This window comes from Cygnus olor, chromosome 6 (genome assembly GCF_009769625.2).
Source record: "Cygnus olor isolate bCygOlo1 chromosome 6, bCygOlo1.pri.v2, whole genome shotgun sequence".
NCBI classification, from domain to species: Eukaryota; Metazoa; Chordata; class Aves; order Anseriformes; family Anatidae; genus Cygnus; species Cygnus olor.
Genome location: NC_049174.1, coordinates 36,757,344 through 36,901,522, shown reverse-complemented (window position 1 = coordinate 36,901,522; position 144,179 = coordinate 36,757,344). Strand labels below are relative to the sequence as shown.

Sequence of the window (144,179 nt, the reverse complement as noted above, 5' to 3'; positions counted from 1 at the left end):
CTAAGCTTCTCTGCAGTCAGTGGAGAGAGAAGATCATCCGTCTTCAGCTGTTGTAAACAGGCATCGTTCCACTCGAATCCATGGACGCAGACCAACATATACAGACTGAATATCTTAGGCTGTGATCCCAAATCTACAGATCTGCACCTCTTAATAATTCTTTGCATGCCAAGTATAACGACGTTGGACAACCTTTCTGAGCTTTGATTTGCAAGCTTTTCATTGAAAACATTTGCAGTGTCAAATGGCCCCCCAGATGAGTTCAGTATCAGGAATTTGGTGCAATTTCAGGTGATTCTAGGGTGTTCTTTCAATTCTTTAAAGTGTTTGCTCATATGTATTTGCATTTTATTTATTTATTTATTTTAAAGGAGGCAGTGGTTTTTTTTGTTTTGTTTTGTTTTGTTTTTAACATTTGTAAAGGCCCTCAAGGAAACAATATCTTTTCATAAGCCTACTGGACAAGCAGGTGGTTTGGTCTCAGGCTCTTAGTCTTTGGTGTTATAGAACACCAGGGAAGAGAGGAGAAGTGTTGCTTTTCTCTTCATTTTTTGCTTTCCCCAAGCAAAAATTAAATTTTAACAGGGATAAAGTAGTAATCTACAACACCTGCAAAGAGAAAGCATGTACTTGATTTTTTGACATGACTTTTCTTTATTGTGGGTAAGGTGGAGATAGAAATGAGACAATTGTCTAGTAAAGAGAGAAGAAAAGAGTAAAATCTCCACTTGCTCTTGTACCTCTCATCAGACCTACAGGCTCTTAAACTTAATTCCAAGTTTAACCTGGACAAAGAGATGGAAAAAGTACACTGTAGGGAACAAGCCTGCATTGGCAGTGGAGTGGATTCGATGACCTAATAGTTCTTTTTCCATCTCTGATTTCTTTGATACTATTTATAAAAGGGAAGCAAAAATGATGGGCCACTCCAAACAAATTGTTAACATAAAGCAACAGCAAGCATCAGAATTGGCAAATGCCTCTTTAAGACTTAGGCAGCTCATGGAGCCAGGGAGAAGACTAATAATGCACCTCTCTGAAGGTCCTGGGCTATGTTTATTTCCCATATTTATTTAAAAGAAAATCAAAATACTTTTAAGCAAGTCAGCTGGTTCCAAATTTAGGAACAATTGAACAAAGAGGAATCTGCTAATTCCAGATGGAGTGCATATAGTCCCTTGGCACTTATTACTTACCAAATGTTTCGGAAAGCAAACACATGACCTAAAAGATTTTGTGAGTGTGGGGTCCTCAAGAAAGCTCTTAACAAGTCATGTCTTTCTAACCGTATTTACTTTACCCACACACAAAAACCCACTTAGTTTTCTTTCTTTTTTTTTTTTGGTAAAAAAAAAAAAAAAGACAGACAATGCTCCCTTTAAAGACTATTTATGTACGATTCAGTTATCCCATAAGGCCAGGGGCTCTGTAGGTGTCTCCTCTGAAAGGCTTCAGCTGTGGAGCATCTGCTCCCTGGTCCACCTTTCCCTGCACCGTGGCTGGTGTAGGTGTTTGGTTAATGCAGGAGCCCTCCCACCCAGCGGTGCAGGAAACAGGCACCCATAAGCAGCTCCTTGTCTCAAAAATCCAACATAGGTTTTGTGTTTGTTTTTTCCTACATCCAGTCCTTCTCACGCTCACAGTTGTTGCCCAACATACTGCACATAGGTACTAAGCCACCCTCAAAACACATCCCTAGGCTAACTAGTGTAGGATTGCTAGTACACATTTCATATTCATGTTGTATCTTAATTAAACAGGAAACTGAATCTGATGAATACAACTAGGAATTTCTTAGTGAGTATTATATATCATTATAATAATTGTTTACTCCCCAAATTAACTACTTCAAGAGAAGTATAAAGTAGAAAAAAAAATTGAGGTCAGTTTGACCAAAAATCAGAAAATCCTGCTGAGAGGCTTCCTTTTCCAGTAGCGCTCCAGCCCCAGCCCCACAGGCACAGTAATGTAACTGAGCAAATGTTGCGTTAGCTCCTGTGGCCTGTGCCCACCAAATCTGCAAAACTTCTGCTGTCTGCATGGGAGGATTCCCTAAAGAGGGTCTGTTCTCTTCTGCTGGTCAGACAAGCCCAGCCCTGCTAAAGGGGCAGAAAGAGAGCAGGTTAGAAAAATGTTTAATAAATATTAGGTTTAATTATCTTTTTTTTTTTTTCTATTATTACTTTCAACAACAGAATAATATGTCTTTTCTTAAAAAAGTAAACCCGCTTCCCTGCTCCAAAGGGTGGGGAAAAAAAAGGGCAAAAATAAAACAAATGTTTAAGACAATTAGTTGTGATTAAAAGGGATCAGAAAGAGAAAGGACTTCTCGTGATATTATAAATAAGTTTAATTTAGTTACAGAGTTTGCATGAGTGAGATCTATTTCCCTAAGGCTCCTCTTCTTTTTTTTTTTTTTTACATCTTTTATAAGTTTGTCATTTATTTTAAAAATCTTACCTTCATTTAGTCTGCAACCCTCTTGTTTGGACCTGTATGGATGTCATTTTTTCACAGCTGCAGACTCAGACCAGAAAGAACCTGATGGCAAATGCACTTATATCAGTTCAAGGACCCAAAGCGTGAAATTTGCTTGCTGCCAGTGCACACTCGCTCCTTGCTCAGCCGCTCTTCTCTACCCGTGCGCTCTGGAGGTCCCTGACGTTTTAGTACTGCCGGTATTTCTCTGCAAATCCTTTAGCTGCACCAGCTAACTCCACTGAACAAATTATTTTACATTTTTAACTGAAATGCTTTTTGTTTTTATTTTAATGAATCCCCTAACTCCAAGTTTAATTAAACTCATGTTTTTTAATTAATTACCAACAAATGCAAATGAGGGAAACTACACAAACATGTATTCACCGTTCACAGATAGATACAGTTGTCTTTGTGCGTTGTTTTTTCTTTTTTTTTTTTTTCTCTTTTTTAATCCTGAAGTGTCAGGATTTTAAAATCTTAAAGTCTTGAGGGTTACAACCCAAAAATTATTTTCATTCGAGGATTTATGAGAATATCTTACAAGTGAATGGCAGGGAGCTCAATTGCTTAAAGGAACATAAAGCAAATTGCAGTTTCATTAGCTTTATCACGTTATTCTAGCTAAATAACAGTAGAAGTCAGCAGAACTAGGCTTCTGTGTACATTATTAGAAGAGAAACATAGAATACAAGAACTTCCCCGTCAGAGGTGTGTACAGTTAATGGCTCTAAATGCTGACAAAAGCAAAAGCAGACTTATTAAGTGCTCTCTCGAGTTCAGCTACAATTGAAATCCTGAAAGGAGGAAACGAGAGTTCAAGCAACAAAACTCAAAGCTCTGAAAGCCAGGAAACACAAATTTAAAGCATGGAATATGCTCATGCTTAAATCTTGGATATCGTAAGTACCTCCAAGTAGTGGTCTCCTGGTACTTGCAAGTGACTATTGCCAGTGCCTGAGGAGAGTGCGCAGGGGAATTACCTTCTTTACAGTATAAGCATCATTATTTTCAGCATGAAATATTTCAAAATCTCATGAAATATTACTCTGATGAGCTGTTCAGAAACATCTTAGGTTCTCTGATGACTTTTTAACTTGCCATAAAAGCATCCTGTCCTGTTTCCAGAGCTAATACATGGGACTATTTAAATCGCTACAGCAAGGAGACAGGAATCTTTATTTCTGTTCTCTTCCTAGGCATAACATGGATGAATATGGTGATGTCTACACGACCCGTTTAGCTCGCTCTTGGATTTCCAGAATGACTTAAATCTACACACAGAGATCTCAAACTTGCTTAAAACCCAAGCCGGGTGCTTGAGCTCTGGCCCTGCTGGACCACAGCCTGGAGCTCAGCCCAGCATCGTGGCTCTCGGCACCAGGGACAGCAAGCAAAGCCAGCACTGGAGGGCTCTGAGAGAGTCCCCTGGGCACTGTGCTTTCTCTTAAAATCAGCAGATAAGTGCTGTTTTTCCTGCATAGCAGATGAATTTCTTGTGTGCAGCATAGCTCCACACCTATGGAAACCATATTCTGCAAGTGTTTCAATATTTCTTCTTTCCACTTCATCTTATAGCTATTTTTAAATCATTGGAGCGGTTATATTTATATATTCATACATCTCTATGTACACACATACAATACTTCTACTTATCCCTCCTCCATCCCCCTCTCCAAAACATCAAGCAAATTTCTCTACCCTCTACCTTTGGAGGAGGTCAAGTGGCTTCTTGACACTAAAGTATCTTTTCTTCTGTAAAGGCTCTACTATCCCAAAAGATGCAACATGTGAGTGCACACATTTTTGATGCTTCTTTCCCCACCAAGAGAAAAAATAATATCTTAGAGACATGCACATGTATTACAGCTTTGGGGCAAGTGGGAATTTTTCCGACTCTCTGTCCCTCCATATCCCCAGATGAAAAATGGGAATAAGTCACCCTTAACAATCTTATGCAAAAATTTAATTATGGTAAGCTTATCTAATTGACGTATTTTGAGGAGGTTAACTAAAAGATGTCATATGTGCAAAGTTATTTGTTGTGTTTAAAGATACTTGTGCTCCCATCCTTGGGAAAATTCTTCACGTTCCCTGTCCTGTTGCACTTAGAAATGATCCTATCTTGATTGCGTTCCAGTTACCCAGTGTCAAAAATAATCAGGAAGAGGAAAGATAAAGCGCAAGAGCATTCTGTGGAAGGCTGCAATCCCAGCAACAACTCCTTCCCCTGCCTGCCCAGCCTGAACATATGCAATCCTTTGGAAAAAAAATTAAAAAAATAAAAAGAGCAGATCTGTGTCCACCCAGCTCCTGAGCAGTTCCTGCAATAAGACAGTCTGCAGGCAGCTGCACAAGATATATAATCACAATTTCAGAGCTTGAGAAAGTCCTTAAAATATCCTACGTCCTCTGGCCAATCTTTTAAAGCACAAGGAAACAAAGCTGCTCCCTGGTTTGCTTTTTCACAGCTTCCTCTCGGCCCGTACGCCGCCGAGCATGAGGCATGGAGCCTCGCACGGGGTGCCCCAAACACGGGGGAAATCGGGCTCCAACCCTGGTGGCCCCCATCAAAACGGGCCCTGGCGAGGAGGGGTTTTCCTTCCTTAAGAAATATTGCAAACAGAAGATTCCCATGTTTGAAAGGTCAGAGGAAAAAATATAATGCACTCATGAAGAGACAACCTCATTAATCCTGTTGTTCTTGGCCCAGTCAATAGAAGAAACATAAATGCTGTCAACACTGCGCTGCTAGATAAAGGATAAAAAGTGGGAATGAAATGTTTTACTGCAAGGACTGTTCTTATAGTTTGAGAACATTTCTGGAAATAACCTGAGCTGAGAAAATGTTTCCTAGGAGGAATACATGCTGTGGGAAACTGTGTGAAAGATAAAGTTTGGTCAGTGACCTTCTCACTATCCTCTAATCACGCAGCACACAGCTCAAAGGAGAGAGAAGAAAAAAAGAAAGAGGGATACTGTGCAGCCAGAGACACTTTACCTTCCCTGCATTACATGAAGTGAAGTGGAAAACACAGAGGTATCATAAATATCTATTTCATGCTTTCGGATACTGTAGTGAAATAATAATCTATCGTAAGTCGCAAGAAAAAAAAAATGTTACTTTTGGTTTAGGGCACTTTAATAGCACAGAATGCAATACACCTTCAGTGAGCATAAAAACAAATGACTGGAAGTTGCTAAAAGTGGAACATGCCTTTTCGTCTGTGCAACATTAGGGATGGAGAAAGAGCATCACATTTCTCATCCAAAAGCAGGAATGACAGAAAGAAGGAGGATGCACAGCTACCTCTCCAGTGCAGGCGGCTCCCAGGAATTATCCATGGCAGAAAAGCTCAGATTAAATACTTGCACATTAATGCTTCAGCAGCATTCAGATACTGTCTCTGTACAGACATAGTGAGTAAATATTAGCATATGTGGTTACTCCTGGGAAGATTAGGGAGTCATCAAATACGGCCGTCCCCAGTGCTCTGCATACAGTGAGGGTATTAGAAAACTCCCTTTTTTAGGTATTTGTGGGGAATATCACTTCTTTATTCTTTTCTTTTTCTTTTCATTTAAAATCAAAATTGCTATAATTACTATATCTAAAGATGATCATTTCAGGACTGGTGTTACAGCCACAGAAATGCCATGGCTTTTTTGGTTTATGTATCACGAATCTGAAAAATACAGTGTGGTCCTCCTGAAACGGCATTACTGGGGTAAAGCTATGGAATAAAAGCTGGGTAAATATTTTCCTTGTACTCATCAGTAGCTGGCTGTTGACAAATACACTACCTAGAGTGGTAATGCAGGATAATGCTGTCATTACTGGGGGATAAACACTGCAGTTGCAGTGCATCACTATAGATCTCGCAAAATAGAGTGCTTGGGGAGAATTTGTCCTTGTATAAAACATCTTTCAACTATTTCACCAATCAGCATAGAAATAATTGCAGAAGTGAGTGGTGAGCTAGTTTCAACAAAATATAGGAGCAAAATATACACACAATACATAACAAAACAATTTGAACTGCTGAAAGTAGAGATTCCCCACTTTGTTGGTTTTTTTTGTTTGGTTGGTTTTTTTTGAGTCATTAAAATAAAGGGAATGGACTGGACAGAACAAGATTTCTGTCTGTCTTCTTCACTTTCTGGTTTCACATCGGACATAAAACAGAACGGGTGTAATAAGCTATTCTCTTATTTTTCTTCCATCCATCTGGAAACAAGAACTACCAGAAGTCTGACAAGAAAGCCTGATCTCCAGCCAGATTTCTAGAAATGTTAATAAGAGTTCCTTATTCAAAAAGCACCTTCAAAACTTCTGAGGTTCTTTTCCTGATGGTTCAGACGTCTCATCATCTACCACAATTATTTCTGGAAAAGGTCCAAGAGGTGCCCTACAGAATTCTGCTACCACATCTAATGAAACACACAGCTCTGCATAAATATATAGATACATTATACATAAGCATGATAATGCTGGTGAGTAGAGATTAAGAATAAAACCTTTTGTAAAAACTTCAAGACCAACAAAAAATCATAAGAACACCATGAACATTTCTCTTGTGGGCTTTGCTCAAAATAGTTTTATGGGGAGAGAGTGTTCCCTTTGCTTAGGTGTCAGCTCAGAGCTTTCGGGATGCAAACCAGAAAGGTCCCAGGGACACCCTGGTGATGGGGAAGCATCACAAGGGCTTGACTTGCCCTTAGGTGATGTGTCCTATCCATCAGAAGCTGGAGATTGTAATTCGGACAGAACTTGCTTGGCCTCAGGAAAAAACACCGTAGACCCCCCAGGCTCAGACAGACCTCCACCATCAGGCAGCCAGGGCAGTGGTTCCTTGCCTGTGCCTCAACTGGGTGAACTTTACAATGAAGCAGGACCCGTAACTCTGAGCAGTGCCGCATCACAGCAGCGGAGCACCACAAGCAGAATTTCCCTGCTCCATTTTGTGAGGAGCAAGTTAATGGTGCTATCGACATCTTCTGTGATATATGTCCTGTGATCAGTGCAATTACTGCATGTCATCACCACTGTAAATTTACCCAGGCTGAAAACATTTTAAACTTAAACTGCATACTTAAGAACTACTATCCACCTCCTCTTTGTAAATTAGCTATATGATTTATCTGTGGGAACCATTTCAAAAAGTATACATTCAGAAATACATATACCACATGATGTCTTTTCCATATGGCATCTCATAATTATTTTGCTGTGTGTGAACATGATGAAAACAGTTTCATAATTCTCTAAGGGTTAGGGTAAATTATTTCAATTAGACATATTTCAGAGCAAACATTACCTTAGGGTTTATTAATAATAGTACCTGAGAAGGAACAGCTGCCTTTTAAGCAGCAAGAGCTGTCAGCTTCTCACTGCCCCCCCGTAGCACCCCTTTTGTGACTCTAAAAAATGGCAGATTTTCTCATGCTTTACCTAAACAGAGAACTTGGCAGCAGAGACCTGGTTGTAATCCTCAGCAAGGGAGCTGGTGGGTGGATTTTTTCTCTATAAACTCTTGTATAAACCACACCAGTCTCCTGGTATTTATTTTGTGTAATGTTGGAAATCATACACAGATCCAACAGGCCATGTAAAGGAGTTTTGTAACTTCCTGAAACCCTTTCAGGCGAAATCTTTTCTCCAACAGTGGTCCCAGGTCGTTGGGATATTATCACCATTTTTAAGGGCCAGGTTCCTTGGCTATTTGTAATAACATAACTTTGAAATTAGGAAATGAAAATCTAAATTAGATCAGCTAATTATTAGGAATTATTAATGGAATTATTAAAAAGAAAATTGGCTTGACTGTCAAAGTATACAGACAAATTTGTAAGCACCGTGCTTACAAGCAGCCTGCCTTGCAGTTTTTTTGTGCCCTATTCCTCATCTAGCAGTTTTTATATATTAATACTGTCATATGGCATGCACTGATTTTGAGCTACAGCTTCTGTGACTACGCCTCCCTGCAAGGAATACTTCTATTTTTAAAGACAAATGCCTAAGAATCACTTAGGTGAATCCAAGTCCCTAAAAACCTGAAGTGGAATTGCACTGAGAGCCATGGAAAATCCCTGCCTCTCCTCACCCCACACCACTGGCAAGGGATGAGAGAACTGACCCTGAATACACAGTCATTACAGCTGGGTTGAGAAAAAGGACAGAGTTAAGTCCGTTGGCTGATAAATAATGCAGGTACAATCACAGAGAGTATTGGTGTGACTGGCTCCTCATTACAAACTGTGGGCTGGAATAAAATTTGCTGTGGAGCTGTAGGTCTGAGAGTGGGAGGTAGGGGATCAGCCCCCATCAGCTCCTATCCAGGACCACGTATGGAGGAAGGCTGAAGGCACCCCGTATGGAACAATGAAAACTGAAGCTGAGAGGCCTCTAATAACATCTGTGAAAGAGTTTTAGAATAAATATGCTGAGAAATCAGCTCTCACCTTGACCATTGGTTGTGGCTGTCCCATCCCTAGAAGTGCTCAAGGCCAGGCTGCATGGGGCTTGGAGCAACCTGATCTAGTGGGAGATGTCCCTGCCCGTAACAGGGAGGTTGGAACTGGATAAGCTTTAAGGTCCTTTCCAATCCAAAGTATTATATGATTCTGTGACCCTCAGTCTTTGAATCCTGCAGTCCCTGTACGCGTATGAACTGAGTTAGAGTGGGCTTGTAATTCATTTAGTGTATCACTGCCATCACCTTTAAATATATATGTATATTTATATATAAATAACATGAAAAAAATAGAAAGGGAATGTACATATATACCTAATTGTAGGTATAAAAATATACATATCCATGATTGCTTGAAAGCCAATACGAGGACATCTAGAATGCTTAGTTATCACCTGGCCAAACATGACAGTTCCACTACATCATTATCATACTTTAATCTTTTCATCTAAGCTACAAGAGGAAAAAAGCATTTCCAAATAGAAAAAATGATTGCTAAAAGGCATTCAAGCTATAAAATATTTCCTTTTGGTTCAGGTCCTAGTATTTTTGCCTGGCTCAGGTTCAGGAAGCTCTATAACTTTGCTGAATGATTTCCAAAGGGCCTCTTGCCCACATCTTTGTGCAAGAACATTCACATTTAGCCTTGAAATTGCCACTTAAAAGACATGAAAAACTGTTTGCTTCTCTGTCTACTATGGTGTGTGGATTTGCCTGTGACTTCTCCAGGAGGACCCTCACCTGGTCCCAGCCCCACAAAGACCTTTGATACTGGGTGCTGCAGGCTTAAAGGACAGGACTTTCTCTCCCACCTGCTTGTCCTGCTCCGGTGTGTAGAAACTGATAGAAAGCAATGACTAAGAACCCTGAGCCTCAGATCCCTTTAATACTTTGGAAAAACAAGCCTTTTTTTCTCACGTTTGGACTTTGAAACTACTATTTCATTGGGGAAGAGCATATTCTCGGTCATGGAGACTTCTAATCTCTTTCTCCTTGTCATGCAAGGAAGAGACTGCTATAACAAGACCTCTAACCTTTGTTTTCTTCTCTACTTAATCCCATTATTTATTCTTTTTTTTTTTTTTTTCATAACCAGACAAACTTCATTACAGTTCAGATGCTTTTATACTTTTCAAAATACCACACTTTGCTGAGTTCAATTTTTTGGACAACTATGCTGAACAAATGAAGCTTACACATCAGTCCTCTCTGCCAGACCTTTCCTTCCTTAACCACGTGAAAATTCACTGGCTTACTTCAATCTAATTCAATAGAGAGATAGAAGCCCTGAAGATAATTAAATTCCTGTAAGTTCTGCAAACATTGGCAGCTGGAGACAGGTAGGAGATTAAAAGAAGTACCTCTGCTGCAGGCGTCTTTACAAGGCTCTACAGCACCATTTCTCTTGTCTTGGCCTTGGCCAAGAGGCATGTCTAAGGTTCTGCATGGTGCCCAGCCTCTCGCGCAAGCAGAAGTTCAGGGGAAACTGAGGCATTGTTTGTAGGTTCTGTGGAGGGACTGGAGGCAATGCAAGAAGGTGAAGATGTTGGTACCTGGTGGTAGTAGGGAAATGAGGGACCCAAATTCATAGGAAATAAAGCTTCAGAAATTCTGTCTGAGGTAACAATGTTTATATTGCTCTCCTCATTTCTACAACTGCTGATTCTCAAAACCTTGTTTCACCTATTTTTTTACAGGGCAATACAAGAGCAACCAAACTGACATGACTGCCTGATATCCACAGTGGAAAACTTTATACCCAATTCTACACTTGTGCACAAAATTTTGTCATCTGCCTATTGTTTTTGAACCTTAAAGCTTATAGCAGCCATGCAGCAAATGCTTATATCACAATTCATCTGTACTGTAACTTCTTGCATACTGAAGAGCTTGTGCTACTCTTGTACCTGTTCATAGTAACGTTGCACGAGTGACTCGGGTATATATTCGTGCACAACAATTACACACTCTCCTCTGTTGGCAATGGGACTAGGCTAGGAGTCAGGAGACAAACTTCCATCTGTTAGTAAAAGGTTGTGGGACTGCAGAAAGTTGGTGTTGTTTTTTTCCCCCCCCTCTGTCCTTCTTTTTTCCTCTCCCACACTTTGCCTCTTTTATTAGTTCAAGCTAAAAGTCCTTGGGCGGAAAGGCCTTTTTTCACCAGATGTTTGCATGAGCCTAACACATTGGGAGCCCTTTCTTAGTTGAAGTCCAGATGGCCTATTGCAAAGTAGATAATAACAAGACTCTAGCAAACACTGATGTTCTTGTATCTGTATGACAACACCACCTTTGAAATGGGAATACTCATCTGTGTATGCTGTAAGAATACATTTTCACTTGTGTATTTAGCTGTGATAGGTCCACTAAAATACAAACATAAGATCTTAAAAGTATCTCCATCAAAATTAATGGACAGTCTGACAGAGATCAAATTTGTCTTCTGTGAAGAGATTAATAATCTTAAAGCTCCTGAGCTTTTGCCATGCCTGTCTTGTTTCTGCTCTGCTATACCCAGCCTGCTAACAAAGCATCTCTTCCCTTATTCCATGAGGGAGACTGGACTTCTCATAAACGTTGTCTACCACCCACAAGCCTGGCTCAAGACCCATCTATAAATTTCCTTTGCCTTTTGAAGAGAAGAAATTTTCCTTGACGAAGGTGATTATCAGGTATTAAAGGCTAATCTTATAATAAATTTGTGAATTAGTAAGCCTACTTCTTAACTAGTCAAAAGCAAATCCCTCTTGCTCATACCTTGTTATGTTAGCATTGCATGTTATCATATCACTGGTATTTAATCGTTTGTCAGGGAAAAAAAAATCTCAAGCAGAGATATTCACTTGCTGACATGAGCCAAGGTGGTAAGGTTACTCATCGTAATGTGTTTTTCAGATTATTTCATTTAATCCCAATGGGCTTTTATTTTGTGTGTCAATTTGTACAATAAAGTTCTGTTTTATGAGATTGAGTTTGCTTGTATGTTGTCAGTGCACTTAATCAAAATCAGAAATGCTTAATTCTTTCTAAGGTCCTAATTCTGTTCTGCAATAAGTGTTGTGTGCCCTCAGTGAGAGAAAGTCAGTGTAATCTGACACAAATTTCAAAGGCCTCCCTGAAGTGTTTCCCTGCGTGTTGTGTGAAGGGAGGAGGAGGGATATGGTTGAACATCAGCTTTTGAATTGCCCCATTTTGAAGGGAAGGACAATCAGAAACACTTGGACCCACTTCTAATACCCCGCAGTCTGGATGCATGGCTTGATTCAGGTCCATCTGTACCCAAAAGCAGGAATAAATTATGCATGTGAGGGGCTGCAGCAGCCTTCGCATTAAATATTGATCTGCTGGTCCTCTGCCACTCTGCAAGCCCGCGCATCTCCAGATCCACCTGTCTGCACCACGGTGACGGCAGCTCCCTGAGGAGGGGCTTTCACGTTGTGCACACAGCCTATCGTCCAAAATAGGTGGATCTACAGCAAATTTCCTCAGTTTAATTTATTCCACACCCTTGCTAGCATAACAAGTGTTCCCGAGCCTCCATGGATATGTATTCAAGAGGGAGCTGTCTGTCTACATTTCATTTTACATTTCCTTCAGCTAGTTCAGAGATCCATAAGCAAAATCCAGCACCCAGGGACATCTGAGAGGACTTTGAATTCATAAACAATAAATGGTTTACAATCATCCATACCTTAACATTTTCATCTCTGGCAAATAGAGCTTGGATAACTGCTTTTGGGCAACATGCAGACTCTGTGTAATACAGGTTTATTCAACAACACTGAGTACTTTGTTTGACTTAGCTGTTTTTGAGCAGAGGTTGAGGGTGTCAGAAGGTTACCTGAGGGAGAGGAAAGAAAGAAACACATAAAAACCTCCCCAAAGTGAGGACACATGCTGAATGCAGGGTAAGATCTCCATGTCCCCTCTCCCATTGCTGGTCTGGCAGCCAAGGCTACCTTTCAGAGAGATGGAGCATACACAGCACCCTTTTCAAAGGAGCTACTCAGAGATGTGATCCATTCTCAGGTCTCATGACTGAGAATGAAGGAAAACAAGAAGGTGCGGGGAAGCCCTGGAAACACTGTTTAGTGCCCTGTGGCTGGGCAGAGTGGAGCTGTGGACCACATGTGCTGCTTAGACCTCCCTACCCTTGCAAAGACCCAAGAGATGGTCAAACCCTCAAGACTTCAAGGGTTGACTCTCCCATTTATCCTGCAACACGACCTGAGCTATGGCCACCAAAGAAATACCCTTTCCTGCTCATTCTGTAGCAGTTCTACTGCTACCATCTCCAGACGTCAGTCCTCAAGGTACATCAGAAAACTTGGAGCAGACCTCTTTTCCAGCCCTCTTGCTTGTCTAATCCACCTATCAATACGTTCTCTGGTAACAGTGATGATATTTGTTTGAGACTATGACTGAATCAGACCTCTGAAGTATAAAAAAGTTCTAAGTAATTTCTCTTACAAGAAATAACTGTGGATGATTTTCACAGTATTTCTTGGTTATGCCCAGATTTCTATGGCGCAGTGAGTCATTAAAAACTTGCCCAATTGTTTGACACTCCAGACACATAGACACACCAGACATATTCAAACAGGCATATGGGTAGCCTGGCCAGAAAGGCTGAAAGGGTGGCATGGTCAGGATCAAGATCTGATAGGCCATTTCATCTAAACACTTCCTGGGTAAGTCACATACTGGAGTTTTTCCACACCTGAAAACATAGAATATTGCTGGAAATCACATAATAAACATTTGCTGTGTGCACATTGAAACCAGATAGTTAAAGCTGAGTTTGTAAGAGTTTTCTATTATAGTTCCATTTTTTTCTGAATTCAACAAAAACCAAAAATGCACAAGATTGCAGAAAACACAATAAAAATGTAGGAGAATTTTCTTGTTTTCACAAAAAGATTTAGTTTTAGCTTTTGGGAGGAGATTGAGCTCGGCTGACATTTTCGCATAACCAGTACATCCTTTCCTCACTGCTGCACCGATCGAGTTCAAAATAACTGAATAGAAATAACTAGCGGGCCAGTTGTGGATCTGACATTCAGAATTAAGCAGATGGTAAGCACAAAAATACAGTCTGGGTTAAATAGTGACCACATTTGCCAGAAGCACAGACATAGAAACCCTAGCCACATCCAGATCATAGGCGGAGCACATACAGATCTACCAAAACACTAAGAGCAGAATTCAGTATAAATTATTCTGTCTTAATAGTACATGGACATCTGACAGTATTTTTCTTTTATGCACTTTTTCTTCAAAAGGATGGAATTTCACTCTGTGCTGGACACTTTGGCCAAGTGCTTTTTCCCAAATGGATGCAATCCCCTTTCTGATCTGAGTGCCTAACACCAGTCTCCTACCATCTCGTCCAGACACGCTGCCCCACTGCGCTAATGGCTAGGAGGTGATATTTAAAGCAATGCCAATTGAGCACAACAGGGGATAGGAAGAGCAGAAGCAACAGAAGGAGGATTTTGCAAGAGCTTGCTAGGTCATGTTAAACTCCTTCTCTGGCCACATCCAGTGTCCAGCCCGTATGTCGGAAAATCTTGCTTTAAGCCTTTGTTACTTATTTGGAAATTTACTGTGGCTGTGGTTTAACTCTGAATTTCAGAGCTATTCTTTAATTGATATAGTGCACTTCATCCTTCATAAACAATAATCAAAGGTGCCAATGCCTTGGAGGACAGGGAGGCAGATGATCAATACTAGTGGATGACCAGGTCTCTGTAGGAATGTTACTTATACATCAAAATTTATACTGAAGAAGAGAAAGCAAGTCTGTAAGAGCTGTATTTATTAGTTAAAAGACTCATACCTTTGGCTAAGCATCAGTAAAAGCCTCATAGACAAACTTCTTTGTTTCTAGCAGAAATAAATATTTATTATTGCACTGGGAAAAAATACTCTTACAAAGCCTAACTATTTTAATAAAAAATTTAATATGTTTATTTCTTCCGGACAAGAGATAAAAAGCTGTCAGACAAATAATGGTTTAAATTACAGTGAGATGTTTTCTTTACCTAATCTTTCTTTTTCTTCTTTCCCAAAATCTATGTGACATGCTCAGAATTTTTATTTTTAGCAAGAAATGTCAAGGAAACACTTTATAGTAAGTGGCTGTTCATTATTAATTCTTTTGTTATTAAACTTGGGAACATTAATTAACACTAATCGTTTTGGCACTAATATAGATTTCCCACAACAAATTCTTTACTCACATATACAGACCCTATAATCTAATCAAGCAATTTTCTCCTACCTATTCAGAAGGGAGAAAAAGAGCAAGATTGTTATTTCTTTTTTTTTTTTTTCTTTTTTTTTTTTTATTCTGAGAAGGAGGAGGTGCAGGAGAAACTGCTAATGGGACCGTGTAAGAATTATATAAGAAGAGAGAAAAACAATAACTATTGCCACAGACAGTGTATGTTGTACTCAATCAGGAGCTGTATGTTATAAAAGGTAACACTGAAATTCAGTAAGGAGATAGATGTAAGTAGCTCTAAGTATCAAGGAAATGTATGGCTCTGCAAAAGCTGGAATAATAATAAAACTTTGTTTCTTCTTAAGAAAGAAAAAAAAAACTTCCAAAATAATTTAGTAACTAGCATGTTGATTTCTAGTGCAGCTCTGATACAGCCCAAATTTCCAGTGCAGTGGATGAATGTTGCTATGTAGTGAGACAAGTATAACAGAAATTTATCAAAGAATCTTCCTTATAAGAAGAAATGGAAAGTTTCAAATGCTAATGCAAATTTTGGACAAGCTAATCATGGGAGTATGAGTTGCTATATAGGATTCTGATATTTTGCATAGTACAAAACTAGGCTGTTGAGCTCTTGTTGAACATGCCACGGTCAGATTTACTGATTTTTCATATTGGCAGGTACATTCTTTAAACCACTGCAAATAATTTTGCAAAATAAGGTTGTCATTACTCCTCAGATGCCCAAATTTGAATTAACATGATGAATGAATATACTGTATTTCTCAGAACAAGCAAGCTGCAAGCTCCATCTTAAGCATGGAAGCTGCAGTGTGACTGATTAAGTATGTACACTGCTTGCCAAATCTCTGCAGATCAACACAGGACTTAAATCTCACTTTCACTTTTAGACTTATAATTATTCTCAGAATGAAGTTTCCATAATGAATAGCTAAAACCATTTATTTCAAATATTGATTTACAGCTGGAGGCCTTACATTAATACATGTCTTAGTCACTTTGGGCCTTCACTACTAATCAAGCTCTGTGCAGGTAGAGGAGAGAAAAACTGTGTGATGATACCCTTCAGTGGTACAAGGTCCAGTCAGCACCTTGAAGTCCAAAGTCATTCATCCAAAATCCAGCAGCAAAGCATTACACCCCAATCCAGCAGTTCCTTTCTTATCACCTGGTAGATTTAATGTTAGATTTAATTTCTTTAGACCATCCTTGCAAAACTTGAACAAATTAGATTTTAATTTCTCTCCTCAGGCCTTTTCCCATGCCTTCCGTCTCCAACTCCCATGGTTCCTGTCTCTGAGCTTCAGAAAAAAAAAAAAAAATCCTTTTAATCCCAAGGACTCAGGTGTCTTTCACTACTCTTTCAAATTATTCTGGAAATGCACATTTTTAACATAAAATTCAACCCTTAAGAAAAGATAGATTTTTAAAATTTTCCTCCAGAAAATCACTGAACTGGCATGACATATCACAGCTTGATCAATTCTTATATGCTATTTCACATCCTAAATCTAGCTACTGTCCTTACAGATTGCAAACCGCTTCTTCTAGTAGGCAGCTCAGAAGTATTTTTAAGGAATCTGCAACCTGGACAGCTGCAGAGATGATGTGCAGGTTCTAGACCATCTATGTGCAATGGTGCATGGATGGACTCAGCTCATACACCTTCCTTAATGAAATCCTTTAAGGAGCAGAAATAAGGAGACATGAGGTCTCCATGATCCTCCACAGCAGGTTATACCATTCTTGCTGATGAAAATATTTCAAGATTAGTTTTTCCAGTATTTCAGTACCTTCCATAGGTACAAAGCAATTCTATGGAAAACACCAGCTAAAACGCAGCATGCAAACATTTTGATCTGGCAAAAGCAGGGGCTTTGCTCTTTGCTTACATTAAATATTCACAATGTACTTGGCCAGGCTCTCAGTGAGCATTTCCTGATTTACACCAGGTGAGGATCCAGCCTTTGTAGGTAACGAGCTTTTGAGAAACATTTAGTGTATAAAGAGACCGCATTTTACAGGTGCTGGTGGAATATGCATAAAACCATCAGGAGCACACGTAAATTCCTTGCTGGAAGACCCTGACTACTACAGCTCTGCCTGAAAGTCCAAACAGACCAAAATTGCACTGAGGCGGTGTACCAACATGGTTTCCCATCTGCTCGGTGGATAAATGGCACCAAATTCCCCGCCAGTAACATTCAAGGGTGTATGAAAACGCAGCAGTACGAAAACGCCTCTTTTACATTTCCCTCCGTCCATCCTGCCATGAAGGCAGCCTGCTTTCTCTCAAGGAGCCCCTATGTCTCAAATGAGTGTAATCACACCAGCAATCCTCCAGCACTATGACACAGAACACACAGCACTACCTCACATACATTATTTGATAACGTTTTAGCACTGAACTGCTTTCGGTACCCATCAGCCCATGGGTTTTCCTCCTCCCAAGATGTCACAGAGTTATTGACATTGACAGAACCAGGTTAACAGCGATTAAGGGAACACTACAAATTCCTGCCTCTAGCATGAGTGAATATACAAATGCTTTTTTTCCTTTCTTCCTTCTCTCTCTCTTTTTTTTTTTTTTTTCTCTTGAGCTTAAAGTTCACAAATTCTGAAAAACAACAGGTTTCAGTACGCGTTATTGTAAAACACACTGCAAAGGTGCATAACTTCTTGCACCCTATCTAAGTCCAGTCTGGATTTCTGGATTCAAAAGGGTTTTGTGAAGAGATAAATTCTGCTAATTGATTTTCAGCTGCACAAAAACAGTGTCAGTAGAAAAGTCAAGCTGAGATTGCATAGCACATCTCTGTAATAAGAAAAAAATCCAAATTGCGAAAAATGCAGTTTTCTCTTGTTATGCCAGAACTAGGAAGAGCCACCCTAATCCCAATATTAGCCTAACATATTCTGAAAAAAATACAAGAGACTATCAAAATTTCCAATAGTGCATTTTAGCATTTTCAAGCAATTCATATGTGATTCAGAAGCTTATGGTTACCTTCTGGCAAAAAGAAAAAAAAAATCCAAACATTTTCAGCTTCTACTATAGAAGAGACAAAATGCCTATGACTTAGAGAACCTGTCAAAAGTTATAAGCATAAACACCACAATTTTGTATCTTCAGGATGAACTTCAAATACACAGAACAGCCCCTGGTTTTAATCTTATTTTTTCCCTTAATAACTGACCTACATAAGAGACCAAATCCTTGATACTTTTTGGCACAATATACATTTCCCTTACGTGTACCGTAGAGTTGTCACTAATTTCCCTAACCAATCATTGCAGAAGACTGAGGACTGGAGCAGTACTGTGGCTGCCGCAGTATTGACAGGGAAAAAAAAAAAAAGAAAAAAAAAGAAAAAAAAAAAGGCCCTCCCAAAAAAATAAAAAATGAACAACCTGGTGGAGATTTCAATCCATTAGCAGCACTGAGCTTGCCAGTTCTTTACTGCAGCATTTGACAAGGCTCTGAGCCAGAGATTAAGGCACGTCTCCCGAGGAAGGAAAAGAACAGGAGCTTCCACACTTCATTAAGGATAAGTTTTATTTGCAAACTGCCAGCCCACAGAGTGGCACTGACTTTTGGGTCATGGAAAAGGTTGCAGTTGTGCGCTCGAACTGTGCCAAGCTGAGCTAGATAATACCCTTAGAAAAGCAAATCAAAGAAAAAATGATAAGAAAATTAGGGAAATCCATGATCACAAATAAGACTAAAATAGGACTTGAAATGTAGCTTGTGCTCCAGTCAGCTTTTTCCCCCTCAAAACTTGTACTAAAGCAGGACAAGTGCCCAAAACAACAGGGAGCAGTTAACTGCAAAATGTATATTCATGCTGTATTTTTTTCATAATTTAAACATAAGTTCTCAGAATTATTTCACATTGATTTCTTTAACAACGTTAATATCCCTATAGAGTCAAGCCTTATCATTATTTGATCCTTTGCCAAAGACTGTACTGGCATTCCATGACCATATACATTTTTCACTAAGCTATTGTGTGTGTGTTGTTTTTGTTTTGTTTTGTTTTGTTTCCTGGCTTGTTTTTCAAAATCTGAATAGAAATGCATAGCTTATACAGTTGAAAGTATAAATCATAAATCACTCATCGTAAAGGACCAATATTGAAGTCTTTATTTGGTATTTGCACTGCCAATTTCCCAATTGTTTTCAAAAGGAGTTGTATTTGAGTAAAGACATGGATGCCAGTAAAGGTAAGTTACCTCCACTCCAGGAAAAGGGGCTTTAGCAATAATCCTTTGTGTTAGGTACCAGATCTTCTTTACACTAACATCATTAAGATAGTTTGCAGTGAAGGGTTTTCAATAACTAAGAAAAAAAGTGCCCAGAGAAACAATAATGGGAAATTTGCCTAAAATAGGCAAATTATATAGTTGAGATATACATGACCAATTTTCTTCATTTTGAACATGCATATGTGCACTAACAGGGATCATCAACAGACCTTTGAGTTGCTCAGCCTTGGCACCCAGCTGGTATGGTCGCAACCACTATTACAGCTATTGCCCATTGAGTAATCTACTGCAAGCACTTTCCATGCACTCAGAAACTATAGGAAGAAAGAATAAAAAATTACTATGTCTTTTATTGCTTTGGCATATCCACTCTTCTCATATGGATAGATGGTGACAGGAGCTTGATTTGGAAGAGTCTGGATTTGAACAGCTCACAAACAGAAAGGAATCTAAAAAGGAATGGCAGCATGGAAGGCCTACGGCAGATGCTGATGCTAACCTACAACTCTCCCAGCATCATTCACCTCACCTGGCAGCCCTCCTGTGCATCCTGGCACGGGGATGAGGGACCCTGGACATGGTCTTTCCTTCCAGCAGTCTCTCCGCAGCTGGATGAGTGCAGCAAGCGATACTGGCAGAAGTTTAGGTGCAGCTTCATCATAATCTAAGATTATGGCTGTATATCATCTTCAATACCTAAAGCAAAGCAAAGCAATTACATTTTTTTCTTAATCTGTAACTGAACTAAAGCCATTTATGCACATAAAATGCTCCTGCTTTGTTCTCTGCTTTTCTTTATTACCTATTAAAATATGAACTTGATTACATACTGATACACAGAGAAACAAGAATTTTTAAAGTACTGCAAACACATTGATCTCCATGGAATTTCTCTTTCCTTTATTTGTTTAAAAAATGCTTGCAGATCTTGCAGTATCCAGTTATATTTCCCATGTCCATGGAACAGTCCATCTTTTTCAACCATGGCTTAGTGGCAGTCCTCCAATGAACTTCCTGATCTTCCATGTTTTTCAGCCCCTAATGAGAATTGGTACCGGTACTTTCAGCCGAACCCAACATGTCATGATGTCATGACAATTATAACTGGCAGCAGAAATGGCACCCCAGCTCAGACTAAACAAAGGTGACAATCTTTAGTAAGCATCATTAATGAGATCAGTAGAAGATTTACTTTGCTTCATTCCCAGAACCATTGTTATGCTCTCCACGGTCACACAGGGAAGAGGAAATCAACAGCTGTAAAGAATTTGTCTTTTTTTATCTTGTCCTTTCAGGATAACCAAGTCTGTGACGTCTGGAGGAACAGTCAAACTATTTGTAAAGCTGAGAGGAAGGCTCAGTTTTGATTCAAGCTTCATGATTAAAATTATCAGAAGAACACAGTATTCATCCAGGGAAGAAGAATGGCATCTCCTCTTAGTCTTATGAGCTGAGAGAGAATCAGTGATTGGGAAAAACAACAAAAACTTACAATAGAGAACTTTTGAACTGTTTGCCAATTTTGCTTTGTTCCTATAAATTTTCTTCACTTGCCATGTTCCTTTTGCAAGAAAAAAAAAAAAAAAAAGAAAAAGAAAAAAAAGAAAAAAAAACCTATAAACATTAGTTAGTTTTGTGGTGAGGTGTTTTTCTGCCAACCTGAGGTTAGAAGTGGAGCTGGGATCCCAAGAGCTAGGCTTTGTATTATAGTATTGTATTTTTGATGCGGTAGTTAAAAGTCAATTACTGTTTCCATTATAAACCCTGTTTTCCAAGGGTTTATACCTCAACCATTTTCGTTTCCATCATGCTGAACTTGGCATACAAACAGTATGGATACACAATTTTTAAATAGACTAAATGAGGTTGGCCCATTTTTAGATACAGAGTAGTCAGAAACTGTTGTCAGTTGATTTTTACTCTTTGATTTTCGCGAACTAAACTATAGCTTCACTTTAAAAACTGGATTACTTCAAGGAATTCTCTCTGTGGTTGGGCCTGATACCTTTTACCACTGCATTAAAAAAAAAATAATAATAATAGTACAAAAGCCCATTGACAAAATTCTCCCTTTAAGAGCTGATTTTCTATGTGCAATTTCAGAGGCCAGGGCTCCCAAGCCATATGTCCCACTGGAGACCAGAGTGTATCAAGCCACTTATGGTTCAAAAGTGGATTTTAGCCCAGTAACTTACCTCATTTTGGAAAACTAGGGGCAAGGCACCAACTCAAAGGTCAACGTTGTCAGTAATAATCTCTCTGGGGACTTCAGGAAGCTTTGGATCTGACATAGGTGGAGGAGCCATCTCACTGGTCTCCCCCCCTTGTGACTCAAGGCTGCTTGTGCCACGCAGGGCGGAGGGAGGGCTGTTTCACAGGCCAGGTGAGAGCCAGAACAGAGCATTCCCTGTGCAAAGACCAAAATCCAGATGGCCACTGGCTGTTCGAGCCCTCCATCTGGGGCTGCGTGTCACTCGGTAATTGCACTCAGCAGATGCTAATTGCTTAAAAGCTACTTCAGCTTAGAAAATTCACTTTGCCAAGGCCACAACGAATATTTTCTTTGACTTCAATTTCCATGCATTCCTTCCACCTGAATTTCCTGCATTTTTTCTATTAATTGAAGATAGTTGGAATCACAGAGCAATGACACAAATGTTTCACAATTCAGCTTTACCGGTGGTAGACTGACTCACATTTGGTTCATCCCTGTGAATATCCATTTCTACAGAAAAGGTTTCTTTCTTCTGAAGTACAAAAAACTTAGTTAATTTTTACTAGAATTGTTTCTGATGTTTTTCCCCAACATAACAGCCCTGTAGTACAAAAGGAGAACCAGCTCCTTACTTTTTAAGGTGACCAATACCATCCTGAACTTCTAAAACTGTCCCAATAGCATATCAAACTTTTTTTTTTTAATTTTTATTTTGACAAATAATTTTTTAAAGTATCCCAGGAAGATATGTGAGTTTGTACTAATTTTACTGGTTGGGAAAATGAATCACAAAAAAACTGTGACTCACCCAAAATTTCACAGAGGCTCAGGGTCAGAAACAGGAAGAGCACAAACATCTCTATTCCCACTGCCGTGTTTTAGGCTTTCAGTGGGTTGCTTTCCCAGGGCAGAAACTGAACAGAAACTGAACAGAAAGCTATTAGGTGTTAATCCAAATTTTGCTGATGATGACAGATTTCAATAAGCTTTAGGTCAAGATATTATTTCTCATTTATTTTGGAATAAGAGAGATATGAATCTAAGCTAATACACATGAGATCACCCGACACTGCCACCTTTCTGCACATCCCACTTAACATCAAGGCGAGGTACCAAGTTGGTAAGCATAACACCAACCTTCCTCGCTGTTACCATTTACATGGCATAGTTAGGTTTATGCAATTTTTTCTCATGCATAATAAATAGGGCATATTACAGAGGTGGAAGGCACAGTAGCGTGTTACCATCTTCCCTTTCACAGTCTATGTGCAATCACCGTAGCCTGTGTGCTCCAAGTGCATGCTCAGATCATGTTTTTGTGAACACTGACAAGAACAACTTTCTTGAAAGCTATCAAAGCCATCCTCATTATCCTTTATGGGCTGTGCAGAAAATGTCTCCACTATTAGACATTTAACTGGAGTGCAGCAGAATGGTTTTGCTGGCCCCCTCCAGTTCTTCGGGTAAAAGCTCTGTTCATAATCAGTTTCTGCTTTTTTTAATGACCCTCAAGAGGTCCCTTCTGGTACACTTCAGTTCCCTTTCTAGTGTCCCATTGATTTTACAGACTTTAGGAACTTGCTCTTAACCTTCTGCTTTTTTCCTGGATCACTGCTGAATGATTAGGCACTACAGAGCCTTTTGTTACCCTGTACACTGAGAGATATCTGGAGAATTAAAACACCAGTTACAATAACATTTGCTAGAGAAAGAGAGTGCTCTTCTCTCAGGGCTATTCACCCTGTTATGTGCATGACTTTTTCTGGAGAAGAAGAATGACTTCAAACTCATAGGAAAAAAATACAGAGCTATCTACTTGGATACAAGACTGAAATTCACTCAAGAGCCTACATTTATATGTACCATGAATTTTAGCAGTAGAAGTGAAACCATTTAATGTTGGGAAGGGTGGGCCAGAGTCTGCAGTATGGTGAGCAGCATGCAAGAATAAAAAGATTATTTATTTTTTTTTTAAAAAAAAGGATTTTAAAGGATTTTCCAACCAAAGTGTTTTCAGTTATCTGATTTGATTAACATGGAGCCACAACAGTGCCAAAAGTATGTTTGTTACAGTGGTTCTGTTTATTTGCTTGTTTGTTTTTTGAGTTAGGGTAGTTGGAGAAATACGGCTCTTAAGGCATGCCAGGTAAATTCAAACAGAAGGATGCTTGGTGTAAGGACTTCCTCTAAACCACAGTATAGCAGTGGTACAAGCTGTGATTGCATGTGGTGTTCCTCCAAAATCTCTGACCTTGCTCAAATGCTCTCACCTCACCAGGATCCTGCTGCAGGAAGGACTGATCGTCCCTATGTAATTTTAGGACCACTTCCTTCACTATGTATTCCCCAGGAAATGTATTAAATGTTGATTAGTTCCTTGAAAAAGATAAAGGACAGAGCTCTAGTACCATCCTATGGAAACATCCCCAAATTTTCCCAGGAGGTTGAAGTTCAGGCAACTCCATTTGCAACAGCAGGTTTGAACCAGTGTGTGGGGATGGTGGCAGCCCAATTACCGCCCGCACCCGGCTCCAGCTGCCTCGCTGCAGGATGCTGGGGGGGCAAAAAAAGCAACCTTAAAACCAGAAACAGAAATTGCAGCGTTGTTGTTGTTGTTGAGATGCCAGCCGAAAAGGAATCATTATAAAGAGGTTGATGCTTTCGGGGGGGGGTGGAAAGGGGGGGAGATGGAGGACTCACCCGAATGATCCTAGTTAAGGGCCTTAACAGAGATGCAGCTTAACGTCTCTTTGAAACTGGTGAATCTCCCTGCTTGGCTGAGCTTGGATTGTGTGTTACTACAGTAACATTTCACAAACAGGGATACCCCTCCTTTTAAAAACTGCTCACTCCCAAAATAGCAACATAATTTAGCAATATTTTGTATCAAGACAATTACATTGTAGTATTATTGTAGTCTTAGTACCTCATTAAAACAAAAAAATGTTAAATCCTTGTTTTGTTGAACACAAGAGATGAATAGTAAATATTGATTTAGAATGAATGCAAACATTTCCCTAGGAGTGGATAATTACAGCCTTTCTATGCAAAACACTTATATTTGAAGAAGCACTTCACTTACTTTGCCATGTGGTATACATTCTTTAGTACATTTTAAATTATACGTTGTCCTGGACAGTGTCTGCTCTATAATTTCTTGTGTCTCTACACCAGAGTCAGTATGTAATTTTAAACTGCAAACTTTCTGCCAACTAGAAGAGGAGAACAGCCTTAACTCTTTCCCTGAGCCGCCCTCAGAAAGCAGCCCGGACTGCACGCACAGTCATGAGACCAGTGAGCTCAGGGCTCGAGCAGCACCGAACGAGTTTGGTCTAGCTGGAATTTCACAAAGATGCTACTCCCAGCAGTCTTTGTTGTCACACGGCATTTTCTGATTACGTACGAGGCCTGATGTGCTCTAATTTCCAGCCAGATCAAAGGGATTCCAAAAGTTTGAACAAAAACTGTACTTCCAGAGAATTTGCAAACGGAGAGCTGAATTTTTGGAAGGGAGCATCTAGGTTGAGAGCTCCCAAACACATATTTGAAACAAATTATTTATTCTACTTATTTTGGCATTCGGAGATGTAGTTCATTCTTGGACTGACATGGGATGCATTCAGCTCTTTCTGCGGAGAGTCAGGCATGCACACGGTGCCTCATGTAAGCAGAATTTACACATCAAACCCTATAGCCCTTGTCATGCATTTTAAATTGTATAGGTTTATTAGGTTGCAAGACTGGGACATAAATTCATATGCAGCTTAATCAGGCTACATGAATGTGAAAACAGTATGTCCCTGAAGTAGCTTGGGAGATTAATCCAAACAACTTGTGAATTTTGTTATCTTATGCAACCACAAGCACCCCTAGTGCATGTATTCTATGGGCCAAATTTTCCAAACCTGGGACCTTGCACCTAAATAACTTTATTTTCATAAATATTCACATCCTCATCTTCCATTCCTCAAAACAGAGAAAGGTCTAAATGGATATTTAAACTCTTTCCAATTTACCAAGCATTTAAAAATACATTTATGGCCCCTTGACACATCATACCAGGAGAGGCTTATGTTTTGCTGGATACAGAAACTTCAAGCCCCACAGCAGTTTCCTGACTCTGGTTAATTCGCTGCAGTAATGAGTATTGCAATGGTACTCAAAGGAAGAGCAAAGAGGATCCGAATGTGATTCCAGACATTGACCACAAATTGCATTGACTAACTCAGCACCAGCACGCTGAACAAAAGCACAGTGCTGGTAGGAAGCTGTTACACATGCCACATACTCTGATTACCTCTATGATTTTGGTAAAACACACAGAATAGTCTGCATTTCAGTTCCTACACCTGTACATACACACTGGTACGCTTGTGTTTGTTCACAAAGCAGACCCCACGGTTATCCTTGCTGGATTTTCAGCCTGGAAATCCACAGAGAATCTCCTGCTACATACTAGATTTAATAGATTAAATAGATTTGAGGAAAACTTGTATTAAGGGGAAAAAAAAAATTGGAAGAAAATGGAATTCTCTTGCTGGGGGGGGGGGGGGGAGGGGGGGTGGGGAATGAAAAAGACAAAAATTTTATCAAAATATAGCATGTGTTAACAAAAACAGAGAAAGATTGCTGGAAGAAGCAATGAGGTTTCGATGTCCCATGTTTTCTCTAAGATATTTCTCAGGAGTCCCACCTTCACCCACCACCAAACCCTCTTCACACAGAGGTCATATTCAGCAGCTGGTTGTACAGAGATACATTTCACCAACGTGTGCCTCCTAAGACAGCTTTGTACTTGTAGAGAAGCTTAACAGAGCATTAAGGCAAGAGACTTCAATCCTGTGGGCAAAGTTATGTGTCTACAAGGAAAATATTCAGCCTCCCCACTTGGCACCTACCCCTGTGCTATTTGGAGGTAGCCACAGCTCTGCAACAGCACCCAGGATAGTCCTGCTCGGAGCGACTGAAGAAATCTTCCACTGGAATTTACTGACTTTAAAATTAGCTCTTCCCCTTGCCCCCTATTCCGAGGATTTGCATAACCATAGGGGAAAAGACGACACAAGATAAAAATAAATTTGGCTGCTGCAGATCAGAAATCAAGGGGAAAGTGTCAGGGCAGTGTTTTGCTTTGGGTTTTAGTGGAGACAAAATAACTTAAACTACTAGGAAAGATAACGTATGACTAAGAAAATTCCCTGAGCAATCAGAGGATGTGTTTTCAGCTTTTTTACATTTTAGTTTTATTTTCTCACAGCAATGAGCTCGGATGAGGCTGGAGTCCCATGACCAAGCTGGCGCAATCCGCGCACCCTACCTGGATAATCAAGGATTGTAAATCATCATTTTATAAGAATTTAACTTTTCCGCTTCCAACACAATCAAACGTAGTGGTGAGGGGGCCACTAATCATGACAAAAAATATACTTCAGAGTCTTTCTTGAAGTGCCAACTCCAATAAGTTCTCCGACTGAAATTAAATGCATGTTCTTCTTCCAAACCACAGTTGCCCCCTGGGATGGAGGAATCTCAAGTGGGGGCTGAAAGGCCAGTTGTACCACAGCCCAGGGTTACACCCATTTCTGCAGTTTTTTTTAACTACTGCATGTAGTATAAATTGTATTCCAGCCCACTCAGTGACTGTGCTTTCCAGCATTGGTAATAAAAAAAGATGTCTTCATAGTTTCCACATTCCAGCAGTAACGAGTGGGCCAGTCCATATCTTCCCTCGGTTTCTCACAGTTTTGTGTTTGTTTGCTTTAAAGCCTTCTCCGTGAAGCGAAGGGCAGAAAAGAAAGAAAGATCTGGTGTGTGGCATAAGGAACGGCTGGTGCTGAGTCTGAGAACAGCAACAAAGAGTCATTTTCAAATAGAAATTAAAGTGGAAGAGACCTATTAGCCCGCGCGCTTCGTCTCCCTGCCAACACGATGCTGCTCCACAGAGTGACTTTTTTTTTTTGCAGGCTCAGCACTGAGCTCTTTGCTCCCACTACCAGCATGCTGCCACCCTGAAACCCTGCCATCTGGGACACCCTCCGCATCCCAACACCCCAAAACCTCCCAGGACCAGGGGCCGAGCATCCCTGCTCTGTGCACCGCTGGGTACCAGCAGGACCCTGCCCCGACACATCCTCTGGCCAAGGAGCCAGCCGCTGCCCTGCCGGCCAAAGCAAACATCATGCCATGCAAATGGATAACAAAAAGCAGAGCAGAGGCCAAACACAATACCCTCCTGGTGGGAGTAAGTGTGGAGACAAGGCTTTTTTTCTTCTTCTTCTTCTTTCTTTTTTTTTTTTTTCCTTTCTTTTTCTCCTCCTTTTTCTTGGAAGGGAGGAGAAACATTTCTTGGCTCCTCTCTGTGAAATATAGTGCTGGCGAGGGAGAGGAAGCAAGCCTAGGCACCGGCTTCAGCAGATATCGATCTCTCCACACACTGAAGTGGATATTGACCTTTGGCAACCTTGCCCCCAGCCAAAGAACGGGGTCAGGGAAGACTGTCTGAGAAGGGAAGAGACATTTTTGCCTCTTTTCAGTCCTGCAGTCCCTCAAAGGGCTTAAATCCTGGAGAACGCACACTTTCTGACAAAACAGGAGAGCGAGTGAGTGCTTCAGCGGGGCAGGCGAACTGGAAAGAAAGGGTGGAGTGGGGTCAAGTTTTCCCATTCCAGTGCCCACACCATCTCCAGAAAGCTGGTGGTATAGAGGGGAGCTAGCAAGGATGAAGTCTTTTGCCTGTGGCATGAGGCAGATATGGAGGCAGAAGAAAACAGCACAAGTGCTATTGGGCTCACACTATTTAAAAGAAAAAAAAAAAGGAAAAAAAAAAAAAGGAAAAAAAAAAAGAAAAAAAAACAGAGATTTTGATGCTTTAACAATAGTGGCACTCAGGAAAGATGCCTTTTTGTGAAAGCTGTCATGTGTTTAGGGCTTCAGAATCCCTCTCCAGGCTCATCCATCCTCCATTCACTGGACGGGTGGCCACTGCCTTCACGAGCCTGGCGCATTCCTGATCTCTGTCTGCAGAGGGGTTTTGGACAACGCATGCAGTTGATCTGTGCACACTGCAGCCTTTGTCCAGGACTTCTCCATGTCAGGCATCCGAGCTGGAGCTGCTGAGGCCCGGAAGCAGCCCAGACAAATAGCCAAAACACTAGTTCTCTGTATGCAGAGTATTTCAGAGTAAAGTGCACTCAGATTGCCCTGGCTGTGTAGGGGAACGGCCTTAAGAGTCCGCCACAGGAATGCCTGGAGCCAGCAGGTAGGTGGGCTGGGGACCAAGTCTCTGTACCAGACAATTATCAGGGGTAGGAGAAACAAATCTGCATTTCCTAAGCAGAGAGAATGCTTGCAGGGCTGGTGGGGACCATACTTCCCATCCGAAAGTGTTAACAAGCAGCGAAAGAACTGAAGCGCATCTAATTAAAAATGCATACCAAGGCATAAAGACAGAGTATAAGAGTAAACAAATGGCAGAGACCAGATTTGTTTGCAATAAATGAAGAGGAAAACACCACACAATGCAAACTCATCCAGCACGGAGGAAATAGAGGGAGGCGAGCCGACAAAGGCACCGCTCCGCAAAACCTCCCAAAACAAAGTACAATGCACCCAAAAAGCAGACGGCGTGCCCTGGCACGGGCACGCAGGACACAGCAATGACAGTGGAGCAGAGACACAGTCCTCAGTAGGAAGATTTGTCATTGCAAGGCTGGTATTGCATTGAAATTGCATTGAAATGTGATTAGACCAAAGGATGGTGCCAAACAGAGCTCCAGCTCAGCATATGAACAGGCCATCACGGGACACAACACAGCCTTCTGGGAAAAATAAATTTAAAAAATGTAAAAAATTTACATTTTGAGATTTCTGCTGACACATAATCAGGGAGAGGCAGCCAGATACCACACTGGGTTGGGAGGTTTGGGTTGAGCCCCCTCTGCCTTGTCAAGGGGCTGCGTGGGGCTTGTGGCCGCTACATGAGCCACACCACCCTACTCACGTTGGGTTTTTAGACACGGGAAGACGATGTGCCACTGCAGCGAGGAAATACTGACACCCACCACCGCTGGTATGTTAATCACCCCTCAGATGAGGTCCAACTGCTCTGCCAAGCCTTGTGTGTGTGTCACACCTTCACTGCAAGCGTGGCACAGGCTGCTCACAGCCGGCAGGAGCTCACAGCGGCTTCCCTCGCTGCAGTCCCGAGGCCACCTTCCTTCCCCCAATAATTATCTTCCTCCTAGGTCCCGCTGCACCGAACAATGGTGATCACACTGCTTCTCGGAAGCCGTGTTTGCTTGATTACTGTGGAGCCCTGTCATCTGTTTGTTTTTTCAACACATGATAGGCCACTGTGTTCATCCCCTTGGGATCCCCAGCCAAGCACAGTTCCCAACCAAATGGGGATAAAAGTTCAATTTTATTTCACGGTTTTGTCTTCTCTACAACAAATCTTTTCTGACAGTGTTTTCTGACTGCTAAACTGATCCGTTTTGAGCAATTGATCTAAAACATCTGTCTGCGAGATTAAAAGCAACGCAGAAAGGATACTGCAGCTCTCCTCCGAAGGTGTGGAAGGGCTCGAACACAAAAACATTGAGTGACAGGAGGAAACTTTTAGGCAAACGAGTGCCCTACACTGTGTGCAGTTTGAGGCGTGCATCTTTCCCCTGAAAATTTTGCCAACCGCCACATAATCCAGGAAGTCATGCTTCAAAATATTTAAGGTTGCATTTCTCACAATTTCCTTCTTATCTTTCATAAGACTTACATTTTCAAATGTCAACTTACATATGGGAATGTTTAATCTCAAGGATGCTGATCCATCAGGAAACTTTTAAAATCTTCTCCAAAAGTTTTTTTGTGTGTGTGTTTTTTTCTTTCCCCCCCTCCCTTAATGGATTGTTTCTGTTTAGGTTGTACCTGCTTTTCCAGCTGATGTCACCCCCAGCCTGGATCTGGTCTGCCCTTGATGAAGGGTGGGCGACCTGGGGGACAGCCTCACAGCTCTGCCCCATGGTTTACTGCTGGTTTTGTCACTAGGTGAGATGCAGCCCCAAGCCCCCAACCCCACGTCTGCCAAAAAACCTCCTGCACAGCAAGGAAGGCGATGACACAACCAGCCAGGTTTCAAGTCCTGCAAACGACATGTCCCTTCTTGAGGGACAGGTTCGGTGACAGCACCTTCAGTGCTGAAGGTGGTGTGAACATTTCTGCGGGCGTCAGTGGAAATTGGACTGGGCCTGAAAGTGCCCTGCAGCCTCCCTGGGATGGCATCGCTTCCTTGCCAAATTGCTTCCACGGTCTTGCTAGGGACTGCTAAGCAGTTTCATATTCCAGCCCAACGGCTGGTGAGGGCACTTATACAGACCTTTTGTAATACACTTCAGGAAAGGGAGAAAAAAAAGTTATCCTGACATGTTTCCATTTTCCAAGAAATACAATCAAATGATAAAAGAGCAAATTTTATTCAGAACCGATCTAAACTGTATAAGTTTGCGTGTAATAGAGGATTAGTTCTGTAATAAGTCTGGATACCATAACTAATATTTGGCATTACATTTTTTAAATTCCATAGCTTACACTTTTGCCATGTTTCTATATTTATTTTTAGTATATGTGTTCCATACTGCCAATGTAAATTCATTTAATGTTAGGCATACAACAGTTTTTCAATACCTTTCTGTTATTTGGCTGTACAATTAGCTTCCTAAAATATGATTTATTTTAGTTGAGCTTAGTTTTGGCAAGGAAGCAGGGGGCATGAGGGGGGCTCTTTAGTCCAAGCACAACTTTACTACTGGGAACACTGCTATGAATGGCATGGAGACTAGCATCAGAAATCCATCTTATTCACTGAAAGGCCATATCTGCTGGGGATTATGTGTAGCCCTGTCCACTCTCCCCTTCCCCATCATCCCAGGCTCCCCTCCAGCACTCACCAGCCCAGGGATGGGACTGGGACTTATTGCTTCGTTCAGAAAAAGTGATTATTATGGTGCAACACCAGTTCTGGGTATGCTGGATGGCATCCAGGACAAATTTGTTCACATCTTAATAACATCACGTCTTCCTAGGTTATTAATAAATAAAGGGGTTGGAGGGGCAATAAAAGGATTTTTTTTCTTTATTAAATGAAACTATACTATACAGCCCCTACATAATTGGCAATGATTTGTGATATCTTAATAAACTGTGTGCTTTGGCCCCCCAGCTCATATAGTGCTTAAGAATACACTTAACATTAAGACTCTCGTTTAAAGAAGAAAATGTTTCCCTGCTTCCCTGGAGGAGTGTGCATGCCAATGCCTGTAGATATTTAGGCACCTGTGCACTCTGACTCCTGGAAATAACCACCCTGAGGTCAGTGGCCACCAAACACATCAGACTCTGCATGTTGTAGAAGTTATTTCACACAAAGTTATTTTATACACAGTTCTTCTTCTTCTTCAGAAAGCTGCTAATCACATCAGGAATAGTCTGATAACACCATAACACAATAACCCCATAACACCAGTGAACCAAAAGCAGCAAACAGCGTAGCCATCTCTAAATGTAACACAAAAGTGTTTTAGTTTCCCAGCTTCAAGCTAAAGGAGCTGTCTGCTTGGGTGTGAGCAGTCCTGGTCTCCAAACAGAAACCCAATTTCACAGAAAAGTCAGTCAGCAATTCTGAAGGTTATAATGAAATATATGGTCTTTGCTATAATGAAGCTAAATCTATAAAAATGGCGGATACCTTGGTTGTGTAAATAAGACGGCTATTTCAATCATCAGTCCTTGTTTCTAGAACAGATCCTAGAGGGCCTATTGCAACAGGCTTTTTTTTATGACTATTTTTCTATTTCTTCCAATTGATTTACGTTACACTGTGTGATGTATTAAAATGTTTTGGTAGCGTTATTGGGACAGCAAACAAGGTGAGGAATATGTATCTAAAGACCCAAATGACTCCACTGCCATGCCTTTTCCACTCTGTCTCTTAATGTGAACATTAAGCAGAGAAAATACACATAATCCTGAAACAGTGGTGGCTGTACTGCCTGAGGACACTGCAGTTGTGATGTGGACCTCAAAGCATGTGCCTTTCCCTCCCTTTCCTCCTGTGATGAAGCATTAAAAAATGTGACCTCGCACCTTTCAGATTATTATTCTACATACAAGAATGTAGAACATAGTTCCCCAAACCAGTCAGCACGCTCACTGCTTTATGATGCAGGAGGACATTACTAAACCCTTCCCTGCATTCATCTCATCAGACCCTAATGAAACAGGTAAGGTTTCACGGTGCCAGATGGCCAAGGGCTGGGGTCAGCTGCAGCCCCTCTCAGGCTCATGTTTCCCACCTGAAAACAGGGTGTCAGGCAGCGATGGCAGGAGAAACCCCATTTGAAGCCTTTTCCCCCAGCCAGACTGAGAAATGGGGACACTGCACATCCTCTTACTCCACTCAGCTATGAAACTGGTGCGGGGCTTTGAATAATTAACAGCAACAACTAGCCTCGCCTGCTTACGGGAGTCATCAGGAGAGATTAGCTAGAAGCAAGTACTGATGCTCTTAAAGTTCTTATGTCTACAGCTGGCCTTGTTTTTTTTCCCCCTCATTTCATTTAGCACCCAATCCTCCAGGTGCTCACAGAAAGAGCTGACACTGGCTGGTACAGCAGCTCGCCACCCTCAGGAGCAAACCCCTACTCCCTGGGCTGGCAGAACCCCCTTCTCCATGGGGCCAAGCTCAAGTTCCCCAAACTCTGCCTGTCATGTCACAAAAAAGGCATACAAGCTACAGACCATCTTGTTAAATCGCTTTAGCACCTCCATTACCCTACATGGACTTCCAGTGCTGAGAGCACATTTATATTTTCCTCCTGCTACTTTAGATTTATACAAAAAATGCCCCAATTTCCGTTTATTTGCAACAGAATATTGCCTGTCTTCTTGTTTTATCTTTTCAGCTTAAGAAAAATAACACAGGACATGATCGCCACTAATGAGATGGCACATTCCATATAACTTTTCCTGCTGTGTTGTTTTATTTACCAGCTTTCAAATCCCTAACCTTCGTCTCTCCAACCTCCTTTTAAATGAAAGGATCCTCTCGTCTCTGTGAAGTTCCTATCATCTACACTGGTTTGCATGTTAAAGTTTCAGCATCCATTTAGTCAGTGATTGTTATTCTGCTTAATGACTCTATACCCCTGTTAATACTGTTTTATCTGGCTCTAATATTTTATAAGATCTTGTCTAATATTAATGTTAAATGATAATATTAAAGATTTTCTACTAATATTTTAAAGCTCTAGCTGCTGATGTACTAATGTTTGGGGAGGTGCTTGGGAGTTCATTGTATTGGATGGACTGCTAGGCCAATTTTAACATCCTTTATGTCTATTGCATAGAAATCTAGGCAAAATACAGTGAACACAGGGACAGATTTTAGCAATTTATGTATAGAATAGCCTAACAGCAGTGAGCTCTGAATCAGGTTGAAAAATATGTGCATGTGCTCACATCTCCCTGCATTTTTCAATAAACCAGAAAAAAAATCGACCCCAGAGTGAGGCAGGGACAGGGGACACCATGCGGCCTCTCCTCTATGGGGCAGTACCGAGTGTGGCCACACTGGGTGGTTCTGCAGAGAGAGGGAGAGGAATAGGCCACGAGTACCCCAGGAATCCCAGTTGCCTGTTACAATTCCCTCAGTATTGCCATCTGATCATTTGGAGGGTACACCTACAAACGTCCACATTGATCTTAAGGCAACATGACATCCTAAAGATGTGCAAGAGGCTAGAAAAAAATTATACCATAACTTAATATCATTTAACACAAACCTCTACCATATGCAAAGGGAGAATAAAATCCATTCCTCCTCTGAAGAACAACCTCTCCACTAAAAATAAAATACGGTGCAACGTTTATTTCACCACTGTTTAAGAGTTAATGAAAGATTTGCACCTGTACAGCTGTTGCAGACTGAAACTAGCTTGTGGAGCGAATGTGTTTTCTGGTTGAGACAGTTGTAAATGCCTTGAGTAAAAACACTGAGGACTGCTAATGGATAGGTTTATTTTAAAGCATGCCATCTGCTATCAATCATAGAGAAGTATAGGAAGCAAGTTTGGCTGTGCTCCCTCCTTGTGAGCCTGATAAAGATAGGGCTGTGGTACTCTGGAACATTTAGTACTCAAGAGAATAAAACATCAAACCTACTCAGCAGCTCCACTAACAATAATAAAAATGCCTCTGCCTAAAGGTGACATTCTGAATTTACGATTATTTGTGTCTATAAAGTGTATTCTTTGGCTCCTGACTCATTCTGACTGTCTCACTACAAGAACAATACATTAAGCCTGCCTGAAGTAAATGGAAATCCTATCCTTTTATTAAACCAGCAGCCAGTACCTGAGATGTTCTAATGCCCTGTAGGACCCAAAGAAGGTTTTCTGCTCCAAGTGTTAATTCTTTTGGTAGGATTAAAGTCAACTGCAGAGAAAACGCTTATTCTGTGCACTCAGAGCTAAGCCCTTCTTCAGGTAAATGTAGTTTTAAAAGAAGAAGAATAAAAACAAGAAGACCCAAGGCAGATTCTGAATATGCAAATCAAAAAAAAAAAAAAAAAAAAAAAACCTGCAGTTCACCCTGATAGCTCATGTTTTACACTACTTAGCATTTGATACAGGAAAAGCTTACCCAGTAAGAACCTGCCTAGGAAAACCATGCACAAAATGTCCAAAAGGTGTATGCCAACCTTCCTAGCACTCAACTTTGCATGTGATGAGATTCTCCAGAAGTGAATCCAGGGATATTTTTTTTCTCTATTTCTCTCTTTTTTTTCTTTCCTTTTTTTTTTTTTCCTATGTTGCATTTTTGTCAGAAAAAGGCAGTTGGAAGATGCAGAGCTACCTCCCTGAGACTCACAAGCATTTGGTTAGCTTCAGAGGTACGAATCATTCCCCTGGCTAACATCACTCTCCTCTCATTTGCCCTCTGATACCTTGCTGGTCAGGGGCTCTCAAGCCTGCCTGCTTAAAAATAATCAGGCAAATAATGCTTCCTGGCAAATTCACCAGATATAAAATACACTTAGCATTGAAACACTCTGTATTCGATAACATTAGGCTTCTATCTCCTATCTGCAGCTTAAAAAAATTCCCTTGCAAGTCAGCTGCTGATGGAAAGTATTGCTGTGGAAGCTTGGGGAAAACCCACCTGGTGATCAAGCTCATGAGCCTAATTAAAGTTAATAGAGAAATTAAAAGTGGGCAAAAATTGGAACAGCAGCATGGAAAAAGAAAAGAAAAAAAAATAAAAAGTAAGCACTAGAAATAGAAGGAAGATAAAAAGCAATGGGAAAAGTGAGCATGCCTTTGAAGTCTGTTCTGGAAAGCGATGGTGATTTCTTTCAGTGACCCCCCACACCCTAAATGCTTTACAGTAGGCCATAGGTCCAAGCAGAAAAACAGAAAGCAGAGGCTTATTAGGCTCACGATATTAAATCAAGGCTGCTTCTGTTCCGTATTTACTGTTTTGGTCTTCAGGAGCTTAAGTGTGTCTAATACCCACAGTCAAATGACCACTGATTTCAAAGTACAAGATCAATCCCCTGATCTGGGAGCAAAAGAATTGAGAAATAAAAATAAGCTCCTTGGTAAGGATCAAACCCAGTGGATACTTGAAATTAGTAAGATAAAAGATTACAAAAAAATTAGGAGACCACAGAGACAAAGGGAAACCACAAAGGTAGAGAAGGTTGTTCCGTGAGGAGATGGATCATCTCTCAGACTGCAAGGTCACTTGGCTGCAGAAACACTGAAATCCTGGAAACAATGCCAGAGCATAAGAAAGAAAAGCTCAAGGAACTAGAAAAACTTAAAAAAAGTTATTGAGACTTCCATTTTCAGCAGCACCTGGGGACTGGCTCACAGACCAGTCATGACCATTACAACACCCGGGAAGTTAAGAAAAACTGTATTTATCAAAAACATATAATTGCATTGAATCTCCCACAAAACAGTATATGTTTCTCCAAAGATGCTACTGGTGGGATTTTTTCCATTTCAGATGGAGCTTTTGGGTAGCAGGAGGGGGAGAGAGAAAGTCAACGCATACTCACCCGTACCCTGAAGGTAACGTGACTGTCGGGAGGTCCAGGTGCAGATCCCAGCTCTGAAATGGAGGTACCCACATTGAAGACGGCATCCAGCAGGGAAAGTTCTCTCCATAGCCTTTCCCCATAATATTTTGTAGGGAAAAAGATAACACCAGAGGTTTTTATTTCTCCTTCCTGAGAAATGGAAACAAATTTAAAGGCTTGAAAATTTTTCATGACACAGGATTCTTGTTCCTGGCCAGCCCTAACCACCCCACTGCATGGAGGTCCAAAGGCATGCTGTTCCTACCAGCGTTGATATAGTGAACTCTCCAGCTTCTGCAGAAACTCAATGGGTTCTTTTTAGACTTGTTCTTTAACACACACAGTACATTTTCATATGAAATTTTGCAAGCTCAGGGCAGTTTGCTCACCAGAGTTCAAGTCCCTGGCACACAGTTCATTGCAGCTCTAATGAAAAAGCACAATGATTGGGCCTGCGTTGCTAAGATTAGACATTACTGGCCATATCAAGAAAAGAAATACCTGCAGATTAGCACAGCAATTTGCTGCTCTAAATCTGAACCTTCTAATCTCTTTTTTTTTTTTTAAAGTAAGCAGCAGCCCATGAATATGGGAAAAGAATTAAAACTACATTTACTAAGTGATTTCTAAAATACTTCAGCATGTGTTTTAGAAAACCGACAAGTCATTAAAATATAGTTAATAAACATTATTCAGAACTCATTGCCTTAGATTAACAGTACTTTAAAATCACAGGCATTCATTGGTTCAGTTGATGCACTGCTGCAAGTGTAACTCCAACTTGTGTTCATTCCTTGTTTAATTAAGCATCTAATGGGCAACTCAGGGCTTACCTTTTATTTGTCTTTTCTTACTGCAAAAATATTTTGCAATATTTAAAAATGACATGCCAACTTTGCATCCCAGCAAGTGAGGCCGTGCACAGACATTGCTGTGAGGTGGTGTATGGGAGGAGGAAGAGACACGCTTCTACATGTGTGTTCAGATGCTTTGAACATTTATTAAGGTTTGTTTGAGCCTAAATGTTGTCTCATGGTGCAGTGACCCACCAGCTTTGCCTAGCACGAGCCCCCATCTAACAGTGGTGCGTCCTGTGCTGACTAGCGCTACATGCCACCAGTGTCCTCAACCCGGGGTTAAACAGGCATTTGCAATATCAGCCTTCCTGGTGGAATCAACTATACATCCACATGCACTGGTATGTAAAACTGACTGGCATGTTACAAAAGACTGAGCGAGAAAATAGTGAGATTTAAGGCCGGGGACACGACTCTAAGAGCTCGCTCTGCACCCTGAGCAGCAGGGCTGCAGCTGAGCCACTGGCCCCTAATGGCAAGCTGGAAACACAAACACGAAGATTTAAGTGACTCTGTGGTACTGCAGGTGAAGCAAACTTCTGTGACACTGTAGTTGTGAATGATAGCTGACAGGAGAGCCCAGTCTCCTGCCACAAAGCTGCCGCCGTTTTGGTGCTGGGCAAGGGGTTTGGTGAGCATGTTGCTGGTTTGGGAAGGGACCGGTCAGACTCACTCTGTATCATATCCCTTTGGTATTTTTCTGTCCTTGCACATGTTCTGAAGTTCCAAATATGACAGAAGAGAGCTGAAACTGTGAAGGGAGTCGGTGTATTTAAAAAATGAAAACATTACTATTCATAGCCAGCTTAGTAATGTAGTTTAAAAAAAAAAAATACACGGCCTAATCGAAATTACGTCCATCTAACTTAAGCTAAGCTAAACATTTGCAAATGTTCCTAATGGCCATTTTTAACCACTTGTGGGATTTAATGGGCAGTTTTCTTTTGTTCTTTCTTTTTTGTTCTTTCTTTTCTTTTTCTCTTTTTTTCTTTCCTTTTTTTTTTAACAATAAACTATTTGATATTCAGAGATGTCTGTAACCTGTTGGATGGCTTTGATTTATGACATCTCTCAGACATCAGAATTCTGGATTTGAAAGCCAAACCATGAGGGAGATCCAGATCCTCTAACCAGTTTCCTTTTTCAGTCTTTTAAAGTGATTTGGAGTTCAAAGTCTTCCACCGACTCTCCCTTCATCCTGCTACTTATATAGGAGCAAGAATAGTACTTTGCATGGAGCAACTAAGATTGTCTGAATGATACCAGCAAAATTATGCTTGAAGGCTTTGAGGCGAGTTTGATTAAGCCTCATTTGCCCACTCTGAGCCAGGATGCCATATTTTGGTGCCACAGAATGCTCCAAAAAACACCGTAAACCTGAGCATCTTCTCCTTGCAGGACAGCAGTCACCACCGCCATGGCTTAAGCATGCTTGCTCCATAGGGTCAGGCAGACCAAAGTAAAGCAAAGCAGAGCAAAGTGAAAGAAAGCAAAGCAGCCCCAGTAAGAGGAGAGGAGCAGGGGAAGGAGGAATGAGCAAGCAGCAACCTCTCCTGCAGCCGCTCAGCTCAGAGCTGCTCTAGCGAGAGGAGAGTCTGAGACACACCGTGCACACATGAGGATGCTGAGGTCCCTTAGGGCCTCCCTGGAGGGAGGCAGCCTGGAGAGGGCCAAGCCCACTGACAGCACATCTCGAGGCTGCAGGGACATTTGGAGTCTGTGAGCAACTGTCCTGAAAACTGCAAGGAAAATAACCTGTTTAAAAAGAAAAAAAAAAAAAAAAGACAGAAAAGAAAAGAAAAAAAATTCTTAGGAAGTGTGTATCGAGGTCTTGTTTTCCTTAGCCTACTGGTGAGGGAAAACTGCTGCCAGAAATGTAAGTATTTAAACTGTCTGTGACAGCAACAAAGAAAACGACTACTTTTGCCAGTGACCGAGGAGTACTCAGCTGCTCACTGCAAGCCAGAGGGATTTGCATCCAGCCCAGAGCTGGGAACACATTTTGGAGCAGAAATCCCTCTCCTCGGCTGCCCCAGCTCCTGTCGCGCCAGGCGTGCACCAAACCGGGCTGAAAGCCCCCAATTACACGAGTACGTTCCCGTCTGGATCCGTCACCTGGTCCCACGCGAGCGGAAAGGAAATTGGGGGGCGGAGGAGGACGCGCTCAGCGTGGGGTCGTGGTCCCCAGCTTCTCCGGGTGGCTGTGGCAGCACAGGGCACCGCTGCTTCCAGCGGGTGAAAACGAGCCATCAGCGCACAAATATGTGAAAATATTTATCGCCCACTCCTAGCCATGTTGAAAAGAAACCTGTTGTGGTTAAATGACTCGGTCAGTTCTTTGGGGATTTTCCGAAGTTTCCTATAAAAAGAAATCTGTGGGAAATGAATGATTGCATAATCACTAACACATGCCAATTCATATAAGCCTATTATCTTTTATGGCATTTTGTACTCTATTGTCCTTACTCTGGTGAATTGCTATCTTACAATTCTTTTCCCTATTAAATTATTTACACATTTTGCTCTCTCTAGCCCTTTCGCATCAGTAAGATACTTAGCATCCACATTAGGAAAGAAAGCAAAGACAAAGGGTCTCTTTTTCACGTCATGTTTTTCCCACCTTCACATGAGTACCGAAACAACAGGCTCCTTGAGAACGGGAGAGACCTCTTCAAATGAGAAGAAGCAATAATATTAGCTGAGTCTTAAGGCCACAAGATTTTTTATTATTATTATTGTTTTTTTCTTAAGTAATATACATTTTCACAGAGGCTTGTTTAGGTTCCAGGTAGAAATGACCAGCATTTATAGCTTTAAAATTACATGGTCCCTTGAAAATGCTGGAAGTTTCCTACAGGTCATCTAAGCGCTTCTTAGAAATAAAACCCAAGTGTCTTGGAAGCCTTAATTACACTGTATTTCAACTGGATTCAAGTTGCTAAAACACAGACTTTCACAGGAGTTTCAGACTTTTAAAAACCTTTAGTTTTTGGCTTTTAGGAGCCTGACCTTGCCTGAAAGCCAGTCAGGATTTCACCTTTAGAATTAACATTTCATCATGTTTCTGTGAGGATTTTCAGTTTTACACTCTTCCCAAGAACAACTGGTTCAGAAATGTATGAATCACAGCTAAGGAGTCACCTTCCCAAAAGGTGTGGCCTCCAGCACTGATGCATTTTTAAATAAGTAAGGGAAAAGTAGGGAAGACGTGTGAATGAGGAGCTTTTTTTTTTTTTTTTTGCCTTTTTTTATTCCTGCTTAAAATGACCTAGATATTGAGAGCAATTATCTTGAGTTCTTCTAACAAAAGACCATTACAACCAGGACAGAGCCCAAATTACCTGCAAATACCTTTAGGTTAAACCGAGTTTAACAGGCAACCCCATGTTCTCTTAACGTTTGAGAGTGCACACTGCAGTGCAAAGATGGGTCCTATGGCAGTACACACAGAGAATAAACGAGCTAAAGGGTCACTGTGCGAAGTTCCCCATCCTAATTACGTGGTAGAGTAGCCATCCTTTGGCTGCACCACTCTTACCTCTGCACGACAGATGAGTCCACTTCTTCAGAGCAGATCTCCGTGAGCTGTGCCCGGAAACGCTCAGGCAGAAGGGCTGGGGGAGCCTTGTGTCTGCTGGGCATGGTGACGCTCGGTCGCCCACATACTGCCCATGGTCAGGCACTCAGGCACTTCAGCAACACAGGGAGATTTCATCTTTGGATAAGCAGCAAGAAAGGGTAGCCTAGAGGTAAGTTTGGAGGTTAACAGCGGTCAGACCTGGTGACTCTGAAGACCAGGAAGCAGGCAAGCAATAATCAATTACTGAACAAGAGTGTGGACAGGAGAAATTTCTGTGGTCATACAACACCCTCTTGAACATGCATACCCATGTTATTCATGCAGCAGCTCAAACAATTGCAACAAAAATGGACTGCAGCTTTGTAATCTCTTTGACCATTCCTGAGATATCTGAAATATTCAAGTGTTAGACTCCATTTCCCTCTGAACAGGAAAGCATTGACCAGAGCTCCCTACCTTATGTGGCACATTTAACAAGGCCTGTCAACCCCACTGAGTCAGTATTAAGAGTACTTCATTAACCTCTAACTATCAGCAAGCTTACCATGGGTACATCGAGAGCAGAAACATGCCAGGACAACAAAAAAGTCCCTGCAAACCATGCCACCTTTTCAAATGGAAGGAAGGAAGGAAGGAAGGAAGGAAGGAAGGAAGGAAGGAAGGAAGGAAGGAAGGAAGGAAGGAAGGAAGGAAGGAAGGAAGGAAGGAAGGAAGGAAGGAAGGAAGGAAACTTCTTGCCATTGTCTACATGATCTTGCTTTTACAGACAAAGGTACCAATTTCTGTCCTCCCTTACTATTCCATTTCTTTTAGCTGTTTTCTCCAATGTACACATTTCTGAACCTCGACTGCATTTTCTTTTAATTAGAAATAATCTTTAAAACTATTTGCCAACATTCACACCCTGCAAATATATACTTGCTCTCAAGGGCTCCTGAGGACCTTCAACACTTGTCATCTTCTGCCAAGATCAACCTTTTCATATGGGCAGGAGCCCAGAAAAGTTTATGGACAATTATAAAATGCATCCATCTTAAATCATTATTGCTCTGACATGCATTGGGGTTCAGATGGAGGGTCCACACTCTTTCCCAGTGCCTGTATCTTCTTCTCTTGATTCTCTCTTCAAATTAGATTTGCTCATATTTCTATAGATAAGATCTACTTCACTTCTACACCTTCCCATTAACTAGAAGACCAAACTAGTCAGTCTATTGGTAAAATTTTAAAGCATTTTATCAGCGTATATAATTTTATAATCGTTTTGTTATTTTCACTTAAAAAAAATGTAGTTGATCAGACACCTAATGCTACTGAAGTGCACATAGATTTTTTTGTGGTTGAATAATAACATCTGTTTTGATTTTCCAGCCACAAAAGTGCGTTTAATCTGGCCTTCCTTTATTTGAACTTTTCACATCTGCTCAGGCCTGCTTCCCATAAACTAAATACCAGATCCTTTCACAATGTAGGAAATTTACCTGCACCAGTTGTCCCAGCTCCAAAGACTTCTTTATAGGAGCCAGATAAAAATGTCAAAAGACTAATAAATATAGTCTTAGTGCACTGTATATTTATTAAATGTTACTATTTATTTTCTCAGTCCCAAATGGTTGATATTCACAGGCCTAATCCTGCAAACCTTATTTTCATGAATGAACTCATTTACTTTTATTGAATGAAGAATACGTTATAAGATGGTGCCCCATATTCCACAGAAAATGTAGAGAAAAACTTGTCTCCAATACATCACAATACCAGCTACAAATTCGATCAATCAGAAACAATAGGGATGGTCAGATTCAGTGTGCTTTCAGAAATTAAAAGAAGCCATAAGAGGAATTTTGTATGCCATTTTCAAGGTTATCTCCAAAGACTTGGTTTATGAAAGGTTTGATTTATTGTAATCACTTCAGAGATGAGCAGTCAGTGGGCAAAACAAATCAGACTTTTTTTTTTTTTAATTAATCATTTAGTTTCAACTGTAGCTGAAACCCCAAGACTTAAATATGTTTAGCTTAAAAAACTAAAGATGTAAGTGATATGAAGCTTCAGCTAAAGCCAAATAGATGAGGGGTTTTGCCACTGAGGCATCCTGAGTATCAAGCAAATATTAAAGATCACTCTTTAGGCTCAGAGTTAACTAAAGAAGAATTTCGTTCTGCTGATGTGACCAGGATGATACGCAAAAAAAAAAAAAAAAAAGTCTAACCAGCCTCTTCATAATATCTGCATCCATTCAACATTTCTTTCTACTGTTTGAAATGTATCTGGAGAACTCCTACGTCCTTGGGCCCCATGCAGCTGAGGCCATGTCTGCAGCAAAACTGAATTATTAGGCCACTTTCCTCAGACAGATAACTCAGCTGATAAGTCTTCAAAGTGGAGAGAGCGTTTTTTGCTAAGCAGCTGAAAATGCAGTTTTCCTTGTCTCAGGGTACCAGGATCTCCTCTTCTCTTATCCTAATAAGACAACATGGTTTCGTTATTTTATGCTGTCTTAAATCTTTTACAAAACTTATGCTCTGTGATTTGGAAAATCTCATAAAAAACAAGTTTATCAAGCCAAAGTACCCACCAGCACCAGTGTCTTAAATAGATTTATGATAGGAAAGTACAACAAGGACCACAGCGGCTTTGGGAACAGTTGAAGAGGAAAGGCAATATGTATGCACTGCCCTTGATTTACACCTTGATTTTCTCCTTCTGCACAAAGGATTGGAACTGCGTCATGATGGAACAGTTGTGAGAATCACAAAGAACTTAACAAGTCAGAAATGGATTAAAAAGCACTTTATGGCTTGTTAAAGAAATCCCCCTGTTCCTCAGAAGCATTTTTAGCATCTTATTAGCGGTATTTGATCTGACTAACATATTGACTAGTCATTTGAATAGGAGATGAATCCTTTTTGATGGATCACAAAGGGAGTATAAATTCAAATGAGGCACTTCTCCAAATTTTTATTTTAGTATAACCCCAAAGAGCCAATAACATCTGTAAAGGTTTTTTCTGTGCCCCACAAAAGACTATCCTAATGATATTTTAAATCATGCATCTTTTTCTTCCTTAAAAGTAATTGTTGCATTTGTATTTAACTCAAGTAAAAGTGAGCCTGAGGTTCTCTTTTACCTGCTTTCTGAAATGCCCAGTATATACTTAGCTTATGAAAATACTCTAAGCCACTTCCTTCTTCAACATTGCTTTTAAGCTAAATCTTTCATGGAAGCAGCACTTTACCATCAGCAGAATAAGCAGTCATTGTCTCATACAAAGCAGTTCACAGTTCGATGAATGAAAAATTAGAGAGACATTTTTCATATCAGAGAAATTTGCAACAAAACAACTCAGTTCTTTCCATTGATCTCTGATCTGAAATGTTTGCAGTCTATTCAAGTATTCTGTCTGGGACTAGGTTTGTTGCCGTCCATATGGACATTTCTATGGAGTTTGTGGGCAGACCCACAATTCCCTGGCATTTGGCAAAAGGCAGAAAACTTGTTTCTAGTAATGTCTGAGCAGTTCTATGTTATCTAATTTTTTGCACTTAGGAATAAGTTGAAGACCTCCAGCTCATTTTGAAAACAGTAATTTATAGCTGCACAGGCATTATGATTTTACTGTGTTTTGATAGTTACGCCTTCACTATCCACATGGAACATTTAAAAACGGATTAGAAATCATTAGTCTCGGAAATATGAGGGATTCTCAGCCTAAAGAGGAACTCAGAGTGTTTGCAGGCTAAGTTTCTTTCTGCACCTGGGTATACTGTTTCATTAATGTATGATATTTTATTCTAGGAACAGGCTGAATTACAATTAAACAACCATACTGGAGTAAAAGCACTGGATTATAAATCAGGAGACTGAATAATTTGCCATAGGTACTCTTATTGACCTCAAACCAGTATTTAGATTGGAAACCATTTTAAGTATGTCTCTTGTTATAATCTCCAATGAATTAGATCCTAATATGCAATTTCATCCTTCAGGCACAATAATAATCATAAATATAGCCTCCTACTTCATTAAAAGTCTTTCAATTTTTAATTTAAATACCTTAAAGTTAGAGATCAGGTCAAATCATATCCTTGTATTTTCCAAACCTATACCTTGAAATATGGGGAAGATAGACTCAATCCAGACCTTGCAGTAGGCTGTTAATTCCACAAGATGCTGACCTCAGATGCTAGGTTCAGATGCCTACACTCTGATGAATGTCGGGTCCAAACCCCAATCTGGATCCCAAACTGGTGGTGTAGGCCCATCTGTACTTGAAAGCAACGTTCTGAGGAAAGAGGAAAGCTAAGATCATGAAAATCTTTATTTGAATACGGCATACAACAGATTTATGGACCTAAGCAACTCATTTTTTATTTTTTTTTCCCTGTGTAAAATCAAAACTACCACAGGATTTCCCGTCCATATATACCATATGCTTTTTCCAACTTCTTTTAAAATTTCTAGTGTCACAATACTCCAGAACTTCTGAGCATCTGCCATTTCTACAGGTATTATCTACTTTGCAAACCAGGCTGTAGTCAAGAACTACTATTTTAATAGAAAAAGTTATTTTATCTATCTACTTTTACAGTATAGTTATGACCGGTGAAAGCACTGTACACAATGAAACCCTTGGGTAACAGCCTGAAATACAATTAATTCTCTTAAATGACAAATCCATTTATTTCACTGTAACAGACTGCATACATCAGGTCAAGACACATGCAAAACCAAGTCCCCCAAACTGCCAGTGTGTTCCTTGCAGGATCTTCTGAGTGCAATCTTCATTTAGGGAACAGTCAGAAGCATGTCAAGTAAAACACCAAAAACACTAAAGGAAACATATAAATGTTTGCAAATTCATTTTATGGATTAATGACCCTACATAGAAGAATTGACATTTCCAGGACAAATCACTTCTTAATCCTACAAATATTTCAGCAGTTTTTGCTTACACCAAAGCAGAGGCAAATTTTTCCTTCTTCAGATCAAACGAGACCTAAAATCTGGGAAGATTTAACAGTAAAATAAAAACAATGGGGAATGTAAATGTTAACCATCTGCATTTGCTGTTACTGCTATTCCTTATTATGTGATATCTCTATCAATGGCATTATATTTTTACTTTTGTTCTCTCTCACAACTTTTCAATCTATAATAGTTAATCATTGATAAACAAACACTTTGACTGACTTAAAAAGTGGCAATCATCTCCTCTAAATTTAACTGTGTAAAAGTCAAACACCTACTCTAAGCTACTCGTGAAGGCTCCTTCTATAGATAGTGGTGACAGATTGGCACTTTCAGAGAGAGAGACATCCTACCTGTCTTACACACTTGTTTTAAGATGGGATTAATTACCCTCTGGAAGAACTTTCTTCTTTTCCTTTCCTTGGATCAACTTCAGTATCAAAGCAACACACCTGTTTTGTTGAGAGAAGAAAGGGAACAGAGGGAAAGGAAAGGAAAGGAAAGGAAAGGAAAGGAAAGGAAAGGAAAGGAAAGGAAAAGGAAAAGGAAAAGGAAAAGGAAAAGGAAAAGGAAAAGGAAAAGGAAAAGGAAAAGGAAAAGGAAAAGGAAAAGGAAAAGGAAAAGGAAAAGGAAAAGGAAAAGGAAAAGGAAAAGGAAAAGGAAAAGGAAAAGGAAAAGGAAAAGGAAAAGGAAAAGGAAAAGGAAAAGGAAAAGGAAAAGGAAAAGGAAAAGGAAAAGGAAAAGGAAAAGGAAAAGGAAAAGGAAAAGGAAAAGGAAAAGGAAAAGGAAAAGGAAAAGGAAAAGGAAAAGGAAAAGGAAAAGGAAAAGGAAAAGGAAAAGGAAAAAGAAAAAACAAAAAGAAAGAAAAAGGAAAAGGAAAAGGAAAAGGAAAAGGAAAAGGAAAAGGAAAAGGAAAAGGAAAAGGAAAGGGAATATTCCAGACCTCAATCTTTAATCCACAAATGTATTTTCCAAAAAAAAGTATGATTCCCCTAGGATGCAGAAAGTCTCCTCCTACAGCCAGATGGGAAGGGGGAAGGTGGAAGAGAGGCAGGAGCACAGCCAGTCTTTGTAATTAAGCCCATCACCTGCCCCGACCTCCTGCCTTTAGGGCTAGATGTGAAGCAACACTCAGGAGAAGCAAGGCACAAGAGATTATCAGACTGTTAGACCGTGTTGCTCTACCACAGAAACCATGGGGCTTGCTGGAGTTCCAATCTTGGTGGAATTCCAATGACAGAAACGTTTTCCAGGCTTTGGCAGGAGAAAGGGACCGGCCAATAGCTATTCTCCGTCAGCAGGAGCAAAGCAAAACCAGCATCTTCCTTTTTTTACATGAGCTCCAGCTCAACACAGAGAAGGACCACACACCAACCATTGCTTCAGGACATGAGCTTTAGGAGGCAATTCAACGGAAACTTCTAATACCCTTAAAATCATTCAAATGAAAAGATGCTGATGCTGATGAGGGAAGAAACATTCTTCTTGGCGTCTCTCCATTTTAAATTCTGCTATAGTGACAGTATCTGGATTAGACTCCAGGACAGTATTTTTGAAACAGCAGGAACCCTGCTTACTGCATCAGTTTTAAATTATAAGCCTTCCAAAGATGTCAACACCACTTTCCTGGAGACTTTCCTGAAATTAAAATACTGAGCTTTTCCCCTGAGCCTTCACGGAGTCATATGGATCCATCACCCAGTGCCACCATTTGTATTAAGATTTGCCTATGTCGGGTCACTGCTACGTCTTCATTTCTGCTCTATAGACAGCCCTGCTCTTTGATGTTACTCAGTCACTATTTCCTTTCCCTTTACTTTTATCTCTGTCCTGGCACTCTTCCTTTAAGCATCCTCTCTACCAGATGGTCTCCATCTCTCCTTCAGAAGTGCCCAAAATATTCCTACTGCCTCCTCTTGATCTTCCCCCAGCAGCAAACCTCTTCATCCTACAGAGCTCAAATACCAATGGATTTCTCCTCCTTGCTGCTCTGCATCTTTCTCACACTTTGAAAAGGAATTCATTGGAAGCAGCTAACCTCCAATCCTCATTATGCACGATGCACTCATTTATAAGAGTTTACCCTGGAGAAAAATTCAGACAGGATATATGCTGGTACAATTGCATTTTTTTCAAGTGGAAGCGCATCTGATGTCTGCATGCCGAACTGGCGCTCTAGTTTTAAACAGGAGCTCCAACTTTTTCATTTGGAAATCCATATGGATCCTTTAATCTGAAGGTCGAAACAGCTTTCATGAAAGATACTGAAAACAATGATACTTTATATTCACTAGCATAATTATATAAAGATGATTCAAAACTGTAGTATCATCAGAGGACTCAACAGTCTCTGTATTATGTATTTTTAAGATGGGGTTTAGAGTCTGTAAGATGAGCCTTCAGAAGTTTAGAGAGGAAAAAAAAATCTTGTCACAATTTATATCTCCCTAATAGGTCACTGAAACTCTGAGGATAACAATTGCTTTTACTTGCAGTTGGCAGTGCACTATAATCAAGAATAAAGCTCTAGATATTTTTGTGGAAGTATAAGCACTTACTAAATGCAGCATAATAATGTATTATATATTATACAAACACAGCAAAGTGGGATTTGTGTTTGTGTCTTTGCAAAGGAAAAAAGCACTCTGAAATGACCTTCTGTTCATAAGTTGCTTTGAAAAAGGCTTGGCCTGAAACCACTTGACTACTATTGATATAGCCTAGTTTTGTACATAAATCTTAAATATAAGCATTGCTTCAAAACTAACTAAGCAATCACAAAGCTTTCCTTTTCAGATCCAATTGCCTTCAAATCCTTTACTGAAGTCCCCTTGGTGCTGTCACTTCAAAATCAGGATAATGCTGTATAGTGTTTCTTCGTTTCAGTAAAACAAAAGCCTTATTGAATAAATATGCGTGAAAATGCTGCAAACAAAACCATCTCAGCAGACACCACCTGACTTGCTCCTAGTGACCCTCCCTGGTGCCCCACATGGGCTCAGCACTTGACTTCTTGTCATCACAGCACTGTTCAGTTCCACTGCCTTCATCCTTAAAAATGCAACAAATCCCACTTTTTCCTTGCAGAAACCTGATGGCAGGCTTTAGACATGAAGGAAGAGCAAGGTGACCTAAGATTTCCATATGCAGGAAAATGATGATCAAATAGTATATTGTTTTTAATCTGCCCTTTGTATCGTGAACGTATCAAAAATCTCGTGGCTCTGATTGTCCCTCAGCTCTCAGCTTTGTAAGGAGAGCTTCCAATGCTATCCTGTTGTGGACACATAAAGGCAGAATGAAAAAAGCAGTATTTACTATCTTGTGTCTCATTCTGCTCTGAAAAAGTATGACTCAAGAATGTTTTTGGTTTTTCCACATATCACCTTCCAACATATCCTACACTTCCCTGAAGTAAAAGCATTAGCTCAGCTCCATAGATCCCATTACTGCAGTAAGACAGCAGCACGTGCCACGGTCCTGGTGGTCAGGCTCAACTTCTTCTGTCCCTCCCATCCCAGGACCATGGTCTTAGGTGTCCAAGTGACTTCAGTGGGAGCCATACTGCAACGAGCTGCACACTTTTGGGCACCAGCTGATGGCAAAAAGTGCATATCCCTTCTGGTTCACAGCTGACTGTACCAGACCACTACCAAGCACAATAAGGTCCGCTGAGTTAGGTTTTCTTTCAAAAAGCTTCTCGTTTATTAATTTGCTACAACCTTGTATTTTACTTTGCTATCAAAGAGCCTAGATAGTCCTCACAAGCACAAAGAATCTCAGAAGAAACTATACTTTTGTTAGCAGGTGAGATAATAGGAATTTTCAGCTGTGAAAGGCACATTTCTATATGTTTGTACTAGAAGGCAAGACTCATTATTTCTATTTCTGACTCATTAATTCCATTAAAAAAATAAAAATACACAAAGTAATTATTAAAAAGTACCTTCATGAATATGGAACAAGGAACAACAAGTGGGCTGTTTATAACAAATATGAAGAAGTGTGTAGTTCAAATATTAAGAATGAGAGGGAAACCAAGTAGCCAGAAAAGATGCTGTTTTCTCTGAAAACTTTAGAAATATCCAGCCTGGATGACAGTATACAAACTGATAGTCAGGCTGAGCTAATGCAGTTTCATCTCATCTGTGTACAGGGTGGTCCCAACTCTGCCTAAAGCCCTGATATTCCTGTATCTGTGAAGCTAATGGTTGTGTGTGTGTGTGTGTGTGTTTGTTGTTGTTGTTTTTGTGGGTTTGTTTGTTTAGCTTTTTTTTTTTCTTCATGTGGATTTCTAAACCATCCACTTCCATAAGCCCAGCCAGGTATGGTTGCAGTGCAAATCAAGGTGGCCCCAGCACGGGCAGGGTGAGGAGGGCAGCCTTCCTTCTTCCCCAGCACTTTCACTTCATGATGGGACAGCTATGAACACTGGATGCTCCACACTTAACATCCGTGATGTGCAGCAGACATTCAGCTTCTTGCTTCTAGAAAGGGCAGATAAAAAAATAAGTGAATGGACTCTACAAATTGCAGTAGGGTCAAGCTCAGCAATATAGGAGATCAGACTAGAAAGAGGCAGAAATAATTTACCCACAGATTAGAAACAGATAAATGAGTGAGAGAGAGAAGGAAGGAAAACACAATACAGAAAGGAAGATAAGAAAGAAGCTCTTCATCTTATGTATGGGAACCAACTGCTGCGTATGTATTTCCTATGTAATTTTCGTATCTATCCCCAAGTTGTTAATCTGAAACACTTCACAGGAAGTAGACCATCTATTTAATTTAAAATGTTGTCTGAAACACGACGGGATTTTCAGATAATTCAGCTATCATGCTGGACCTCAGTCTGTGCAGCATAAGGGTTATGGCCCAGATTTTCACACCTAGATGTAGATGTCTTGCTCAAGTAAAGAAATCCTGGGAGTTTTGTCTAAGAATTCACACTTTTGAACCCTGAATCATTTGTATTTGCAAGCAAATTACATTCTTGTAAGAGAACTGTTTACTGGTTTTATCAAAAATAAAATTTGAGCCCAATTACATATGCATTACTGTAAGGACATACAGTAGTCCACCACAGTTAGCAAGGGTAAGCACATACTAAGCCCAAATGTAAAGGCCATTTCCAATGTAATTAACATAAAAACGAAGAACCTGTAAAGTAAGGTGACTGCTTGTTCATCAATTAACGCAGAACAGCCTGGTGGGAACGTAATATGTGCATTGTTCACATGTGGCAAAAGTTTGCAAGCGGTTGTATCCATTACAAGGTGAGGGCTGTGTTCCCAGTATGCATGTTTTCATCTGGCCTTAGACTTAAAAATAACAGTAAAAATCAAACACAAACAATTATTTTCATTCTTTTGGGATTTGGCATATGTGCTATAACAGACATAGATGGAAACTTCTAAAATAAATTAAGGAATGTACTTGTCAGTTTATTAATCAAAGTTTACCTGCTTCACATTACACAGAGACAAATTAAACAAGCTACCATGGTACTCAGAAAACATCTGCTAACAAAGTCAGAAGTAATGATAAACAAACTTGAGTTCCCTTTGTGGTTGATTTTCATCCAGCTGCATTTAATTATAAAAGAGCTATCAAAGAAAGCTCCCCATTAGCAGCTAATTCAGAATGACTTCAGAAGAAAATCCCAGAGCCTCCAGTGATATCTCTCCAACAACTTTATCATCTCTGCAAGTGATTGAGAAGAGCTGAATTAGACCAGTTTAGTGATCAGTCCTCCTACTAACTGCCAGAGTAAAGTGAAGATGATATATCTTTTCAGTACCTGTGATTGTCTGTTTTCAAGGCACTCTTATTGGTAGGACCTATAAGACCTATCAGACTGATCTATGCCACATGTATCAGTGCCAACAAGCAATACAAAGATAACTCTAAAAATTGCTGGGCGCATTTTCTAAAGCAGAGCATCTGCTGATGTTGTTAAGAAAGTGAACAAACTTGTTGTTACAAGTTTTTTTTAATAAAGTCTCATTGACTTCAGTATTTTTCACAGTGAAATTAAACACATAGTCATTTATAAATATATAATTCTGGTTTACATTGATCAGGATTTTTTCCTCTGAGGTAGCTAGAGACGTGCAGAGTCCCAGACTGGTCCTCTGAACAAGCATGGCACACCTGAATGTTATTAAAACATAGCAAACACTCTATCTCCTTAAAAGAAAAACAAAATAACACATACATCAGGGTTCCTCTGGAACTCCTTACATCGAGAAGTATTAGTAATCCTATGAATAGTTAATCTATGTATTGAAGTGAAAAAGTGAAAATTTAAAAATATATCCAGAACTACGAGCAATTATTACAAAATTCCATAAAGTCCAGCAATAATCACAAACCCTCAAAAGGTTCTGGGTACACAGCTCAGCAACATACAAGCAACTTGTAGGTTATTGCTATTGGAAGGTTTGGATGATGGCAAGGAGTCGAATATCATAAAACATCAAATTATTTCTTTCCTTATATTCTTTTTCTTTAAGACAGTAATGGGTGATTCTTTCCTGAAACCAGGCTGCTATCTGGCCAGCAAGTAAATATGAAATCAAAAACCCTGTGTGCCAGATCTGCACAGCTGTATTTGTGCTTCTGCAGCTCCCAGAGGAAAGCACACCACATGTCGGTTACTTGACTTAGGGTGGGTTGGTGAGGTGTAAGTTAAAAGGGCAGCTGTACACTCTGGGAAATTTTCCAGATTCATTTTCTACCAATTGCTTTAACAATGCCACAAGCAGTGATGAAGAGGTAGGGATGCTGGGTAACACAGGTAGAAAATAGAAAAACTTTTCCTACAGCTTACTTCTTATTCAGTCCCCAGGCTCTCTTGAAAAATCTGTAGGCACTTTATAGAGGATTTTTCCCCTGCAAGAATAAAGGGGTTGGCTCCGATTGCTGCTATTCTAAGAGGTTTAAGGAAAGAAAAGGCATTATTATATATCCACATGGTAATCAACCAAGGTCTCATGCAACTATTGCTGTTGATGTGGTTCTTTCTGGCTCTTCTAGAAAACCGCCTATTGGTGTACCTGGCCTAGAAGTTTGAGAGCTGAAGCAAGAAAATGATAACACACTTTAACAGACCCTTTGTTTATGTAAACATCCATCCACAATCTGTGTCTGATGGGGTGAACATACGGCTTTAATTTTACCCTTGGCACATGGATCAAACAATGTTGCCAATATCTATTGTTCTCCTCATAACAATATGCCTGGTGGTTTCAACATATCCTCTCCATTAGCTGGCTTCAGATCAAGCATTACTGTGTATGTGCTTGTGTCTTCATAAAACTGGAATATGGATTTTTTTCCTTTGTACCAAATGTGTAAGAAGGAACACAGTTGAGAATGGTGGTCAACCGTCCCTGTGAGTCATGAGAACAGCTCGCTTCAGATTGCATGGCGGAGCCGACAGGCGGGTGGGGAGAAGGGGTTGGTTTGGGCTTGCAAATCCCCAGCCGTATAGCTTGGTTTTTCAAAAAGCAGAGGAAGCAGTGAGTCAGATCTTTATCCCGTTTTATCTGGGCTTCAGCAAACCTTTCTGGATTTGGTCCATCTCTGATCTACACCAGCCCCGCTCTGGAGCATGGACAAACTAGGTAGCTGTAAGAATGGTGGTTTGGGTGTGTGTTTTTTTTTTTTTTTTTTTTTTTTTTTTTTTTTGCTTTTGCCTCCCGTATTTTTGCAATTTAACGTCCTATTTGCTGTAGAATACCATGCTAATGCTCTTTTTCTTTTATTCAGTATTCTGCTTCTGTAAGGCAGTGCAACTGAGGAGCTTGGGATCTGGGGAACGGCATGAGGAGAAACCTCAGATGGGCTCCCTGTGCCAGAGTAGCTTGTCATCTCCGTGCTAATCTTCCCAGCTCCTGCCTCGGCCTCTGGACCAGCAGCACTGCTTTCTTATGTTTCCAGCAGCAATCAAACTTGACGTTTCTCCCCTACATTGTGCTGCATTTCAGCCTGTATTTCCAAATGTTTGATCCAAAATTCATTTGAGTCAATGGAAGGAATCTCATTGCCTTGAATGCACTTCAGATCTGGCAGCTTATTGCACCTGAGCATGAACACCTGATTTATATTTCCTAAATTAGTATTAGTGAAGATACAGACTGGTACCATTTTCACCACAGTGAAGAACCCTCACAGAGAAAAATATCACTAGTAAGACAACAGCTATATTTGGGCCATTCTGGGTACTTACTCTATGGTCAATTATTTCTTTTACCTTGACATTTTGCTTTCTGCAAGACTACGTTCAAGAGGAACCAGCTGCAAAAGTTGAAGGTGCCACGGCCCCGGCCATTTGTCGTGCGCAGAGCAGATAGCTGCAGCCGTGGGAGGCAGCAGACCGACGCCGTTGGGTGCTCCGGGGCCCTGGTGTAGCACAAAAACGCAGTGAAAGCTGGCAGAAATGCTGGGGAAGGAGGCAGCTCTGGGAGATAACACGGTCGTGATTAACATCACCATAAATAGGGATCTGCAAGCCTTTCTTTTTTTTTTTTTCCCATGCTCTCATGACACTCCTCCTCACTGGAAGTAGTAATCTTGAAAAGCTTAGTTTTTGATTCAGTATTTCTATTTTCTTCCAACTGCCCCATCTCTCACTTCTCTCTCTGATTCTCTCTGACTTCAATGCTTTACTGTTTGAATGTGCTGAATCTAACTAAGCCCAGGACTTTGAATGATTTCACTGCCCCTGCAGTGCTACATACCGATACAGATACATATCTTTTAGGTTTGCTTTATCAATGCTAATTTTATTTCCTTCTCACATTTGCAAGCAGAGAGCAACTACAAGGCTTCCTGTGCATCGCAGGCTACAATTCAAGGAAACTTTAAGAAAAATTATTCTAATACTGTTTGTGTACTCGTATACATGCAGCAGTTTTCAGTCTCATTGCTACACATGTGCTTCAGCTTGTTCTTAACTGTCAGAGAGCTAACATTTCTATATAAATGGGTTCATTAAGACTATGAAAATGTAATTATCACTACTGTGCAGAATGAATGTATGTTTTTCTCCAGTAATGGCATGGCAAGAGAAAGAAAACAGAGGTAAAAGAGAATTTTTTTTTTTTTTTTTTTCACAATCACTGTTTTAAAGAGAAGGCCACAACATTTCTGCCATTGCTCTAAACACACTGGAATGCCTAACAGTAACAGTCAAGTCATAACAATAAATGCCTGCACCCATCTACAAGCAGAATCCTTCAGAGAGTGAATCAGGTAGTTTCAGATAGTTTCTGTACTTTTTTTTTTTTTTTAATTTGGGGGGCTCAAACTAAACAAAGAATTATTCCCCCTCCCCCCCTCCCCCCCCCCCCAAAAAAAAAAAAAGACACCTCTGGGAGGTGGGGAGGAAACTGGGTGTAGCCAGGAGCATACGCATATATTGGGGGGGGGGGGGGGGGGGGGGCGTGGGAATAATGCTTTAACTTTTAAGTTGTCTAATATCTCAGTTGGTAATTTATTATAGAATTAACTACCTTACTTGAAGGTGCATTCATTGACATGATACTTTGTGTAATCTTCTATCGTGTATAAAAGGGCAATATGCTATGCTATAAATCTTAGTTGTGTTACTGCTTTAAATAACATTTTTGACAAAAATAACAGTAAACTGATTGCTACTTTTCTGCCAATATTTTATGTTATGAGTTTCTCAATTTTACTATCACTTTGGTTTCATCCTGAAATAGCAAACTATAATCAGAAAAATCCTTTGGTCCCAAATCCAAGCAGCTTAATCCTTCCTGGCCATTGTCTCATTAGGTACAAGAACATTGTCTGAGTTTCAAGGCAGTGAAAATCAAGAGCCCGACAGTCACCACCAACACGTGGGCCAAGCACTTCACTCACCTCTCCTATCTATGTCCAGCTTACCCTCAGCAGCTGCTGCAGCTCTGCTTGGTATATATTTGAAAGTACCCATGGAAAGGCATTTCTAACCAAACATCCCTGGTGAACTCCAAAAAAAGACCCGTTATTGAGGGAAATAAAGCAGTATTAAACCAAACTAAAGTGAACATTGGCACGTAACTAACATAACATTGTCAACAGCATCTCATAGTTTAATTTTAGCAGGGAAAATATGGCATCTCAGATACCATGATATGGGTGTTTGTTCACAGCCACTGTACCTGTCAACTATTATTATACTGATGCTGCCGTGTTCCCTGAACTGTTTTGATTTCTCAACAAGAAGAGAATTTTCTCTGATGTGCCATCTGTAAGGTACCATTTACCAAAGGAAAACTTTATCTCAAATTTTTAATAATTTTCCGTCAATTCCAATAAAATCTGATATATTTTTATAATACTTACAAAATAATAGCAAATGTGACTCACCACATGTGCCACTATTTCATTTGATATTACTCTTCTCCCACTGACTTTTCTTTCCAGCACAAAATGCAACTTAAATGTCAACTTGAACTAAAAAAGTTACATTCCTGTGGAGATTGCTTGTATCTCATGCGATCTCAAATAATTCAACTGCTTTCCACTCCTTTAACTTCTTCTATTTTAGTAGCTCATTGTGCAGGTTCTAAAAATAACAAATGGTGGAAGGGATAGTAAACTGTTTGTTTACATATAAGTGACAGGACAAAATGTCCTTTTATGCCTAAAAAGGGATGGTCCCAATGCATCACAGGGTCCAAAGTTGATATATCGAATATACTAGCACACACTGAAGGATTACCATGTCTCCAGCAAACCCATTGCTAGCTAAAATGAGGAATATAAGCCAAGGGGAAAAATGGTAGGAATAGAAAAAGTAACAAGGGTATTTACCTTATATTTAACATCCACTTGCTGATCAAGTGCATAGACAACAGGGATGTCCACGACACAGGAAGGGTAGGTCTGCTTTGCTCTTTCAGGAGACCTCATGCTTAGGAAATTCGTTAAAGATAAAAATCATGATGGTATTTGGAGTCTTAGATTTGGATTAAAGACTCACTGGGTCTGCACAAAGAGCTGTTTGCACTCTCCACAAGCTTGTCTTTGATCAGTACAGAACCACCAGCAATGGGCCCCACCAGTGCCAGAGGCTTTCCCTTCTGTGCCATGGCACACAGGTAATTTTCAGCTCAAGCTCACTAGGGTAGTCAAGAAACAGTGATGCCAACCAACAGCCCCACCTTAATGCTGGAGTCCAAATCCCTTCTTTCACTAGTAAATTTATACACCTACCTTTTCCACTTCCTTAAAAATGCCCTGTTCACCAGTCCAGAGAGTTTTTGTGACCTTTCTGGCCTAAGGACCATTTTTCCCATCATTTCCCAGGAAGAGTGCTGAATGTCATTCTCCACTTCCTGCAACACAGCACAAGCAGCATGGGAAACCTGGGCAACACAGCCTCATCTGCTGAAATCAGACAGATGTCAAAAAGTTTAGTACTGTGAAGACTAAAGCCTGAGATTTAGCTGTTATCTCTGTGTCTTAGTTTACTAAGCACAACGCTGCTATAAAATGATTGCTTGCCAGTTTTGGGGGACATACATGTTAAATATGGAAGCATTAATTTTCTCCATTATTGGTATAATAGAAAAAAATCAGATTGAGCTACTTAGAGAGAAATAAGACAACAAGGACTTTGGTATTAAAAAATTATTATTATTATTATTATTAATAATAATAATAATAATTCACTCCAGATTAATGTTGAAAGGATGGAATTGTCTCAGTCTAAATACAAATTTAGGCTAATTTATCTACTGCTGTCATGTAACTTCAGCAGCAAGCAGTTTAGGACAACATTAGTTCCTCAGCTTTGATCTGTTCCTGCAGCAAAATCCATCCATTGCAGTGAATAGGTGATGATCCTGCAGGAAATACTTTTAGGTTACTTTTTATTGCTCAGTATCTGACTCTAGATTTGACAAAGATAGATGAATTTAAGGTTCTCAGTTCTGCTTAAACCTAGAGCCCCAAAATAGGCTCCATCGCTGTATGTTGAGTGGGGATTCTGATCAGACTTGCACCAGTTAGTGCAGTTTGGTGAAGCTTCAGGAAAGAGTGCTTTCCCGAAGTGAGCAATGTGTACGCTGGTAAAGCTCATGTTTCCTTTTTCAGCACAGACATGAAATTTTCTGCCTTTGCATTCTGCCTTACCAGGCTGACTTGTCCCAAGTCACTGCTGCTAGAAATGATGCACAGAGATTCACTGGTTGTGTTTGAAGGAGTAAAAATTTAAAATCCAAAATAAAAGATAATTAGTGCAATTCTATCTACAGTAAGTAGATTTCATTCACCTGTTAAAAAAAAAAAAAAATCAGCTGGCCAGCATGCCCAACTCACTAATGCCCTGCTCTCAGCTTAGCATCTCAGCCATTCTGATAATCCCATAATCAGCAAAGTCAGATAACCAGCAATAAATCAAACCCAGTATGTAACTGCTAGGCATACATCTGACGTCCCATTTCAACCTCTTCAAGTCTGTGAAGAGGGCAGCTCCCCTGCAGCCCTGTAGTCTCCAGGATGCCTCAGATCAGGGCCTTGTAGGGCTGCTCCACTACACGGGCAGATGAAGAGCAACCTATACAGCTGCATTTACCTCGCAGAGGTGTTGGAGGCCGTAATTAATTACTGTTTGTAGAACTCATTGAGATTGTTAGAGAAAGGCACTAGAGAGAGAGTGGTGTTATAAATTATTACACTTGAAAACGTTCAAACTCTTCAGCTTTCCACCGCCTGCCTCCTCACAAACTTGAAGCATTTCCTTTTCTCCTCCTGAAACAAAATTTGCCCTCTTGACACGCACAAACCATTAGAAAGGCTGTATTTACAAGCACCTAACAGTATTTTCTCAAGTTTATTTTGACATTGACTTTTAATCAACTTGATGATGATTGAAAAAGCTAGGCCAATGTTTTGCTAAAAAGGAATATTAAAAGTACATTGATTGTGTCTACAAAGATATGCAATTAAAAAGTATGAGTCAAGTGCTGTTATTTAACACTTGACTTTACTTATTTTGAACTCTTGTGGCCCTGTTGTGTACATGGTTAAATGTATAATGCTGTGTGTTTCAAGTAAATCGGCTGTAAGCAATTTTATATTTTAATGAAAATAATTACAGTTTGAGTAATATGAAGTGTATCTGAAGTATAACCCCCGATGCTACTTCCTCAGAATTAGCTGTGATATAAATTATCATGATTTATTATGGTTACTCTGTGCTTTATGTGTTTGTAGGGGATCCTGGCTAGCAATGATGATTCTTAAGTAACAAAGAATTGCATTTCAAAAGCAATTTTTTCTTGGATCTCATCTGTAATTCTTCCACAAAAGCGATATGATTTAACTATGCTGCAGTATGTGATATTGCAAAGATGGCATTATTGTGCTGTCATTTTGACAGCTTACTTTAATTTACACCATTTAATGGATGAATACTTTTTTTTTTTTTTTAAATCTGGTGTTATTCTTTCTTAATATACCATATGCCATCGATCCCACATGCACTTCTTTGCATAAGCACACCAAATTACATAGTGGTATAAAGCAATGTATGTGTCATATACAGCCTATCTTTTGAGTGACATATCAGAAGCTGAGGCCCTATTTGTTCTTCAAGGACACCACGGATCTTATGACATTTCCGAGCCCCGAGCTATGTTACACAATACATTATGTACTGATTGGCATTTGTCCATCTCAGAGATGGGCACATTTCAGATATACCGTACAAAAATAAATGCATGTAAGTCATTTGCCTTGGTAGTAGCAGCACTATAGAAAGTTTAAAGATTATAATAATTACACTACTGCAAAAGCTAATATCTGCAGCAGCTGGTTTCAATTGTAACCACTATTTTAAATTTTTTTGTCAAACAAAATCTTTTCCAGTTCCCTAAAATGTTTTGCCAGCTAACGTTAAGTACGTACTCATCAATAGGAGCAAAGGTTGGACAATCACTCCCTTTGTCTTTTTTGGGGGAGGGTAACTGGATCATTCCTGTCAGGGTGGTTACAGGCTCACCTCCCAAGAGAACCGAGGATACACCGGTCTGGTCCAGGGCTATCCTCACCTTAATCATACATGTACACCTCTCAGATAGAGCTTCCACATTCAAACTCTTTTATTCAGGAAGCATTCTTCAAAACAAACAAACAAACAAACAAACAAACAAACAAAAAAGACAGCAGCTCAGGCTACTCATACTACAAAATTCTTCAGAAGTTGCACCTACATGGGTTGTCACTAAGCCCAAGAGAGCAAGTCCCCCTTCTCAGGAGGATGTATTAGCCTAGGCTCACGTACAATATGAAAACATCTACACAGCTTCCATGTCGCACCTCCTTTTATCTACATTGTTTGAGCCTGTCCACAAAAACTCTGTTGATGTGCCCAGTGGTGCCTGTAATCCCCTGTAGGAGTCATCATCTCTGAAGTCTTCAGCAAATATGCTGTCGGATAATCTCTCAGTTGGGGAAAAATTCATGGTGAGTTTGGGAAGAAGTCCAACTCAAGAAAAAAGTAATGATAATTTGGTAATTGGGTGGAAAGCCAGCTGATGATACTCTAAGAAATTAGCTTTACTTGGTAGACTTTTGTCTATTTTACAAGCACATTTAAGAGTTAAAGAAATTAAAACTATAACAAGAACAAAACGGAAAAGATAGCCTAGGCATTCCATTCCATTTTCAAATATTATTTTTGGACAGAAATGCTGCAAACAAATATGCAGTAATAACTAAAGATTTTAAGTGGGAGATATCCAAGGTTGAAAGGGATTTTGTTGACATGAACTGAAGAAATACAGCATACCTTTATACTTAGTTAGCTCTTTGATGTTATACATGATGCCCAGTATGGCATTACAACCAATAGTACATGTCACAAAAATACAGAGATTCCATGTGGAGTAAACCTGCAGTGAATTAATACCTCTGTCAAGGTGCATCCTGCTATGTATTAAGCCATTCTTACTTCAAATTCCAGCTCACACATTCACTACAATACACATGACTAAGAATCCGCAAACATTCCAGCAAAACCAGGAAAGATTTTATTTTAAATTACACCAGACTGACTACCAGTACATTTGGAATAGGAGAACATGAGATATTTTAAAAAATTATGTGCTTATTTATAAATGTTAATTGTTGTGGAAAAATAAATAATTCACTTATTTTTTCAAGTGAAGGTGGTAGCTAGGATTTCATCTGTGTAGCCTATGAAACTTTTAGGAGTTTTGTATGACCGGAAATTAGGTATTTGTATACAGCCAAGAAACAGATATTGACAGCTGACACATACTTACAGTTTCTACTGAATATTATCAAGAATTTAAATTATCTTCAGATGCCTATTAAGAAAGCTACAGACCACTGAACTGTGGATCAAACTGAGACAAACAGAAGAGATATTTGAGATAGGATTTAGGATTTGCATTGGGTTTACTACAGGAGTAGAAAAGTTGCACCTTTTAAATCTCTTTTAAATCAGCCTCACAGTGCAGAAGGAGCAGTGAACACCAGCTCGCTCCCTCTCCAATATGAAGAACAAACTGAAGAAGTTTACAAAGTTGGACACACAGCCCTTTGGCCTGCAGGATACCAGAGAACCCTCTGCAGTATCAAGCAACAGATCATCTTACCTGCTGCCAGCAAAAAGACCTTCCTTACCGGTGTGGAAAGGGGACTTGCCTGTCTCTGAGGTAGATCTCACATCCTACTATTCCTATGGAAGAAATAAAATAAAAATTAAAAAAAAAAAGATTAAAAAATAAATAAAAAGAATCCCAAACCAGCCTTTATAAGATATATTTCTAGACACTTCTACACATATTTCATGTGCTTTCAGGGTGGGAATGGAATGTATTTTTCTGGAAAAATACAGCAGGCTTAGAGATCCTGATGGAAAGGAAAGGGCTTCTGGACACTGAGAAAAACATTCAAGCAGACTGGTACTGTATCATATTCGTTTCTGATGGATTTAGTTGGTTAGCCTTCTTCCTCTTTTCATACGATACATGCACACTGATATAAAAACAGACACATATGAACACCAGCATATAGGCAGCAAATGCCAGATCAGATACAGTAAGAGTAAATTTAAGAGGTTATAAATGTTTTTCCGTAATAGTATGTATTCAATATTGTCACTAATTCAAGAGTCCACAGACATAATTTGAAAGCTTTTCTCCTCTCTTTATGCGATCATAACATAATGAAGGAAAATCATTTCAATTCAAAGTAGTAATGACTTTTCTGCATTGTCATTAGAAGGTGATTAAAAAGGCAAAACAACTTGCATTTTGAATCTCTAAGGAGAACCACTGTCATACTGAAAATTAGTCAGAAAGGTTCATTCCTGCTATTAGGTCACAAAGAGGTACATTTCCAGTGAGGAGGAGGACGAGGCAGACCACGATGTGGTTGGTGCAACACACACTACCCGTCGCACCAAAGGGGAGACGCAGGTCTTGTGAAATCAGCGCTGTATACCTTCAAAGATGTGTCCAGCCCCCTCTTCATGGTTTCAAACACAATTTTAGCGTTGTATATTTGCAGAGAGCCTGCCACAGAAGCATTTTGTTCAAAGAGATGGTGAGATTTGCTTTATCAGATAATGCTACAGCCCTATTTAATGCGGAAAAAAGACACATCCTTAAAAACACTCCAAATTTTGTTTTTGTGCCACCCACATGCACGCTCGTTACTTAGCCATCTTGAAAGACAGAAATGTGTGCTTCTTCCGTGTGCTGCAGACCATCCCTACCCCTCGCTCTGCTGCTGGAAGTCTGGAGGAATAACACCGTCAGCTGGTTGTTCAGCAGCCGCTGCGAGGCTGCCAACTGCATGCAGCCGGATTTCCCCAAGGCCTCCCTTCCCTTTTCGGCACGGCACTCAGCGCACAGAACACTGAGTGCCTTTTGGGTGTTCAGCTCAGTGAAAACCTGGCCACAAGATTGAGAATCAAAGGCATCGTGCTGAAAATCTGGCACTTGCTGAGATGTCGGAGTACTTATGGTCGAAATATGGCCATAACCACTACAACATACAGTCGCTGCTTGTAATCAGCAGTACTTGCTCACACAAATAATTTCATTGACTTCAGTCACAGGAAATACTAACTTCATCTGACACTAGAAAGCACTTCTAAGACCCAGAAGACAACAATAGCATAAATATTATTAAGACAGAGCTATCTTTGTCCAGCTATTAAGCCTGTATCACCACAACCTCAGCAGATACAAACCAGAATCAGCATTACTTCTATAAATGCTTCTACATCACCTCACGAGTTTGGGGAGTGAGAGCTGGGCTTCTTTTATTTCCTTAGAAAAAAATAAAGAAGCAATGAATTGGTGAAGGGAAAGATGGAGATCTCTGTTGGGGTATAGTAATATTTGCAAAGTACAGAGCAGTCACACCATCTTTTAAAAATAAACTTATTATAGCCATATAAGATACAGCTTTGTTCACACAGTCATGATACTCAATATTTACATTTTAAAAGGAAAGCTCTAGGACAGTTCCTTATTAAGGGCCTGCCTCTATAACATCAGCTAATGGACCAGCATGAATCACTAGCTGGGTGATAGATATACTTCACATCAAGCATATGCTCAAGCATTTGCTTATAAAGGTCTTTTGAACATAGTCTGAGGGTCCTGGGTTAGACCAGACACAGCAGAGTCTTACAATATTTTCTTAAAGTATTGCCCAGCCTTGGAAACACAGCTTAGTGTCTTGGACTCTTCTCATAAAGTGAAAGGGGCCATGTGTCTTGTAAAGACTAGCCCCAAGGGAACTGAGGTAAAGTATTTTTGTAGCCTTAACACAAATTTTCCTTGTGTTTATGGCTTCATTATTTTAGTGGGTGTGTTATTTCAGTGTGTTTTTCTGCTACTTATTTTCTATCTTTTTACTGCTCCTTTTTTTTTTTTTCCCTGTCTTTTTTAAATTGGGAAAATGGACTCAACAGATGATGCAGAGGTCTTTATAGCAGAGCTACTGGTTTTCATTTCTGTTTCCTGAACCTCAAATAGTCACATGCTTAATGTGTTCAAAGAATATTTCTATAACATTATAATATTGAAGTTACTGTTAATGTCTGGTCAATGGAAAAGTTCCCCACCAAAACAGAGGTGAAAATTTCTAGGAATATATCTTTTGATAAGTGTAGTTAAGGAGTTAAGACAAAATGAATTAAAGTAATACAACAACAACAACAAAAAAAAAAAAAAGAAAAAAGAAAAATTGTTTCTGACTAGCAGGAAAACCCAGGATTAGGATGCAGTTACTCTGTAATTGCAAAATCTGATCTTCAGCAATATCTGGCAGGGTGAAAGGAAAAAAAGCAGTGACAGCACTGAAAATTACCACTTTTGAGGTAAATTCTTCTGAAGTACTGATCGCCACGTCCATGAAGTTGGTCCCTACAATGGCAGAGATCTACCCACTGAAATCAGCAGGTCCATCTAGCCCAGGCAGCATGCCTTTTACATAGGTGCCATTTTTGCTAAATATCACAGGTACATGAATTGATACTGTTTCAACCAAAATGCACATAGACAGCAGCTATTGATCAAGCATAGCTAAACTGATATATTTTCTATTCTGATGACCCTTCCAAATTTCCAGTTTATTAATTATCACATTTACTTTACCTAATGTCAACTCACTTGCCAGATCTGCTTTACCAGTTGCTTGTTTGCCTAATTAGCAGTAATTTGCATATTAACTGAGCCTGTACATTCCCTGTACAGTATGTGGTTAGGGACTCCCGTGATCACCAAATCATTGGTTAAAGTTTTGATAAGAAGTAATGCTTAAGTAAATTCTGCAAGCCATCACCCTAAGGCAAAATAAGTTTATGGTAGGGATGACCATGTAAAATAATAGGAAGCCTGAAGGTTTTCTTAAATCTCTACCAAAACCTTGAGCCAAATCGTTTAAAAGACATGCAGTTAAGTTCTCATTTTTTTTTTATTTTGTTATTGCCTTTTGTTCTGTGCCAGAAAAAAGAAACACCAAAATATAAAGACAAAAGGCTATTCTTGGATTTATGACATGAGAAAATCCAGGAAGGAAAGGAGAACTCATGAGAAAGCCTGTTTTCACAACATTTTTACGTAGCGTTCAAGTGTGTGAGTACACAGGGGCAGAAAACGGTACGCTGAGCTAACAAAACAAAATGTACCATAACATGATGAGTTACTTTGCTTACCCAAGTCAAAATAGCCAGTATGTTGCATTAAAACCTGGCAGAGTCCTCACGTTCCTGTCCCATGATGTGCAGGCTACATCTTAAGCGAGAGTCACTGCCTTGCAAGAGCCTGTAAATGCTGAGTTGTCTAGTGCTCAGCACAGCAAAGCACCACAAAGCTCTCCCCTTTAAGCTGAATATATCCCAATAGCTCTCTCGATTTCATCCAAATATTTGGAAAGTATGATGGACAGGCATGCATGCGGTACGGTCACAGGAAAAACTGAAGGCAAAAGGCAGAAGTATGCTCAATGTTAGCAGGTTGTAGTAGTTAGCAGTTCCATTTCAAACAGAGCAAAACAAAATGTAACAAAAATAAATAAGTACCAAAGATTTGACACACAACAGTTTGGTAGGAAACACAACGTGATTGACACAGCTGAGAACAGGCTAGCATCAAGGAATATTGCTTTACTGGATTATTACAAGGGAGAACTGAAATTCCTTCTTCCCCCACTCTCAACTAAGTGCAGCATGGTTGAATTTGCCATGGATGTGACTGTACTCAGCATGGACCACAAAGCACATCTGAGCAATTAACTAAGAACATAAAGGCTGTCACTTATCATGCCCCTGTAGTTTAATTTCTCCTTTTGTTTCTTTCTGATTTGGGAGTTCTGGAGTTTCAGAGAACACCTGAGATTAAAATTCACCTCTTATCCACAGGACTATATCTTGCGCTCAACCTATAGCACATTATTTCTGCTGAAACACTTCAGCCTTCATGAAATAACCCTACTCTGCTTCCAAGCCCATTTGATTAGACAGTCCTCGTCGAGTGAACACCAATTAGTGGAAAACTAGGGAGGGACAAAAAGACATTGGTCACTGACAAAATTGAAATTCCAGCCAAAGGTACCTCCCCACAAATGCTTTGTACTATGCTCATAAACCGTTCATCCTACAGAGACCATCCTTGTGAGCTCACTCAGTGTTTAGGCAGGAGAGCTGAGCACTGGCTGAGTTTGCATGGGTGATCAGGATCTGACCATTGAGCCAATTGGTCTTTATTACCCCTTCCCCTACTGAGAGGTCTTCTGAGCCTATTTTTTGCACCTCATGCAGGCTGGGGCAGCTCTTGCAACCTGGCCAGGTAGGACAGCAGCCTCATAAAAGTGGGTCTTGGTGTCCTTTTCACACACTCTTCTAATAATTTTCGTGCCCCTCATTGCAGCCCAACAATCTAGCCAAGGGTTAAAATATTGATTTTCACCTAGGATACAACATAGCTTGACATGTTTCATCAAGAATGTGTTTTTTCCCTTCGGTTCCAAAGACTTCTCTGAAAATTAAAAACAGAATAAAAAACTAAGATCACTACTAAAATGTAAACTATGTTTAAATAAAGAAAATTAGCAGAAAATAAAAAGTTTTTTATTGTTAGCACAATCGAAAATTAAACACCAAACTTAAAGCAAATTGTGCCATTCACTTTTGCAGCAGCAAAGGAGTTTATTATTTCACTATTTCATCTCACCTTGTGTCATTAAAATATAGGACACAGTAAAACACAAAGTAAATATGCACATATCTTTACACCATGTAGTGTAGCTATAAATCTTACTCTTTGATAACAGCTGTACTATAGCAATCATTTGAGTAGTGCAGCTGCCACAACAATATCAAATTTTATAGTTAAAAAGCAGTCAAAACTTTAATGGTACAGTGGAGGTAGATATATATTGTGCTATAAATAAACATTATCTAATGAAGAAATGAAACATGTTTATTTTTCCTTGACATATCACTCAATATCATATATCTTTGCTCCTGCAAGCTGCTATAATAGCAGCCATTATACTTCAGCATGTATAACAACAAAGTCTGTAGTTGTACTAATTATGTGGGATTTAAATGAGGGATGGGAGAACTTCAGACAATGTGGCCTTGCAAGCAAGGCCTTCATTTCGTTAAAGCTGTATCTTAAAATGTTATCGGAGTTAACATGTGCTGGCAGAGGTTCTGAAGTGGTTGGGAATGCAGTGAGAACCGAGTGGGTTTTCCCCTTAGACGATGACTTTTGCTGTGTTTGTCTGACGTGGTGTAATCGATCTGGTGAGCAGGGGACCATGAGAATTGACGTACTACTTCAGATGAGTAGTCACTGCCACACTATTCAAACACACGAGAAAGCTTTGAAAGGACAGGGAGTCTGGTGGAGGCAGGCTTATGTCCCTCCCAAGACAATACAAGCCTCAAAGTCTCCACAGTCTCCAGACTTGGCCTCTGGGATTACTGGTGTGCTTATGGTGAGCCTAGGAACAGAGAGCATTGGTCGGTTGTACTTCTGGAGATGTTCACCAGCCTACTGACTAAAGAGTGAACGAGATAATGGAAATATGGAAGGGATCTTCAGCAAACATGGTAGAAACGTATAATTTTGCTGAGTCCGCAGCATGCGACCATAAAAAAAAGCCACAAAATATCACCTAATATTCAGTTACATGTTTCTGTGAGAATTTTCACTTGAATCCAGAATGAACTTCTGAAAGATACCTCACGGTCACTTCTGCTCACAACATCATGAGCCACTGCAAAGATCTGTCTGGAAACCACACACCGGGTGCCCTTTGGATGGCACTAAAATGTAGGTGCACACCAAGAGCTCACCCAACACAGTCCCACCAGTAATAGGGGTCAGTCCATGGGACCACACCAGTCTCAGTCCACAGTTAACCCTGAAACAAACACAGCAGATACAAGTTCCTCAGCCCCAGCTGCCCTGCTGATCCATCCCTACTGTGCTCCACTCCTCACTAGCATAGACATAACCTCAGACCAGAAAACAAAAGACCAAATACCACAACAATAATATGTCACAAGAAGAGAAAGAGAGGTGGGAGAAAGGGGAAACTGGGTTCCTGCAACACCAGCGAATTTGGCAAGCAAAATTCATGAACCCTGTTCTCTTAAGAGTCCTGCTTGAGAAGTTGTGCTTCCCTTCTTCACATGAGAAAAACGATGCTCAGAGCATCGTTGCCAGAAGGGAGATTACCATCTTGCCCGGAGTTTGCCTCCTGTGTGGTGTGGGTTTCTCTGGAGTTGACACATGGACACCCTGGTGGGAGCTGAAGCGACTCAGGGGAGCTGATCCACTGGAGATTAAATCCCCAACAAACAGCCTACTGCAGTTAAACTTTGTGCACGCCCACCATCAGAGATCCTCAGGGTGCTTTCACTTGCCATCAACAGCGCATTTATCTGAAAAACCCCATGAGATGCTATAAAATAAACCCAACAGCTGTTAGCAGAAGATGACAAATCCTAGATACCTTTTTGTCACATTGCAACCTATACAATTTACTCCATGTTTACAAACAAATTGCTACAGAAAAATATTAAATCCTGGCATTTAGAGAAGCTCTAGAAATTACTCACTCCCCTGGAATTCTGCATGACAAATTAAGACTATGCTTCGACTCCTAATAAATGTAGCTAGAGTAGAGTTTTATAAACATTCTTGAGATTTCTTCTGTAACAGCTTTATTTTGGCTCCCCACTTTTCCTGCTTAAACAAATGGAAAGGTTGGCTGATATTGTCAAAATACAGCACTTCTTGTGAACCAGGAGTCATTTATTAATGTAATTTATTGAGCCTGCATTGTAAAACATAAAATCATATTTCTACAGAGAAAAAAAAAGAAAAAAAAAGAAAGAAAAAAAAAAAACTCATTACCCTAAGCTAAGATTATTTTCTTTTAGAAGACAAATTATTGCAATTGTGGATTCTGTAAGTAAGATGATGTGCTTCCAGAACTGGCCTTTCAGAGGCCAACAGGGTAAGTTTTAATGAACCGTGCAATGTTGGGTAAGAGCAGAACAGATGTTTGCACAACCATCAGGTAGACCTTTGTTTATACAAATACTCCATGGTAGATAATATCTAATACCTTTCTCATGGCTTAAAATAACCTTCCCACTAAATATACAAACAGGCTTTTTCCCAGTTGTGAACATGCTTAAAATCTAATTAATACACAGCCAATTGCAAACCCACCAAACTGCTCACGCAGGGTCGGACCTGTCGTCCAGCATCACCTCTTTCCTGACACAGTCCTAATCTCCTCTTTTGTCGTTATATTGCAGTTTTTGCTCTAAAGGTTTCTAAAGGTTTCTGCACTAAAAAGTGGGAAGGTGAAGCCATAGTTCAATTCAATTTATTTTTATATTGCCTCTCATACAAAGTCTTTCAAAACGCTTTATAGTGAGAGATAAAATAATCATATAACACTTGCCAGAATTCAGCACGGTGACTTTCATACACTCAGGCAGGGTATAGCTACGTACCAGGAAAGGGATGGTGAAATAAAAGGCAAGCTGCAAATTTAGAAAGAGAGAGTAATACTAAATACATACTTGTTCCACGCTGTATAGCAATGAGAGGAGGGGAGCAGACCTGAGCCCTTCCTCTAGGCAGGACAAGCACCGTCCAGCCCTGCAGATGCACATGGAGGTGTGTGCAGGAAGGCAGGCACCACCCAACGGAGCCCCCTGAAACCCAAAGCAGTTGTTTTCCCCCATACATAAGGCACAATTTCCATTCTGAATCCAAGAAGATATCTATAGCACATTTAGGAAAATGTATCTCCCTACCTTAACTAATGCAATAATTTGTAAGGATAACTCTGATTTCAGGTGCATGCTGCACAATGGCCATGCAGAGCAAGCAGCAGCCCATGCACGGGGCAGGCACAGCAGTCAGTGGGGGGCTTCATTCATCCTGCTAAACTGTTCCCCATTGAGTCCAGAAAACCAGGACAGAAAACCTGCCTCTCGGGCTCCTGACAACTCTGCCGTATCCAAACCAAACCTGAGTATCAGAGCACTCACCAACTTTATTCCAGTATAACCCGTATAACCTCAAATGGAACAGGAGGAAGATGGTCCTAAAAGAACCTTGATCATTAAACAAAGGGTCTGATAAATCCTGTGATACATTCTTGAATTGTTGTTCTAACTGGAGATGGAAGTTTACCACATCTCTGAGGCCCATCATTTCAGAAGCCCTCAAATAAAGAAGCCTGGTAAAAGAACATTTCAGAAAATATTTGGACAACAGATAATATTTCTTCCTACCTATCTTCATGCCTATGCCGCCCAACACAAGCCACATCTTTATAATGCACAATAAGAAAACACAATATATAGTAACTCATTTTCTGACCTTTTAATATTTCTGTCATTGATTGTCAGAAGTGAGGACTGCTCTCTATCCTAAAGTGATGGATTATTTAATTAACTATTGACCTTTTCAGTATCAGATGTTGACAATGAATGCAATCCTATGTAAGCTGCCTCCTCTGGATGCTGTTCAGCTCTATGTCGTATGTTGATTTGTCTTACATTTTGTTTTTAAGCATAACATTTCTATTATGTTCATTCAAAACCAAGTCAAAGTCCTGTATTTAGCGAGGAATGCTTTTACGATCGACTGCTTTAAGTTTTCTTTTGAACATCAGTTGCTGTTACAGCAGAATTTATATGAATATTAACAGATTTAAGTCTTTCTAGATAAAATCATTTCTACTGCTTACCTAATAGTTAGGTTTCTGGCATGCTTTCAGGACAACTTCTTCTGCACAGAAAGGAAAATTGCTCATCATCTGTGCACATGGGTCAAGAAACATCCTAGCTCAGGTTTTGCACCCCAGACAAAAAATTGTAAGAATCATTTGATATTACTGCTTGCCTTTGGGCCCAGCAAAGATTCCTGCCAGGAACATGACATTTATGCCGAGTACCTTTAAAAAGCAAGCATTTCACTACTTTTCTGCATGACAGGCTTGCTTACACATGTTCAAGCTGAGACTTGGACTTTTTCACCCCCAAAAAATAAAGGACCCAGATCTTCATGTTGAAGCCCCAGCATCCCTACGCTCTGCTCTCAGCAATTATATATTCAGCTACAATCTTTTTATAAGTGAACAAGGTATTTTCCTCCACGAGCATGTTGTTGGAACTGAATCCTGAACAAATGATCCATGCCTGCAGGTTGTCAGAGAGATTTACATGTGACTCACGGAGCAGTGTGGGTATTCCACTGCGACTTCTCGCCAGGGCCGAGCGAGCTGATTAATCTAACATATTCCTGGGAGAAGCTGTCCAGCATTTCTCCAGGAAAAAAAGTTTGTAGCCTGGCACACCTTCACAACAAATATTATCTGCTAATCTCATCTGCTCACTTAGGAAACACTATTTGCCAAAAAACTGTACCTGATAGGTTTCATTGTTTATTATTTCTGCGTGTGTGCGCATGCTAAACAGCCATTAATATACTTCGGTGTGTTCCTCCTCCCTAATTATTTTGGTAACCATACAATCACTTCACAGGAATGAAGTCCATAAAGTATCCCTGCACCGGCAGAGTATAAAGATTAATAAATTTCCAGAAAGGCTGTTTACAACGAATCATCGTGCTCCCCTCATTATTTTATTTTTTTTCTGTAAAATTATTAGCAGCCTACACAGCAGTAAATACTTCTACTCCTGATGGATTCAGTAAGTGGTTGTAACCAGCATGTTTCCTATTGCATCAGCCGGCTTTCCCCACAACCTAGGAGTCATCAGTAGACCAGACAGCAAAGTTATAAGACTATTTTGGGGGATATTAATGCAATATGATGATAGATATCTGTTAGCAGAGAGAGCGGAGTAGCAGGCAGACTCCAGCGCCTTTGAGAGTGGCTGCTCTTCCTTTGTCAGTGTCAATCGGCTCTGGCATCGTGGGGAATGAGCAAAAGTGACAGGAGAGGAGCACACCAATTATGGATGAAGGGATACTATCTACTCCCACCGCTTGATGTGATTTATTCGACGGTCCTTCTGCATTTATAAAGCAGCAGATTGTGGCTGCTTATGAAGTGACAAATAGTGCTCAATGACATTGACTGACTTGTCTGATCAATTTAGCTTGTCTGAAAAGTAGCCATGAATCGCTGTCCTGGTTGAATGACGGTACATACGGTCCCGGCTCAACTTGGCCGTTGCAAGATCTCAAACCCCATTTGGAAAACTGATAAAAACAACCCCCTTTAAACAAATAGCACTACAGTCCCATACAAGAAGTGAAAAATTGTAACCTTTTTCATAGCTTTGCTTTGAAATGCATCTCACTTAAGGAATGTTTTGTCTTTGAGACAGAGTCAGTGAAACATTTTTATTCTAAGTTCTTGAATATTTGAAATATTTTGCTGGAGAAACAATGTATCTGATGGAGGGAAAAACAAAAAATCAAAAAAAAAAATGGAGTTTCCTTGCAGGAACCAACAAAGCAACTTTTCATGTTTTCTAGTAAAGTTGCCAACTGCCCTGACTTTACTGAGTCTTGAGTCATTAGAGTCATTTTTAAAGTCAGAGCTCCTGGAATCTGATGATGATGTAATTCAGCTTTCATATTCAACTAAAGAAGAAAAAGAGGGGGAAAAAATATTCCCAGCCTTGTGGTCAGAGAGCAACTTGAAAATGTGATTTCAGTCAACCCCGTAGGATCAAAATCCAAAAGAAACTAAGCCCACTCATAAATGCAGAAGGCTTTTGCCCCTTTTTTTTTTTTTTTCTTTTTTTTTATTTCATGGGTTCCTAAAAGTAACCTTAGGACTACAGGAGTCTGCAGGACTTTTTAACACCTGAGGTTGACAGCACAGAAATTCCTTACAAGTCTGGCTCTTTCTAATAGAGCTCTTGTGTTAATAACCTAATATTGAGAACTGTCAAACTTCCAGTAACCGGTAGGCTGTCTGGCAGGAGGAGTTTCTAAATGTGAAAAGGTGGCAGAACCAGGCTATGGGGTGCCATATAATTCTCACTGCTTTCACCAAGCAGCCCTTCTCATAATGCTGGAATTGCACGATAAGGTGCGAGTCGGCCTGAGCAGAAACTGCTCTGTGCGGCCTTTGAACAAGCACTGAATTAAAGCCCATTGAGAAACTGTTAACAAATTGTATTTTATCTAGCATTATGTTATTTTTATAAAGTCGTAATTTCACGCCACACCTTATAAATAATACTTATTTCTTAAATGGAGCAGGCACAGGAGTTGCCTGAGAATGGTAATTCCATGTATAATTATATACAAACCTGTGAGCAGGTCTACACGCACGTATCGATATATATGGACCTACATACAAATAAATCAATGTCTGCATGTGGGGGGTGCATGTGTGCAGTTCAATATATATTACAATATTAAACTGTTATCCATGCACAAGTATATTTATGTATATATTTCAATTTATTAGAGCTAGGCAGTCCTTTACAGACTTAATAAAGAGCACCAGCATTATAAGCCAAGAACCATTTTTCCCTTTCCCTGTATTATTCAAATTTATTAAACAATATTTCACATTTGTTTGACACAATGTCAAACTCGGGACTCCTAAAGAACTGCTGCAGCTTTGGAACTGTTATGCTTTCTTGGACTTTAATCATTTTTGGCAAGGCTCCATTTCCTGTCAGAAAGTGAAACAGCTTAGGAATGTCATTTTCACGAAAGAAAACAGAGAGAATCCGAGAGGAAGTTCTCCTCCACTCCAGAGCCCCTAAGATACTCAAACACACTCGCAGGAGGGCTGGAATACATCAAACATTAGCAGAGGGAAAAGGACACACTTTTCCCACATTAAAATACATGGATAAAGTTGAACTTTTGCTAAAAATAGTTCCCATGACTAATCCTATTAAGTTTTTAAAAAATTGGGCCGTATCTCCCTTGAAGTCAAATTATTTTTTAACTTCAGAATGACATTAGAAAAAGACTCTAAAGTGCCTTTGCTTAAGTCAAAGTCCCTCAAAGACTTTTTTTTTTTTTTTTTTTTTTAAGTGAGATATGAAAAATGAGGACAGGAGCACGGATCACAATTCTAAAAGGGCAATTTACCTATTGAAGAGGTGGGGAGTATCAGGCGCTCCCAGATCATCGCTTGTGATTTACTTTTTAGAAGAGAGGCTCCCTAAGGAGGAAGGAGGTTAAAGGGAGCAGATTAAAACTAACCCTTGGCTCTGCCCTCTCACTGCCTACAGAGGCTGAGCACAACCCTGGAGGAAGAGGTCTACAAAGTCCTGAAATGCCTTGGGGCAAGAACCACCCATTTACTTCATTCAGAAGGCTATTTACATAAAAACCACCTTGATTACCTGTTGTAATGGAGAAACAAGCAATGGCCAGATGGATTTTGAGAACACAACCCACACCCCAACAGGAAAAACCCTCCACCAGCAAAGCTAGCAGTTCCCACTGCCTCTTGGCCACATTGCTCACAGTAAATAAAACTAAGGACTTCTGACATCCAGCAGATCCACATACAATTTATGAGTCTTATTTGAGGCTCTTCTGGGTGGTTTTCTATCAGACACTCTGGTTTTATTCCAAAGTTTGTGCCACCTTTTTTTGTTTGTGCTTACACATCAGACATCTCAAGCTACGGTAACACCAGTTATTTTACAGAGAAAAGAGAAGGAAGCTGGCTGCAAAGGAGGGCAATGCTCCATTTCTAAAGGAAAAGCCATTTGCAGCAGGACCCTGAGAGAGAAAGGGTGTTAAGCTCCTTCAAGGAATTTTGACCTAAATCCAAACAGCACTCACACACAACCAGAAGAGGCAGATAGGTTTATCCTATTCTCCTCTACTTTCCCTAGAATTTGGTGAAACACCAAGTGATGGGATTCTAGGAGCATTGCAAATGTCTTACCCCTGTCTGCTTCAGCTGCAATGTGTCCTTAAACATGGCTGTTACAAAAACCAGAGGGGCAGGTGATGCCCACGGGACTGCTGCATATGGCAGATGGGACCACACTGGGAGGACATCGCAGCACGGTTGTCCATGGGACCCAAACACAGGAGCCCCAGAAGTGAGCACCCAGATGGGAAATGGTGCACAGAGAGTGTGACATCTTCAAGGAAAAGACAAAATCCTAAAGGTGAAAAAAAGCTTCTCCATGTGCTATGAAATGTGTGCATGCTGTTAGGTCAGGTGTGAGAGATGGCAGGATTCATCATTAATAAAAACCTTTCTCCAGCTGAAGCAATGGACAAGGCAGTAAGAGAGGGGAAAGTAGCATGGAAATAAATTAATGAACTCAGCAATAAATCCACACTTCCTATAGTTTGCTCTTGGATTTTTCTATGAATAGATGAGAGCGTGAGAGGATGAGGAACAGATGTGTCACAAGAGTTGTCTGTTTCCATAAACCTTCACAGATCACAATTTAAGTGCATCCTCCATCTACCTGCTGCTCAGGACTGAATGGGGAGCAAACACCAACAGCATTCAAACTTGTGCAGGTAGACAAACACACGTGCCCTTAGGAAAGGGAAAGAGCAGAGCAGGTCGCAGCAGGAAAACAAGCCCCTCACATGTGCTTTTTCCCCCTGCCCCTCCCGCAGCGCAGGTCGGATCCGAGCGGGTGGTCCGAGCGTGTTACCCGCACACCAGGGGACTGTAAAAACTCTCAGCATTGGCCTACATCTGCAGTCCCGTCCGTCCCCCTCCTTGGTGAAAGGGGAGTCGGGTCAGTTCCCGAGCACTCGCGAACACACCGCGCACCAACCGCTCCTTCCCCGCCTGGACACCCCTCTTGCAGCCCTGTTTGCCTTTCTGCACCCAGCCAAGCTTTCGTGGTGCTCTCTGGTGTCCCTGCGAGGAGCATCTCCCCCCCCCCCCCCCCTCCCCCCCCAGCCCAAATACAGCAGATACCTTTGGTTTCCTACCCACATCACTTCCATTCATCCTGACATTAGCATCTTCCTTGGAGCAGCTTTGCTGCCAAGGAAGCAATCTCTAATTCAGAACTAGGACACGGCATTTGTTTGTTGTTAAAAGCATAACTTTGTGTGCGCTTATAATAACGTCTTGTAGCAAGTTAGTCACCGAGGAACGTTTCCAGTCATTTATTTTCCAGCACAGACTACTGGTTTCCATGGCTATATTCCACAGGAAAAAAAAAAAAAAAAATCCAATTTCATGTGTAGATGAAATACTTCAAAGTCCCAACCACTCAAGCCATCACTAACACATGCAATAATATAAACTGGAATGAATTTTCAGGATGTAGTAGGCTAAAACTCAGCGTTCGGCACGGCGGGGTTGCAGCGCACTTTGACACCGGCCCTCCCCGCCCCACTCTCCCCACACCCACTAACTCTTCCTTACCTCATCTCCGCCTCGTGCTCGGCCCCGTCTGACAGCAGCTGGCAAGTGCCGGCTGACGCAAGAGCCCGCGAGCTCGTACAAGCTGCGGCTCAGCCCGCGCTTCCCACCACGCTGCCAGCACCGCAAGTGCCGTCAATTTCTGCTGGGAACCTCCGAAGAGGTTCAGCGCTCCTCCAAAATGCTCTCGTTCCTCACACGCTCCTCTTTGGTGTTGCCTTGGCCCATGGTGTAGGGGGTATTCTTTATTTCCTCTCTGTCCCATGTTGTAACAATCACGTTTTCCCTAAATCTCTCCAATTTCTCCCTCGTAGTTGGAAGGATCTGAATGCTCGCTCCTGGCTGTGGGGCTTGAACTCTTACCAAGGCTGTGATCGTTGTCTTTGATGAGGATGGCATGCAACATTTTGCACAGTCCCCGGTCTAATTGACATCAGCCTCTTTTCAGCTCATGCAAAACATAGCAGCTTCCAGCATGTTTCTTCATCCCTCGCATTTGCTGCCTCACTCGTTTCATTGGCTCCATGCACTGTTCTCCCTGGCTGCACCAAATCAAGACGAAGCTTTTGGGGTTTGTATTCAAGGACCTATTTAACTCTGTCGCCATTCAAACCCATCTTGAACTTCATGGTGCCATGTATGCTTCCCTCTCCATTCAGGCAAACTCTGGCACTCTGTTTATCTCAGAGACATCCACAATCACACCATTAATAAGATATTAAGCAACCATCACCATGACCACTTCTTGATGTGCTGCATCACATAAATCTCAGCCTTTTTGCATTCCTGTTGCTATATGTGCCTCTGAAACAGTAGTGCACACATTACCCTTCGCCCTCCTGCCTTTGTCCCAGCCTCGTACCTCCCCAAGGGTGTCACACGCAGCCATCCATTTGTCTTCCCCTTTTATTAACTCACTGAGGCCCTCAGAGATGGTCAGAAGTTTTTGTGTTCCCCCTGCCCAATTTCCATTTATATCCAGAACTTTGCAAGCCCAACACAATCTAATGGGCAGGAGAAGGCCTGATCCCAGATTGTTTAACAATGCCTTGAGGGGCTGATTCACCAAAGTTTGATGCTCTGACGAACAGCTTGCTGCAGCTCTAATGGTAAGGCATATAAAATGCATCATACATTAAATTTAATGTTGCCTCATTAGTCTTAATTAGATTCCTACATTACGCCAGGATTATAGTTTCTTCGTGTTTATGTTTGCTCCTAAAATAAAATCTACACTAGACAACAGTTCAGTGTACTTTCTAACCTTTGAATAAATGTGCCCTGAATTGATACTTATCAATATTCCTAACCTTGAAGAGACAGAAATTAGGCAATCCTACTGTTATCTTTCAGACAGAGGAGCTATGGAGAGTCAGTCATAAAAAAATAAATTTAAAGAAAAAAGTACAATAAGCAAACGTTAGTAATTACTTATCTTGTGTTTTAAAGGGGTGATTGTTCCAAACAAGTGGATGGCTTTTCCATTTCTGTTGAATATGCTTTGATAGTTTTCTCTCACACTAATTAATATTGTCTCCTGGGTTAGGGTTTACACAGTTTATTTTCTTTCAGCAGTAAAATTCATTTTAAGATGAAGCCACTAATTCAGCATTGGAGCTAGATGTTGAAGTAAGAGTAAAGCACACCCCATTATTAGACATAATGACCTACACCAGGATCATGGCACGTCAAAGGCTGGTAATGACTTGAAGGAAGATGACCTGAATCATGCTTTTCCCTACTAACAAAAATGCCTCTACCCTCCACATTTCAAGTAACCAGTAATGACAGTCCCATCTGAAATGGCACTCAGATTTAAAATAAATGATTATGAATATGTGGGGTCTATTTTATGGTAAAGTAGTGGGACTGAGAAGATAAAATAAAGTGGATTTTTTCCATTAAACTTTTTTTATTATTTTATTTTAGTAAGAGAAAGTCTGGTTTTGCCAGAATTAATTAAAAGTTTCTTTTTAGAACTTTATATATATATATTTTGCTTTTAATAAATTTTTGGAGTAGTCCATTTTTCTTATTGCACTTACTTTAACAAGCAACCTTAAAACTCAAAAAAAAAAAAAAGTTTAAAACATAACAAAATATTTTTTTAATGTCAATCTGAAGCTTGATTGTTTCAAACACTGAGAGGAAGATAGCTAGTTTATAAAATGTTTTCATTCTTAATATTTTGGCCCAGTTCTTGCCATGAAATAGTTCAGCCTCTTTAAACTATTTCTCACCCAGAACAGTCATACATGTTTATCTATTTCTTTCCAACTGACTTATCCAAGCATCCAGAGTAGTATGGGAGCGAAGACAAGCCAATTAACATTATTGCCAGTTAGTGTTCCACTGATATTTTTAAGAGCATTTCTTTTCATGTCCTATACCATTAATTTGATAAAATTCAATTAAAAAAAAAAATTGAATTTGGTTGTAGACGGTCTTTCTTGTTAATTAAAATTTCAGAAATACTATAAAAAAGATAGTGTAATTATATGTATTACATATAGTTTGTTTAATGGTTTAACTGAAGTTTTTTGTCTTTTATGAATTTTCCTTTCTCAGAAATGTTTACAGAAAACTGAGCAGTTGTTGTGTACTCAAATAGAAATGCACATATTCCAGTGCTCTCACCAGGTACACTGAAATAACATTATTTCCTCTGAGATAAAAACAAGCTGACTTAGGCTTTGAAAAAAAAAAATCCATTCCTTGGCTCAGGAAATGGGGAAATACTTATGAAAATTTTCAAAACCTCTCTGGCTTTACTAGTAGATCAAAGTCTAAATATTTGTATCACAGACAATATCAAAGCAGTCATCTAAGACAGACAGAGATTTGACAGCATCCATCCCCATGCACATTAGAGTGCACAAGTAGTGACTTCGTCCAAACTCAAATTTTAACTTTGCATCCATCCATGCTACAGTCACACATTTTCCCTAGGACTGATCTTCAGAAAGGCCCATGCAACCCAAGAAGAAAAAGGTTTACATTTCCTAAAATCCCCTAATCCTCCCTTTCTGCAGTCTCTCCATAAATTGCTACCTTTTCTTGAGAGGATAAAAAGCTCAATGGTTTCTTCAGTGCTTTGAGGACTTTGTGGTATTATATTCACCAGTGAGGAAAGAAGAAAAAAGGACCAGGTGTCTCTTGTGGCAAAATACAGCTATGGAACAGCTTAAATACTAAACAAACAAACAAAACCCAAAATGCACAAAATTCCTACTATTTTCATGAAGAATTCAGAGAATATAAAATTCAGTAAATATGGATGAGGGACATGTCCATGGGCTACTGACGGGTTCACAGGAGGTAGGAGAACTGGATTCACAAAATAATTATCTTGAGCAGATGATATCATGTAAAATTACAGTACAGCATTAAGCACCTGAAACAAATCTGGGAGAGGAAGGAAAAGAGTGGCAACTGGATGATGAGCTGATAATTATGGAGAAGATATGGATGCCTGAAAATTATGGAGAAGATATGGATTCCTGAGAACAGATCCATCACTTTCAATCTTAAAATTAAATGAAGTTTTCCAGTTTGTAAAACTTTGCAGAACTGCTTCTTTTGCCAAAAGGCCCCAAAAAAGTCAACTTTGTCTCTTGCATGGATCCACTACAAGGCAGAACACAGCTAGGCAGCATGCATCCATCTCTCCTCACTTTCCCTAATGCAACCTCAAGCAAAAAAAAAATAATAGATATCAAAGGAAGGTTGGGGGGTGCTTCTTGTGTTTTAATCACCTCGATGCCCTGGCTGGCCAGCCATGCTGGGCTGTGTTTGAGGAGGGGGGTGTGAGCCCCAGGCACCCCACGCCGCGGGGCAGACCTCCAGCTGTTGTGAGGAGAGCAGCTCCTGCTCGGCAAGCAGGGAGGAGGCGATGAGGGTGTTGGCCTCCCCAGCAGGAGATGCTCTGTGGAGCAGAGCTGGCAGGAGATGAGAGGTACATCGTGCTCTGAAAGGAGCTGCAGCAACTTCCTCTGGAGCAACGGGGAACTGAGCAAAGAGCCGCGGCGCACTAAATCACAGCTCCTTCCTTCCAGGCTTTTCCAGGTGAGGAGCAGCTGAGCGCTGCTCTGCGCCCTGGCAGAGCACAAACAAGAGGCTGCTCTACCCCATCACCACCTCTCCATGCCTCTGGTTTGATCACAGCCTTCTCACGTGTGTGGGGGTGATCGATTTTCTTCCCATTGGGTTTCATCTGAGGCATAAGGACAGCTCTGGGAAATCACCCAGAAGTGGATTAATCAATTTATTCTGCCTTTCGAAAGAGAGTTTGAATGCTTCCGGGATCAGCCGCTCTCCTTGCATGCACATTAACTGCTTTGGCACGAGTGCCTTAGCCCAATTTGGTTTGAGTGACAAAAGTTAATTTTATTGATGCGCAGCCTTCTGTGATGCTAGGTAGGAGGTCCGACAATGCAAATCAAATGTCATCTCCAAAAATATCACAGTGATTGGTAATGAAACAGTGAGGCAGATTTTTGTGCACTTTTGATCCTACCACAAGCAAACTCTAAATTTAGACATGAGAATTTAAAAAATAAAATTAAAAAAAAAAAAACGAATGCCTTGTTTCTTTAAAAGTGATTTGTGAAAGATATACATAGCTTGGTGAAGACTAACGCTATTTCATGAAGATTATTTTAAATGCAAAACAAAACTAGAACGAGTAGGATTTTTTAAAAGGGGAAAAAATCGTATCTCGAAACAAGCCTAGGTATAGAAATTTGTTAACGATGTTATTAAAGTTTAATTTTGGTTTTAATGGAGAGGTCATACACTGCAATTTTATTTCACTACTGTATATTACTACACATATACAGATACATGTTAACTCTTAAGTTAGGTGTGTAAGGGACAGATCTGGAAGCACTTGAACATGGAAGTTGACTGACAGTTACAAGAAAGGCCTTTATTATATTTTCATATTTTGTTTCATTAATCATGTATGTTCATTAACCAATCATGGTAATTTATTATGCACTGTTCCAAGACATCTTGCGCTACAATGGTGTCATTTTCACTTTGATCATCTACAGATCTCATGAGATGACATTTGCAACCACAGAGCCTGGTTCCTCTGCTGTACATGCTGCATGAACGCGTAGGTAGAGATTCAGAAGTGTTTAAAAAAAAAAAAAGTCTATGGTGCAACGGAGTCTGCAAAATACAGAAATTAATTATGTAGCTCAAAGATAACAACCCACAAATTAGGTAGAAATATTCAGGTGAAGTGATTTGCACATGATTTTAGTAGCGGATAAGAAACAAAAGGAGACGTTATTCATTTTGTCATGTAATATTTGATCATTAAGTGTTTTGCCAGGTTGTATCACAGTCGATCTATACAACAGTCTGAAAAACATACTCTTTACAAAACAACCTAAGAATGTTCTCAAAAGTCTTGGCTTTCATCACTCTGCTATTGTATTTACATAGTGAGAACCTAAATATATGTTTATCAAAAGATAGTTAGGGGTACCATTACCATAACACAGTACTTCCTTTCCCCTTAGTCTAATGGTCGCTGCAAGAAACGTTGTGAACCTAAGTATTAGATAGAGGCTGATTTTATGGAACCAAGGTTTACAACTTCTTCACTGTTCGTTTCTGCCTTCTATTGCACCTTTCATAAACCTACTGATTAATATCAAACAGTGAGCAACTCTGACAAGCAGGATTACTAATCCAACGTAACTGTTTATAGTGTGAATGAAAAAAGTACTCCATTTCCAGCCACTGCACTTAATAATAAATTCCTGTTGTACTTAAATGTTGAAGGGATTACATAACTGTCAAAATTCCCTTAAATGTTAAGGGTAGTAATCATATTAAAGACATACTATACAGAAGCAAAAGCAAATGTCAGTTTAGTTATTATTACCATATTTGCATGGAGTTTTAAAACATAAGGGCAGATTCCTAAACACGTCAAATTTGTGTTCATTGTGGTGGAAGAGCGCGCAAGGAGGAGAAGTAGCCGCAAGCCCCACCAGTCAGGCTGCAGTCGTGTGCCATATAAGGGCCAGAAAAAGGAGCTTCACGTGCCGTAGCATAGCCACAGGGCTGTTCTTGATTACACCAGCTGAAACAGTACCACCAGGACAATTGTGCCAGAAAGGCGCAGAGGAATGCCACACATTCCTCTTCCCTCTCTCCCTCTTCCGCTGTGCATACTTCATGCAAGAAAGCTGTTAGATTGGCTCGATACCATCCCAGGACAATTCCGAAGTACCCACTTAAGACATGCTTATGACAACTGCGGCCCTCTTAGGTATCCTAAGACAGTGATAGCCAGGAATCTGGTGCAAAAAAGTCAAACATGCAGATGCTTGTACATGCGGTCTTCTGATGCTTTTCCTTTGACCCTCACTATTGGCTTTAATGCTCCACATTAAACACCCTGGAGGCAATTAGTGACTTATTAACAAGCAGCGCTATGAACTGTCAAGTGTTTCCAGAGATAATTCTGATAAATTAATTAAACAGTTTATTTAAAAGGAAAAAGAAAGAAAGAAAGAAAGAAAGAAAGAAAGAAAGAAAGAAAGAAAGAAAGAAAGAAAGAAAGAAAGAAGAAAAAAGAAAAGAAAAAACAATGAAGACCTTGCTCTCAAATTGCACTCTATATTTGACTCCTCTGCATGGGAGTCATTTGCAGGATTAAAACCTGAGCCCGGCATCTCCCCACGCTACGATTATTGGCAAAGAAACAATTATTTGACTGTCTTCCAGCACTCTTTTAAAGGACTGGGGTTATTCATGCAGAACCACACCCTACATCCAGCAAGACAAGAGGAATGCTTGCCCATGGAAGTTATGTGCACGCAACAAACTTCTTGTTCCCAAGTTAGAAATGGGACCCCATTATTAGCATTCCTGATATTCATAGCACTGCTCACGTTCCACAGCACCCAGCAGTGCTCAGCCAGCAGCCTCAATTAAAAAAAAAAAAAATGTATTTGCATGGCTTTTACATGATCATAAAATCAGTTTTATAATATAATTTAATAATGTAATTTTCTGAATTGCTCACCTGTGGAGCCCTGCTGGAGGTAGGGCTCCATTCATAAGTCTCAACCAAAACATGAATGCCTGTGTTGCTGGTTGCCACCAACATCCTGGAGGAGCATCATCTCTATGGCAGCACCCAAGTCCCTCCCTCCAGCACTCACTGTACGGTGTCTCTTAAAAATCACCCTCTTAAATACTGCCACAAATGTCAGCTTTGGCTTATAATAAACAGATTAATGACAAGGCAACAAGGAGCAATATTATTAATTCACTGCACGTTAACGTCCAGGGAGAATTACAACATACTTGACACCCAAAAAACTAAGTATTGTCTGGTAACCTACTTAGTGCTGGGTGTAAAGCAGTCTTCCATGGCTAGAGAATCCCTGAGATGTCAAACATTTTCCTCCACAAACTCAAAAATTCAAAACATTTCCAATAATATATGTATAAGAATAGAGATGGCTCTGGACAGGGTCTGGAGAAGGTCAAATTGCATTGAAACCTCATCTCTTTTTTTAGGTTAGTTATTGCTATGGCAGTAGTGATAAATATTTTGTGAAAAATATAAATAAAGCAGGCTGGATGTTGCATACTCAGATTGGGTGTCACCAGAGAACTTTTTTTTTTTTTTTTTTTTTTTAAAGCAAGATTTCTGGGAGGGATTTTGGCAAAAGCATTAGTGTGGAAAGCACCATGGGAAGCGCATCATCCCTAACATGTATGACAAGCTACAGCGGGTTCCCTGTCATCATGGCTATGAGACTTTTTCCTCTCCCTAACTTCTGGCCCTGCCTCTGTGTAGAGCTCTTCCTTTATGGGAATTTTGAGGGGGGAAATTGCCCGTGCTCTTATTTCTCAACATTCTTTGACCAATTGTCAAAACAAACTGCTTTTTTCAAATCAAGTTTTTATTTAGGGATTCTTTTTCAATCTCCAGTTTGGTGCCTATCCTCAAACAAGGGAGAGGCCTCATGGCTCAGCAGATGGTTACCTTAGGAGGTTTTCGGAGCATTGGGAAGGTTTGAAGAGGGAACCCCACACTCCTTCATTGGAACCTGAGGTCTCTCCAGTCCATTGACATCTACCATCTAATGTCTGATGACAGGGGAATGGAGACAGCGTGTTTCAGCTACATTTCTAACACTATCAAACCGCTTTCCATTGTAACCGAACTGTTCTGATTATGCACATTTCCCTTTGCTGTATTCCTCCAGGTCTTGTCTCACCAAATGATGTAACTCTTGATTACAGTTCTTGTATTCAGCTTGTACAACGAGGCTGAAATACTCCCTAACACCTTGATGACAAGTACATGGATTTGCCTGGCAAAACAATAACCACGCTAAAGCTCTTTTAACATGCCGGTTTCTTTGCTGAAAGCATCTGCCTATACTGTCAATTCATCCTGTGCCTCTTGGGTGTGTGACTTTAGCATAAGTATGCAAGTCCTATAAATGAATACATGCCGCTGGGGGTAGCACTTACAGTAGAAGAGTATCGTCTCATGAGTGATAAGGGTGACAGAAGTGCAAAGCAGAGCTGAGTGGATCTGGCACTCACATTGCGAATAACGCAGCATTCGTACTGGAAGATTTTCCCACAGAATGACATGCAATAATTTATTCTAAGCCCTTCCAACTTGTGTGTGTGGTTGTTTTTTTGGTTGTTTTTTTTTTTTTTCTCCCTCCTCTGCAAAGTTGCTATCTTCTGCAGCTTTCCTCTAAATAACTATTTAAGAGAAGATGCCACTTCTAAAATGAAGTACCTCATTTAAGAGAAAACTAACCAGTCCAACCAAGTAAATAATTGTAGTGAAAATTATTCCCACATGGTTGCATTCCACAAAAGCATGTCACTGTGGGGAAAAAAAAAAAAAAAAAAGAAAAAAAAAAGTAGGCTTTTTTTAATACTAAAATACCGGTGGTCTAAGGTACAAGTTTGCAAAAGACCAAATTTCAAATCATTAGTTATAAATATACGTGCAGAGTAAAAATATGCCTCCTGAAGTTTTAAGCAGGAAACACCATTTAACCAATGACAACCCAGCTCTGAGGATTTCAACTTCCTAAAGGTCAGAGCATGAAAGACTTCCAGATCCCCCAATGCTCTGCAGCACAGAGAAGCATAAAAACTCTCATCCTGAGCCAGACTTGTTCCCCAACACGTCTACTGTCATGTCTCCAGCACTAGCCACCAACAGATGTTCCAGCAGATGCAAGAGTGGGTGAAATAAAGATGGCTGTAGGACACTCCTTGTCTTCTGGAGACCGAATATTTTCCAACCACACATGAACACATACCAGTTAGCTAGATACAGGCACTGTCCTGTCACCATTTTGAGCCATTAGTCGTGATGGGACGCGTTCCTGATACCCTGCCTCACACTTCTGATGAAAAGGGCAGAAACCAGTGATCCTGGAGTCTGAAGCTACTGTGGAAATTGTGAAACCTTCCTGGTCACTTATGAACGACCATTTCTCTTCCCCCACCTTCCCTATCCTCCCACCTAGGCCCTCTCCGGCCTAGGTTACTGCTTAGCTGCACTGTTCAACTCTTTGGTAAAAATGGCTAAGTAAAAACTACAAGTCTTGCACTAGGATTAATATCCTAGTAATGGTTATATATATATATATATATATATATCAATTTTCTGTAACAATAGAAACCCAATTAAAGGCAACGAAAAACTGTACCTTTCTCCTGGAAACTTTGCTCAGCCTCAAGCCTAAGCACACGCATCTATGAGACGTGCTCCTCTTGCCTTTCTGCTGCCTGGTCTCCAGCTGTTGGTGGTTAGTACAGAAGAGAGGGTGGCAGATACTGCTCCTCAAAACATTTCTGCTTTTCCATTAGTGACTTGTTATCTTCAGCAACATGGTCCGATAGCAATTCTTGAGTATACACCTTCCTTTATACTACAATTCCCAGCAAACAAACAAACAAACAAGAACAACAAAACAACATTAAAACATGGGAAGCACTTATGATTATGGTCAGTTCTGTTAGTTTTGATTTTGCTCACCAGAAACCTCAAAATATAAGCATAGCCTTCAAAATACAAGCTTACAATGTCTAAAGGTCCCATTTTTATCTTTTTTTTTTTTTTAATAGTTAAGTAGGAGTCTTATAATGTCCAAATGGAAAAGAAAGTGTAATTATATTCCAGTTTTAACTATGTAGCAAGGTTGAAATCCTTTAGGAAGTAGGAAATCAATGCAATGAATGACCAGCTCTCACAAGGCAGTAGAACAGTGGGAAAGGAGGTGAAGACCTACGGAAGACCTACATAACTTTTAAGAAAAGTAAAATGTTATTTACATTAGCTGTGTTCGGATTTGAAAGTAAGAGTCCACCAGCAATGAATGTAGTTCGCAGCTTCTCCACGTGGTAATCTTCACGGTTTGCAATCATAGTAAAATCAGATTTAACAACAGAAGAAAAAAGATTAAAATAATAATAATAATGACGAAGAGGAAGCGCACACAAAAAAAAAATGGTTTGGGAAACAATCTTTGAGATCATAAACTGGTATGTTCCATCAGATAGCTATGATGCTCCCAGGGGACAAACTGTAGGAGCACGTGAATCACTGCACTAAGCATATGCACGTCTTTGTGAGACTGAGTCTTAATAGATTTCTGTAACACATGCATGATTTAAAAACATACTTTCATTTAAAAGTTCAGTTTTGTAAGCACATCAAAGCTTTGAAAATGTAGATTTATGTATTTTAATAATGCATATTAATAATATTGATATAATTATCACTATTCATATTTGAAGACTCCCGAATACAATTTTTTCAAAGATTACTTTAAATTCAGAATTGGCAGTAAGATCCATAATTTAGTGGGTAGAAGTGGGAGTCAAGATTTCTGGAGCCCAATTTTCACAGTATTTAAATGCTGCAGAAAATCAACATAAAGCCCTGAAATGGACTATGGAAAAACTGTTAATTTTTACACAAATTACACAATTTTACACATTTTTTTTTAACACAAACTCAATAGACTGAAATTCATATACTTCTGTGTGGTTTAATTAAGTGCTTTGAGATCTCATGACGAGTTAACAAAAGTACGAAGTAATTAATAAAGATAACATTAATTAGAATTATTAAAATTCAAACACTAATACCTATAAACTAAGCAGTAGGGACCAAGTTATTTATGGGTGCTTAATATAAGGATGAATGTTAAGAATATTAATTTGGACAACTGAACCCAGTATGCCAAAATTAGAATTTTGTTTTGTTCCCATAAAAGAATAAACTCTTGTGTCTATATACTTTGATTAGACTTAAGATGGTCAGTTAGTACTTAACACCAAGTGCTAGGTAAAATTAGCTTTTTCTGGAGCAACCAGTGACGTGATGGGGAGAAAGTAATTTATCTCATCTAAAGGCTGCAGCACTGAGCAAGGGGATGGATGCAATATGTACCCAAAGCTCTGCTGAAAGGCAGTAGGATAAAACAGTAACACAAGTGTCCAGAGGAAGTTACACCAATGGCCACATCAGCTATCTGCTGCCAGCCTGGGGACTGTGACTAACTTGCACATACATTTGCATAAGTTATATAAAAATGAATGTATAAAGTTATATTTATCTGTACTTATATCTTCTTTGATATGAGTGGATGCTGCTTGTCCACCCACAGTAAAAACTTACAATATTGTAGGCTTATAAATACAGAAAAGAGGAGAGCAAATTACAACAGATTTCTCCTAGGCTACACTTCATATTCCGTTCAGAGGAACAGACCTGTGGACAGCAGCTAGGGATCATAACACATTGTCAAGGTGGCCATCAACAAATACAGCACTGTTTCCAGTGCTGTTGCATTCCCATGAATAAGGTGTGTGTGTGCAGGAAGAAGGCCTGATGAGGCATAATACTAAACTTGACTGCTTCACCTTCATTTCTCAGGATAGCCAGGGTCCTCGGACCGTTTCCATTAGTTATGGTTGTCTGCATGCACTGCATCCCGTCATATCCTATCCCAAGAGGGGCACAAATGCAAGCAATAAGGGTCTGAGCTACCTCCCACTGAAAGTCAGTGGGAGTCTTCCCATTGATTTCAAAGAGAGCTGAATCAGGTTCTCACTGCATAGTGAGGAAGATGTTCGTTAAGATTTATGAACATGATTTTCTGTTCATCTTTCTGCTTCCTAACTTCATAATCTCAGTTTCCTGGACTAATGCCATGGGTTGCTGTTCTGTAGTTGATTTACAATAAACAGAAGAAAAACTCTGTAAGCTTGTATTTTACTGCCAGTGACACACACTTCAAATTCCTTCTGTATTCTCAATGAGAAAAAAAAAAAAAGTTACTGTGTTTTCTCCAGATCTTTGTAGTATCTGGCTTAATCCCTAATTGAAGAAGAGTAGATTGTTATGGAGACACAAATTATATTGTACATAATGAATTTCATCAGAATACAAATATAACAATATTGCTTTTTGCCTTTCAACTGGGGAACATCATATTTTAAACTTGGGAATCATTTAGCTTTCAGATTTCTCAAAGTAGTTGCAAGGAGACTTCGAATTTCAAAGTAATTGCGAGGGTATGTGAAGCTCAAATCCAGCTTAATGACGAAGGGGAAGAGAAACTGAGAAATCTCAATTAGCATAACCAGTGATAACTAGATTCAGTTTCTGGTTGAACAGTATCAGATCAGTACAAGGAAACAAAACACTGATTTAGGAAATATCAAGGTTTGGGGGGAAGAAGGGGAAAAGGCCAGCGGATCTCAAGGCCAAGCTGCCATTACCTCTCTGAAACATCACAACTCAAAGACAGACAAATTCACAGAGTCATTCAGGTTGGAAAAGACCTCTTAAGATCATCTAGTTCAACCTTTATCCAAATACTGACAAATTGCCCAAATAACAAAGTGACAGCCTGAACCTTCTTTTGGTTTAGTTTTATTTATCATTATACTTTTGGTTTTGCGTTCAAAGTTGCCCAGTGGGTAAGCTAATATGTTTAGTTTCAGGAAGAAAATTAAGAATAGAAAAGTCCAACTAAGAATACAACTCATCCCCACCTATATTGTGCATATTCTACAATACTGACTCTCCAGGGAGCATAACCTAGTAGGTAGCTGTGCTAGCATCTTGGGATATATTTGTTGTTGTTGTTATTCTGTATCCATGCACGGATCTCAGTAAGTAGAGGATTAACACTTTTTTTTGAAACTTTTATTGTGTACCCAAATGAACATGAACATCTTCTTTGGATAACACAGTATAAATTACCTAATTAAGACACATGATCTGTGTAGTAAACCCACATATATAAAACATGTGCAGCAAGCAGTTTTTCAGCCCAAATGTGTCACTGGATTGTTGTTCTTTTTTTTTTTTTTTCAATTTAGGAAAAAGAAGTATACCACATGTAGACTAATCGTCTCCCAGATTTCCTTTTTCTTTTTTCTTTCAATTACAAGGGCATTGTCATTACACAAGTCCAAAACCAAGTTCCTCATGCTGGGAGATTTGCGATTTATTTTCAGATTTTAACAGAAAGAAAGGAAAAAAAGAAAAAAAAAAAAAGGCTGGTTATGTCCATCTTTAAAAGTTGATAGGTATTTATGATCTCATAAATTTATGTGTGGCAGCAATGTAGATAATTCTATACAACCATTAAAACTAGTGCTGAATTAAAAATTAGCATGAAACAGAGTAAGCATAGCACATATAATGCCAGCAGCATGAAGTCCCAAAGGGTGCGTGCAATCCTTGAGGATATAAAATGGAGAATAGCATGTAGCAGCAGAGAATGGTTGTCACCTCTGTGTACAGCATTAAGAAAGTCATTATGATTATGGAAAAAAAAATATTAAAAAAAAAAATCCAGTTCTTGCATTCATACAGTAAAAAGTATAGCAAAAAAAAAAAGTGGAATTGACTTTGAAAAAAACAAAGTTATTAAGAACACTCTTTACAGATTTAAACTTCATCTGCCTCATTTATAAAAGAGAAGGGTTTTGATATGAGATAACTTTTAATCAAGAATAAACAAAATCCAAAAGTTGGAAGTTAAAGCTAAAGAAATTTAAATGAGAAATATTTTAAATAATGAAAAAAAAATCATATCACCATATTAAAACTGATTCTTTCCTGAGGAGGAATATTTGTCAAGCTGAAGTTTTAAGAGTAATATAAGTTGAAACATAAATTAGAAATCTCATGTTGATGTTACTGGACAAAGCCCTATGGCCTGTAGATCAAGAGGTCAGACTGGTCCCTTCTGACCTTTAAATACAAAAGCAGCATTTTTATTTAGCACTTCTATTATTTGTATTGTGTTAGTCCTGAGAGTTCCCAGTCACAATTAAACTCTGCATCTTGGAAGACCCTGAGCAAAAAGAGATTTCATGAGCCATCCCCAGGAGTTTATAGTCTTAAAGTTCAGTTTTGCAACTTGCAGTGAATAAAGTCCCACATAAGTGGAATCATTTTCCCAAATTCAATGATAACGCAATAGCGAAGTTTATTATAATGGTATTTCTCTTATTTTGCCATCACAGTATTTGGGAGTTTGACTACATTCCTTGTTTAGTAGCCTATTCTGTTTTGCTCATGCAAGACTCCAATTTGCCATTTACAATTCCTGAGTTTATTAACTTTAAAGTCCTGGTGCCAGCTATTTTATATGGCAAGCCAGAAGGCAGGAAGAGGCCTGTGAGTTGCATGACGTGTACGCGTTCCTGGAGAATGCACTGGAGATTTCTCCCTTTGATCTGAACCTCTCTAATACAGGAAGGCTCATCATGTTGGCTAGACAAACTCTGTTTTCACATTTGGAGGCCTTAAATGTCTCCAAGTTACCCAAGGAAAGATTTACTAATCCTCGTTTTGGAATACCCAACCTAATGGGGTGTCCAAGTTTCAGTCTTCTGCTGAGGGAGCCACGCTTCCCAGCTCTCCTGTTTGGGGTCTAGTGCTGATGCACATACTTCTGGCTACTGGTGCCAAGAAATTACACAAACAGTGCCTCAGCAGCGCAGTTCATGTCCCCAGAATTGTTATATTTCTGATCACCACAATAGTTACTAAAAGCTTGTGCTCCAGACTGGTGGGATTCAGTTTCAATTTTTAGCACACTATTTTCACCGCATCCTACACCCAGCCACAGCTTATCTATCATTTGATTCTGACAGATACATATTTTATATTTTGACAAGCAACCCACTTGACTGCTTCCCTGTGACATCATCTTATCTCTGAATGTACCAACCTGTTAATAACTTCATTTTCTGGTTGAATTTTTCCAAATTAAATTAAGCAGGCGAAACATGTTAAGCTCACCAAGTCCTCTTAACACTTCTGCTGAAGGGCATCTTCTGATAGCTTGATTTTGAAAAGGGCAGCATACAACCTGTTCAGAGAGGGATCTGGTCCAAAATATCAGGTTTCTGGAAGGTGGAATATTTCTTCCTTCTCTAAGAAATATAAAAAGGACAAAACACAAAACCAAACAACAAAATTAAATAATTATTATCTGTTAACTAATATCCTAAAGATTATATCATTATTTAATGGTACTTGAAGGAAGCCCTTATAAGATAAAAAGGAGCAATACAATCTAACAAACTAATTTTCAATTTTTCTTCTGTAGATAGAGAGATGGAAGCTAAATATAGCCCAATGTTAGCATGAAATAATTTTCTCTCTATCTTGCAACAATAAAAAGTCAGCAGAAGCTTTTCTTTCATGTTAATTAAAACAATTTTAGGGGGAAAAATGTTCTTCCTGGATATACTATATAATGTTGTTAATTAAATATGGGCACTTTTGTACTTATCTTATTCCATAATTAGCTCTTCTGTGGAAGCAATACTGCACTGGACACGAAATCACAGGACAGTGACAACATTTAATTGGATAACATGGACACAAAATCAGAAAATCAGGCTCTTTTCCCAGTTGTGTAGCTCAGAACATTTTTTCCCATTCTGTGCCTCAGCCTTCTGCCATTTAAATTGAAAACGTTGCACCAAAGAGAAGGAAAATCAATATGAAACATAGCACAACTTATTTTTTCCAGTTGTGTTACAAGCTGTAACACAGCACTCGTGGTTCCTGGAGGTTTCCCTTGCATTCAGGTTGCTTGTTAAAGAAAACTGGCACTCACGGGGCCGCAAGCTGCTGGTGTCCCACCACCATCACCTTCCCAGCCCTGCATTCCTTGCCCACCTTGGACAAGGAGGTCTTGGCATTTGCCTACACAAATTTGCGAGGATCATGAGAGAGAGAGAAGCCAAAAGGCTCTGACCACTTTTCCCTTGGCACCTGGGATCAGCTCCGCACCCAGAGGAAGGGCGGGAGCTGAGAGGCTGATATTATCCACCCTGGAGTTAAACCCTTGAAAGCCTGCTCAGAGACCTGAGCTGCACAAAATGCCATTGCTTAAATTACTGCTGTGGTGGAACTTGCTTAGCATTTGTAGCTTGCATTGGTTGATATATCCAAAATCATCCACTTGGGTCCAAATCCTCACTCCACTCAATTCAAGGAGAATATAACTTTCAGTTCTAGCAGGGTGTTAGACTCGAGCAGGGAGTTTTGAAAACACAGTGCGTCTTGTTGGGCTTCATACCAGCAATCTTCAAAGATGCCTAGTGTGAGAAGTGCCACCCAGCACCAGTGAAAGCTGTGAGATGTGCTAGGGGCTGCCAGCGCTCCCCATGCTCGTCCCTTCCCTACTCCACTCCTCTCCACAACTAACGTTGAAGCCAACCTTATATTTATTGGAAAACACATTAAGACCAATTACTAAAGAGCTTGAATTATGATGAACACTTTCATTTTCTTTATCAATGCTAAAAACATTTCTGACCACGTGTGGCCAGATCCTATTCGGCACGTTCCTCTAACAGACATATTTCAAATCACTGCAGGTTTTACCTATGAAAGAAGTCCAGACCTGAGGCAGAACCTGGAATCAGAGATCTGCTACTGAAAAGGATGAGCCTTTATAAAGTATCCAAAATACATGCCATTGTATCAGGGAATAAAACATTAAAAAATAAAAAAAAATAAAAAATAAAAACCACCAATCTAACTTTAACTTGTTTAAAACAGATTTAATTAGAACTAATACAAATGCATCTTTCCTATGTGGTTGATCTAATCAACACTGGCAGTTTTAATTACAAGCCTATTTAAGGTGAACATATTGCATTACTGTGAAAAAGATGCATTATTTAACATTGTAGGTGTACCTCCCACTTCTCTATCTGTCACGCAGGCAGTCTCTTTAATAGCTGTTAATGTTATGTCTCATATTCTGAGTTCAATTTTTGAAGTTTCTAAGAACAATCTGATGGAATCCAACCCAAATCTAATAATTGCAATCTATTTTATTTTTTCCTCACTATTTAGTTTTCACCACAAAGAGAATGACAGGTCTAATATGAGGCTCCTGAAATGTAGTTACATCTAAGCTTCAGCGCTCCAGAGCACATAAAATAAATATATGATCAATGAAATGAAACATGACAAAATGTTTCATATTGATGTTATTTTTCTTTTCAAAACGTCTTTTATGGTTAATGCCCTCAGTCACTTTTTCCATACATTTTCTTTTTTGTAATATATAGCTTTCCTAGTTCTGATTTCAAGTTCAGGGTGCCTGGGGAGAATTGGAAGATTTCTTCAAACCAAGACTGTTCCTTCAGCCTTTCACATGAGAAAATTGTTAGGCGCATTAAAGTATTCCTGACTATGTTGCATTCCTTTGTTCAGAGTGAGTTTTGGGAACACATCCTTTTCTCATTATATTTCCATAAAATATATTTGATCTATTCTATTCTTAGAATACCTCTGATGTGGTCTGTGAATGGAGCACAGTATAAAAATATTTCTTTTTTTTATACGAGACAAAATGTTTCCATTTCTTAGACACATAAAAAGTCACTATATAGCGCTCCACGAAAGTAAAACTTTACAGAACGTTTTGGTATAACTCAGGACAGATCACAAAAGGAATCCATCCCCATCACGTCCAGTTGTAACTCACAGCCTCAACAAATGCACATAGACGGTGACAGAAGGAGAAAGAGGGGAGCAGAGAAAAGGAAAGAGAAATAGAGGAGGAATGAGACCTGGATAATACTACTGGGAAGCAAGTTATATTTAGAAGCACAGAAAGATGTTAACCATGTGCCTCCTAGAAAAAAATAAATCTGCTGTAATAGTAGTTGACAATAAAATCACCTTTGGAAAAAGCCCTAATACTTTCAGAGCAGAGCTCAGGATATTTCCAAATGCAGACAGATGTTTGAAATGTTTACACAGACAGATCACTGCAGCAATTTAGGCATTTTTCCCCCCTTCCCTGCCCTATCTGCTGATTGTTGTCTTCTTTAGGACCTTGAGAAACACAAAGTAGCAGCCACTCCGCGCGGCTTTCCTGCAGCTCAGGCTTGGCTTGCCTGTTTATTGCTACACCCATAAAATTATGGTTTCGATCAATCTCCTCAGAACCTTTTCTCTCTGAAGTTTTCCACTCGCCCAAGAAGCTCTGCTCCAACCTGGTGTGCCGGGCACCCCGGCACCACACACACCCGGTCACCTCCGCTCCGGCCACCGCCAGCAGCCCGGCGGCGAGGGCAGAAATCGCCCTTCCAGCAGCCGAGCATGCCCCCGATTTCCACCGGAGTCATGTCATCGGATGTGAACTGGGAGCCTGCAGCAGCCCAGCTGCACTGGTTGCTGACCACAAATGACTTAATCCCCAGCATAAACAAGGCCTAACGTTAAAAACTCATCTGCCGATTCCCTCGCAGCTTCCTACTCGCAGTTCACGGAGGATCACTTCTCCCTGTTCCCACGACTGAGGAATAGGGATCAAAGGCTTAAGGAGAAAGAATATTAAGCTTTTTTTTTTTTTTTTTTTCAAAACTCAGGTTGCAAGTATCTTTCCTTCACTGTGTTGAGCTGTTTAAGAAAAAAAAAAATAGCCATAGAAAATTTTTAACCTTCAAGAAGTTACAGGCCCGTGTAGGTACAGGCAGGAGCAGCTGCACAAGTTTGTGCTTCTCACTATCCCATATTTTTGTTATAAATCCATGTATTTGTTGTTGGTAGTTTAACAGATAAACTGGCATTCCCTGCAGATGCTAGTGAACTGCCATGGGAAGGTTTGAGTCAGCTGAGCCAGAAAGCAGGTGAAGTAGTTTTTTGCTTTTTTGTATTTTGTATTTTGTTTGTTTTTGTTTGTTAGCCTCATCAGAATTGAAAAATATTGGAGGAAAATCACACAAACTGAAATGTAAAATCTGCAGAGAAAAAGGCTTTTTTTTTCCTCCTTAATTACTCTCTCGCTTTATAAGAGCGAAATATTACAGTCTCAAAACTGGACCAGTGGTGTCTGAGACACAACTCCAGCAGAAAATGAGTGCCTGATCCTGCACAAATGGCAGAGACTGAAACTATGGGAATTGCTCACGTAGGTGTGTTGGCAGAGCTATGTCACTTACCCTACAATGCACCTGGTTGCTATCACTTTTACTTTAAAGAGCACTAGAATTCAGCTAATAAAATTTAAAAAGAAAATCATATAAAGTGACATATAAGCAGGTTACACATGTGAATAAAAAAAGCTTTAGCATGTTCTTTGACACGTGAAGTGTACATTCTCTTTTATCAGGCTTTTTCTGATTAAAGTAATGAGAAACATGCATTACCTGAAAAAATAAAATAAAATAACCAAACTCACTAACATTAATAAGTACTGCATGTGTAACAGGATCATTCTGGCAGTGGATTTTTTTTTCCTCCTACAAAATATTCTTGGGTACCGTACAACAATGCATTTTTCATCACACTGTCCACAGATTTGCACACAAAAAGGGACTTATATGAAGGCGGGCTATTTTCCCCTAGGAACTCTTCATTTCCAGCAGCTACTTTAATGACCATGCAGACGCTTTTCCCTTTGGTGCTCTTGGGTCTGCTACTGCCACCCCAAGTGCTCTTCAATTCAAAGACCCCAGCTCTGCCCCTTGAGAGGGCAGCCATGCAGTCAGACCCATGGTACGGATCCCCTGCTAGGGGACACCGTATTTCTTGCCACTGCCTTAGAGAGCAGCTGCCTGGGCACAACTGAGGCTCCCAGAGCTGGAGATGCTGATGGAGCACAGGCCCTCTCAGCTTCTTGCTGAACAAAGCCCAGGAAAAGTGCCCCTGTGCACCTGGAGTCATTTAAACTAATTAAGTTCATCTTGGGTTTGTGATGCAGATAAAGCTGTTCACATGAAGTCCCCTTGTCACTATGCAGTTGAATTTCAGACACTTTTCACACTGAACAGTGAGATGCAGCACTTGCTACAAGGAGCTGAAGAACCAGTGGCTCATGGACACCATCTCTTTGCTGCAGCTGGGCTTCACAGCTGCATCCTCTCCTCCCACCTTTGCCCAACAGCGATTATCCCCAGTGTTCTTGTTTGCCCAAGTGTTCTTGTTTGCCCTGTGTGCACACAAGCAGCCTTGCTGCTCACATCAAGCACGAGATGCTGCAAAGCTAGCTCCCCATGGCCACCACACAGGAGAACATCCTAGTGAGCAGTTTTCTCCACTTCTCAGAAAAAAATGCTCAACTGTTTGTCCAATCTAAAGACTCATAAAAAATAAAAATAAATAAAATTAAAAACAGGAAATCTAGTATGCCTAGCTTCTCACTTAGTATATGAAACCTGAAATGACTGGGATCAGGAAAGCTTTTCCATCTCCATTTCCCTCGTCACATGTTGTACGTCTGCTTCAGTGCAAGGTAGAGGCCAGTGACAGTGAGCACTTTGTTTATCAGCATTTCTTCATATCAGCTCAGCAATCTACAGGATCAGTCCCTTAATTTGCAACATCTTTTATGTGTGTCAGAGATCAGAAATGAGCCATATCTTTTTTCTTAATAAGTTTCTATATAAATCACTGCCTTATTAAAAGCAAAATGTAGTGTCCTCCACTAATGATCAAATTCTACAGTTTAGCAATGTTAATGACTTTTTACTGTGGAACACTGAAATATTTTCATAATAAAGGTTATGACTTGCATTGTATTTATTACAAGCAGGGGGCTATATTTTTTAATCAATATTTTAATACATAACACCTAAATATATGACTTTCCTATGGTAACATTTCAAAGGCAATGTGTATGTCTTATTTAACTTTTTGTTCTTTAAAATTAAAAAAAAAAAACTTACTTGAGAAAATTGTAAATATTCTAGAAAGCTTGTTAATCATGAAATCTCAAACTGAAATTTGTTTGGGGCAGGAGGAATCTATAAGATTTTCAGCAAACTGCCTTTGTTTCAGATGCCGTGGTTCATGTGTCAGCACACCAATGTGTCATGCCTAGTTACATATGTCTTGTTGTGTTAAAATTATGCTCCTGACATAACCAGGCTTGATGCCCCATCTCCATTATGTGTCAGGCTGCCCATTTTCAGAGCATTAGCTTTTAATGCCTTCATAGCTCCTTAGTTTCTGTGTTGCATGAGTTTGCCGACCAGCGGGTGCGACTGATGCCCGCTTCAGTCAGTGGTCCCAGTAGAGACCGCCCAGCAAGATGCTCGCACCCACCAGGGCTCCAAACACGCTTAAATCATACCTGGCAATTGTCCAAGCACAAAGGAGAGGCTGTACAACGAACAGCTGCATCAGCTGAATGTGACAGTATGGCTCGATTTGTATTGCTTTCCCAGAGCCCTCCCTGGAAGCCCTGCTCCTCACATGACACATAATGAGTGCTTGCATTTGTCACTTGTGCAAAATATGCTGAAATGTTGAAACTGACTACCTGGCGAAAGGCTACGTGGTTGTAGGAACTGGCTGGCTCTCTGAGGGGTACGTTCAGGTGACTTTGTGCCATAAGTTTTTCAGCCACAGGGCACCGTTTGCAGTGGGCACAGAGAAGGCTGGCAGGCATGGCATGCAAAACTTCGTGGTTAACTGGAAATCCTAGATAAACTAAGCAAACGTGGGATTTGAGCCCGCTGAAAGCCATCTAGGTAGGATTATTGTTCTACAGTACAACTCTCATCCAGCTGTTAGAAATTCAGACGTGCCAATCTCCAGTATTAACATTTACTTCCATTAAATTCACTTAAAGTCATCACAACATTTCCTCTCTCTTCCTCTAAAATACTGCATTGCAATCAGCCCTGCACACAGGACTTACTTTGGGATAGCTAGAAATCTTCAGTAAACAGAAGTTTCCTTACAAGGGCATTTTGAATTTCTCTTCCTTCTTAGGTTCCACAGAGTTGAAATGTCAAAATTCTCATTAGAGAGCTCAAGACTTCAATGCATATATTAGTAAAATAACGTTTTCTTATGGATATAAAATAGATCAAAACTGCAGTATTGAATTTTTATAGAGCTACTACAATAATGACATGTCAAACATTTTGTGCTTTAGGGTTTGATTTTGACAGTTCCCCTTAAACTAGGGCACAAGGTAGAGCCCCTTTGTACAATGCTTCATGATGGCAAAGGGAGTAACTCCCATAAACGCCCAGCCTTCACTCTATCATACATGTGTCCTCTCCACACACTCAGCAGTCATAAACTGAAAGTGTCCTTGAGCATGATAGTCTAGAGAGCAGTCACCTGAAGAAGTATACAGCTAGGTTTTTTCTGTAATATTCATTGACATTATTGATCCCTTCAAGTGAAAAGTAAATACACTACCACTTAACATCATATCCTAAATAAAGCTGCGCAACCGCGAGCAGAAGCAGCGATGTATTAACTTCTGAATCCCTCTAGCAGGACTACCTCTCCTCTGGGAAAGGGATCCTAGACCTCAAAAATTTGTATTATAAATTATTTACACAAGCACAAAGTAAAGTAAATATGTTCATTAAGTGACCACTTTTGTACAGCTGATTTTGCAAGTACCTTCCATGTTTGTTTCTTGAGGTCACACACTCCAAAACCAATAGAAACTAATTTTATGAAAGCAAAAAGTTACAGCAATGATTAATCAAGCTATCAAGCATAATTATGTCACAAGACAATGTTTCTCTAACAGCAGTAGATAACATATACTGCCATACACGTATAAAAAGTAATAGACAACACTTTTTGGTGCAAAAATTTAACAGCAACACCTGGCTTTTGGAAGCTAACATAGGTACTGACATTTACATAATAGCTGATCATAACGGTACCTGAGCAGTTAAATATGAATAAGCCTGAAAATTCCACCCAGGGACAAGAGGCAGACTGGGCTACTCAGAATATTTTGTAATTCAGACTATAACTCTCAGTCCACTATGCCCATATGCAGCTACTTTTCAAATAGATGGACAGATAATGAAGGAGAAACAGTAAGACCCCAAGATAAACTGGGGTTCTAGTTTGGGGGGTTTTGAACTGCACTAGAACTTTTCTGAAGAAAATTTGGAAGGCAAATTTGTTAGTCTGAAGCTAAACATGTTTTTTCAATGAAATTGACTGGTTTACATCTTGCAGCATTCCAAAAAATTAAAAATAATAAACATCTCAGACTTGCTGCCTCTTTAGCTGGACAGGTTTCCCACAGCTGAATCCTTTGATGATACTCTTTGGACTTTCTATTTTAAGAAGTCATCCCTTTCTGCTTCTCCCTGGAGAAAAACTCTTTTGCTCTCCTGCCAATCTTCCTCTTGACCTTTCTTGTCCTGTGTACTTGGCCCTTCCCTCTCCTTTTCTAAAGTCATCTTTCTCCTTCCACACTGTTAGAGCCTCTTCATTTCAGTGCCTATAATTCCTTCTCAGTTGCCAGGAGTCCTCTTCTTCTGCCCTAGCTGCCAAACTATTTAAACTTCTAGCCGTTCCTCACTTTTGCCAGGTTTCTCCAACGTCCACAGAAAAAGTGCATTGCCAAGACCACCCCATATATTTGTAGCAGTATAACAGCCAGTATTGATACAACTGGCTATATTAACTGCAGGAACCACACATAGTAGTAAAACCTACATTATTATGACATTGAACTTATATGTAAACATTGACCTTAATTGCACATCAAGAGGAAATTACTTTTCAAATGCTATAAGTAATAATTTTAACTCAATCTCTAATTTCCAAACCAAAATATTATGTTAAAGAACATGTAAAGATATATTGGAGACCACCTTTTTTGTGTGGAGAACGGAGGTCTGCTTAGTAAACACCTCTTTACCATAAATACCATAAAAATAGCAATATGGTTAAATCAGCTGCTTCGTATGAGCTTCATGTGCACTGCCTTAAAAAAGTATTGTTTGTTGCAATAGCTGCAAAAGAGTACCCAACAACCTCCTGTTCCTCAGAAAACTCATTGATGTAGCTCTTACCAACAATTCTCTCTAACTCTCACAGAAGATTATTTACCAGACCCCTCCACACCATGTATCACACCTGGGGACTAAGGGAAGATGTCCTTTTTGGCTTTGGAAAAAGACCTTATCTAAATATGCATATGTTGCTATAGCTGGAAGAAAACAATATCTTTATCTACTCCAGCCAGATTCATATTTAAATATGATGATGTTGTCATTCAAAAGCTTCAGGCTTGATTACCATAGTTCTCATAGTCACAGCAGGAAACTACTAACTTTAAGAGAATTACAAATCTTTCGGAGTACAGCAAACCAGAAGCACAGGAGACCTCCAAGCCCATCATCCTTAAACTCAGCCTTCCTCTCATTAAATATAAAGTGAGATGCTTCATTTCATTTTGAAAATCCTCCGAGGGACAGAACAACTCTGTGGGCTCCATCACCCAGCACGAATGTACTCACACTTGAGAACTGCCTTCAAATAGGAACATAAGCTAGAATTAAAGTCATGGAGTCAGATTAAGTGGTTCAGGCAACAAAGAGAGAATCGCTCCTAAAAATATAGCAATGATTAAAAGACCAGCACTTCTAAAAGTTGCTAATAAATCTTGCTTTATTGACCTACAACAGCCTCACAAAAAAGAACACCATAAAATAAAAGTCAGCTCCACAAACCCCTCTTCATAGGTTGAGGGGTATAGGAGAAAAAAATAATAATAAAAAAAATAAAACGTCTCCTTATTGAAATTTTGAGACAAAATACATGAATGTTGGATAAATACCTACTCATATAAAAATACATTGATAAAAACAGTTGTGAACTTAGCCAAAAAAACATTCAAATACTCTGTTTGCCTGGTGTAAACTCTCCTCAATATAAAGACATCATTTGCTGAGCTCAGAGCTCTGAAGCCTACAAACAGTTCTCAACCTCGGAAGTCTTTAAAGCTTATTATGGTTTTGAGGGCCTTCAAGCTCTCCCTGTGCCAGTTTACCTGGCAAAGATACCCAGCATCCTAATCTTTCAGTTCACATTTTATGCAGTAAAGTAGAACAGCTTTCAATTTAGGGAATAAAACACCCTCCAGCTGAAGAAAATTCTCACATTACAGTATGTTAAAAAGAATCTACTTCAATTGTGGTCAGTTGTCATGGAGAAAGAAAGGGGGAAAAAAGTATATTCCCATGTGAAAACCTTTCTCGTTTAAACCCAAAAAAAAAAAAAAAAAAAAGCACAAACAGAATCCCAACTCCCCTCCTTCCTGTGTTTGACATTTTATGCAAAGTAGGTAAATCTGGAATGAGAGATCATTTAAAAAATACTCATTATGCTATTTATGTACATAAATGTGGTTGTGTAAAAGTATAACAGGAATGCATTCACAATTGGTTTAAGTAATTTTCTCTTGGCAAACCACCATAAAAAACAGGGGCGTCATGGCGCCACCAGAATCCTAAATTGTGGTGGAGAATCATCAGTACACATGGCATTAATCTCTGTCTCCTTGCAGGAGACACCCTTGCCTGCATTACTGGCCTGTCTCTTAAATCTAAGATGTTGTAACTTGAGTTTAAAATGACACCATAAATAAGATATAGTCTCTCCCTGCCCCCCCCCAGGCAAAAAAAATTACCCACTTTTTTAAAAAGACACATTTCAGACAGTTTACTGCAGTTAGCATTCTTCATTGCCAAAGCACACCGAAAGTGCAAAACTAATGGGTTAATAATAGATCATGTAGTCTTCAGGATTCATATTGGACATGATTCAGAATATTGAGAGACTTTTTAAATATATACATATAATTAGTTAACCCGTTAGTGTTACATTCTTGTTACTTTGGATTGATCACAAGACGTTAGGGATCTCATTATACCATACTAGTTTATTTTCTCTAGTGACTGAGAACGCTTAGCTGTCTTTTAATATCTTACTATTAAATGCTTACTAAGTTTTCATGTTTTCTTTTTCCTTCTCCCAAATTTAGGCAGAGCAGTTTTGTTAACCGAGCAATTTAAAATATCACCATTCTCTTTACAAATTTCTCTGTGACCTGTAAACAGTTTTAAAATATTCTACCAGATGAAATTCATGTCTTTTAAAGGAAACTGTCTCTCTATTTTGGTGGAAAAAAAAAATAAAAGACTGATAGTTCGGGAACACCCACTCAAGATAAAATAAGGATCCTGGAAGATTTCCTGTGGGGGTTAATGGAGGCCAGGCCAATGGTAACTGACCTTGAAGTCCCCAGATGAAGCTTCGTGTTTGTCCTCAGATTATTTATGTATTTTTTTAAAGGATTCTTTAGTATGCAAAGCTAAGTTTGTCAACCCTGATATGGTGAGAGTCCAAAAAATGTCACTGATAAGTGCCACCTTCATATGTGCTTACAAAAAAAAAGGGGTGGGGAACTCAATATGGAAATACTTTTAGTTGATTTTTTTATATTCTATTTAGTGCAACATTGCCAAAAGCATGCTAAAATAATTCAGAGATAGTACAGCAGCATAGCATTAACATATTAAAGAATTAGCAGATATAGGTATTTTAAATGAAACTTACCCACAATGACACATGTTTAATTCAGATTTTGAGCCATGGTGTGCTTTTCCCAACAAGTTATATGACTGTAATACTGTCTTAACAAACTATTATTTTAGGTACCTCAGAAAAAGAAGACCAAAAAAAAAAAAAAGTGTTAAAGATCCATACACAGGGTTTCTGCAAATGAATATGATGTATTCCAGAAACAACATGCATTCACACAGACACTCAATAAGAAAGGGACTGTTTACTCAGTTTATAGCTTGAAAACCACTAGGGACTGTGTTCCAGTATGGGAAATTTTAGTACAGTGCATTGTTAATACAAAATAAAAAGCTAGCCTGGGAAGTTAGGATTATATTTTTTTTGAAAATGCTTGTTTGGACCATTAAAAAAAATATTGCCTTCTAACGTCAAAGTATGAACAAATACTTTTTCAGATGAATAAAATCTGTAATCAGTTAGATAAGAGCAATATGCCTTTTTTTTGGCATTTAATCAAACAATGAAATCACATACACATTTCCTGACACAAAAGACAAATGATGTAATAATCTGAAGGAGTTTCTCTATCTCCTTGGAACTTTGCATACTTGACTTGTTTTCCATATTTTGTGACTTTAAATGGTGGGAAAATTATATTAAAATGCTTGTAGCAGTTCCTCTAAACTAGCATCCTTTTTGTTTTATTGTATTTAATATAAAAGCAGCAATTATTTGATTTCAAAGTTATGAAAATATGTACCTTATGAGAAAACAAGCAATTTAAGCTTTAATTGGTGTCATTTTTCACAGAACTGGCAAGATTCTTGCATCCCTGGCATGTTGTTTTCTATAAAACTGCAGAGCTGCTTTCAATGAATGTTTTACGAATGTATAAGTTGTTACATGAAGGTATGTGAGTGGATGCCTGGAAATATAAGATTTCTTGGGGGATTTATTCACAAAAGATGCATTTCATTTCATAGTGTATATACTGTAATTTTTCCTTAATATTCCTAATGTGCTTTGCTTCCCATTAAGCATTTCTTCCATTCTTCTATGGGAAGAAAGGGGAGGTATACAAGAGGGATATTTTGCACAGGAGAAATAGAAATAAAGATGGGGGAAACAATGGAAAAATGTTTTGAAAAAAAAAAATATTTTAGGTATGATTTTGGTATAAAATCAGACACCCAAAACATTTATTTTTTCTTTTTTTTTTCCCTAGCGAAAGGGTCAATCCCTACTTCAACTTTCTTCCATGCATGCCCTTAAATGAAGGGGGCATGCGTGTAGGTGTATTTTTATTGAACTTGTTATTATTTCATATGGCACCCACACAATGTGTACTAGAGACCTCTAACACTAGTTCCTGTGCCACAAAAGATAATCCCAGTTAAAAAGCCTGGCTTGTGTGTGCAGCTGTCTGTCCCCTGTAGCGATCATGGAAGGGGGTATAGGACCACAAAAAAATGAAATAGCCACCGTAGTGTTGCAGTGATCCAAATGCAAGAAAGCCTGTGCAGACAGATATAACCAAAAATCTGAAACTAAACTTTTGACAGTGTTGGGGCCTTATTTATAATAGGGAATGCCATGTATGCTGTGTCCTGCTCATCTTCATCTTGGACAACAAAGCCAGGAAGAGGCCTTGCTGCTCTGCGGGTGGGCACCTCCAGCAGGAAGGTGTTTCACCTGTGGGTGAAACCAGGACTCGGTGCTATCCTGGCTTAACAGGAGGAGAACAACAAGAAAAAGGGCGTCAAGGAACGGCATGATCTGGGTCCATCACCCCACAGCACCAGGGAGCAGTCCCATCTCTCTGTGGGGCTGTGCTTCCCTCAGCACCGAGACAGCAGCCACCACTCAGCAAATAAATACCTGTAGCACACAGACTTTGCTGCTTTGCTTTAGCAAGCAGATATAATATCTTAGACATGATATCATCTAAAAAGATTTCAGAGAACAGACTTTCCATCCTGCACATGGGCTGAACCGGTCAACTCATTTATACATACATTTTTAAGAGGACTCAAGAACACTATGAGCTGAGGCATCACAAGCTACCACACTGGGAGCATCAGCAAGTCTCAGGCTCAACCAGGAGGGCCCATCCATGCTGAGCAGTTAATTAAGGGTTCATAGCCATTTAGTCTGTAATTTTTCTGTGCTAGACTTTATGAGGTAAACACCAAGGCATTTGGGTCACAAATGTTTCTACTTGACCATGTGCTTATTGGAACCAGCAGTGAGTACCCAAGAAACACCCAAACATGGTGACAGGCTCTGCAACCTCTCCTCTCCCTACCCACCTTCTCATATGTTCCCTCTTACATCAAAACACCTACTACCATGGCTTTCTATCTGCCTGTGACTGTTCCTTCTTTACACTTCAACATTTTAATTAAAAAGCAATAAAACACTTTAATTTGAGGTTTGTACATAAAAATACAAGTAAAATGGCCCGAACACTGGGCAAATACTATTGAAATCTGAGCTGAAAGGCAGTTAGAGTAACTTTAACCACCTGAGAAATGCAATAATCACCCTGAAATGCACAGCCTGGAGTGTTTTATTGCCATTATAAACTGCAATTTATACATTAAAATAAGGAAAACAGTCAGACCCATCCATTTATGAGGTATAATAAATACGGTTATGACATCACTGACAACCAGTCACAAACTTCCAAACACATCCAGAGCTCTAAAGCAATTTCACATTTACCTTTTAAATCTGCTTTCTATCAGCACATGTGTATTTCTTGGGTGTGCAAGCAGCCCCGGGCCTGACTCAGCAGCGGTGTTTTCATGGGTGCGAAGGCCTCCTGGATCCTACGGGCCCTTGGCCTGACTTTGTCTTTCATGACTTGTGCCCATCCAGTCCCCATTATGCAAACAGCTGTTACCTCATCGTAGATCTTCCCCATGACACCCACCCTAAAACAAATCAAAACAAAAAAATTGGATCATTAAAGGATTCTTGTTTGTTTGTTTTTTTGTTGATTTATAACATCACCTTAACAGAAGTTGGGAGAATGCTGCTCTTGGGGAAACCTCTACAGAGGCCATTACAGCTCACCACAAAGTCTCTCCATTTGCAGGACAAACCTTCCTCAGCTATTTAGGCTAAGTGGTGGCACCCCAGAAGTTAGCACTTGCATGCATCTTTGGGTATAGCCATTCACTGCTTTTGCCAGATTTCCCCTTCAAAAATCCCCAAACTTTTGTTCTTTCCGCTGTTGCAAACTTCTTGGGGGAGGAGAGTTTCTAAAACGGATAAATTGTACCTCAGGGAACAGCTCTTCTCTAAGAACGAGCTAACAGGATAAGCCCATAATAGAAATATAAATCAACCGTAAAACCTTTTTTTTTTTTTTCTCCTTTTTCTTCTCCTGAGTGTTTTTCTCTCATAACCAGCAGTGATGATTTTCATTACCTAATGCTCAGCCCCTTTCCAGATGAGACCTGTCCTGGTCCCTCTGCCTTCATGCTGCTGATGCATGTCACATGCGCTGCACCATTGTCGGGATCAAAGAACTTTTGCTTCGTTCTTGGACTCTGGTAACCTGGAGCTAAGCTGGAGAAGACAAGCTGTGATAGCCGTTGCATGGGCCTGATCCAGCAGCGGCTGCCAAACATGAGGCCCCCTACGAGGAGGGCAGCAGCTGAAGATGTTTAGATCAGAGGCAACTCGCTGTGTGAAAGCTAAGGGAAGCTGGGAGTCGCAGGGCAAGGAGCAGCCATCAGTTTGGTGCCACGCTGTGCGCAAGATGGGCTGGAGCAAAGCACTAGGGTGACCTGTCTGATTCACCATCACAAGCAATGACTAAATACCAGGTGAGGGAAGGAACACATGTTGTGCTAGACATACATAGCCTTTGATATGACCAGTAAACACAAGGTCTTGTGAGACTTAATGGTACTGACCTTGGCATTTTACTTGTATGTGTCTCCCATTCCATACTTCTTGTTCTCTTTATGTTCCTATTTTTGTAGCCCAGTAGCAATTTCTTTTCATCTCCCCCAGTTTACCCTTTCTGCAGTTTTTCTGCAGAAGTTATTCCTGGCTTCCCCTCTGCTCAGAAGGACATAATTGCACCAGGAACTGGTCATCAAGTCCCTCACACCTTCCCTTGCCAGGCATCACCCTCAGCCCTCTGGGGAAACTTCTAGTGCAGAAGTATCAGGAACTGATTAGGCAGACAAATGAACTTAAAAAAATAATAATAAAAGTAAGGTAAAATACTGAATTACCTTGTAGTCAGCAAAGGTAGGACAACGTCTGTAATGCGTGATTGCAAAAGAGGGCTCAGATAAGACAAAATTTGCTGTGAGGACACATTATGGTTATTTGCACACATTAGGATCTTAGCTGTTAGCAAGCCTCAAGATATTTGTCTTTACAACACCCCTCTGAAGTAGATGAAAAGAGTACTATTTTTATCAGTTTGAGAAAGGAAAAACTGTAAAACAAAGATATCATTTGATTTCTCTATGGTTGTAGAAACCATGGAAAACAATGGCAACTATGGCAAACAGTTTTCAGGTGACCTATTCTATTCCATACTGTCTCCGCTCATACTTCAGAGTAGTCCACTAAGAGCAAGATGTACTTTTAGTCTGTTTTTTCTCTTCTCTCTTCATCTTTCAAAGCAACATGGATGCTTTGTTTGTTTGTTCTTGGGCATGGAATGCTTTCTAACACCTGAAATGCAAGAACCAAGACTTCTGCTTGAATTTGGGGCTTGAAAGAAAAGCACAGAGCTTCTAAACTTAACTGAGTATTTTAAGGTAAGTCAGTAGAGAGAGTAAAGTCAAATCTAACATGCTTTATGGTTTCCACATATTGCATCACTCTCATTGCAACTATAAAGGGGGGGGGGGGGGGGGGGGAAGGGGGGGTGGGGGGTGGGGGGGGGGGGGGGGAAGGCAAGTACAACAGATGAAGTCACACTTCAGATGAAGATGCAGTCATCTATCTGCATAAGAAAAAAACTTGTAATCAACTAAAGATGGTAGGTAATATTATTCATCTTCACCATTGTAGTATCATCTCTTCCATTCAGCCAGATTCATCCAAGTATCTGAGCCAAAGCTGAGGTTTTCACTTTTGTCTACTTGACTTCACCTGACCACCAGTACAGGACATGATCTCTCTCCAGGGTTTGCAAAGTTACCTTGAGCACTGTTAACAGATGAACATTTTATTCCATTAATGTTTTGCTTTCAATCAAGGACAGTTCTTAACCTATGTAGGAAAGCTCCTACATGAAGAAAAGAAAAAAAAAATAAACACCTAAACATGGGAGGAAGGAGATGAAGTTGCTCCTCCTTTTAGCTCCATTACTTGCTGCAGCACACAAAGACACACATTTCTTCTCTAGTACCATCCAGTACTGACATCAAGTCAGTAGTATTCCATTCAGGGAAACCTTCATAGTTTGGCAGCAAGCCCAGTGGCTGGGCTGAAGGTTTGTAAGGAAGACTATTTTCTTGACCACAGAGTACTGGCATCTCTGTCCATCAGGAAGGTCACAGCAAAGCACTGCTCAGCACAGGAGGATTACTAGAAGATGTTGACTTCTTGGTAGCACAGACTTTCACCCATCACATAAAAGTAGGCCAGACACTAAGGAAGTTTTTTTCTTTCATTTTAAATGTATGTTAATATTTGAAAGTCTTCAGTTTTAATAACTTCAGTGGATTTGGATGACATAGTGCTGTGGGGTAAAAGGAGATAGAAACAAGTAGTTAAAAATAAGCAACATTAGTTGTCAGTACAATGCTGTTGTGAAGATGCTGAGCAGAAAGGAAGGCAAAGCCAATTCCTCGCTTTCTCCAGCCTTCGTTTTGTATCAAAACAATAATGTAATATGTTTTTACATTGTGAACAAGTTACTAGCTCACTCCTGGTTCGTAACTGAGCAAAGGCAGATAGGCAACCAGGCAGAAGAAGAACTCCTCCTAATCTGGCATAACGCACACATACACATGCACCCCTCAGTGCTTCCCAGCCTTGTGTTTGTGATCCTTGTACTCCTACCTTCTGTTAGCGGAAGAAGTTCTTTGATAGGATGAATTTTAAGAAAATTTGTAGCACAAATTCAAAATTTGGAGAGTAATAATAAGAACTGTTGTGTGGTTGTGTCTATCAAGTACATGTATTCTTCCAGGAAAATAAATCTTATTTTATAACCTGCAAGTTTACTTAAATTTATTCACTTTTCAGCATCAACTTATGCACATTTTTCACTTGTACAGAATAATTTTTCTCATTTTCATCAGAAAATCATTTCTTAGTTGTTTTTACTCTTTAGTGCTGCTTATTAATATTTTAATAATTAAAAATGTTTATCAGTTTAATGCATTTTAGATATCTAATTATTTGCAGACCTCCACTTACACATTGCTAATGGGACAAACATCTTATTGCCTCATTTATTTTTATTTGAGAATGTATTAAGTTACCAAAAAAATGCAGTGTGATCTAAAATTCAGAATATTTGACCATTTCATGATAGCCAGATGATAAGCAGGGATTACTCTCTCAAAACACTGAGACACTGTTCCTCTGAATATTTGATATGTGTTATTTGCTATTTGAACCAAATGTTCCATCACTGTAGTGCTCTTGTTCTTTGATTAGATGATCTAAGCTATAAAGGAGGTGGCTACTCTGATTAATTTCCTTTGGCTTTGCTTTTCTCTAAGGGACAGTGGAAATACTTTAGCTGGTGCAAATGACAGGCTATGAGAGGGTGGAAGTCAGTCCCACAGAAAGAGAAAGAATTTATACTTTTTCTTATGCACAGGAGCAAGTGGTGTTTGTGGCTTAGTATAGAGAGCAACAGGTTAGTCTGTCTAGTTTTTTCCTTAAAAATCAGGGCAATAAAACAGTGAAAGCAAAATGTATTTTTAACTCTGAATTCAACCTTCCATTTTTGAGATCTCTATTGAAAATGAATCTGTCCAATTGTAAACCAAGCTTTAATTATGCAAAGATATATTCATACGCTTAGCTGTACCCTAGTTGACTAGCGCCATTTTCATCAATAGGATTCATCATGGGGCTACTTAGAGACATTAACACTAATTAAACACAAGCATAAAACTCTTTGCAGGATTGAGACCTAAATGACTTCCATTTCCACTAAAAATTATTTTCATTTCATAATTAAAGCAAATTTTTGTTACTGGCCTGGTGTCTGATCTCCAATTAAATGTATGGAGATACTACTTAGTGCAAACACTTTCAAAAAGCCAATAAAAACAGTGAAAGTATCTGCACTTAAATTTCTTGCTAAGATTTGATTTCTGAGTTGTTCTCATTTTGCTGAAGTTTTCACCATTTTTCATTATTACTAGGACTCCATGAGCCCCATAAGCAGTCTTGTTTTTGTGTCCTATGTTCTGCTAGCAACATTTCCAAAATTATAACATGCATTTAAAATAAAATAGTTCAGTTGGAAGGGACCTATAAAGATCATCAAGTCCAACTGCCTCCATTTGTGTGCTACCAAGGTACCACTTGGACTTGCCTCCTAGCATTGCAATGATTTTTAGTACAGAGCATGCTTCCCCAGGTCTTACGTGTTTCCCCAAGATCCTACCCAAAGCTGTGGTTTGCTTCCCATCACGTATATTATATTTTATCACAGGCAAACCCAGACCTTTTCTGGAAGGTTACCAATTTTAGGCCATGACCTACAAACATTGAAAAGCCAAGGAGAAAAAAAAATTAAAATAATAATAAATAGTTAATATTACAGCCATACTATGGTATTCCCATGGAGCCTCCCTTAAAGAACAAAAATTCTATACAAGGATGTTACTGACCATAGGCATTGTGCCTTTTTTGAGGTCAAGATTATGTTCCTCCCAAGTTTGAAAAGTGAATATTGGACTCATGATCAGTCTTTTGTGGTTTAAAATCCAAGAATCACTTAGCCAGCTATTTCCCCAGCACTGTCAACCACAGCAGAGAAACACATCTTAGGACTAAGGCAATTATACTACTAACAACATTAATGTGGTTTGGGGTGGTTTGTGGTTGTGGTTTTTTTTGGGGGGGGGAAGAGGGGGAAATGGGAGGGAACTAGTGAACCCCTTACTAAAAACATACTGCAGGGTAAACAGCAATAACTAAAGCCCTTATGAGATTATAGCTGTTCAGGTCATTAGCGTAAACAACTTTATTTTTATTTTACTTTTTCTCAAAATACATGCACTTTCAACTTCGGGTGGGCCTTTTCCAAGGACTTTTCTAGAGTGACGCCAGCAAGCCAAGGCCAAAACCTTAATACGTCTGCTTCAACCAACCCTAAAAGTACTACTATTTATATTGATGAGACAGCTAGGAAGGCTAACCCCGGCTGGATCTTCTCATCCAGCATGGGACTGGGAGCCCAAAGGAAGACCAGGGCTCCAGCAGCAGATAAGGTAGGCTCCAGCAGCCTCACTGCCACTGGGCTCCACCAAGCAGCAGAGAGGAGCAGAGCACCAGCTATTTCTGCACCCTGATTTGAATGCTATTTGTACGGCTGGAGTCCTATTTTGGGTATTCTGAGATCTATTTTGAGGTTTCGAATACTATTTTGACTCCACTGTGCGCATAATCCGGGAATATCGGGAAATATAACATCTACCAAAATATCCCTTCAAAGTCATTTTTTTAGCCACCATTCTGTAACTAGATTGAGGTGATCCCAGGACTTCCTTGCCATGCCCTTCCACACCCTGCTACCTCCACACCACTTTCAGCTCGGGGCTCTGAAGCCTTGAGACAGTCCCCAAAATATGAGTTTTGCTCAAAATGTGTGTGTGTGTGTATATGTATATATATATATAAATCAAAAGTAATTGAGAGAGTGGGAAATTTTGCTTTGTTTTTTGTTATATATTTCACATATTTCTTTAAATTTCTCCGCATGGGGAATCCATGAGGAGAAATAAACTTTTATATTTTAAAAACAAGAGGAGCTAAAAAATCTCATACCACTGGTGTTTGAAGGAAAAGTGTTGCTGCAGCCTGAAAGGAACAGAAGTCCAGCAGGACTTTGTGGTCTAGGGACAGGGGGAGGGACAGAGACTGCCCACCCTGTCTGGAGTTTAACTTTGTCAGACATAATCACAGATTAAATTTCTGTACTAATAAATGGCACAGTACCCTTTTCCTCTTCTCTGTACTAAATATTTCTGTACCATTGGAGGGCTACCATTCAACTTTACAGCCCTACTATGGCATCAAACTAAAGTGCCTGATTTGCATTTCCACAAAGGAATGTTTTCCAAAAATCTTAGGCAGCAGCAAGAGACTCCAAACAGCTATCTTGCAGTCACACACAGTAGCACATTTCAAGTCAACTAAACTTACTAAGCCCTCCTCTATGTTTATAGCATGTTTCAAATAGTTTTCTAAGAGCCCAGAAAGTAAGCAGAAAGCGTGGTTTATTTATTGAAAAATTATCCTTTTAAGTCTTAGAGTTAATGGATATATTTTATGTTGTTGACAGTCCAAACGCTGCATATATTAATACACAAAGTTACCAATATTAGGACATGGGAGGTGTAAAAATAAAATATATTTACTGACAAAGCAAAAGCAAATGTGTAAGCCATTCTGTGTTCTTCTGCTAATTCTAAGCTGCTTCTTTTGTCTAAAAATAAATAAATAAATAAATAAATAAATAGATGTTCTTAAAGACATGAACGCTCATTCCAAACTCCTTGTTCTGCTCCCAGGCTGCAAGGCATGTCTTAGCCCCAGTATCTCATAAGACCTTGCTGATGTTCTGCCTCTTGAGAGCCCAAAGCAGCACCAAGTGATGAGCTATTAGAATACAAGGAAAAGGAAATGCCAGCCTAAAAATCCATGCAGATGCCTGCCTTCTTCTTGGGCTGAATGCATCAAAGGATGCAGCTGCTCCTGCACCACAGCACGCATGCTCTGGTGGCAGGACGTCTGGAGGCAAGGCACGACAGCACAAGGTAGTAACTCCAGTCTTTGTTGCTAGCAGGGTCCAGGAACCCTGCTCGATCTGAACACTGCAACCTTGATGCTTTAGTGTAATGAAGCAAAGCTGTTTTAAAATCTATTTGTACGCTTATAAAATAAACATAAAATGATGGCAAAGCTGAGGAATAACATTCTTTACTGAGGGAAGCTTCCAAGTAATGGCCACTCTTACACCGAACATCCACAGACTGGGTGTAGCCTTGGCAGTAAGTTTGCACCTTGTGGAAGCCGTGCCTTGTCGATGAGAGTTGATCACCTTTGATTGCTCAGGATTACCTTTTGGCAAACCAAGATCTAACATGCACAGATCTTCTGTTTCTTATCATACACTGCTAAATTTCCAGATCTATTTTGGTTGCTTTCTAAAATCTTCAGGGACTTTTCGTACCAATGAGTCTTAACTTTTCAGCACATTATAGGTCCATCTAGAATTAGGTAAAATACTAATATATAACTACTTGAATTAGTGGATGTAAACCACTATAATGTAAGAGCTTTAAAATAGAGTATCATTTTTAGAATAAACATATTTTCCATTTTTTGCGTCAATACAACCATTCCTTAGTCATGACATATGATGATTGTCAAAATGAAAAAAAAAAAAAAGATGAGGAGAGCAACAGCAATACATTTGGAAAGGAAGTAATATTTGGAAAGTAATTTTTACTTAGAGAAGGAGAAAAAATTCCAAGTGAGGTAAACAATTTAGTTTGTAGTCTTCAACTCAGGGACACTTTGCACAGATATTTCCTTTCCTAGGTCACTACATTCACTGGATTTGAATTGGTTAGAGGCTTTCAGATTGAATTTCCACAATGAAAACAGTAAATGACAAAAATTACTGGAAGAGCCTATGAAGCAAAAATACAGCCAGCTGAGGCAAAAATTAGACATCTTTATACTGAACCTACTCCTACCTGTCCTATAATTTAATCCAGTTTTCATATCTATAGCTAGCTACAGCATAAGGTTTATTAAATATTTCAGCTGATGGAAAATGATTAAGCTTTTTGGAATTTCTACAAGGGGGAAGAATAGAGAATCTGTTGGGTCAAAGATTTTTTGTTTTCTTTTTTGTTGTTGTTTTTTAAATCATCCTCTGCACAGTACTGACAGTAGGTAATACAGTGTAATGCATCAATACACTATAACAAATTTTCTCTGTTTTAAATATCACTCTCATTCATACTGTGATTCAATTTAAAGAATCATTCAAAGATAAATCTAAATAAATAACAAGCTAGCTTTCAGGCAAACAAATGAATTTGCATTGTTTTATATTCATCATAAATATTTCACTTAATTACTGAGGTACTATGTTCAGAAATACAAAACAACATTATAAATTTATTAGCACTGTCCCTGCTGATTTTATAGAAGTTCTGTGGAATGTAAAAGCCAAAAGTAGAAACAGGCTCAAGAGCATAACCGAAAGAGCACACGCTGCATTCAAATGCTAAACTGGATTGACACACTCTGCTTTGCCCTGTGCATTTACAAGAACTAAAGCTTCCTGTCTTGAATCAGGTGTTATCCTATTTATTCTCAAAACCCAAGGTCAACGAAACCCTTTTCCTTCTGTTGATTTTTCCAAACCTAAACATCTGAGTTAGGCTAGTTCAGTATTATCCTGAAAACTATCACAGGAGTTATTTTTCCCCCTCATCGTAAAATTGTTAAAATGTAAAAGGATGTAACAGCATTTTTCAAAGGTTTAGCAAGGTCAGCTATGTGAAGAAAAAATAAAAAGCGCTACCAAAACATAAAAGCTCCAGTACGTAGCATTTATCATCAAAATTATTTAAGTTCTTTAATGGCTCCGAAGGCTATGAAAAATATTTTTAAAATGTAAATATATGGGTCTTTCAGAAGAAGTTATCTTTCTTTGTAAACCACAGTATCACTGGTGATTTATAATTTTCAGAAAATCTTAATCCCACAGGAAATATATAAGAGTTCTTCTTTATTTTTAACCTAATGATGGCTCTAATATGGAATGCCGTTTTTATTATTAGCAAAAACTCTATTATTTTTATTTGCTTGTAATGAATTAAGATAAAATCTGAAACAGTGCAAGTATGAAACCATTTTAAATACAGATTTTTTTTTTCCTCTTTACCTTTGAAACAACTTGAAATGTAAATAAAATTGTGGCTATCACATTTCCCTAGGGATTAAGTACTCTTACTGTTCAAATGTCATTAATTACCCTTAATGCCGTTATGAACTATTTGGAGATTATCATTATTAAACTGTTAGAGTATTTCTTAATTCCTCCCCAGAAAGCCACAGAGCAACAATCTGAGCCTATCCTCCCCCCTTTTGTTGAAATAACAATAGCCTGGAGGAATTGTGTCTAAAAAGAAAAAGTCAAGAAACAACAACAGAAAATATTCTGGTTGACTAAATGAGAAGTAGTCAGAAGAGTTTGTGTTTAAACCATTTTCTGTTTCATAAGCAGAGTATCTGTGTCTGATGCAGCCCGATGCAAGCGGCTAGGTTTCTCTGAGTAGCAGCATAAATCCCTCTAATGCAACTATCTTATCTCTAACATGCCTGTTTTGGCAATACTGGAGAATGTCTAATAACCCCCCCTCACTCCTAAACAAGAGCATCCCCTGCTCGTAACGACAGAGGACAAGAAGGCAAAGTTCTGTGTGTGTGCGTGCACACGCATGTGCAGCTGCACTGCCAGCACACGCCCAGTGCACAGCACTGCTCTTTTCCCCATGTGCATGCCCAAAATATAGGGTGAGGGTTTAAGAGGCAGCTCTTATGATCAGTGAGTGAGTTTTAAAGCAGCTAATATACAACCTTTAAAAAAAAAAAAAGCCATAAAAAAACAACAATAGAAGTTTTGTGGTCCAAAAGAATGAGTCCATGAGTGAACGGCAATGCCCTCACTGACTGCCAAAAACTTCAGTTTGGGGTTCTGAGGATGTTTCATTTCTCCCTAAAATATTCACTGCAACAGAATATAGATATTATACACTGGAATTCTATCAATATATTTCATATTTAAAAGTGCAAACTGCATGCCTTTTTTTTTTTTTTTTTTTTTTAAATCTTTTCCTCCTCCATTTGCGAGATGATAAACCAATAAGGATTATGGCATAGTTGTTTTTTGAAATGTGTCGCTTGGCTATTTCTGTGAATAACCATTGAGCTGGGAGGACAAGTCTGCTCCACCACAGAGGTCATGTGTTCCTACTACAGTTCACACACATCTCCTCTTCCAAGATAAATCACAGTGCTTGAATTCATACTTTGAAGCATATATTTTACTTTGTTATTATTACTCGACTTGCATTTTTCATTCAAATATATACCAGCATTTTTACAAACGCATGTTTTAACGACTCGAGCAATGACTGGCTACCAGTAAAGTTGCTCACTGCAGTGTTGCCAAACAGAGAAAGGGCTTGAGTACTGCTGAACACAAACTTTTTAAGGACTACCCGAAGAGATGGGAGTGGACATATCTTCAGCATTTATACAATCCTGGTACTGAAAAACAAGCTACCCGTAAGCTTGAATGCATGCATTAAAAACACACATTCTTACTTGTGCTAGCACATTAGGTAAGGTATTCTGGGGGGCTCATGATCACCTTTTTTAAGCAAATGGATAAGGGGTTTTCTCCAAAGAGACAAGCAGAGGACCTCAGCTTTCTTGGTTTGGGTTTCTAGCTCTCCACACCTCTGCTCTGGAGGAGTTCCCAGCCCACACCTGGAGCACAGTTGGCCAAATTTGGTATTTTAATCAGACAGAGGAGCTGTAAGGCAAAACTGCCTGTGGCCAGCTTAATGAGTTATCCTAAATCATCCAGAAGGGTCACACTCTGGGGCCATCTGTGCTAATAGAGAGGGAGAGGACACCAGAAAAGGGACTGCTGGGGTGAGAGGTGGGGACAGAGCCTCAGGAGGACCATTGCAAGGAAAAGCGGTCATCACTGGGGGAGAAATATGCAGCAATGAGATGGTGATGGCTGACAGAGGAGATGGGAACAAGCTTTTGTCTGTCCCTTTTCCAGATCCCATCTGCACGTTGCCTCTGCTGAAAGGTAATGCAGTGCTTGGGTCTGTTACGAGTTATTTCAGTGAGGAATGTCTGGCTTTTTATGGTTGTTTTAATTGGTGACAGTACTCACTGCTTAGCATGCTCAATCTGGCACCGATGTTCTCCCATGTCCTGCTCCACAACATCCTGCATGCTCATCCTGCCCTTCTCAGAAGCTGCTGCCCTACCAGGGTCCCTTCCCTGGTGCTACCTGCTCTGGCCCACGTAGCGCCCACCCAGGCCAATGCTGGCACACTCCGCCGGGGACTGATGCTCGTGCTGCCTGTCCAGGGAGCATGGAAAGCTGGTAAGTGAGAAAATCTTTAGAGCATAACTGAATTCAAAAAACCCTTCTTATTCTTTTGTCCAAACCAGCAACTAACAGTTCAGTCCACTCGCTCTTTTGTGCATAAAAGATTTTGTATCTGCAGGACACCAGGCTCTGACAAAAGAGACTGTCACACACCTTTGCACAATATTTCTTTCAAGTATCTCAGAGAAATGTTTCTACCAATAACTGGCAACACTTCTAGAAGAAGGCAATTATTGTGTTTCTGTAAATGAGACAAGCAGACTTAAGTACCTTGCCAAAGGACAAAGAGACTAACAGTGGTAATACAGTCAGCATCTCTTGCCCAGCAACTTACACACAATTCTTCCAGCCTAATGGGCAACAAAAGTCTCGGTAGGCTCCAGATCCAGGGCTGGCTCGCTTCATTATGCACAGGGCATGTAAAAGAGCCTATGTGATTCACCTGCCTCCTCCCTCTTTTCACGAGACAGTCAGCAGCTAAGCCCAACAAAGCTCACCAGAGGACTTGTCTTGTCCCTCTCCATAGAGCAAAGGGAAGAATAACCATGGGCTAATGGACACAAGAGCAAGCTCTCTTATATGAGCTTCGAAAAGAGGAAGCCACTACCTCTTTACATCTTCCTTTACCACCAGCCCCTCACAGCAACCTCCTCGTTCTTGCATTGATCCCATATTGGGCCACCTCCTTGGGCCACTCCCCATCCCTTTCCCACAAACAGCGCAGTTTTTCAGCCACAGTAGCACACTGCATGGAAAAATTCACATTTTTCTTTCACAATTTAAGCATATGCCACAAGCCAAGAGATGCTACCTGGGGGAGGAGATAACATGCTACCGATCACCCAACCATTTTGGGGCAACAGTTGCTGGAAAAGTAGGCGGAAGCTGAAAGGGAAGCCACCACCTCTTCCAACTTTCTTCCTTCATCCCATGAAGACAGTACAGCTCACAGCCCTCGTCCCTGCTTTATGTTACACTCAAAATCATCCCGTGTGTTCTGCTTTGTTGGAGCACGGTAGGTTGCTAACCCCCAGTGTCGGTCATGGAGAAAGGACTTTCCTTTCATCCCTGCAGGCAGTCTTTTGTGAAAAGGCCAGGGAATAATCACAGGACAGCAGTGACTCACTGTTTCTGTCAGTGGAAAGAATCTCTCCTGCCCAGCGCTCCCCTTCTCTCACCTGGCATCACCACTGAAACCACCACACCGACAAGCAGGGAGGTTACGCAAGGCTGCGAGGTCGGAATATTAACTTACAAAAGTCAGGATCGGTGGGAAAGGGCTGCCAGCTAGGCTGCATCAGCCTCCCTGGCCTGCTAGGAAAAGAGGTCAAGGTTTTCCAAGGTGACTGTCAATTTTGGATGGCCAACTTCTTGCGTGTTCAAAGAAAATATATATATTTTGGAAAAAATCACTGTCTAGCTTAGGGGAAAAAAAAAAAAAAAAAAGCAGGTAGATGAGTCTTGTGTCTTTCAAGGTGCTTGCCGTTGAGCACCCCAGGAAAAAAAAAAAAAAAGTCACCTTAAGCTTTTAAAAAAAAATCTCAAGCACTGTGCAAAAAACAACAGAGGAAACCCCATGGGTAAATAACTAGCCAGCACTCACAAGAGCACAGCTCTCAGGATGCATGTGTGTTTCTACTGCGGGAGAGAGAACAATTGAATTGCAAGAAGCTCTTAAGCAAGTAAAGTAAACATCTTTTGGCAATTTAGTGCTGCACTTTGAAGCCTGGCTATGTCATACAAATGGTGAAATAGCACGGACACCCTTCTGCTGGCTAGTTTTTTTAATATGGTGAGTAGGGAGTTTGGGGAGCGCAGCGCTCTTTTGTGAGCTCATGAGCCAAAGGAGGTGAAGTGTGAAAGGAGCAGGAGAGGGATGTTTAAGCGAGCTATAGCTGCCCGGAGCCTATGGGAAGGGTCCGTGGTAGGAGCCCTGCAGCATCCATGGGGCTGCCACCAGCACCCCAGGGACCGGCCCTGAGCAGCCCCCGCCGCGGGCAGGATAGGGAGAGGTGCGGGGCGAGGGGATGGGGATAATCACACGAGCAGGGTTAATTGCTATAAATATGAAGAATCAAATCAATATGTCAAGATGTGTGTTCCACTTTTCACATGTATGCGGCGTGTAAATGAGAAACGGAGAGAGGGAGGAAGAGCTAGAGAGAAAAAGGAGAGACTACTAAAGAAATAAGCCCCCCTGTACAGACAGCCTGACGCCAGATGGCTTCTTCTAATAAATATTCAACCTTAACTCAGTTCCCATGTAACTTTGTTGTAAAGCTGCCAGCACACCCACACAGATCTGGGCCAGCAAAATGATTACAGTAGTACAAACAAAATAGTGCAATAGAGGAAACAGGCAGACAGGGTCCTGTATACAGAAAGACAGAGCTGTAAAGATGTGAGTTGATGAACCTTTAGATTTAATACTGAGAAACTTAAAATAATGACTTGGGTAGAGGGGAGAAAAACCTTTAGGGGGAAGAAAAAAAAAAGACTTTTTTTTCCTTGCTGTTGCTTTTATTGTTGGGCATACACAGAACATCCTTCTGTTAAGACAGCAAATGAGGCACTATAAATCAGTTGCTATTCTGCATATTTTCTGTATTCAGCTGGAATTCTGATACCTTGCCTGAAATCATTGTCCAGCTTAAATTTCCCATTGCCCATTCTGCTCTTATGGGGCACAAGTTAAAAGGGAAGATTTTGTGCATGCCATTTGTTATTATTAATTGGGAAAAGAAAGAGATTTGGTATATTTTTCTAAAGAAAACACTGGCTCAGTGCTCAAAATTATGCAATTCAGTTGTGAGAATGTTTTTGCCCCAAGCTCTTTAATTTCAGAATTGGATTATGAGATCTGAATATCAGAACACACCATGTTGGCAACCCCAGAACTATTTAAATAGGACCCTGACCAAATTCACAATCTAGTGCTAAGATTAGGAGGCAGGGGAAGGTAATGAAAAAGGACATGCTTAGCAGACAGCCATCTACTGATGATTTGAAGGAAGAAAAAAATATCTAGATTACAAAAAAAATTTTTAAAAAAAAAAAAAGGATTCTTGGAACCATTTCATTCAGAATATCTCAATTTGTTTTAGAGGCAGGGAAAATGTGCATAGTCAGCTCTAAACTTCTACCTGCAGTTAAGGCGGTTATTTAACAACCATGTAAGTGCTAGTGATTGTTCAGGTAGCTAAAACTATGCATTTACTTTCCTTAGAATACAGCTTCTTGGTGTTATAAGCTAACTTGTAGCGCTCCTAGGAGGACATAATTTTGGATGATACAGAAAAACAAACTGAATCAATAACACAGAATTTAAAAAAAAATAAAAAAGTGATGGTGGGGGGAAGTAGGCTGAACGTCAGAAAATATTTCCTGATTGTGAGCATTTCCCTCTGCAAGGCAGATCGACAAGGAGATGTAGCAGGCTGTAGACTCAGGCTTTCACCACTTCCCTCGGGAGATTGTCACTGTGGAGGTTTTAAAAACAAAGCTGAACTCAGCACTAGCAAATATGCTGCAGGGAATAACCCTGCATTGGGCAAGAAGTGGACAAGATCAATTAACAGACCTCTTCTATGTCTACTTTCTATTATTTTTGACTGTTAGGAAGAAAACTTTGCTGGAGAACAGCCAAAAGCTCCCCCCCTCCACTTTTCTGTTAAAAAGAGAGCAGACTACATAACGCTGCAAGCTCGTGTCTGAACCTCTCTGTTCATTACAACTGCTAAGTCTCTCCCACCACTTTTGCTCTGCTTGCCCTCGATCCCCACTATTATTGAGAAGTGCTGGAAAGAATTTCCTGGAGAGAAGAAAAAAAAAAGAAAGAAAGAAAGAAAGAAAGAAAGAAAGAAAGAAAGAAAGAAAGAGAAAGAAAGAAAGAAAGAAAGAAAGAAAGAAAGAAAGAAAGAAAGAAAGAAAGAAAGAGAAAGAAAGAAAGAAAGAAAGAAAGAAAGAAAGAAAGAAAGAAAGAAAGAAAAAAAGAAAAACTGATCTGAATCTCTCTTATTTCTGATCTTCCTAGGCTCCTTTGTAATATTCATCTATTCTGAGCAGTGTTTGACACTTCCTTCCCACCCACCCCCATTATAAATCAGCTGTGAATCGCCTCCTTGCTCTCCTTCTCCTCCAGGCCTAAGGTGCACATTACGAGTCTACTCTTCTCCAGAGCACGATAGCATCAAACGAGGGGAGCAGTCAGCCGGCGGCTCGGTGAGCTCCGTGCCTGAAGAAACACACACCTTTTGTTTGCAGTGAGCAGGATAAAAGTGATGCGATGGAGCTGGACTCGAATCTGTCAGCCCTTGGGAAAACACCACTGCTGAAGCCGCTAACGACGCGCCTCCTTGGCGCCGCGCACCGCAACACATCAAACGAGGCCTTCATTGACTATGCTGGCTTGAAGTTCGAGTTATCTGTCCTTACCTTAATAAACCAGGCCTACGATGCTGAGAAATCCCTGGATAAGGCTTAGGGGTTCAGGGTCACCACTCAGACTCCTCCAGCACTCAGCTTCGCTCTGCAGACAAAATTGGATCAAAATTAGGGCTAACTTCAACACCAATTTAAATCTTCCCTATGCTCTGTTATATATATATATATATATATATATATATATATATATATATATATATATATAACAGATGACTTATATTTAAGGGAATAAAAATGAAATACATGGACATCTTCCCCGTAGAGACCATTTCCCTGTATGCCACAGAGCTGCCCCACACTACCCTGCTTGATCAGCACATGGGCTTTGGATTTTAGATCTGCTTGATTTAACATGATTTTTATTGGTATTATACGGTTTAGGAAAGGAAAGAGGCAAAGGGAAATAGGAAAGAGCGGGGAAATAATTAAATAGCAGAGGGAGGCTGGCTGAAAGAACAGGGTGGAGATGGCAGAGTCTACCCGCCTGGCTGTGTTCTCTCTATCTCCACTCCCACCCCTCTCTCCAGAGGGGACGTTGCAGTGGTGGCATGGCCTCGCGGGCTGGCAGGGCTGGAAGCAAGCCTCAGCCCTCCCTGGCTTGTCAGCTAAGCACCAAAATAAATCAAAGCAAGGAAAGAGCAAGGAAGGATGTGAAGTGTGGGCTCCACGAGCCAGAGAACAAGGACAGAATGCCTGCTGGCACCCAGGATGTAGAGCCGAGAGAAGGAGGATGTTGCAGCCCACCACATCCAGCTGCACCACCAGTGAGGGTAAGTCTCGCTGTGAAGACCTGGCCCAGGTCCCTTCCCCTCCAGCTGTGGAGCAGGGAGGTTCTTTTTGCCTCGACCATAAGCATTGTGGCCATTCTGGGCTTCTGTCCATACGTTGCAACTCCCATCACATTATCAACGTATTTCCTCAGAGCGGGACATTCGTCTGGTTGGGACATCAGCAAGTCTCACTAATGCAACCAAAGAAGAAAAGAGTCAAAGGTGATAACATTGGTTCTATTTAACACGTTTCTTTTTTTATTTTTGTAAAGTTCTGTGTTGTCTTAGAAATGCAAGCAATGATTTTGGACGTGAGACCAAGCAGAATGCAGTGTTGATGCTCTCAGCCATTACTTTATAAATTGAATAAGATAGATGTGTTCATTCATATGAACTAATGTATTTTTTCTTATGAAGGTTTCATATTATACAAATCCATTAGCATATTTACAAATTAATCTTCCCTAAGGAAGAAAAAAGATCAAAGATTTACAGAAGGAAGTGCTTTATTACTTTTAAACTGCCTTTTTTTTTAAGAAAGAAAAAGAAATGAAGGGAAATTATGTTGAACCATAAATGTTTCTTTATGACTACTGTACAGCAGCTTTGTGGGAGATTTAAATTTACTAAAGGGCAAGGGGGACTTTAAGCCATCTATACAAGTTCAATATTAAAAATATATATACATGACAGGTGCCCATATAAGTTCATGCAGTACAAAATATTCCATAAATGAGCTCATTTATCTGAGTAATTTAAAAAGAGCTTCTGCACAAGGGGAGATATTTAGTATGAATTATAGTCAGTTTACCTTTCATAAGTTTTTTCATCATTTCCCATACCTCCTTTGGTGCTACTGAAAATATCAGTAGTTTTCAAGCATTATATTCAACCTTGCTATTCCCTATTCCCAGGAAAGCCCTACTGGCGAAGTGACTCTATGTTCTCTTCAAGATTCAAGTTTGTAAAGCCCTGTTTGTGTGATTATTCCTTCAACATAAATGCCAGATAAAACAAGATCAGGCTAAGAAATCTTTTAAGAAAACAGTTTGAATAATAGAGTTTTACAGGTAAAGAAAAAACCTGCAGACTCACCCACATCATTTAGATTCATCTTTGTTGTAAAAAAAAAAAAATCCCTATTTAGATGTTCAGAATGACTTTGTACTGTGTCTGAAAATACAGAGTAGTGGAGAAAGAAGAAAATAAAATGAGATGCAAAATTTTAATGATTTATTAATAACCACTTTCTGAGACGTTTCTAACTACTAAATAGAAACCAGAACGCTAAATACATTAAGATCTTCAGAAGGAAAAGAAAAAGAGAGAGCTATTGAAAACTTATAAAAGTAACAGAAAATTTCCAGGAGGGGGAAGGTAAAAATATAACAACAAAAACAGCTAAACAAACAAACCAAAAAACCACCTGACAGTTGCAGTGCATTTTAGGTAGAGCTTGTCCTACCTTGGAACAGGAATTTGAACTAGGTGACCTCCAAAACCCCTCTTAGACAGATATTGTGTATTTTTCCGCTGGAACATTTGAAGATCTTTTGCAAAGTACCGTTTTTTTTCTTTTTAATATATATAATATATTCCAATGGAAAACTTCATGTATATTATAAAGACTAAAATTAAAGTGCCACTCATCAATAGAATAATTCTCATTTTCTCATGATCATTACACCCATTCCAGTATAACTTTTTCCACTTCTTTGAGCTTCCTGAAAAACTAATGTTATGTTTAAAAGGATCAGTACCTAGATAACCTCCACCTCTCCTCCTCTTCGCTATATGCCTGACAACGAATAAAGCCTTTTCACAGCAGGACAGCTGCAGTTTTACTGTGCTGGAGACAGGGACACAAAGGAGCCAGGGACACAGAGGTCACTGGCAGGCAGCAAATGGTTTCACAGAAAGATGACCCCAGTGAACACACGACTAAGAAAGCAGGTATTTTAAAGCTGTTCCTAAAGCTGTACTTTCACTCTCAACATGCTACGCTAGCTAGTTCCTAGGCTGAAGCCTGCACTAGGAACCAGAATGGACACCTCCTCCTCCTCATCCACTTCCACTCCACCTATGTCCTAGAAGGACACATGCCTCGAGCAAGATTTGAATGAGAAACGTTCTTCCTCTACTTGTGAGTTGAGTTTTATTGTAAAGAACCTCCACTTTCTCCTGCTCTCATTCAAGCATGCTCTCCTCAAATAACCAGGCAGCTTTACTTCTTTACTCTTGCCTTCTGGTTTCCTGAAAGCATCAGAGGGAAACTTTCAGGATTTTTTCTCTCAAATAGAAGGGAAACTCAATGTCAATTTTTGTTCTCCTGCAGACACTGCATTTGGCTATCAGCATGCTCATGATTAGCAAACCATAACTCTTCAACGCTTCCATCTATCCATTTGGGAAATCAGTAAAATATAAGACTACCTAAGCTTCAGGATTATGAGGGTTGGGAAATGTTTCTGAAGTGCTTTGAAATCATGGAAAGGTGTGAGGCTGTTCCAATGCCCTTAATGCTTTGTAGTTATACACAATATTTTATTCCAGGATTTAAAGACTCTTATAAATCACTAACCCTAACAACTATGGCACTCTTGTAAGATATTTGTAAACAAGCACCTATATTGAGGGTAATGCCTAGTTCATCATATCTTAGTTTGAAATGCTGTTGTCAGATGCAATAATCTGTCATTCATGGCTGAATTCTATGAAGCCTTTTTTGTTGAAAATATTATTGGTAAATCTATTCAGAAGATTAATGCTAATTAGCTTAGGATAGGAGAGTTTCATATTACTTGAAACTTGGCTCACAAAAAGAGAATGGCAAAGAAAAGAGGCATAACTGAGAGCCAATGGAACAGAAGTCAGTGACTGAAGTTCAACTAAAGAAAAAAGAATCAACAAAATAACCCTTAGGCCAGTACTCTCCTCTCAAACCAAGAGGCATTTAAGGTTAGCACCTCATACTTTTTGGGCATTCGGCTCACCAGCCATCGCCGCCTTGTTAAGGATGCTGACTACGTTGCAGATGTGAAAGGAAGTTTTACACCACAAGTTTTTCAGGTGAAAAAGTCTGTCATCAATGAAGAAGAATTACAAGTCATTAAACTGGAGTGCATGCTGTGTGTGCCTCTTCAATTCAATATAGAGAATTAAGAAGTCAAATGCCTGTGGCATTAAATATGAATGATGAATGTGAGAAATAAAATAAGTGGAAGAGAAATCTGTGTTTCATTACGTGAGGTATCTGTGCCACTGGCACCTTTTGATTTTGCATGAAAAAAATCTGTATAAAATCAGAAAGCAAAGAAAATTCAGAGAGCTTACTTTTAAGAAAATTCATACCAAATTTTGGTGAGATTTAGAAACTTTTTTTTTTCCAGTTTGAATCCTATTCTCATAATCTGAAAGACAATAGCATATGACACTTTATTAACCAGGAATTGAGAAGGGGGGCACCCAGTCTTTCTTTATAACAGATTTGCAAATGAACAGACAGTATTTAAAAGAAAGAATACAAACTTTACAAAAAGAGAAATGTCAGAAGTGACACATTATCTCACTTGAAAGCATGCATCTGACTCCTTCCTACAACATGAAGGATAAACAACATGAGCCACAAAGGTTTCTGTGTGTATCATAAAGCACATTGCATGGGAAACCACATCTCTAACTCTCCGAAGGAAAAGATTTCTTTCATCTCTGATCAAGTTTGGGGTATTATTATTAATTTACGTGAAAAGCAAATTCACCTCAACATTTTGTAGGATACATTGAAGAATACATCTACTCAGTAGCCTCACTAAGACATCTAACTTTTAGAGATGCATCACAGATAGTTACTGCTGGTCTCCTCTGGAGCTCATGGAAAGAAGGACTCTCCATGGTTCTGCAGATTGCTCCTAATCCAGATCAAAATGAATAATGCTCTAGAAAGGCCTCCCTCTCCCCTTTACCCTCAGAAGGGGAAAAAGGTTGCTGCTATCCGCATCAAGGATTTCTCACTTTTGGAGATTTAATATAAAGGAAAAGCCTATCAATTCTCTGAATGTAGTAGAACAAGCAAACAAAGAAAACTCCACAGAATTGAAAACAATGTTGAATTTTTTGAGACACTGAAGATGGTGGGAGGAGGAAGTCCGTGAACTGATCACCAATCTCAGAAACAAGACTGAGTTAAAAAGTGAAGGAGTGCTGGGAGCTACTGGAAAGTGAAGATATTAGTGAGAGGGGAAAAAAGTATTTTCTTGTCAGTTTGGAGATTGTGAGGTTCTGAGACAACGCAGTACCCAAAGTCAAGCATCATTAAACAATGATCCATTCTGTATTATTTACGGATACTTTTGGACATATAATGAAAACAGCAACTGCTTTGAGACCTGCTGAAGCGTCTGCTCCAATGGAGCAAATTTTGAAACTCTCTTACTTGAACGTAAATTTTTTGGTTGTTCATAAAATGAAGTTCTGTTGATTTTTTCACTGTAGAAGCATGAATTATGCATATGTATACACACACGCACATAAATAACATGTGTATGGTATATTTTGGCACATAGTATGTTTTCAGTCCTGTATACTTTCATCCAGATTTTTCTCAACTTGTTTTCAGGCACCAAACAGGAGATGTTTTCATCATGTGATTTCCCATTCGCTATATTTTTATGTGGTAGATCACAACGTGAATGGCATGGATCACATCCCAGTTAGCAGAACTGCAAAAAGGTGGGGGAACTGGACCCAGCAATTTGAACTAGAGACTCACCAGTCACAGAGCTTCTGAAACTGGAAGTAAATGATACGGGAGCTCCTTGAAAACTCTTGATGAACTCTGGCTTTGTGCAGACACCTAGAAAAGGTAGAACATACAAACCGAGCTCCCAGACTTCTGTCATCACAACTTGTATATCCTCTGTGCCCATTTATGAATTCAATATTTTGTTGTTGTTGTTTGTTTTTTGGTGGTGTTTTTTTTGTTGTTGGTGGTGGGTTTTTTATTATTTTTGTTTGTTTGTTTTACATTTTGCACATACTTTGTTGTGGGGACTGGGTCACTGGCACTGGAAATTTTCACAGGCTTCTTTTGCAAATCAGCCATTGTGGGAAAATCACAATTGCCAATCAGCACCGTCCACCACATGCCGAATGTGGTTACTGGATTAATTCAGGTGGTACAGGGATTTTTGAGATTTTCAATCTGAATTAATCTATTTGAAATAAGTTTTCTTTTCCCCCAGTGTCACAAACTAAAATGATGCAAGTGCAAAATCTCTGTAGTAAATTAGCGACAAAAGAATAAAACTGTTAAACGAATATATTTTTCATGCTTGAGGGCTGTGTGTTTAACAGTTTTCTAACTATTCATTCATTTATATAAAAATACTTCAGTTATTATCTACTTGAGTTGAAATTAGATATTTAATTGACTGGAGGGAATGAAATCCGCTCACTTTTAAATAAGGCAATGATTTAAAAATATTCCTGTAAAGTGATTTGTAAGACCACACCAGCACTAGTTCTTGGCACACGTCCTTGTCTGTGTATATATTTTAAAAGCATGGTTGTTTTTACAAATGTAGTACTGTGAGAGCTAACTTCTTCAGAAACATGTTTATCTTAATTAGGAAAGTCAACAGACTTCTAATGGGAAGAAATGGGTATTTTTCTCTGTGGTATCTAAAGCATCAAAGGCCTCGTTCTCATGCCAAACCAATCTTCCTTCCTGCCTGCCTTTCAAACCCAGGTGATTGCAGACAGCTGAGCAGACATTTTCCCAAAAGCTTCTATTGACCTGGCTCCAGTCCTTTCCCGTGCTCTGTCTCCTTTTCTATCCGCATGTCACTTCTCTTTCTCTTTCTGTGTATTTGTTGTATTTTTGCCTGAGGAAACCTAGGGATATTCATGGCACTGAGGCAAATAATGTGGAATTAAAAACTAAATTCTTCAGGCCTTATCCTAGCAACAGGACCATCACCATCTGTTCAGAGGACAGGACTGCCATTATCCGCTGCATTCTTTGTACGTACTCCATCACCTGTGAGGGGAAAAACATTGCCCCTTATCCTGGGGTCTTTGTTTAAAAACAAAGTCGTCTGCTTCTTTCTGGTACCAATACATTTCATAAATGTGATATACAGTACATTTAAAGGGATTAGACATCAAGAAAAGCCTTAAAAGCTTTGTAAAAAAAAAAATACACACTAAGGAAGGACATCTGCATGATAAACAACAAAAGCAAATATTGTTTAATTTAAATAAACAGTGGAGATTCATTGGTAAAAGTTCATACAAATTCCTCAGTCTACTACCATTTTCAGTAACACAAGCACTATACGTTTGACTTTGGGATCATTTTACAACAGCAGCAGAATTGTTATTAAGTCTTTTTGAATTTAAACACCTAATTTAAAATCTGCATTCCCCTATGTGCTGCGAAGGCCATTTGTGCTTCTCACCAGCACTTCTCCAGCTAAAGTCCCAAAATACAGCAACAATATCTAAAAAACTGCACACCTTTTGTGTGGTAAGCTTCGTAAAGTTTATCAGAGAGCTAAAATACTGTATAAATTAAAGTCATCTTTTTCCACTCTTTATGGAATACGCTCTTTTTTCCTAATTTCTGTCCTCTGTGTACATTTGAATAAGGGAAAGAGTGAATGAGGGAGGTAAGGTAAAAATTATTGAATTTTAAAAAATAAAATCCTGGAAATCAGAGGCAACAATCTTGACCTCATATTATGTTTTCAGTTAAAAATTGTAATTTATAAAATCTGGTTGAGTGGCTGTCTTTGTTGTTTTTACACCACTTATAAACAAAGCTGCAGTCATACTCATTTCTCCGCACTTACAGACACATTTGTGGTATGTAACTTGGCAACATAAATTGGTAAAATCTGCCTGCTCATACCAAATCTGCAAAGTCCCATCTTGTGCAGCCACCAGTCTGAAAATCAGGGGTGTTGCGTCCCTCCCTGCCAGGTGGAGAGCAGGGCAGAGTACTGGAGCTGGGGGCAGGTGGACTTCAGCCTCACCTCCCTCCTCCTCTCCTCAGGATGCCAGCAGCAACTGCCAAGCACAGGAGGAGCAAATTCAGTGCAAACACAGCACATTTGTCCAAATGGATGGGAAGCCATAGCCATAATTTTGCAACTCCCTCTTCCCTTTGCCATATCTTTCACATCCCCTTTTTCCACAACCTTTTTCTCCCCATTCCAATTCCATTGCTCATCTTGTTTGATCCTGCTTTGTTGCAGGCTGGGGTCTGACAAGTAGAAGCTGCTCCCCTAATTAGTGGATCATAGCACTACTCAATGGGACAAGAGCTGTCCTACGTGGGCACTTGACACCACCTGAGCAGAGGCTGGACCGAACACCTCCTCCCTTTCAAGTTAAAACTCATCTCCATTCAGTTCATTTCTCACAAACATTTACATGGACTGAGAATACAGACAGATCCAACGGAAGAGAAGCAGTAGTGACCTACAATTTAAAAACTGGTTAAAAGTTGCCCTAGGCTACTAATTAGTTGCATTAAGAACTTTCACTCCTTGGTCAGGCAGGGATAATGGTTTGGCTTGGCCAAGTGGATACCCAAATTTAAGGGAGCAAGGCGGACAAAAACAGAAGTTAAGAAATTCTTCTATCTCAAGGGATTTAGAATAAGTTGTACTTTGGAAAAAAAAAAAAAAAAAAACAAGTCTCAAGCTGCCATTAACTCATCTGTGAGCGTACATGAGAGGAAAGCTTCTGTGGAAGCTGTAGAGGTCGGGCAGGTCCCCTGGTGAGAAGGACCTCAGCTCCATGTAGAGGCCAGTGCTTTAATTTAGCCTAAGGACTCAGCTTGCTCCGCATCAAGGTGGCCTCCAATGGGAAGACATAAATGAACGTAACTGCGCTTTTTAGATCTTCTCAAAATGGAAAATCCATCTCAAATTGTACTATTTCAGTTGAATTATCCACAGTTTTGTCAACACCAAAAATAATAATAATAATAAAATTAAGTGTTCAAAGCATTGTTTGGATTTTGGCTTTCTTACCAAAGTACTAAACTTCTCATCTTTACATTCCTCCGATATTTCATAAAAGTAATAAACTGCTGTACATATTTACACAACCTAAATGACGTTGCCTCACTACAGAGAATAAAAATACATATATTAGCATTCACGTACTCCTATCATCATTATGGATCAGACTTTAAAGGAAGAGGAAAGATGGATAAAAGTATTTCACATGGAAAGCTGGGGGGGGTGGGGGGGGAGAGAGAGGTGGCAGGGCGTGGGTTGTAGAACATAAATGTATGGTACTGAAAACAAAGGTCGCCTTTCATTAAGGAGCTGAGATTTCTAGAAGTGATGAATCGCAATATAAGGTCATAACTAAAGATGCCCACTACAGTCTTCCAGTTTCAAGGAGGAAATTCTTAGTAATTTAAAACAGATAAAGAAATACATTGATTAAAGTATTCTGAGATGAAGGGTAACTTCAATTATTCTCCTAATTTGACAATCTAGTAACAGCATAACAACAATATTTTATGTGATATCAAGGGATTTGATAAAAACTACAAATTGAATTTAATTTTTGAGGACAACAATAGAGCAGTCACAGACTAGCATATTACAAGATTCATCACACTCGATAGATTAAATAAACACAGAAGTAAACAAAGGATATCCTGGTGCTGAAGAATAACTGACTCAGTAAGAACAAAGGTTGCAAGGGAGAATGTTAGCAGGTAAAACTGTCTTTCTCCTTATGGATGGATGGATGGCATCAACTGGGTACTGTGAACCTTTATATTTAGTAATTTCTGACTTTTAGAGGTCCTCTTTTCTGTGCCATCTAAATGCATCTCATTTCCTATTTCTAACATCAACAAATACATTAAAGCATAGAACTCAAGTCTGCACACTCCACAATCCACAGCAAGTCAGCGAAAGGTTTGCACTCCAACTTCATATCTGGATGTGAATAGCTACATCCACTTCCTCTCATCTCGAGTGTAATTTAAGGTAGCACCGCAATAACTACCAAGAGCGTGCCCAAGGTCATCGATAAATGAACTGAAGTGTCTGCAGGGCTAAAAGTTCGCCCACCGCAGCGGCGCAGGCTGGCGTGATAGGGACCCAGCAGGGCTCTCACCCAGCTCGAAGAGCTCTCTCGCAGCGTAATGCACTTGGGTTCAGCCACTTAAGACAAGCTATATCTCAGTTTCACCATTAGTAACACGGATATTAAACATTTGTCTTGATCCTGAGGTACTGCCAGACGTTTATGTTATAGAGGAACATTTCAAAAGCTATAGAGGAGTACAGATGATCGCTGTGACTATCAAACCAATGCTTAGCTGCTGTTGTACTATGTAAGCATAATGATAACAGCGAATAGTAAAGACATTTTAAAAGCTACTTACTACTTCAGCAAGCTGACAGCTTCAGGTTTTGATTCAGGTCTCCATGCCCCCAGCCAATCATTAAGAGAAAAGAAGGGTTGGGGGGGGGGGGGGGGGGGGGGGGGGGGCGGGGAATGGAAAGCTCTTTTTGTCATATAGTGTTTCTTCAGACAGACTTTATAGTCCTGCAGATTAATAGAGCTCATAAACAGTGGGATGAAGAGGCAAACAAAGGTAAAACTATTAATGGGGGAACTCGTTGCACTGAGGAGACCACGAGGACCAAGTGCAGTTGCAGTTGACGGGGCAGAAGCCCCAGAGCACGGGGCGGCAGCAGCGGAGCAGTGCCGGGCATCACAGAGGTGGGCAGCCCGGCGAGCGGGCGCTGCGGCCGCGTTACCCAGCCACAGCCTGGCAGAAATCGCTTCTGTTGCTACTGCTAATGATGAATACCATATGCTTGGCTCTTGCTGTTATAAAGTGAGTTACATTGCTATTGCCGATGAGTGAATCAACTCGTTTCTTTCATTAAAATGTAGAGGTCTACGCCCATGTAAATTTCCCCAGAACTTGTACATGGACAATAATGTTGTAAAACTGAAATATCCTCCAACGGTATCTTTTTCACTTATCTTATTGCCTTGTTCCATTCAGTTAGTGTCTACTCCTCTCTCCTCTGCTCCCAGACAATAATCCTTAAACAAAGGAAGAGAGAGCACTAGTGTAATCATTCAGATCTTATTTTTTTTTCCTTCCTTTACCTTGAACCAGTTCAATTCACTATAGTTAGAAATAAAATATGTGATTAGTTACATGAATTTGGGGAAATATTTTTAGACAGAGAAAAAAGCTTTTGAGGTTCACATCTAATTTTATTCAGCCTTCCTGTACTACCCCTCCCACTATCAGGAGAATCAGTTTCATTCAAGTCATTTTGGCCACCATTTATTAATTTGTCAGTGGAAATGAACCTAATGGATCCTCTTATTTTCGTGTACAGCTTCACAACAAAGCATCTTATTTTGAATTTCCACTACAGGGGATCAAACCAACAGACATGCAGTTAATGTAATTAGCATGCATCCTGCAGGTCTATCTGCTCAAAACTGTAGGAAAGTTTTGAAGTTTCCCTATTTAAAACTATTGCCTTCACAATTATATACTCTGATCAGCTATGAGATGGCAAAAGATCTTTTTTTAATATCTTCATTTTTTTAACATATTTTTCAATCAGTATTTCCCTTCATTTCGTAAGTGTTCATTACATTGTATAAGTACATATTTACTTTAGCATATATGTAAATACTGTAACAGGTTCTAGCTGCCGTATGGACACTAAAACACAACAGCAGAGCTGATTTAAGACTTTGCTGTGCCTGCCGCTGCTTCCGGGGTTTCAGTAAGTACAGTTTTACCAGGCTGCTGTCAAGTGAAGCAAAACTCCCAGGGAGCAGCATGGTGTCAGTGCAGGTAGGACAGTGACACTACTGAATGCCACTAAAGACCCCTTCTTCATTCTCCTGACAAAAGAAATCCACATATTGTTTCAAAGCCTGCTATAAAAAGAAAACAGGAAAAAAAAAAAAAAAAGACTGGCAGTGGGCCCTTAACACAGAGACAACCCATTCCAGCACCTCTCTCCATTTATTTTATGCCAAAATGATTTCCTATCCACCTGTTCATAAAAAAGATAGAGCTAAAAGTATCCAGTCCTTGTGAATCGGTCACAGGGAACACAAATACCTTGGCACTCAGCCTGTAGGGGAAAGAAAAAAAAAAAAACACACAATATATTACTTCCGTCATACATGTAAGAACTACAGGGGATCATTTTCATACACTTGAATAGGCCACTGTTAGTGATCAGCAGTTATTTGGCCAAATTAACCCCAGGTCTACCTCCAAAATGATTATGATTACACATTATAATTAATGATGACACTAAGGATATTAGGCTCAGAGGGGAGTTTTGTTTATTGAATGAATGGTAGATTCATTCTATTCAAAAGATAGGTGTTCATGGCACACTTTTGGCTTATACATCTACACGAAGTCCTTCAAGTAATCTCCTGGCTGATGGCAATTTTGGAGGAATGGGAAGAGAAGGAGGTCCCTTATGGATTTTAATCTTCTTTCCTCTCTTATGGAATGAAATTATCACAGCACTTTTTGGTCAAAGTCTAGTCTACCATTTTAGTTAAATTTATCTGAGCAGTCATCACAAAGCCTAAACCAGAGTAAGAGGTTGGCAAGCATAGTGTTGATGTCTACAGAGAGCAGGGAATGTCTTCAGCAGGTATTTAAGATACACGTATGTGCTGTAGTAAAACATTTGAGGTTTTATGCGCAAACTTGGGGCAGGGGGAGGGAGGCAGGTTTCTAAATTGCCAGACCTAATCCAAGCCCCGAACCAACGTTTAGGGGTCACAGTGACTACAGATCTAAATCTTGCCTGTCACCAGCCACTACCTAAAATAAACCATCACGTGAAGTCACATTCTGTGAGGTTAAGGAATTCTGAAATTTGGCTCCAGTTTTAAAACTTCACTACAAACACTTTCTTTTCCTTCTCCAGCCCACCTACCCACCCCACCCCCCCAAACACTAAGAGCAGTTTGAAAACCTGTGGGTTTGGAGCTCAATCAGCAAACAGCCCCGCATACAGTGCTGGCTCCACATCTAAACCAGCATCGCTCCAACAGAGAGGCAATACATATCACTAAGTGGTTGCAGCAGCAACCTCTAGAAGCCTGAAATATGACAAGGTTTCACTAATCAACTTCTCTTCCATTTGTGTTCAAAAGCTCCAAATGGAGAAATATTATAACAAGAAACTAGGATGTTAGGATGTGGCTAACACAATCCTAGATAGACCATTCAAAGCAGAAGTTTTAAATAGGTTGCTCCCTCTTTATCAGAAAAGAGAAGCAAGTCAACACAGATGTGTCCTCCCAGGTAGCCTCCCTAATTCTGGAAGAAATCTTCCTCAAGACCGACCCCTCCATTATTACAGATTTTCCTGAGTTATATCTTTGCTGTATAGAAACAAGCAAACAAGAGTCTTTCACCATAGCACAAAAGTTTTTAAATTAATGTACATTAGAGTACACGACTCACCTGTCGATAGGTTGACAGGGTGCATTATTATGTGTCAGGCGTGACCTTCAACACTAGATCTACAAAGAGATTTGTGTACATTTTTGGAGGGAACAACAACCAGACCCAAGCCATTCATTTATTTAATTTTAAATTAATTGCTCTCCATAGGTAACTTTAGAAGAGTAACAACTTGTTCTAATGCCAAGTGAAAACAGATAAAAAGTGCTTTATTCAAAGCCTTCAGTTACAAACCTGAACACTGTCAAATCAACATTTCACAGTTGCCAAGAGTGCTATTTGCCACTAAGAGAAGTTTTGGCCTATGAAAGATATGCCCTTTACCATCAACTGAAGAACTAGTAATGATAATTGCTTTATTCTTTATACTATTGTAGCAGTATAAGTCACAAATGAAAGAAAAAAAAGTGGAAAAAAGCTAATGCTAGACTGCAGTAAAAAAAAATAATTTAATTTTCTTTGTCTTTTTGTATTTACTTTTACACTCATACAGTACTTGAAATACAAAAAAAAAAAAGTGAGGTTTATGAGACAAAATACAAGCCCTACTAGGAGTTACTTGTTCTTTAGTTTCTCTTTCATTCTTATAAAAGCATTGCATTGTATAAATACATTATAGATATTTTATTTATAGCCCTCCTATCTAGTCAAAAATAAAACCAGCATAATTAGTTTACTTAGCCAATGTTTCCATTGCTAAGATTTATCCACCTGTAGTTTTAAAAACAGTAACTACTTGACAGAGTATATTGATGTGCTTTAATCACTGCTGAACATTTCCTGTCTATTTGTAGGCACTCAGAGAAACCCAAGGGGCATAATTTACAAGAGTCCAAACTGAAGTCGTTTGACAGGATGTCACTGGGAATAATCCTAGAATTATGAGTGCAAAAACAGGATATTCAATAACGCGAACCAGTCCAATCCTGGCAGTTTAGTAATTCCTGTATAACCAGATGAACCATAGTGGTAACCTTTTACCAACTTGGCATAGTTAAAATGAATTACTTAGGAATTATTCTTGGAAATGTTAAATATTACTAATCTCCAGATGAAGCACGTAGACAGGTTTGAAACAAGAGAGGAGGAGAGAAGAACCACTCATGTTCCTGAGTTTCCCCATTTCTCAGAAGAAGATTGGTTTCCAAAGCTATCTGAAAATGCATTTTCATTTTCTAGTTCGGAGCTATTTCCAAACTAATAAAAATAATAAGCAGTTTTCTTCGGTGTTTTCACCTCACAGAGGAATGGAAGCAGTGGTACATATCGAAAGAGATCGCCAACTCCAAGCCCAGGAGCTGCAGATGACCATTTACATCAAGACAATTGTGTATTACTTTACCTGGATAGAAGCAAAAGGTGGCCCAGTTGTTATGGACAGGCTCGTCTTGTCCTGCCTGACCCCAGAGCACATTGTTTTATACATGTGGCGGCAGCAGCAGCGGTGTTATGGCAGAAGGGGACTCACAATAACATCTATAGCAAAGAAGCCAAGCCAGAGAGGTCACAAAGGAGCATAGGAGCTGGGGGTGATGGAGAGAAAGAACACAGGAAACAAAGGTAGTCAACAAGAGAAATGTTGGCAGAAAAAGAGTTGTAAAGGGTAAAGAGGAAGAGGTGGAGAGAATGGGGTTGGAGAAAACCCGAACCTGAATTTTATTTATTAGAGAATATGAACACCACTTGCAAATAATATAAGCTGGGGACATTCCTGTTCCCTGCAGACCTGAAATCCCTACCTTTCCGCTTAAAGAAACGTGCCTTCTCTGACTGCAGACTGACAGGCAGCAGGTGAAAGGGAGAAGGTGTTGAAGGACTGGAAGAAGAAAAGTGGCTGTGTAGATACATTAACGAAGCTGACTTTCGACAAGGCGTTATGCTTAATTCGGCATGGAAATGGTCTTGACGATGTCTAAGTTGAACCCAAAAAAAACCTTCATTGTCTACTTACAGTTAGATACTTAGCTCAGTAATTTGTTAAAGCAGGGCCGTAGAGAAGGGGAGTGATTTGGCAATGAGAAATGCCTGTGAGGAAGGAAAAGACATACGTGTATTGTGAAGAAAGACCACAGCCCCTGGATTTATTGTATACATAATAATTAATAATGACCCATTTTTCCTATTCCAGATTTCTAAATTCCTTACTCACTTTAATTAAGTTCACACTAAAAATAGGATGCTGTAGAACAAAGAACTTTTTTACTACTTTAAAAATGCAAGCTTACTCACTAGCCAGGATTTTCCCAGCTCTCAGTGCTTTGGTACAAAGAGCTATTATGACACGACATAAATGCACTATCAATGGAAGACATTTTTAGATAAAACTTGATAATGTAACATGTACTGATTCCATCTGTCAAGACAGATAAGGAGAATGAGACTTCATAGCAAAACACACAGGAAGCATAACGGCAAGAACAAAAACAAGTACAGGCAGTGTAGACACTACTTGTTGACCTAGAGTCTGTGTTCGTTACATCCTTTCCAATAGACATTAGAGTTGCTTTCTGCACCAATATGGCTGTAGGATCTCCGGTTCTAGCAATACAATTACATTTACTTGACAGCATTCAGAACTTATTTACAACATGTATTTTGATCCTCCTAATTCCATCTTCTGTACACAACTTTAATGATACAGAGCAATATGGAGCTATATAGTTGTCTAAATACATAGCCAGTCTAACGAGATCTCCTTCTTCTCAGGCACTATGAAGCCCATCAACAACGCTCAGCTCACAAACAGCCCAGAAGCTTTACGTTTCCCTTCTGCATCACAAACTTGATTCAAATTCAAAGCAAAGACTAGCATCCCTGGTGAAGAAGAGCAATTGCTCTTTAAACAACTTTTGTAAATGCTTCCTGTGCTAACAAGGGAGCGTAGAGTTTGCTTAGGTGAAATAAAGCAGACAGAAAGACCTCTCCATATCCTGCTTTGGTTCCAAGATTCAATAATGAACAAGGGTGTGCAAAGAAATTAGAGCGGTGGAAGTGCCAAAGGTATCCCTTGGAGATGTGTATATCATGTTGTCATGTAAAAAAGCTCTTGAATGATAAAGAAGCGGAACCCAATTACTACTGGTTTCATGCTAATCTTAACCAATGACTAACTGCAGACTTTGGTATCATGATGCCCGCAGTAATTAATTCACCTCTTTATTCCCAAAACATGCTAGGAAATTAATTTCCAATACCAGAATTAATTTGGCACTAGAAGATACGAAAGTGTTTGGAGTTACCTGACAATCACTTGGAAGCCTTGCCCTGGACTCAGTGCAGTAGAGCATGCTGCTTCGTAGAGGCAGAGAGAGGCTCGGAAGCACCACTGCCATGAAAACCATGCTGTCCTATGCAAGGCACATTTGTTGGAGAACAGAGCTTATCCCAAACCATGGTCTTCTTATGGACAATAACCAGGAAAGGAAGAGAAAGCAGGGAGCCAGGGTTCAGAGAAGTTGGGTAGTAAAATAGATAAACTCCCATTCTTGGTGTTCTAGGCCACAGAAAGAAGTGGAAGGTATCCAAACTAAAAGTGAATACTTTTCACTCTTTCCAACTTTTCACTCTATCCAACATTTAAATGAACATGAATATCTCACTGGCTTTCTGAATAGGTGTTGCCGAGTATGAACTTGGAGGTATCGAGGAATTATCTAAGCTGTGATCTGAAAGTGAAGTCTACTCTGTAAAGCAAGTGAAAGTCAGATTTTAAGTGATTTTGGATTAATTTTCACATGTTTGGGCACTGAAATATTCCTAAAACCATTTTCACTGAAGCTTGAATTCCAATTAATGAGAATTCTACATGTAAACAATCTTCGACTGTTCAGAAATCTTCTCGCTAATTATATATATATATATATATATATATATATATATATTTGCTTACAAGACCAACAGTTGTAAAATTATATTTTATATGCCATCCACAGGAATATCTCCAAGATTTTAATTGTCTGCCTCATGAATTCATCCTGGCAGATGATACCAACAAATCAGTAAATGGTTGAACTTGGCCTAGGATTTCAGATATGCAGGGAACACTGTTAGATAGAAATTTTCCTTAGTTTAAAAGGTTTCATAGAATAAATAATGTTCCAACACCACAGTCCTGTTGGAAAACATATTTTTGAGGCTAGAAGGAAAAATAATACAGTACATATGTAATGATGTTAGTAAGCAGTAATTTACCAAAGTTGTCAAAAAAAAAAAAAAAGCTTTCCTTCCCCCAGTTAGCTCTGCTTTCAACCAGTCTTTCAGTCTTCTCAGCCTCTGCAAATCAACAGTTATCTGTGAGCTCATAACAGACATTAGGAAACAGGGCGCTGCATCACATCTATGAGGCACAAGGAAGCTTTGCCTCCTGAAACCTGCAGCTAGTGACACTGGAGTACTGCAAGGAGTCACACTACTGTATTTTGGATGTGGAAGAGTATCCAGACTGCACTTACTTTACTAATTCACTGTTTCCTAAAGCTTCCTTTTCAAAAAAAAATAAAAAATAAAAAATAAAAAAGCTAAAACTCTTCTTGAAAAAAAGCGTAAGGATGGCACAGAGATAAATCTTCCCACCCCCACAGTAAGTAGACAAAAAGAAAAAAAAAAGTTCCTACCCTCTGCCTTAAAGAAGAAAAAAACACTCTGGACTAACTAAACTTCATTTTTGTGAATTGTAGCTTTTTTTTTTTTTCCCTCAGTAGAGGGGAAAAAAAAACTTTCAGAAATGGAATTTTGCCCATAGACTGATGAATACAGATCACATTTCTAGTGGGCTTATAACCTGCTCCAGTGAAAACATAATTTTTAATTTGCTTTTAGGGTTATTTATTTTTTTTTATTATTACACTAAGGGTTTATAATTTAACGTCAAACATAATTTTGCACGAATTATGAGACTGCACTATGATGCTGAAGATAAGATGTATGTGACTGGTTGGCATCGCCTCAAACTAGGTTTCTGAGAAAATGGATCACTAATTGGCAGGCTGCCATCCCATACACTGCTTAGCACAACTTAAAATGAAACAAGCTATCTTCTGCAAAGAGTTACGCACAAAGTCCTCTCGGTGCAAAGAAAAATAGGCATCTTTTAACCGTGTTATATTCACCCTTTCACACAATACAGGCTACATTTGATGTTAGCCATGCATGATCATATTAGTTTTGTGCTGTTTTTTAAAGAACATACTATTTCTAAATATTTATGCCTTAAAAAAGACGTTTAAGGTCCCAATTAAAATTCTAAATTATTGGTCATACCACTTCATAAAAATCACACCAATTTTGATTAATTGTAGTTCAGCCATTTAAGAGCTGAAAAAACATGACATTTTACTATGATGTCATTTTCCCATTCATTCCAGTGGTAAAAGTCCTCCACTACAGCTCCAGAAAGAATAATATAAAATTAAAGCATGGAAATGATCAGAGGAAATAATTTTGACAATGAAGTAATTTCCTAGATTGGTTTTAAGTATGACTTCTTTGTCAGCTTTAAATCAAAAAATAAAAGATGCCATAATTTTATTGAACTTGTATGGTGAATGAGTAATGTGCATATGTAAGAAATGGTGTCAGTTAACTTAAAATCAAACCATATGCTTGAGCCCAAATAGAACAGAACACCCCAAGACTGAACCCAAATCAAACATATACAAGAGAATCCTGAGCCAAAGTACGGTATCTCCAGAACCAAGTATTACTGAATTTAAAAGCCACAAAAAGTGGGATGATGAGATGAAAGGCAATTCCTGTAACAAATAGACAACATGGCCTACACTCAAGTTTTCAGATATACTTGATGTTCAAAGCTGTTAAGCAATATCTTGAACTTCCTATCAGAAACTTTGTAAATTTTGAACAGTTTTTTCCTTCTTAATAAGTAGTTTCAGAATTTTGCCACTAGATTTTTTTTAAATATTATTTTTGAGTGCAGTTGAAAGTGAAGTCCTTGCATATGTTTGTATTTCATAGGTGCCAAACTGATGCTAGGACCCAATCCAACTTCTTTTGAAATCAATTGGAATTTTTCACTTGACTAGAATTCAAGCATCTGTTATTAGCAATTTCAGAGAGAGAGAAACTTCAAAAATAATGCAAAATGGGGAACTGCGACACTAATTTTCTCTGTAACCTTCCTTCATTTAGAGATTGAAGTAATTTGTAAACTGTGAGACTTCCCAAATGGATATCAAGGCTGCCCAAAAACAGCAGTGACAAAGTCCTTCTGAAAAATTTCTACCCAGAAATTGTGGCAGAGCTCCCTGTTAGTGCCTTCCTGGAACCCCAGTATTTCAGATACAGATGCAAAGTCCAGCACAATCCAGAACTTGCAATAGGATCCCCACAGCAGATCTGTGGAATGAATTTCCCTTAACAGCAATTTACGTCATCTCCCAATGCCTTCTGACTGGAAACAAAACTTCCGATTTTAAGGAAAAAGAAAAAAGCTGAGAAAGTTGTCAGATTTTGATTTTCTCAAGATTTAAAGTCCTCAGTTCCTCCATGCAGTATTGGTGTCCTTGAATAATGCAGCTCCAGGCCAAGAGCCATCCTTCAACATGCAAAAAGTATTTTTTTTTCCCCCCCATTACTGACCTCCAAGTTAAGGGGAGCATGAATTGGAACTTGCATCCCCAAAGTGCCGAGCCAGTAACTAAATAACATACCTTAGCAAGCTAGAAAGAGGGAGTCCCCACTGAAAAGGTTAAAACAATACCGTTCAGAATTTTTCCAACTCTCAGGAAATTAAATTTCATTGGGAGGGGGGGAGGAATATCAGAAAATAATCACTGGCTAGGCAGAACTGCATGGAGTGAATCATCAGCACCAAATTGGTTTTGCTTTAAAAGCATGCAACAGTTTATGTATCTAGGACAACATTCATTTAGCAAACAGACATCAACAAAATTTGCTCAAGAAAAGCACCCATCTGCTCGGGGTAGGGATCTGACCTCTCAGGAAGAGAGGCCAGGCTAAAGAGCTGTGAGCACAGCTTCGCTTTGGTCCTGGCTGAGGGTCCAACTGCAGCTCCTGAGCAAGGAAGGATGTCCAGCCCCACACATCTCAATGAGATGTACTAAATGGAAAATTAAGATGTAGCAGCATCTAAATTTCAATCTCGTTAGCTTAAGCTGTTATTATTTCCCATATGTAGAGATAATTTCTTACATATTAGCAGTATGTTCGCAGCAGAACAACATACATGTTTCCACGGGTTTGTTCTACCTCCCTCCACAAAATTCCCACTTCTCACACTGGTGTGGAAGCTGCATAATCCCTTACAGATCCCACTAAATTACAGAAGAGCAGCAGAACAAGCAACATGTTAAGACCTTAGGCATGCACCGAAGCACCAAAGGGCTTAAACCCATGAGCCTCACCATCTAGCAACTCCAAGCAGAAGCAAAGTGTGGGCAACCAGGGATATTTTTGAGCATATGATCTTTTGTTGTACGTGATATTTTATTTAAATCATTGAAGTAATGGTAACAATGTATTGACGCCACCAAAGGCAACACGGTCATTAGGCAGCAGAGCCTGCAGATGTGCCGCGTTCAAGCCTTTGCAGAAACAGAAGACCTGGAAACACAGGACTGGTAGGAGCAGGTACCTCTATCCCTTTAAAAATCCTGCATGGTTTCTCTACCAAAAAAAACCTCAATTCACATCACAAACTGTAAAAAGCAATCAGAACCTACCCAGGTTTTCATTAGTCTGCATGTGCACGGAATATTTCTTGAGATGATTTTCATGCCCAGTCTTGTACTACTAGGAGTCACCTAGATAGAAAGTAACTTTATTATCCCTGGGATGTGGAAATTCCTGGCAAGTGATCTTTAGGTGGACCTAAAAATCAGCTACCATCAGGCCATCACTTTTTCCAAGTTTCCTCATCTTCCTGTTAAATGACTAGAAATTGAAAGTGATATTTCCACAAAATGATTTCATGTAAATGTATAAATGCAAGTTCAGGAGTTTCTCTTTTTAAGATGATTGACTAATACAAACCTTTTAGCTTTGCTTGAAATACCCTAGTTTTTCTTCTTTCCTACCTAAATTATGTACGTAATCATCTTTTCTTTTTACCAGATTGCTCTAATGAGTGTACAGGAAATAATATTTCAAAAAGACTTCTACAGACTTGTGAGAGATCATTCCCACTCCTGAATAATTTGATAAAAGTATTTTTCAGTTCTAGTTAAGAGATGAGTGTTTATAGCTTTATTTTGCCTTTTATTTGTGCCTGTAACTCTACCATAGCGCACTGTAAAAGCCTTACTAATCCTCTCTAAGCAGCCAGAAATATTTGAAGTCATCTCTTTTGCCAACAAACAAGTAAGCCATGTCAGTGACCGATTTTGGTGCAGTAAGAAGTGGCTCCTGGGTTATCTATAACTTCCTAACCCAGGAACAAAACAGTGTCTGCTTGTCTCTGGAGACTCTTCTAGTCAGCTTGGAGTCCGGCTCCACGTCCCTCCCATCTCAAAAGTCATGCTATAAAACTATTTCTGCCCATTCTCAGACACACAGAAAGAACATTTTTCTTTTATGACTCATC

General features: G+C 39.7%; 3 long non-coding RNA genes across 8 annotated transcripts in view; all 3 read right to left on the bottom strand.

Annotated features, from left to right (window-relative positions):
- LOC121072211 overlaps positions 1 to 42,023 on the bottom strand; it is a 53,378-nt gene extending 11,355 nt beyond the window's left edge. The window contains exons 1-5 of one of the 3 annotated variants that reach the window (XR_005821075.1): positions 41,211 to 42,023; positions 36,795 to 36,965; positions 19,994 to 20,160; positions 12,643 to 12,792; positions 2,461 to 2,541 (exon numbers count right to left, since the gene is read on the bottom strand). This is a non-coding gene — a long non-coding RNA (uncharacterized LOC121072211). Of the gene's footprint in view, positions 1 to 2,460; positions 2,542 to 12,642; positions 12,793 to 19,993; positions 20,161 to 26,577; positions 26,661 to 36,794; positions 36,966 to 41,210 lie in introns of those variants that run through there. The other 2 variants (XR_005821076.1, XR_005821077.1) reach the window with 2 other exon arrangements.
- An 8,106-nt stretch (positions 42,024 to 50,129) lies between these two features.
- Positions 50,130 to 108,373, bottom strand: LOC121072210. 4 transcript variants are annotated; one of them, XR_005821073.1, is made up of 8 exons: positions 106,942 to 108,373; positions 106,231 to 106,442; positions 103,540 to 103,641; positions 91,901 to 92,105; positions 86,348 to 86,569; positions 61,865 to 61,947; positions 54,457 to 54,629; positions 50,130 to 50,710 (listed from the first exon to the last, which is right to left on the bottom strand). It is a non-coding gene; the product is annotated as an uncharacterized LOC121072210 (long non-coding RNA). The 4 variants fall into 4 exon arrangements; XR_005821071.1 differs by lacking the exon at positions 54,457 to 54,629; XR_005821072.1 differs by lacking the exon at positions 54,457 to 54,629 and having other exon boundaries at positions 91,972 to 92,105.
- A 57-nt stretch (positions 108,374 to 108,430) lies between these two features.
- LOC121072209 lies at positions 108,431 to 128,303 on the bottom strand. Its single transcript, XR_005821070.1, has 4 exons — positions 127,874 to 128,303; positions 122,327 to 122,420; positions 113,094 to 113,161; positions 108,431 to 109,225 (listed from the first exon to the last, which is right to left on the bottom strand). It is a non-coding gene; the product is annotated as an uncharacterized LOC121072209 (long non-coding RNA).
- Positions 128,304 to 144,179: the final 15,876 nt, after the last annotated feature.